Source organism: Strix uralensis, chromosome 2, assembly GCF_047716275.1.
Source record: "Strix uralensis isolate ZFMK-TIS-50842 chromosome 2, bStrUra1, whole genome shotgun sequence".
Lineage (NCBI taxonomy): Eukaryota > Metazoa > Chordata > Aves > Strigiformes > Strigidae > Strix > Strix uralensis.
Window position 1 is genome coordinate 8,926,281 of NC_133973.1, and position 143,834 is coordinate 9,070,114.

The 143,834-nt window shown below is 45.3% G+C and overlaps 2 protein-coding genes, 2 pseudogenes and 1 gene segment (V, D, J or C); 2 read left to right on the plus strand and 3 right to left on the minus strand.

The window, feature by feature from the left end:
- Positions 1–10,481: 10,481 nt before the first annotated feature.
- Positions 10,482–12,121, minus strand: LOC141939978 (T cell receptor beta constant 2-like; annotated as a pseudogene).
- Positions 12,122–30,725: 18,604 nt separating this feature from the next.
- LOC141937663 (T cell receptor beta constant 2-like) lies at positions 30,726–82,289 on the minus strand. The segment is given in 7 exon segments: positions 30,726–31,057; positions 33,194–33,300; positions 34,336–34,353; positions 34,735–35,070; positions 37,772–37,824; positions 81,478–81,775; positions 82,182–82,289. Coding segments are annotated over 7 exon segments (882 nt in total).
- On the minus strand, positions 53,001–58,766 carry LOC141940312 (trypsin II-P29-like; annotated as a pseudogene).
- Positions 58,727–61,932, plus strand: LOC141937698 (trypsin I-P1-like). Its single transcript, XM_074855736.1, has 4 exons — positions 58,727–59,179; positions 59,789–60,042; positions 60,817–60,953; positions 61,678–61,932. The coding sequence occupies exons 1-4, from the start codon at positions 58,980–58,982 to the stop codon at positions 61,825–61,827; spliced, it is 741 nt and encodes a 246-aa protein (XP_074711837.1). The 5' UTR covers positions 58,727–58,979; the 3' UTR covers positions 61,828–61,932.
- LOC141937682 (trypsin I-P1-like) lies at positions 81,789–99,259 on the plus strand. Of its 2 annotated transcripts, XM_074855723.1 has the most exons (5): positions 81,789–81,919; positions 96,338–96,506; positions 97,116–97,369; positions 98,144–98,280; positions 99,005–99,259. In XM_074855723.1, exons 1-5 carry the CDS (start codon positions 81,895–81,897, stop codon positions 99,152–99,154), a joined length of 735 nt encoding a protein of 244 aa, XP_074711824.1. In that variant the 5' UTR covers positions 81,789–81,894; the 3' UTR covers positions 99,155–99,259. The 2 variants fall into 2 exon arrangements, with proteins under 2 accessions (XP_074711824.1, XP_074711817.1); XM_074855716.1 differs by lacking the exon at positions 81,789–81,919 and having other exon boundaries at positions 96,054–96,506.
- The last annotated feature ends 44,575 nt before the right edge of the window (positions 99,260–143,834 follow it).

Genomic DNA, 143,834 nt, shown 5'->3' on the forward strand with positions numbered 1-143,834 from the left:
TAATGCAGTTGTTAGAGAACGGAGAGATGACTCCAGAAGAGGCGAATAATTATCTGAGAAGTAAATTTGGAAATGGGTTTACATCAAAGGAACGGAGAGCATACGCAAAATATAAAAAGTTAGAGAAGGGAGGAGGAGAAGTTAGTTCAACAACTCCATTAAAATGGATTGCTGGATGGCTGCAGGGTAAAGACGAAAGAAAAGGACATGAAAACAATGCTGCTTCTTCGGCATCCAGTCCTCCTGTGCCTGATCTGCCCCCCCCACCCCCGCAGGACCCTAATTATACTGTCGGGCAGAGATGGAAGGGGGTGATTGAACATGCAGTTATAGAAGGGCAGATGCTGCCACCTAGTGTCATTGCAATGCCAGTTGTCGTGCAAGGGAACCAGAGGGTGTGGCATCCATTTGACTGGAAGACTGTGAATCAGTTATAAAGAACAGTCATGGACTTTGGGTGTGATAATAAACAAGTTATGACAGTGATAAATCTTTTTTTCTCAATCAAGAATTAGTGCCGAAAGATATCAGAGCACTTTTGGAGATTATTCTTCCTCCTACTGCTTTTATGATGTTTAAAGATAGATGGCAAGAAAAATGTGAGATTGCAATGGTAAACAACCTCCATCAGTTGAATGGACATGATCCTTTAAGATTTGCTACACTTGATCAACTTATGGGGACAGGACAGTATTGTAATGGAGCAGCAAAGGCAGCCTTGCACCCTTGTATAACACAACACTCTCAGGCACTGGCCTTAGAGGTGCTTCAAGAGCTGCCTCAAATTGGAAAACCGAGACTGCCTTATCATCAAGGGAAGCAAAAGCCAGATAAGCCATATATGCAATTTATTGATAGATTGAAAGAGGCACTGGATACTGCACCTAATCATACACCTGATGCTAAAACAGTGGTGGGCAAAGATTTGGCATATCAAAATGCAAATCAAAGATGCCAACAAGTGATTGCCAGTCTCCCACAAGGTGCTAGCCTGACACAGATGGTTGAGGCATGTTCACGGTTGCCACCATTATTGGAGGAGCAAGAAAAGGCTACTATCCATGCAAGAGCTCTTGCTGCAGCTTTAAGACCTGTTACAAGTCAGGGAAAAGGAGATCCTGGACCTAAAAATGCTAGGAAAAAGGAAGGATGTTTTTCATGTGGTAAACATTGTGGTTATTGATTTGAAAGATTGTTTTTTTACAATACCTTTACATCCGGAGGATTATGAAAAATTTGCCTTCTCTGTCCCTTCTACAAATAGAGCAAAACTTTCTGAGAGATCTCATTGGGCAGTGTTACCACAGGGCATGAAAAATTCTCCCACAATATGTCAATGGTATGTGGATTTAGCTCTATGACCCTTTCGAGAACATCATATCGACTGTATTTTGTATCACTATATGGATGATTTGTTGCTTTGCCAAAAAACACCCATCTCTGAAGAATTGATTCAAGAACTGATAGAAGCTCTAAATATAATGGGACTCGTTGTGGCCCCTGAAAAGGTACAATGGACTGAGCCATGGAAATACCTAGGGATGACTTTAACTGAATCTACTGTTAGGCCACAGAAGCTATCAATAGTACAGAAAGTGGAAACATTAAATGATCTACAGAAATTGATGGGAGATATTCAGTGGATCCGCAGTATTTGTGGCATTACTAACACAGATTTACAGCCTTTATTTAAGTTGTTGCAAAGAAATTGTAATCCTCAAGAACCTAGGTCTCTAACAGCATCAGCTAAACACGCCCTGGATAATATTTCCCTGAAATTGAGTGTTAATTCTGCAGCTCATATTGACCCTGTTCAAGCATTACAATTGTTTGTATATAATACAGAATCAGAAGTATCAGCTTTTTTAGGACAATGGTGTGAACAACAGTCTAATCCCCTCAGAATTATTGAATGGTTATTTTTATCGGCCAGGGGACATAAAACAATAACATCACGTGTGGATGCGATAGCAAGTATTATTCGAAAAGGTGTTCAGCAAGCAATATCTATTGCTGGAAAGGAACCGGATCGAGTAGTTGTGCCGTACGCACTGGACCTAATTCAGGCTATGTGTGAATCATCTATGTCCTTCTCACTGGCTGTGATGAACAAATCCTATCAAATTGACAACCATTATCCAAAGCATCCACTATTTAAAACTGCTTTAACAATGAATGCTGTTCCTGTCATTAGTTGACAACCTTTACAGGCTTTAACAGTATTTACAGATGCCAGCAAAACGGCAGGATTTGTTTGGAAGGAGAATGGAATATGGCAATCAGAATGCTTTGTTTGCGAATCATCTGTACAGATTTTGGAGCTTAAAGCAGTAATTGCTGTGCTTAACCGCTGGAACATTCAAGATTTAAACATTGTGACTGATTCTTTGTATGTGGCAGGTGTAGTACAACAAATCGAAAGGGCCTTGTTAGGACATGTAAACAATCCCACCCTTTTTCAGGCTTTTGTCAACTTACAAAATACTGTTAATCATCGTACGCATCGGGTTTTTATCATGCATATAAAGAGCCATACTAGGCTCCCTGGAGGTCTTGTAGAAGGCAACGCTCGAGCTGATCAGTTGGTTGCTGCTTTAGCAGACATGGATAACATTGTTCAAGAAGCCTATAAATCTCATGCCTTTTTTCACCAGTCTGCAACTGCATTATGCAAGCAATTTAACATCCCTAAGACCCAAGCACGGGCGATAGTGGCTGCTTGTCCAGACTGTGCCACTCTCACACCGCTACAGGACGGTGGTGCGAATCCTCGTGGCTTACAGCCACGGGAAGTTTGGCAAACTGATATCACTGTATTTCCACCTTTTGGGCGTCTTCGCTACTTACATGTGTCAGTGGATACCTGTTCCTCATTTATATGGGCCTCTGCTCATGCTTCTGCCTCAGCAGTAGCAGCTCATCAACATTGGACGCAAGCGATTGCGGTTATAGAGTGTCCAAAGAAAATTAAAACTGATAATGGTCCCGCATATCGGGCAGCCTCCACCACTGCCTTTTTACAACATTGGGGAGTTCAGCTTCTCCATGGAGTACACACAACTCTACTGGGCAGGCAATCGTTGAGCGCGCCCATCGTATATTGAAACATCACCTTATTATTTTGAAAAAACAGGGGGAGACAGGGGGTTCCCCTCATGAGATATTGGCAAAAACATTATTTGTTTTAAATTGGCTTAATATACGTGGAGGGCAAGATGAACCACCTGTGTGAATACATATGCAAACAAGCATGATTATTCTTTTCAAAAAATTCAAGTGCAATTGTATTCCCCTCAATCTGGGCAATGGGAGGGACCTATGCAGTTGTTAACTTGGGGAAGGGGTTATGCTTGTGTTTCTACAGGTAGTGATTCACCCAAGTGGGTCCCCGCAAAGTGGGTGAAACCATGGATTGCAAAGAATGACGACACCAAGCCTGTGTCCCAAGGCACTTCAGAGACACCAACATCGATTGAACTTGGCCCTGACACCGTTGTTAACGGCACTACATCCAGCAAACAGTGAAGTTCTTTGTCTTTTACCGAATCTGCAGTCATTTTATGCAGTTATTCGAACACAGCCGCTCACCATAAAACAACTTGAAGAACATGACACAGCTTGTACGGAACATGGTCTAAACTGTTGACCTTGGGTTTTTATACATTGTGCATGGTGTGACAGGGGAACTTGGAGAGTCACGCCTGCGCATGATCAGGAAAGTGTGTATAAATGTCACTTGTGTGCTGACCGGATTATCTTTTACACTGAAGCAGATTGGTTGTCTGCTTTTATAGGTAGGTCAGTATATCAGCGATTAGCTGTTGGTACAGAAGGACAGATTAGAGTTTTTAGAGAACAACAGCAGTTTTCCAGGGCTTTAAGCCTAATTGAAGATCTTGGGCAAAGAATTTTGGCAGAAATTAGTTTTGAGCTTTGTAAACGCTTAGCTTTGCAATGTATTAGGCAAAATAATAAGGTAGTAGATAGGAGCTGTGGTGTTGGAATAAACGTTCCTCAAAGTTGGCAGGTGCAAAAGGATAACTGGAAAATAGAGGTAAAACGATGATGATGTGTTAAACATGAGCAATGTTTATTTTGATTTGTTTTATAGCAGGTAGTGAAGGGATTTTTGACAGTACACCCAGAACAAATATTTGGGTAACGTGGACAAATACAGCTGGGATGTCAGATTTTTGTTTGCGTTTGCAACAGGTAGATAATCCTTTTTGAACCTGTTTGATTGGCACTCCGTTGCAGGAAAATGAAACTGACTTTGATGGGTACTGGAAACAACAGAGGGTGGACCTGACTAGTAGAGAAAGTGAAACTTGTTTAAGTCCAAATGGCATCTATGTTTGGCCCACTATGCGTAGTACGGCCTGGCAGAAGACAGTCATCGAAAATTTAAATCAATCAGCTCATTTACCTTTGCAGGAGCTGGACTTGCTAGCTAGCGTTGTGCCTGTCGAGTATGTTCATGATACTGCAACTAATATGCAGGACTGTAATGATAGAGTTCCTCAACTCCAGCCAGTGAATGCCACAGGAGTGGTTTGGTTCGATGGCCCATGGTATGTTTGGTTGGCATGGAGTGGACAACAAGGCTTGTTTATAGGTTGTCAAAATGTGACAGGGCATTCTCCTTGGAATGATTCGAAAACAGGGGGGTTTACCGTAAACACCAAAAGAGGTTTTAAACTTCCACCCGGAGTGTTTCTGATTTGTGGAGATAGAGCATGGCCTGGTATTCCTGTATGACCTGTTGGTGGTCCATACTATTTACTCCGCACATGAGAGAGTTATTGAATGCCAGTAGGAGACATGAGTCAAGATCATGCAGATCTGTTCGAACCTTTGACAACACCTGCAACGACAACGTACAGCTACCTTCAATAGCCACTGTTGTAGCTACTTCTTTCTTCTTTCTGCAAGGAATGGCTGCCATAAATGCAAAAATATATACGTAGATTAGCATGTTGGAGTGAAAAGCCATTTAATCTAACTTCGCAAATGCTGAGTGCGCTGCTTGCTGATGTTGATAGTGTTAGGCATGCTACTTTGCAAAATTGTGCTGCTGTAGATTTTTATTATTGGCACATGGGCATAGATGTGAAGATTTTGAAGGAATGTGTTGCTTTAATTTGTCTGACCATTCGCAGAGCGAATTAGCGAAATTAGCGAATTAGCACCAACGATTAGCGAAAATGCAAGATAACATGAAGCATATTACAGAGGGACACGGTCCTTTTTCACATTGGCTCGTTGGTCTCGGACTGTGAGGTTGGTTACAAACATTGGTCAAAGGAGCATTGATGGTATTGATAGTATTGCTGCTTTTGATGTTGATTCTTCCTTGCTTGTTCCAATGTTTGCAGTGGATGCTGCAAAGTTTGGTTGAGCTAATAAAAAAAAAAAAAGGGGGGGGGAGATGTACGAGTCTGGGCCGCGCTAGAGGGAAGTTAGTGCAGGCAGAAGAATGCAAGGACGAAGACAAGGCCAGCAAAATAAGGCTGGCAAAAACACACAAGATAGCAGATAAGTGAGAAATATCTGTGGTCAGCAAAAGCACACAAGTCTGAGCAAAACAGGGTATGAGATAAGGGAGTTTTTGGCAAGTTTTGGGCTTTATGTACTAATTGCAATTAACCAATGCAAATGCTTGTAGAGACGCACGAAGAGCGCATGCAGATAACCTGTAGCCTATTAGAAGATAGATGAGCGCGTGTACGAAACTTAGTGGAATATAAATGTAACCAGGATTGGGAAATAAACAAACGATCTGATCATCATATTGGTGTTGTGTTGTTCCTGTTCCCGCATGGAGATGTAAGGACCCCGGCAAATGGTGACCCCAACAAATGGTGACCCCGACAGTGATGAAGTCTCTCCCTCCAACTGCTCACACTTAGTAGTCCTAGAAGTAAAATACTCAGCTTGAAATTAGCAGACAAGGTTTTATTCCTCCCTTTGCTTGCTTTGACCTTGTTAACCACTGGTGTGTAACAGGATGTTGTGGGTTAGATTTTCTTCTTGAAATTTTTTCACTTTTTATTAAATACTTAAATATTTATTGATCAGACATAGAATCTGTCCCATGTGAAAAGTCTAGTCTATAAATTTGTATTTTTTATAGAGTAGAAAAATATTTGTCATTAATCAATTTTCAATACCCTACAACACAGTACACTAGAGGGTTGGTTTGTCTGGATTCAGATCCTGGCTTGAAACAATGGCAACATGAGATTTGAATCTAGATATTCTCCTTGAGTATTTTACCTATTATATTGCTGTACACCACTCCTCTGCCTCCAGTCCACTTTAATGACAGACATATGTGTCTCTGGTGCAGTAGTTCCAGTCCCCTTTCTGTGCAGTTCTGCCAATGCAAAAATAGAGAACTGCAAGGAGGAGCTTGGTTCTCAGCATAGATTTATCTGTTACAGAGATCTCTGCTATTGGTTTAAGAGAAACATGTGAAACAGACCTGTAAAGCAGCCCCTTATAGGGGCATGCTCACTGACTACTGAGGCAGAAATGAGGATGTGGACAGCTTGGTGCATGGCCATGTACTTCTCTGGAGCAAGTAAGGAATCAGTAGAGCTATGAAACCTGCTCTGCTGCTGGGAGAATGTAGTTTACTTGTTTTACTGTGGTTTTGTTTTGCTTTGACTTATAGGAGCTGAAATCACCCAAACCTCAGGTCTTGTGCTGAAAGAAGATGAGAAAGCTACTCTGACGTGCAGCCAAAATGATAATCACAATTATATGTGTTGGTATCTGCAGCAGCCAGGAAAGGGGATGCAATTGGTCTATTATTCCGTTGGTGCAAATCAGCAACAAGAGGGTGACATTCACACTGGATACAAAGCTAACCGGTTAAACCTTTCAGACTTCTATTTGAATATTTTATCAGTGAAGATGAACCATTCAGCTGTCTATTTCTGTGCCAGCAGTTTGGACACAGCACTTCAAAGTCACTTGCTTTCTTTACATAAACTTCTTTGCAGCACCTTCCCTCAGAAGGGAGCCTCCCTCAGCACAGGAAAAGGGTATGTTGGCCACTAGCCTATTCACAAACCAGATGTTGCCAAGGAGTTGGAACAAGAGAGGCAAAATAGGTCTTTGAAGTGCAGGTTAATTACTGAACTCCTCTTTTCTGATCAGCCATTTATTCTCTATCTCACCAGAACAATCAATAAAGATTGTTAACCAAATGCAGACATAAAATAAAGGAAATAGAAACTGCAATCTACACAGCCACAAATTATTACCCCCTAAGCCATTTTCTTGCCTGACACAGAACAGTTACTTCAAATATACATATGTCTAAGTCTGAAATACTCTAGAGATAGTGACTTGTATGTACACTCTCATTCCTCTCTGAATATTATCAAGCAGTGAAAGCCACAATGCTTTTCACTGTGCTTGGAAAGGTTACCCTAATCACAAGAAATCTGTAAAACTAAGATTGTCAACAGTAATGAGAAGGGCCTGAACAAAAAATGATATGAGAATAGAAGCTAAACAGAACTCATATGCCACAGATTGGATTAAAAATTACAAAAGAACAGCCATTACCATAGTCTGCAAGTGGATAGACACTGTAGTGAAAAATTACATGTGTATGGAGGATTTAAAGAGGAAACAGAAATACTAAAAAATAGTGTGCAACTTAGAATGAATTCACATTCAAGAAAAATAACATGTAGATTTCTGTTTATTCAGAAATTGTTCTGACTATCCAGTTTACTTCTGGCCACATGATGAAGCACATGCCACTATGTGTGTCACATCTATATCTTTATGCCTCATACCTGTCTCACAGCTTACTGAGCAGCAACACAGTCTATATGGTTTATTCCTTCTCTCTATGGATTAGTTCTGAGGTTGTTTTTTTTCTCCCAGGCAACTTTATAATGTACCTCATTCAGAGTCTCATAGTTCTCTCTGACTTTAATCTAAGCCTTAATATGAACACTGCCTCAGAGAGCATCCATATTTTGAAGATAAAAATGTAGAAGGATGAACAAACGGGATGTGAATGCAATGTTATTTACTATATAATCTCTCCCTGATGGAATATTTCAGGCTTGGTATGAAGAGTCTTGTGTCTCACACAAAAAGACCTAACTATGTCTTTCCAGCACCACTATTATTACAGATAGTGTCGCTGATGCAGTGGGGTTAGTCATAGCATGATATACCATTTTGGTGTAAGCATTCCATGATGATAGTATAACAAATTGTCCTAAATTGTCCTAAAGCAAGAAAGCACTAACCAAAGTCCTTGTGATGTGTGAAAGTCACCTGCATAATTTTCTAGTTCTGAAATAAAGAAGAATAATAATGTGTTTCCAGTCAGAGGGTTTTGGAAAGGTTTAAAGAAAGGATGTAGAATAGGAACATTCCATAATTAGGCACAGCATCCAAATTCTGAGATTATTCTTATTCCAATTTGAATTATGTCAAATTACACTGTAAATGCTGTAGGGCAAAAGAATATCTCTATTACCACATATGCAGGATAAGCATACTGATCTCGAAGGGAAATTTTTAATTCATGATTATTGCACAGCATTTTCTCCTTGGGAAAGGAGTTATTTGATTACAGGCACATCCCCTGGGGAAAAGGTGAAAGAACATTTATCTCAGTCCTTTAAATATCAGTCAACTTGCAGAAAAGCAATTCAACATGAATAAGCAGCAAGCCCTTTCAGCAATGAAGACTAATTACATTTTTGGTTGCATTAGCAAAAATGCAGTTAGCATGCTGAAGCACTTTTGTGGCTATATTTGAATACTATCTCTACTGTCCATACACACCCCTACCCTGCCCCAGCCCCAGTACAACAGAGATATCAGCAAATTTTAGAGAGTCCAGCAGAGGGACATGAAGATGATCAGGGGACAGGAGCAGAAGCATAAGAGCAGAGGCTGAGGGAATTGGTTTTGCTCGTCTTGGAGAGGAGAAGGCTAAAGGATGGCTCCATGACTCCAACTGCCTAAAGAGAATTGGAGTCTTAGAGGGGTACAGTGGAAAGCCAGTGAAAAAAAAGCTGCAGCAAGATAAACTCTGATTAGGCGTAATGAAAAAATATTTCCTCTTGAGGGTCATTCAGCACTGGACCAGATTTCTCAGAAAGCTTGTCAAATCTCTGTCCTTGAAGACATTCAGAAATCACCTGAACAAAGTTCTGAGCAACATGATCTAACTTTGGAGTTAGCCCTGTTTTGAACAGCAATTCGGACGGAGAGACCTCCAGAAGTCCCCTCCAATCAAATTTTTTCTACAAGTATATGATGTTTATCATCTTGCTTTGCTGTTTTGAGATACCAAGAAAAAGCATGGTTTTGGGTTTGTTTTTTTTTTTTTTAATTTGTAAAAGCAGGTCAGCAACTCCCCAAACACCCACAGGCCTTTCGTTATTTTGTGTGTTGAACATCAGAAACAGCAGCTACACATGCAAAACCCATCTGCAGACTTCAGTAACAAGAAGATTGTGTGATAACATGAGACAAAAACCCCACCAGGTTTCATAAGGTCTGTATGTGTCACTATTTCTGTCCAGCTGTAATATGGTGAAAAGGTTGCTGCACCCTGTGCCTCATCCTGAGAGGCTGGGGTGGTGTTGTGGTAAGAGAGTCTGATGCATTATCAAAATGTTTTTTTGAGTAAATGTCAAACCACATCCTGTTTTGCTAAAATTCAACTGCTGTTCCCTTAAAGAGATATTATCAAGCACATTTTGACACGTCATCTGTTCTGATTCTAAGGTACCGTTTTGTGCTGAGGCTTTCAGAGATATTTTCCCCTTTGTTGAAGGCCCTGGCTATGCTAGACAGAAGCTCCCTTCAGGGTCTCCACTCTACAATTTCTACTCCTGCCTTGCTATTGCATTCCTAGATCTGCTTCCAAAGTTCCACAAGCACTCCTCTATCTTGGCCTGCATTATTCCTACCTCTATTTAGGATACATCTATACATAAAATGTATGACTCTCTTCTCCATTTATTCCTGAGTGAGCTACCTCTGAATTACCAATTGTTTAACTTGTGCCATAAGGTAATAGCTTAATGAGATGCAAAGTCTGAAAGATCTCCAGAAACACTCTCCAGGATTACTAATCCCCTGGTTTTACAGTTTATGCTGCACAGAAATGGTGCCCACAAACACAGCTTTAAAGAATCGCACTCTGGTTCCCTTTCCTCCTCTCCCCCAGATTAGATTCTCTTCCCTTCTGAGTTGCATCCTTTTTACTTTCGTCCTTTGCTTTTCTTGGTCTTTCTTATTTTTCTTATTTTCTTATTCTTCATAACTTTCTTTTTTTACTCTCTTCTTTGAAAAGACCACACATTTTGGTAATACTTCATTCATTGTCTTGTGTAATATCTCCCTGGCGTTCTTTCCTTCTTTTTGTCTAAAACCCTCCCCTTTGTTCTCACTGGCTTGTTCTTTTGAAAATGATGAGAGACACAATATAATTTCAGAGAAGTGGATTTATATAAATATCAACTTCAAGACACCATTTTGTCCGAAGTGGTCTCTTGTACAGTTAGAATGAGTTAGGACAAATGTGTACAGAGTAGAACTCTGTTCCTCTCCTTGGTCCTAAGCATCAGCCCCATCACAAACATCCCATACAAAACACTCTGGAAAATGAGCATGATGTACACAAACTTCCCAGCTGTAGCGCTTCTCTGATAGCTTTCTGAGAAGTAAGGGAGAAAGCAGTAAATAAAAAACAACAGAGAAAAAAACATTTCTTCAGAAAACTTTACTAGATAAGGACTTCTTTTTTTCATTCTGGTGATTAGGAGAACTTGTTCAGTGCTTATTTGCACAAGTTATAACTTGGCTGCCCTTAGCTGAAATATCATGTTAACTAGTAATTGTATTAGACTTTTTACATTCACATTGGGATGACTGATTAGGAATTGGTCTGAAGGATGAGAGTTTGGGGGCATTAGATGAAACTGGATTTGGAGTCTTTCTTATGGAAATATAATTTATACTAATTCTGCAGTATATTTAAGGAGATAACATACTGCAGAATGTGGGGTCAGTGACTTAGCAAAGTGTTCTAACTGCTTGCTAGAATATCAACATACAACTTTATGCTACAGGTAGGTCTGCCGCTCTAAGTGGTATTTTTATGCTAAAATGTTGAGTTCTAGCAGCCAGTCTCATGGAAGATTTACTGACAATAGACAGAATTTGGATGTTCACATACATGCATATGTATTCAACAGGAACATGAACACATGTGTCCACACATGTACAATCCTGCACCCACGCCTGAATAGCTGTGCCTGCCAGCAAAAGCAAACACAGGACACATTGAGACATATGCACAAGACACATCTCTCTTTGCATACACAGGTGTACATATAGATAAACAAACTCATTGTCAATAGGGGAAAACATCAATGGTTTAACTTACCTTTGAAGATACTGCAATCAAAAAACAGAAGAAAAGAAATAAGGGATATTATTTGAGCCCAGATATGTATCAGCACCACTTTTAAAGTGCTCTGTTTGTACAATCACTCATATAATGTGGGTGTGGGAATGAGAATTACATGGCTTGAATCAAGTTTGGAGAAGAACAGGATTGGATTCCTCTGCTTAGTCTCAATTTCCTGGGGAATAACAGGTCTGAGTTAAGTGTAGTAGACTGGCAAGAAACATTTCAGTAATGATTGCTTACTCTAGATATAGGAGCCTCAGAGGATGACCCCACACCCACATATATTTTACTCACCAGCATCACTGTAGATGAATTTGTGTATTGATTCCAGTGTTCCATTCTTAAAAAATTGGCAACACACTCAAAACAATTCAAAGGGTTGAACCATTCCTGGGCTGAGATCCTCAGTTGGCTGGTCAATGAGTAGGTACTTTCATTCTGTGTGGAAAATTCATCTGTCTGTGCCCCTTCTGTCCTTTTAGCACCATTCACCTTCCAGAACAGTTTCAGGTGATCAGGGTGGAAATCAGAGGCAAGACATACCAGCATGGCCTAGCTCTTCTCTTGCTTTGATGGGGAAAAGATGGCCACAGCTGGAGGTATGATTTCATTGTTCTTTGCTGAAACAAAAAGCAATATGGCCTTCACCCTCATACATCTAAATATTAGATCATGTGGGGTTTTGTAGAAATATTTGTGTTGGAGACTGGATGCTGAATTCAAGATACAATATGACCTATAGTACTGAGCATGCAGGATCATGATCTTCAATCTAAAAGAAAATTATATTTACATTAAATTTTAATTGTCTTTCCAACACAGTATGTACTAAATATACCGTGCTATATATGCCATTTAAATCAAAATCAATAGGTTACTGAACAGAACGTGGTTCCAGGATTTAAAATATAAAGGTGCAGAACAAGTACAAAACTTTTTCCCTGAATACTGACCAAATAGCTGAGCTTACTAAAGCTAAGGTACTAATTGAAAAAAAGAATTTAGTTCTCTGGGTTGTTGTGTTAAGCTATACAATGAACAGGGGAAAACTGATCCTCTGCATTCATCCTCTATTATTTTCATATCTTTCTGTGTATGACCATCTCCTCAGGTCCTGAGTCAGGATTTTTCTGAAATTTCTTGGTTTATTTCACCTCACTCCTACAGTTTTAAAAATAAACATAAACAAACAAACAAGCTGACTGCCCCCAAATATATTACCTACAAAATCTTTAACCTACACCGTTTCTCGAAAGAACCAGGAATGAATGTGTTTTGTTATTTAGCAAAGAAATAGTAGGCCATGTTTTCTTTTCTAAGTCGGTCAACTTAGTTCCTGTCACAAAATGTTGCTCATATCCACAGCACAAAAACATAATAGAGTAGTAAATCCTACACCCTACACACCTGTTGAGCAAAACAAGGATTGAAATTGTGAAGGATTGATTCTGCACTGCTAATACCATTTCACTCTGCTTGAGGAAGAATAAGTGCACTAGATCCTTGGTGTCTTTTCTTGGTGCCAAAAAGGATACAAGTACTAGTTTATTAGACTATGAAAAGAAACAAATGGTACTTCAACTGTGTTTCTCATGCCAGTGTCACGGCACTTGTCAGGTCCATCATTTCTATTAAAACGACCTCTTTTTTTTTTCCTTCCATAAATTCATGGCAACATAGAAAAGAATTGAGATCAGAAAAAAACAGGGTTAAATGCTAGACAATAATCCTTCTTGCCAAAAGTCTGTTTGTCTGTGTCTGAAAATATGAATGCTTGAGTTTTGTGGTTCTGTGTGTGCATTATGTATGAATATTTCCCCTTCTACAGAAATGTTCTGTCATATACCCTTGAACTGGGTCTGGCTGAGCCGGAATGGGTTTTCCCCTATAGCAGCCCTCATGGTGTATGAATTATAAGAAAGAGGTTGCATGAATAAGCTTGGCTGCGATGTACTACCCAGAAATGGATGCAGGAGAAGGACTAAGATGTACACCAACTGTGGAGGCAGTCTCTTCCTGGCTTCAGAACTTTGAAGAGAGTCTTGGTACCTCCTCATCTCTACGGGTGAGCGCCCTGGATGTCAGGAGCACCCCAAGAAATCAGTTCTCTTCCGCCCTAGTCAGAGGGAAAGGGAACCCCAGGCGCATGACACGTGGTGAACTTTGGTTCTTCCTGCGTGACCAGGGGGAGGACATGAGGAAGTGGGATGGTCAATCCACCTTTAAGTTGGAAGCTCGTGTACATGAATTGCGAGGAAAGACCACTGCCAAGAAGAAGACATTCAAGAACGGTGTTAATGTAGCTGGTGTAAAACCACAAGAAAGTAATCAGCGATCTCCCAGATACAGGAAGACTGAGATCACCTCCCTGGGCCCTGATGAAGGAATCTCTGGCCTGGCACGGCAAGGGTCAGACAGTGAATACTCTGACCAAGAACAGGAATAGAGGGCCCCTGCCTCCAGCCAGGAGGCAAAAGGGATGATCATGTGTATTGGACAGTGTGGATTCGATGGCCTGACACATCAAATCCACAGAAGTACCAGGCTTTAATCGACACCGGGGCACAGTGTACATTAATGCCATCAAGTTACACTGGGGCAGAACCTATCTGGATCTCAGGAGTGACAGGGGGATGTCAAGAACTGTTAGTACTGGAGGCTGAGATTAGCTTGACCGGGGATAAGTGGGAAAAACATCCCATTGTAACTGGCCCAAAAACCCCTTGTATCTTGGACATTGACTACCTCAAGAGGGGGTACTTCAAAGACCCAAAAGGATACTGATGGGCTTTTGGTGTGGCCAGTGTGAACACAGAGAAGGTCAAACAGTTGTCTAATCTGCCTGACCTCTCAGAAGATCCTTTTTGCTGTAGGACTGTTGCGAGTTGAAGAACAACAGGTGTCATTTGCTACGAGGACCGTGCACTGACGGCACTATCGCACAAACCGAGACTCTCTGGCTCCCATCCAAGAACTGATTCGTCAACTGGAGAGCCAAGGTGTCATCAGTAAGACACATTCGCCTTTTAATAGCCCAATATGGCTGGTGTGAAAGTCTGACAGAGGGTGGAGGTTAACAGTAGACTATCGTGGCCTGAATGAAGTGACGCCACCACTGAGTGCTGCTGTATCAGATATGTTAGAGCTCCAATATGAACTGGAGTCAAAGGCAGTCAAGTGGTACACCACAATCGACATTGCCAATGCATTCTTTTCAATTCCTTTGGCAGAAGAGTGCAGGCCACAGTTTGCTTTCACGTGGAGGGGTGTCCAGTATACCTGGAATCAACTGTCCCAGGGGTGGAAGCACAGCCCCACTATTTGTCATGGACTAATTCAAACTGCACTGGAAAAGGGTGATGCCCCTGAACATCTACAATACATCGATGACATCATTGTGTGGGGCAACAAGGCAGAAGAAGTGTTCAAGAAAGGACAAAGAGTAATTGAGATTCTTCTGAGAGCTGGGTTTGCCATAAAGAAAAGCAAGGTCAAGGGACCAGCACAAGAGATTCAGTTCTTGGGAACAAAATGGCAAGATGGACGCCGTCATGTGCCTATGGAATTTGTCAACAAGATAGCAACTGTCTCCACAGACCAACAAGAAGGAAACACAAGCTTTCTTAGGACTTATGGGATTTTGGAGAATGCATATTCCAGGTTACAGTCAGCTTGTGAGCCCTCTCTATCAAGTAACCTGAAAGAAGAACAATTTTGAGTGGGGTCTTGAGCAACAACAAGCCTTTGAGCACATCAAACAGGAGATAGCTCGGGCGGTAGCTCTTGGGCCTGTTCAGACAGGACCAGCTGTGCAAAATGTACTTTACACATCAACTGGGGAGCATGGCCTCACATGGAGCCTCTGGCAGGAGATACCAGGTGAAACTCGAGGTCGACCATTAGGATTTTGGAGCTGGGGATATCGAGGATCAGAAGCCCACTACACTCTGACTGAAAAGGAGATACTAGCAGCATACGAAGGGATTCGAGCTGCTTCAGAAGTTGTTGGTATGGAAGCACAGCTCCTCTTGACACCGCGATTGCCTGTATTACATTGGATGTTCAAAGGAAACATCCCTTCTATGCACCATGCGACCAGTGCTACCTGGAGTAAATGGGTAGCATTAATCACACAATGAGCTCAACTGGGAAAACCCAACCATGCAGGGATCCTGGAAGAGATCACGGACTGGCCAGAAGGTGGAGATTTTGGAGCATAGCCTGAGGAGGTGGCTTGTGCCCAAGAGGCACCTCCATATAACAAGTTACCAGAAGATGAAAGGCGTTATGCTCTGTTTACTGATGGATCCTGTCGTGTGGTAGGAAACCATCAGAAGTGGAAAGCTGCTGTGTGGAGTCCCACAACACAAGTCATTGAGGCCACTGAAGGAGAGGGCAAGTCAAGTCAGTTTGCAGAAGTAAAAGCGATCCAACTAGCCCTAAAGATTGCTGAACGAAAAAAGTGGCCAGTACTGTATCTCTACACTGGCTCCTGGATGGTGGCTAACACCCTGTGGGGGTGGCTACAGGAGTGGAAGAAGACCAATTGGTAGTGCAGAGGTAAACCCATCTGGGTTGCTGCATTGGGGCAGGACATCGCTGCCTGAGTGGAAAACGTGGCTCTAAAGGTACGTCATGTAGATGCCCACGTGCCTAAAAGCCGTGCCACCGAAGAACATCAAAACAATGAGCAAGTAGACAAGGCTGCCAAAATTGAAGTAGCTCGACTGGACCTGGACTGGGAGCACAAGGGTGAGCTATTTGTAGCTTGATGGGCCCATGAAACATCAGGGCATCTTGGGAGAGATGCAACATATAGATGGGCTCGTGATCGAGGGGTGGACCTGACCGTGGAGGCCATCTCACAGGCCACTCATGAATGTGAAACATGTGCTGCAATCAAGCGAGCCACACAAGTAACAGAGGAACAGAGGGCAATGGCTGAGTTTTTGATAGGGTGAGGCCTAGCAAATTGACTGTATTGGACCACTGCCAGAAACACGCCAAGACAAGCGCTACATACTCACCATGGTGGAAGCAACTACTGGTTGGCTTGAAACGTACCTTGTAAATCATGCCACTGCCCGAAATACCATCTTAGGTCTTGAAAGGCAAATTTTATGGCGACATGGTACTCCTGAAAGAATTGAATCAGACAATGGGACCCATTTTCGAAATAATCTTATAAACTCCTGGGCAAAGAAACACGGCATTGAGTGGGTGTATCACATCCCTTATTACCCACAAGTGCCTGGAAAGATTGAGAGATACAATGGACTGTTGAAGACTATGTTGAGAGCATTGGACAATGGGGGATGGAAGCACTGGGATATAAATTTAGCAGAAGCCACTCAGCTAATTAACACCAGAGGATCTGTTAACCGTCCTGGTCCTGCCCAAACAAAACCCCTTCATACTGTGGGAGGAGATAAGGTCCCTGTAGTACACACAGGGAAATGGCTGGGGAAGGCAGTGTGGATTGCTCCTCCCTTGAGAAAAGGTAAGCCCACTCGTGGGATTGTTTTTGCTCAGGGACCTGGATGTACTTGGTGGGTAACGCGGGAGGATGGGGCTACTCAGTGTGTGCCTCAAGGACATTTAACCTTGGGGGGAAAATAATCTGTGGGATGAGTTGTATGTTGCAGGAAGTGATGGAGGAAGTAGGAATGACGAAGAGTGAACCAGACACTTGCAGTGATGACCCAAACCTAGCCGGTGCTGGAGTCCAACAGTCAAACATACTGCTCCTGTCCTGAACATCCATCTTGACAGATGGGACCCAAGTCACTGAACATCTGGAGGAGTGAAAGAAAGCTTACGGAATGGATAAATGAGTGTTATGTGGGATCTGGGCATGACGTAAATGGTATGGAATAAGGGGTGGAGACTGTACTGGGTCTGGCTGAGCCAGAATTGGTTTTCCCCTATAGCAGCCCTCATGGTGCTGTGTTTTATGTTGGGAGCTGGCAGGGTGTTGATAGCACACTGGTGTTGTGGTTACTGCTGAGTGGTGCTTACACAGCACCAAGGCTCTTTCTGACATTATCCCCTGCAGTGGGATGGAGTGGGCAAGATCTTGGGAGGGGACACAACCAGGACAGCTGACCCGAACTGACCAAAGGGATATTCCATACCATATGACGTCTGCTCAAGTATAAAGCTCGGAAAAAGGAGGAAGGGGGTGCGGTCACCCTTGGTCCTCTGAGGCAACCACTATGCGTATTGGAGCCCTGCTTCCTGAGAAGGCCTGACGTCACCTGTTGATGGGAAGTAGAGAATAAATCTGTTTTCTTTTTTTGCTTCCACGTGCGGACCTTTGCTTTGCTTTGCTTATATTAAAACTGCTTTTGTTTTACCCACAAGGGTTGGGTTTTGGTTTTTTTTTTCTATCTTATTTTCTTTCCCCTCTTTGCCCTGTTGAGAAAAAAGGGGAAGGGTGGGGAAATAATAGAGCGACTTGGTGGGTACCTGGCATTTAGCCAAGGTCAAACCACCACAACCCTCTAACTCAGATTCCTCCCATTTATTTTTTCTTAGACCCTCTTTGGATGACTTTACAGAATTATCTCCCACATCAGCATGTATAGTTTTTCCTGATTTTCTTTCTCAGACTCATTTGACCATCTCCTTCTCCGCTTTCTCTTTCCCCATTTGTCTGCTAGGAACTCAGCATATACATCTGAAATCTGAATAGCCAGACAGCATGGTAGACAGATTAGATATGCCATGGTAAAAGTAACTTTATTGACTCTAAATAGTGCATAAGAAACCAGACTGAAACTGAAAATGGAGGGTGGAATTTTGACTTCTAATTAAATTAGTAGAAGCTTTATCACTCATTTCAGTGAAACGAGCATTTTAACATTTGGTTTTTAATTTTCACTTTCTGGATCCAGTGTTATAGTTCAGGGCCAGCACTAGCTTGCCTGCACCTAGTTTGAGAAAAATGGCATTTTCCCAGTTTTCGTGTAGCTGGGTATGCAGGTCATAGAATCATAGAATCATAGAATCATTCAGGTTGGAAAAGACCCTTGGGATCATCGAGTCCAACCATTAGCCCTACTCTACAAAGTTCTCCCCTACACCATATCCCCCAACATCTCATCTAAATGACCCTTAAACACATCCAGGGGTGGTGACTCCACCACCTCCCTGGGCAGCCTATTCCACTGTCTAACCAAGGTCTTTTCTCTTTCCCTTAAAATGGTATCTGGATCCTTCCTTCTCAAAGCATAAATGCTGTCAATTATGAAATGCATAGATGATATCACACTATCTACAACTGAGAACTGGTTTTCTTCAGCAATATATTAATTTTCACCAGAGCCAGAACACAGTAGGCTTGTTCACTCATGCACAAATGCACTTTGGCACCATAATGGCCATTTGCTTACCCGTTCTTAAACATGCTGTGTTGCTTGACTCTTTTCTTTCTATCTTCTCCTAGACAATCCCAGTGAGGATCACCAGATTCTACTGATTTAAACCCCATCAAAAATTCCCTTTTCTTTTATTCCAGAATCTGAAAGGAACTCTCTGGTATTTGCCATATTTTTTTCTTACATAGAACTGTTTAGTCACTCCTGCAAAATGGAGTTTGTCTGTTCCAGAACACCCATCCCCAAGTTTCTCCCCCATTCATTTTGACCAAGCTTCACCATAACCACTCTGAAATTCTACGTGTGAGAACAAGATTGATCAGGATTTTTTTGACAGGCCTGATAAATGCAGCTATTACCACAAAATGTCCTTATAGATTAAATTCATCTCAATGTGTTCCAGGCACAGCTGGAATTATTTTTTATATTCCATTCTGCTGTGCTCTAGTCTGCCCTAACTTTACAGAGCGTGAATAATGAGGCATCTAGGCAAAAGAACCCATCATCTGAATCCAAAGACTTCCCTCTGTGTTTACCCTTGTCACACTCCCAGAATCTTACCCCTTGCACAGCCTAATACACTCTTCTCATGATTCCCACTTGTCCAGAACTGTTGTTTTTGTTGCTTCTCCAAAATACTGGATATTGGCAGAGCACAGCCTCACAGTGTAATATCAAAATGACTCACACCTGTCCTGGGCTGCTGGTCCAGTGATAACCATGTTAAACCTTCAAATACCACTTTTTTTTGCAGAGTAGTAGCCAAAAGTGTGCTGAAAAGAAGGTATATCAGTCTATCTAAGTAGTATTTGGTTATTAAATATTCTGCATTGTTTTCTAATGTTGATTTGGATCACAGCATAAAAACAATCCCTCATTTCTCTGTTGTTAGTAAAGCACTTTATTTTCTGGTGCTTTAGTATGACATCAGTATCCTCACAATTTTTAGGAATTATGATATACATTGTAAGATTCAGTCTCTTTCATTTGGACCCACTCTCACTTTCTTTCCCTCCAGCCTCCACATCTTTTGCCAATTCCTTCTGAATACCTGTACATACTTCCCAGCCCTACTTCTACCTTTTTCTTTTTCTTGGACACACATTCCATTTGGATATGGCACTGGGTGATAGACTGTAGGAATAAGAGGGAATGATTAGTTCATTCTGTAGGCCATTTTCTTCCAAGGAAAAAAACTTTGTCAGTCACACAGTTCGTTTCTGGTAGAACAGAGGCAGTAGACTCAGCGAACACTGAGTAGAGTCTCTGGGAGTTCTGCATTGTAGAGGTAGTATATATTCTTTCAGAATACACTTATCTGACTTGAGGTCTCTTATTCTTTGGTCTTGTCTCATCCTTCTCACTCCGTTTAGTTTATTCCATTAAACTTGCTTGCTTGCTAGCTTTCTCCACAGTCTTATTAATCTGAAAAATTAACACCAAACTGTCCTATTCACAGGGCAAACAATAACAATAATTCAATTGGTTAATTTGTCCCCTTCTTCTCCGCAGTCCCTACTATCTCTCTCTTTCTTGACCTGTCTTTCCTGAAACACCATCTTTAGCCTTCTTAGTGAAACTCTGCTGACTCAAACTCTTCCACTGCACTTTTTTTTCTTATCCAGAACAGTGAGCCATGTTCCTTTTTCAAAATAGAGTATTACTGCTCACCTTCACATAAAAATTGTCTGAGGCGCTGGTTCTCTCTTTCTCATCCTTGTTGGCACAAAATTTCTATTTCCTAATCTACCATATCCAGAAAAGACACTCCGGAAAGATTCTCCACCCCTGGAAGAGCTGTATTAGCCCTGGAGATGCAGTATGCTACTTCAGTTAGGTAATGTCTACAGCATTGAAATACCAGGACCACATCCTTCCCTTACAGTTCTTCACTCTCTTTACTTCCCTTTCTTTCAAGCTTAACAAAAAAATATTTTCCTTTAATCTGTTTTGATGTTAAGCATCCTATTTCCCATGAACCTATAAATAGTGCTTTTAGGCATGGAATTGAGCAAAACCCTGACTGTTAAGTGCCTCAGACAATGATTTTTGGTTTTTTTAGGCCACTTGCCATCATATATCCTACCATTTCAGTCCATCAAACTGAATTGTAATCACATAGCCTGACACTTGCCCTCATCCTTACTTAGTTCATCAGAATTTTGAATGACCTGATCGCAAATCCCTTATTCATGCAACCTCCTTCTTATAATTCATACAGTGATCAGGTACTTAACCCACAAACTTTGTTTTCTCCTCTCCCATGATTAATATTCTGTTTGCTTCAAGCAATGAGGGACCCACAACTAGATGTCCTTTTCAAGGTAAAGTTTTGTCATAGCCACCAGAAAGAATTCCTACTATACACATTTCTTGGGAGATGTTGCTTCAGACATGCAAAAGCTGGTTCCCACAGAAAGGTCAGTACCTCTGGCATGTGCTAACAGAAATGTTTGTCAAGAAGGGTGAAAGAGAATTTGCAGAGGCACTCAGTTTTGCTGTCAGCCTCGACTTATCACTCAGTGTAATCACTGAGGTCTGCTGTCTGAAGTTGAGAGGGAAACTGTAAGAAAACAGTACATATCTGTTGTAACAGTGTTAAGGTTCTTAAGGGTTGAGGACAAAGAAACATTCATCAACTCGTCTCTTCTCTCTCTCCCTTCCTCGTCTTCTGTGATCTAGGAAATTTTTGACACAGGGGTTCACCAGCTGGTAGGAGCAGAAAGCTGTTTATTTTCTGTTCTCAGGACCCTGGGACCCTGGCTTGTGCCAACAGATAATTGTCCCCTATTCCATGTCACACTTGGCACAGAACTTGCTCACCAACCTTTTATGCTTCCTTCACTTCGGATTATATCCTTTTGTCCTTTCGTTTCAAATGTTATTTCTCAAGTATATTAGTCCTTTGCTTGGATTTTCAGACAGCAGTGCCTTGCCATCAGTCCTCCTCCTCCTCCTCATAATTAGAGCTATAATTTGTCCCTTAATCTATCCTTCAGTTCCTGAATAGAGTGTTAGTGCCTTGATCTCCGAATTAACTCCAGTTTGAGTTTTACTTCAAGAATCAAAACATCTTCTTCTTTCTTCTAGGGGCTCCCCCACTCATACCCTGTCTGTGATTCTCTTTGGTTTTTTTCCCCCTTCTTCTGTATCTTTGTCTATTTCCTTGAACCTTTCGAAAGCAAAAATGACCTAGACAGTCTTTTGCAATGATCAGGGCAAATATGGCAAAAATTATTTATGAAAATAACAATTGGAGCTGTAAGAGTGATCACCTCCCTCACTGATACACAGATTAACTTAAACATGACTTGACAGAAATAGAAAATATAAGTATAAAAAGAAATAATAGAAAGACAAACTTCTTTCTGGGTTTCCTTTATTTTATTTCAAATATACTTTGTAAACAACATTTTTTAAATTGCAACAGTCATCTTGGTCCCTCCTCCAAACTGCAGTGGCTCTGTGTAAGCACAGCTAAAAATTATTGCTAAAATTGTTAAAATCTTGCAGATAGAAGTCCAAATGACTAAGATGGTTACTCTGTGTTGTCTGAGTTAGTTTGTGTAAAGGAGAAATCAACTCAAATTTCCCTCCTTAGTGGGGAAGCAAATGCTAAGACTTTACTGAGTTATTGAGGGACATTAAATTATTTAGTTGAGGATATCAAAAAGTGCTCCTTTTGTTCAAGCCTTGTGAATTTGAGACCCGTAAAGGCATTTTTGTAAAAAAACAGTCTCTCAGAAAACAGTTCTCCTTTTTGTCTGAAACAGCCATAAGACTACATAAGTAATAGTTGTAATCAGAATACCAAATAAATCGCTTTGTTCAATATAATATTTTCTCTCATTCTGAAGTATTTTGAGATTATAGAATTGACAAGCACACAGCAGGAAAAAATACTCCATTATATGGGATTATACCCATCTGTCCTGTAGCACTCAGATTACATTTTTTCTGATAACAACATTTAAAAAGATATGCCAGGTTCCCCTCAAATCTATCATCAGACCCTCTTTAAACAAATGCTTTAACTGACAGGTGACCTTTAATCTATTCACTGAATTTTTCTTCACTACCACAATGAACCTGGTGCTGTCACCAAGCTAATCTCAAGTAAGAACACAGTGAGAGAAAAAGCAGCTACCATGCCTCTCCTGAAAGCGTGTCACTTCTCATCTGTCTAGTGTTCTGTTTCCTTCTCTACCACCCTTGAATTCTGCATATATTCTGGCTAGAAATCAGCCTATTTTTTATTAGCAGGTGTGTGAGGATTTGCTTAGATGACAGATATCAGAATTGAAAGAGAGCTCCTCTTCTGATCAGTCCCACAGGCAAATATAATGGAGTAAGTTCTAAAGCTTTGCCCCTTCCTGATTTTGCTGTACTTATTTTAAATAGGAATGCAAAAATGTTAGAATAGCTATGTGGGTCATACTGAAAGTTTCTGATAGTCTACTAACAAAATATGAAGTCTGAATGCCAAGCAAAGACTGTAAGACTAATAAAGGCATGTAGTGGTTACTTTCCTAAAATACTCTTTTATCTCCAATGTTTTTAAGATCACAGTAAAATTGAAAAAATCCTTTATAGTTTTGTCCTACTTTTCTGATCTCACACTGAATCCAGATAAACATTTAATTTATAAATGTTCTTAGAACAGAGACTTCTTGTCCTCCTTTACATCAGCAGAGATGGATTTTACAATTACTTTAAGCTGCCTTTTGCCAAGATAATAAATTGTTTTAACCCTATTACCCAAATCAACTCTTTAGCACATTTTACTGGTTGTGTCAGCATTTTATTCTGTAATGAATTAATATTCTACAGTAAGAAACAAAAATTCCAAAGGAAACTTACCAAGCATTGTCAGGTGGGTGCCCTGTCACTGTACACCCGGTGTACAGTGGTGAGTTTGCACAGTATTTTGAAGAAGTACCAGAATTGTCTGCCACTAGAAACTCTCAACTGCACATAAAACCTGTATGATATCATGCTATATCCTACCTTTCATGATGTCTCAAATGGAGGGGACCTTTATGCTCTCATCTGTGTTAGAAAATACTGTGCTTTTGCAGAAGAATATGCTGAAACAGATGGTATATTGCTCTAAGAGGTACTGTATGTAGTGAATCCAGCCTATCTAGAAAGTAGCTCTTTCCATCTCTGTCCTGTTCTCAGTCTTAGTTTCAGAATTCAATCTCAGACACCTTCTGTAAATAAAAGCAGAAACAGTGAAGCTTTCCCCTTTCTGCCATCAGTAAGCTGTGCTAAAGAAGAGTTGAGTTGCTGAAACTCACCCATCCTGCACCTATTTCTCTGACTTCCTTCTTGCCCAATTTTCATAGAAAAAGATTTGGTTTTGTCTTAAAAAAAATATTCCAGAGTCATGTATTTGTTAAAAGTGTAGGCTTCTTTTCCTTACCTAGCATTGTTACCCGGGGTCCCAGGACCAAACTGCTGAATATGTATCACAGTACTACAGAGACTATCCCAAAATATACCCATCCCTGTAACAAAAATATGAGGGAGCAATATGAACATCCAATGTGAAAAATCCAGGAAGGAGATGTATCATCCTAGGAGACAATCTCAGGAACTGATGCTCACAGGAGACGTTGCAAGAATGCTGATAGTGCTAACAAGTAGGTCACAGAAGCCACTTCCCAAAAAGAACTGGTGTAAATGCTATTGAGAAACGGATAATATGGTAGTGGGAGGGTAGATATAGTAGACCTTCTTGTATCCTCCTTCCTAGAAGTCATTTACCTGACATGGCACTTCTCCTAGCAAGAAGACTGTTTGTAAACATGTTGAAATTACTATTTTTTTCTTATGATGATACTGTACACATTTCTCCTCATCCCTCAACCAGACAGAATCTTCCAAGGCTGCATGTGGGAGAAACAATATCGCTGGCATGTGGCTGCTCATTAATGACAACAAACCTGCTGATTTCTCTTCGGAGGATGACCTGCTTGAGACTGTCCTGTAATGGTGAAAATATATATAGAATGGTGATGGACTGAGCAAAATGTATTTTTACACACACAATCTGCCATGAAGTCTAGGTTAGACATCCTCCCATGTGAAGACAAACAGGAATGCTGCCAGGATTTCGTTACAGGACAAAAAGACTTTTTAATGTGGGTGACTTCTGGGCATCAGGAGGAGAGGATTCTCTATGTTTTGTCCACCTGATCTTGCTGGGCATACTCCTCAGGAGTATGATCTCAGAGTTAATCTTCGGAGTTTATCCCTTCTCAGGGATATAAAGGTCTCCCAAAGAAATGCATCACTGTGTCAGCAGTGTTCCTACAATGGTTGAACTTCATACAAAAACAGTGCTTCCTTCAGCTCCACCACCAGTGGTTGAGGACAAGGTTTTGAAAATGCAAGAGTCTTGCTTATATACAGTCAACTTTAGAAAATAGATGGTCTTGTCTGTGTTGCATGTCTGTATTGCAGAGACATCTGGAAAGATAGAAGGGCTCCTATACCTCTGTATGCAGAGTTGTATTGTGTTATTTGTCTTCTGTGACCCACTATCACTCACTAAGCCAACCTTGTATTTATATCTAATGAGAAACAGAAAGGGGAGATGGCTGTGATAGGCTGAAAACTAGAGACACTGACATGGGTATGAACATATCATACAGATGCTAAATACTAGTAGGAAGCTAAACAGCACAGGTACACTAACAAGGAAGAGGTGAGGGTTGTTGTCACAGGATGATTTAGGGGTGAGGTAGTCACAAGAAGACAAAACACCACTCAGTGACATAGAATCTAAAGTATATTTACTAAGTGGGAGTGGGCTGGGTATAGTGAGTAGATAGCAATTCCTATGATAAGATTTCTGTCATGTGCACACACACACACACTGTACAGCAAACACATCAATCAAACCTTCCAGTGCAGCTGAGGCCAGCACTCTGGACTCAGGTGAACAAGGCACTCACTCCAACCTAAGTCCAGGATGGTCACCTGGATTTTAATGTGGATCTCAGGCTCAGCCTTCTACGGTATTGGACATTCATTAATGTGTTTGTGTAGAGGAGCTCATCTGAAATATTTCTATAACTTAGATTGTTGGCATAAGTCAACATTGGCCTTGCTAGTCATGCCACACCAGGTGGACCGCTTTGACTTTCTCCATATCTGAAGCCAATCAGCATTTTTTACCTGGGTGACAATCATCTTGTAGCCTCTCACTGGGTATGTAACAAGGATGTAAAGTTTTTAACAGTTTTGACAACTGTAGTCCAGAATTCTCAGGTAGGCCTCCCTAATAATAGTGATCTGTGCTTTGTTTCTCAGCACATCTTGGAATCACCTAATGAATGAGAACAGGATGGACGTAGTCAAAGTCTCATTCTATCTGAGTGGTACTTGCAGACAGGCTTCACTCTGTGATACTTTCTGTTAGGGCCTGAGTGTGCCTGTAGGCATTGATGTCCCCAACTACCCTCATCTGGGACTGCCATGGGCCCAGGATCTCTATTTAAGCTTAGACCTGGACCTTCAATTCTTCCCTGATCTATGTTGTAGGTGTACCTGTATCCAGCCCTGTCTCTGATCCTGCCTCCTGAAAGGACTTTGTACCTATGTTGCAGGTAGCTTGTCTTCTGAATGGACCCCTCATATGCACATTGTAGCTTGATTCCAGTCATGTCTTTGGCCCTGTATCTTGGATAGACTCTGAACCATGACTCTATGCAACAGCAGCATGCTATTGTAGCAAGGAAAACTAATGCTATCCTGAGCTGCGTTAGGAGAAGTGTTGCCAGCAGGTCGAGGGAGGTGATTCTTCCCCCCTGCTTAGCTCTAGCTGAGGCCATGCTTGGAGTCCTGTGTCCAGTTCTGGGCTCCCCAGTACAAAATAGACGTGAACATAGTGGAGAGAATCCAGCAAAGGGCCACAAAAATGATTAAGGGACTGAAACATCTGTCATAGGAGGAGAAGCCGGGAGACCTGGCACTGTTCAGCCTGGAGAAGAGAAGGCTTGCAGGAATCTCATCGATGTGCACAAATACTTGAAGTATACAAACAGGGCAGAGACAGGCTCTTTTCAGTGGTACCCAGTGACAGGGCCAGAGGCAGCAGGCACCAGCTGAAACACAGGAGGTTCCTTCTGAAAACAGGGAAACACTTTATTACTGTGAGGGTGACTAAGAACTGGAGCAGGTTATCCAGAGGGATAGTGGAGTCTCCATCCTTGGAGATAATTAAAAGCTGCCTGGGTCCTGGACAACTGGCTCTGGGTGGCTCTGCTTGAGAAGGGTGGGTGGGCAAGATGACCTCCAGAGGTCTCATCCAACCTCAACTATTCTTTGATTCTGTGAAAGGCCTTCTTTTCAGTCCTGTTTATGGGCCACAGTCCAGGCTTCTTTTGCTCCTGATTGCACTTCCTGAATATATCCTGGACCTGGTTCACTGCTTGCTTTGCTTGGGACTGTTGATGAACCCTGCACCCTACTCTGCTTGCTGTGTTCAGATGCTATGGGACTGTGCCCTGATCAGTGAATGCACTGCTTGAGCTGTGGTCACCCTTGGTTCCTGGTTTGCCTTCCCCACTGGACCTTGCTACTTCTTGTCGTGTTTCTCAGCAGTATATACATAACTAATAATGCCTAGACCTGTTCATACAATCTCTCGTAGTAGTTTCCAGGTGAAAGAAGCAGAAGACAAACATACAGAATGATGAGGGGCTTCAGCAGGGAATGAAGTCCCTCAGGAAGACTTAGCAGGCATGCTGGAGAAATGACAGTATGAGCTTCAGGCATGATCTGTAGCAGGAATGATTTGTGAAAGCCTTGGATGCAAAATCAAGAAATAGAGTGTAAGGCAAGGGAGTTTTCTTCTTCCATGCAAGAGCCCAGTAATCTAGCTGGGAAGAACATAACATGAACTAATTTCTGGGAGCTGAAATCATTGAGGTGCTGAAGACTCATTGAGATGCTGGAGCATGTTCAAAGAAGATCAATTAAGCTGGTGAAGGGTCTAGAGAGCAAGTCTTATGAGGAGCGGCTGAGGGAACTGGGGTTGTTTAGCTTGGAGAAAAGGAGGCTGAGGGAAGACCTCATCACCCTCTACAACTACCTGAAAGGAGGTTGTATCAAGGTGGGAGTTGGTCTCTTCTCCCAAGTAGCAAGCAATAGGTCAAGAGGAAATGACCTCAAGTTGTGACAGGGGAGGTTTAGATGGGAAATTAAGAAAGATTTCTTCACCAAAATGGTTATCAAGAATGGGAACAGGCTGCCCAGGGAAGGGGTTGAGTTACCATCCCTGGAGGTATTTAAAAGACATGTAGATGTGCCACTTAGGGACATGGCTTAGTGGTGGACTTGGCAGTGCTAGGTTTACAGTTGGACTTGATGATCTTGAAGGTCTTTTCCAACCTAAATGATTCTGTGATTCTTTCAAATATCTCCTGACTGAAATAAGGCAGAACTACTCAAGAATGAAGGTTCTCAACTGCTGCAACAAATTAACAAGAAAGGAGGTGATTTCTTCACTTCTTGAAGTCTTTCCATCATTATTTATTATCTCAATGAAAAGTAAAATTAATTATATTAATTTTTTGATGTGCGATATAGAAGATATCAGGATGATAATTTAATGGTCCCTTCTGGCCCTTTGACAGATACATGAGTTCATGAAAATGGCAGCTTTGAAATTAGTTTCCACACTGGTTTTGTTAGACGCCTTGGCTTGTTGATGCCAGCTGCTGTCAGCCTGAGGTCTGCTCACAGTTGACCTTTTCCAAGAAAAGGAGTCGTTTACTCAGTTTATTCTTTTGTAAGACTCCATTTGTTGGAGAGAAAGGAGATATGCACTTTCATACCACCTGTAGCTATTCTGTAATCTGGATGGCTGGGTCATCTTCAACACTGCAAAGACTGACCTAAATTATGTACAGGTCATTCTAAGCAATTAACATATGGTATAGTCAAAGATCACCTGCTCTCTACACATGTTCATCCTTCTTAGGAGTGTTTCTGACATGTCCTAGGGAGTGAAGCAATTCCTTCTGGGCCAGATCCACCAGTCTGGACAACCTTATTGTCACTGTGAAGATATCACAAGATGGGAATGGACAAGACTCTTGACCTTTGGGAACATGAGTACTTCTTCCCTTGTTTTTTGAACTCTGTTCAGCAATAGCTCTGGTCTGTTACTTTCAGTCTTCTTCCCAGGGTTACATTTTGATAGTAGTCAAACTTTAATTTTCACAGCCTTCCTGCATCTTTCACATGATACCATCATCTCATATCCTTATCCAGTGCTGGAGGCAGTAAAACAGTATGTTTGTCCTCTGGCAATATAAAAACACTAGCATCACTCGATCACATATCAGGGTGGATGTGGCCAAAGGTACAGGAGGACATTCTGAAGAGCCGTGTGAGTGTTAAACAGAAGTACACAATAGATGGAATGCTGTTCACACATGTCCTGCCAGTGTTTCTTTTTGTGTAAGAGTTAAAAAATATGTTTGTTATACTCTTTTATTCCCATTCTGAAATATATACATTATTTTTTTGTCCAAATAAGTGTCTAAGCTTCATTTACTTGCATTTACCCATATTTTAGCTTCTGTACTATGAGCAAAAGAGCAACTTGGTCTTCATGTAAGATTTAGTACTTGGCTTCTGTGATGACAACAGCATCAGTGAGGCCCTTCTGTAACAGCAGTGGGGGTTACATTTCATAATAGATGAATAGGGGAGCTGTGCTGGTGTGTAGATGCGTCTGTACTTCCCAACTGGCAACATGCATGACATTGCAGGCAATACCAAAAAAGACTAAAGACTTCTACTTTTTTCCTTCCTCTGCACCCAGTAAATTTATGGTCGTAAAACCACAGGAACACCTTTTCTGCCCCTCACCTGAATTTTTCTTTTCTGCATTTAGTCTAAGATTGGACCCATCTTTGCAGATTCTGAACTGCTGTGGTACAAAAACTATTGACAAGTTTGGGATGAAACATGGAAAAGTCTATTTTTCCTAATGCTGAAAAAATGTACCACTGTCCATCTAAATAGTGCTGTGCAGTAGGCATGGGTTGGTTAATGCCATAAATACTCTAAGATGGCCAGAAGTGAATCGTAAGTTCTAGCTATTTTGTTTGGGGCTACTGAATCCAATAGCCCAATAGTGTCAAGGCTGCTGCAGCTCCCTTTGCCTTGGTCCACCCAGTAGCAAGGCTGAATGTGCATTCCAATAGACATACAACCACATGCACGGTACAAATTCATGTATACACACAGCCAGCCGCACAAATCAATACAGACAGAAACACTCATGCAAACACAGATAGCACTAACAGACTTCAACATATGAGCCTCTGAGGCCTGCAGCCCCACTCCACTTCCTGGTACAGAACCCCTCACTCACAAACACAAACCCTCAGGCACTCCTTCATGCACACGTGCATGTGCACACACACACACAAACACACACGCTGGATCCCAGTAGCAGGCCTTAGACACTCAGTGTTCCCAGCAACTGGCCCCAAACTCCCTGGTCCTCCAGTTGCCTCATACACCCACACACACACTGGGACCCACACTTACACACTATGGATCTCCCAGAAACTGGCCTTAGACATGCAGTCTGCTTGCCAGCTGGCCCTCAAAGCTTTCTTTCCCAGTTGCTGGTACTGGAATGTGAAAGCCTCTGAAGCCTGCAGCCCCACTCCAGTTGTTGGTACACACTGTAAGTACTGGATGAGCCTTCTACTGTCCTCATAACAGATAAGATATTGTCAGTGAATATTCTTTAATGAGAGTTCCTTATAATACTACACATCACTGGAAGTTGTGTTGTAGGACATTATTGCTACAAAAGACCAAATTAAATAAACAGCAACTCATGCTTCTTGAAAGGAAAAGAAGCTAAAACTTTATTTGTAATTCAAGGAGCTAGGTTCTCAGTGTCTGAGCATTAAGAAGGTATTAGCTTTAAAGATATGATACTATATGATACGATATGATACAATATGGAAGTACAAGGAAAACCCACCATTGATTACAACAACGTGGAAAGAACAGGAGGGAGACAGAGAATCACCAAGAGATAATATTCAGAAGTTCTTAGACAGAAGCATAGATCCTTTGCTATGGAAAAGTAGAAAGTATAATTTGATGTGTTCCTGCTGATGTGATGAAGAGCACTCTTCATTTATTCTCTATATAACTTGCCACCAGCCTAGTTGAAAACAAAACAGAATAAATAAGTTAAAAAAAAAACCAAACCCAAAAAGGAACAAATACAATAGTCTAGGAAATAATAGACCATATTTATCAGTGCCCCAAGTGTTTTGTCTCCTGAGAGCATTAACAGAAACGACTATGTTGTATCTCCATGCTTTCTCCCTTTTTTGTACCAAGGAAGTGTCTTAACCTGTACAAATTATTTACTTATACTGAACTAATATCTTTACACACAACTTTGTGTGTTAGATGACAAATCTGGTGGCCATCTACATTGGTGACTACATTGGTGGGCAAAGGAAGAGCTACGGACATCATCTACCTGGACTTCTGTAACGCATTTGATACGGTCCCACACAACATTCTTGCTGCTAAATTGGAGAGACAGATGGAATGTTACATGGTTAAGGAATTGGCTGGATGACCATGCCCAAACAGTCAGTGGCTCAATGTCCAAGTGGAAACTAGTAACGAGTGGTGTCCTCAAGGGTTTGTACTGGGACTGATACCATTTAATACCCTCATCAAACTGTCATTGATAGTGGGACTGAATACACTGTCAGCAAGTTTGCCAATGACACCAAGCTGGGTGGTGCAGTTGATATGCCTGAGGGAAGGGATGCCATCCAGAGGGACCCAGACAAGCTTGAGGAGTGGGCCCATGTGAACACCATGAAGTTCAACAAGGCCAAGCACAAGGTCCTGCAACTGGGGGTCTGGGCAATCACTAGGATCAGTACAGACTAGGGGATGAATGGCTTGAGAGCAACCCTGTGGAAAAGGACTTGGGGATATGGCGGACAAAAAATTGTATGTCGGTTGGTCATATGCACTTGCAGCCCAGACAGACAAGTGTATCCTGGGATGTATCCAAAGAAGGGTGGCCAGCAGATTGAGGGAGGTGACTCTGCCCCTCTACTCTGCTCTCATGTGACCCCACCTGGAGTACTCCGTCCAGTTCAGGGGGCCCCCAGCACAAGAAAGACATGGGCGTGCTAGAGCGGGTCCAGAAGAGGGCCACAAAAATGTTCAGAGGGCTGGAACACCTCTCCCATGAAGAAAGGCTGAGAGAGTTGGGGTTGTTCAGGCTGGAGAAGAGAAGCCTCTGGGGAGGCCTTCTTGCAGCCTTTCAATATACAAGCAGATTTATAAGAAAGACAGAGACTTTTTAGTAAGGCCTGTAGTGACAGGACTAGGGGCAATGTTTTAAACTGATACCAGGTAGCTTTAGATTAGATATAAGGAAGAAACATGTTATGATGAGGGTGGTGAGACACTGGAACAGGTTACCCAGAGGAGCTGTGGATGCCCCATCATTGGAAATGTTCAAAGTCAAGTTGGATGGGCCTTTGAGCAACTTGATCTAGTGAAAGATGTTCCTGCTTATGGCAGGAGGATTGGACCAGATGATCTTTAGTGGTCCCTTCTGACCCAAACTGTTCTGTGGTTCTATAATTGTGATTCAGTAAAGTACAAACCTACCTCCTCTAGTATCCTTGAAGAAGGACACAAAGTCATAACTGTGACTGTGTTCATACTCACCCTCAACTCCACCAGGTCCCTTTTCAAATACATCTCCCAGTCCTGCTTTTAAAGGAACAAGTACGGAGGCTTCCACTACTCTCAGTAGGAATATCTTTCAGCCATATGAGATACTTACTGATAAAAACTATTTCCTGGTAGTTAGTTAAACTTCTCCCATTTTTTCAGATTTATCCCATTGTTCTTTGTAAATTTTTCTAAATATTTGTTCAGATTTATCCCACATATCTCCTCAAAAACCCTGCTTATTACTTTCACTGCAGGCATGAGTCCCTTTCCAATGCTTACAGAAAAGTATGATATATATGATATTTCTCTTCTTTACTTTCTGGAGAAGTTGTCCTTAATTCTCATCTTTTTCCATGTGCTTAAAGAGTATTTTGAGAATGAATTTCTCTGCTAGATAGCATTGATTTTATTTGAGTTCTGGAAACACAATAATAGAAAACTCATTACGTGATTTTTCAACCTAGCCTTCACAAATCCTGGCAGAACACATGGAGAACAACCCCACAGCTGAGAATAGATCTAGTCTGTATCCACTTGTACTAGTGAGTAAGATCAACCTTCAAGTGGCACACTAGCCTACCTTGGCTGTCCACACCAGACTGCTCACCAAAACTGCATAGAGCAAGGCTTTGCCACAGAGAATGAGGTAAGTGAGCTTCAGAGAATTTCCATACCGCAAGTAGGACTCTGCAAATCAAACAGCATTTGTCTATTGAATTATCGTCATCACAAGAGACTAGATCTAATGTAGCTTTAATCAAATAAGAACCCTTGAAAGCTTTAGCTAAGCAACACAAAGGAACTAGAGCCAAATGAATGGCTCTGTTGACACGAGATAGCAAGGGATGGGAAAGAACACTGTGATTCAAAGAACTAAAAGAGAAATCGAGTCTAGGAAAGACAGAGATTGGCTTTATGATAAGAAAGTATGTCCTGACTGGGAATGTTTAACCATTGTGTTGCCACACCTACTGAAAAACTGTTCATGTGAATCCCTCCTAGGAACTCAAATTAAGCTGAACCACAAGATACTTTTTTTTTTTTTCACTTGTTATTGTCAGTGGCCTTGTGAATGCTGCAGACTTTTATTCTTGTAGATTTTTCACTCTTAAAGAATTGCAGTAGTATTGAGACACCAGCCTGGTCTTGGTTCAGCCCTAAGATTCCTGAAGCGTTAAAGAAGTTGGTGAAAAAAGATAGTGAGTAAGTATGAGTACATAGAGGAAAGAAACATAATTTTTAATATGGATATACTCGTAGTTTAGAGGGGAATGTGACTTGTAATGAGAAGTATTCTGAATTTGATACTAAAAAATATTCAGAATTCTGGATTCTGAATCTTGTCATAATAACTTGGCTAAGTATGAATTTATTCTTTCATGGCTGAGCAAGCAGCTTCCTAACAGAAGTCAGTGTTAAGGATTTGGAGATGATAAAAAGAACAAGTGACACTCTATAGGAAGGTTCCACAATTTCTTCTATTATTTCAAAAGGCAATCATAAAGAAGAGCTAAAAAAACCAAAACACAGCTACTTACAGCATGCACGTACAATCCTCCCAAAGTCTGTCTTTTTTTTTTTTTTTAATCTAACGTACAAATCACTTAGATTAAGAAGTACAAGTAATTCTTGTAGTAGAAATCTCACACACCTTGTACTTAGTGTCAGTAAAACTGGAATTAAAATACATACAGATATTTGTCTGTGAGAAGACACTCATACCTTCCGTGAGTGCACAACCTGAAAGAAAAATGAACTGAAAGTCATGTTTCTCTTCAACGCAAACATAACACAAATTGTAGACGTTTCAGTCTACAATATACTGCCTGATTCATTTTACTATACTATTTATTTTATTATACTATGCATTTTACTATAGTACAGAGATTTCTCAGTGAAAATATGAAGAAACCTTTGAAAAACTGTAGATGTATAATGATAATATAAATACAGGAATGTGAAGAGACATATGCAAATACCTACGTATTTACATATATATTTTTGCCATGACAACACCTTGTATAGAAGCTGGATATAGATGCGTTTCACATCATAACCTACACCCTTCTTATTTGTGATTTAATAGTTTGTACAGCATGGTGATACATATTTTTTACTCACCAGCATCACCGTAGATGAATTTGTTTATCGATTCCAGTGTTCCATTCTTAAAAAAAGTGGCAACACACTCAAAACGATTCAAAGGGTTGAACCATTCCTGGGCTGAGATCCTCAGTCGGCTGGTCAGTGAGTAGGTACTCCCATTCTGTGTGGAAAACTCATCTGTCCCCACCCCGTCTGTCCTTTTAGCACCATTCACCTTCCAGAATAATTTCAGGTAGTCAGGGTAGAAACCAGAGGCCAGGCATACCAGTGTGGCCTTGCTCTTCTGTTGGATCTCCTGCTTTGATGGGGAAAAGATGGCCACAGCTGGAGGTATGATTTCATCGTTCTTCCCTGAAATGAAAAGCAGTATCTCCCAGAGCCTTCCATTACAGTCTTCAGTAAGAAACCCCTTAAAATTGTACTGTATGTGTGCTGTGTCACTCCGGATATATCTGGCCTTTTAACAACTTTCTATTAGATGATTAATATCTATTAGATCCATAGACACCAGGAAACTGAAAGCATTTTTCTTCACCTATTTTACAGAAACATAAAAGGTCTGGCTACAGAAATGCATGAGTTTCTAGTATTGTCTCTGTCAGAAGATTATGAAAGCTGAAAAGAAGCTGAAAAACAGGTAGGCAGAAAACTACCCAGTAGTGCTATAAGGCCTGTATTTGTATTATTGTACTAATAGATAAGAGTCTGTGTTATAAGGCACAAGCATCTTCACATTCCTGGAGATGTAGTAAGACATGATACTTATTGCAGTGCTCAGAATTATACTGCCATGTGATACCCTACTTGGGTTCCCCCAACTAAGAGGTGACTTGAAAGGAGGAAGCTAATCTTTCTCAATGTCTGAAGTGAAGGACACTTTAGGTAGGTAACCTGAATCTGCCTGGGACAAGTTTTGCTTTAGGTCTTAACTTGCGATCCTTTTTTAAGACTATGAAATATCTCTTTATGTTATTTGTTATTTAGGATACCCTAGGTATGAGAAGCCCTCGTCCTAGACTACACATCTTCCCCAAATGATGCAAGATTCTATACACTCACAAACCAAAAGTTGTCCCCTGTCCTAAAGGGTTTAATACCTGCATATAAGACTAAAGACAAGACTTCTACAGTCAAAAAGATATACAAGGCAACAAGGAGATGTTACTCAGAAGCTAGGCAGTGACCCTAAAAGTGACCTTTTATTTTTTTTTCCCCATACACTTCATTAGAGTGCCTTTTTAACTCATGATAAGCCCATCAGGTCTGCAGAATGCACATGGAAACAGAAATGCAGAGAACTATGGAGCCAAAGAGAAAACTTTTACTTTTTTTCAGTGTGAAGACACTATATATTGTAGATGTTCTTCCTGGTCACTCCCTCCTTTCTAGAGTGGAGAGAATTAGCAGAATTAGCAGGAACTTGTATCTTGCATAGATCTTGACCCCTAAGCTCTAGTGTTTGCTTTCAGCTGTTAGGCTTAATCATGATTGTGAAAAAACATGAGATTGTACAGACTTCAGAATAGGTAACTAGATAGTAATGGAGATTATTCCCTAGAAGGTTTGCCACTGCTCTGCTTTCCTCCTAGTGGATATGAGGAGAGGTTGAACACTTTTACTGATCCCTTCTAGTACTTGGCTTTATGAATATTTTTCCTATCCTGAAAGTATCTCTGACAGAAGTTCATTGGCTTATAGCCTAAATGGCTAAGGAGTGAAGACATAGAAACAGATAGGGAGAACACAAAAGAAAAATGAGAGAGCTTTAACAGACTAAACCAAAAAAAGACAGAGAGGAAGACAGGTGGAAAAGGCAGACAGAAAGAATGATAAAACTACTGGAAAGACAAACAAAACCAAAGAATAAGCATGCATGAAATAGAATAAGGGGACTTGTACAAGCAAGAGCAGAGACAATGAGAAAAGAGTGTTATCAGCTGCCCATTCTGTTCTGATCTTCCACAGTGTTCGTGGCAGACACTACCACAATGCTCGATCACTTCCATGCATAAACTCATGCATTCCCTGTCACACATTATTCACCCACCTAAGAGAAAAGGTACCACAGTTCTTCCATTTCCATCATGGCAAGGTCAGTTTCATGATTTTTTGTTATCTTTCACTCTTACTCTCATTTTAAAATCATCTGTGTATATGCTACATATTAATGCAAGGGAAATTTTCAAGTCTCCTCCACATTGAGCACTTGGGTTAATCACAGCTACTTATCTGTAACTCTGAGCACAGTGCCAACTCCAAAGGTAAGTAGAGCAGTTAAAAAGCACAGCTGTACACAATCAGGCTATAACCTGCAGTGTCATTATGCTCTTCTTGCCAGCCACTTAGTTCTGTAAAATGGTACTGTTTAAAGGCACCGTCACCAATGTGTATTTCTATAGTTTGCTATCAGACGTGGCAGTAGCAGATGGAGATGATTATTTTGCCCTGTAATTCTAAAATGCCTTGATACAGATGATGTTAAATCCTTTCCTGAGAGGGGAGAAGGCAGAGAAAGCAAAGGGGGGAAAGAAAAAGAATAGAGAAGTCCACTGAGAGAAAAAGAATATAGTCCTTTTTGAGAATTAAAAGCGATTAAAAGGACTGTTAGAGGAATCCTGTGTCCCAAAGCAACTTTAGGCAGCCTGTCCACCATCTAATGAAGAGGGGAGCAAAGTACCAGCAAGACTACTCTTTCCCCACCTGATTCATTCAGCAGACACAAGAATCCAGACTTCTAAAATGTGGCTTTTGATTGTTACATAGATGAACTGCAAAAACTTGCAGACCAAAGAATTTCCTAACTTCTATAATGTTTTCTTGGAGAATGGGAGGAAACAGAAGACAAAGGCAACAGACACAAGGATCTCAAAATTCCTGCCTGCAAATCCTATACTTCCATGCTAGCACACCTCATTTTAATAAGCAACCAATAAAACATTAATCCTCTCCTCATGGCTGTACGAAAAATTATCATTATTCTACTGTTAATTAAGAATGCTCTTGTCCCTAAACCAGTATCACACATATCACAGAGATTTGACTTCTGTCTTACCTAGGACTGTAAGTTTTGTTCCACTGCCAAAGTCCAGTCTTTCATTATTCACACTGTTTTGCAGCTGCAGGAAAACCTCTCCTCTACTCTCAGTCAGCTGAGCCAAAACTGTGGACTAACCCTCCCCTCATGCAGTACCAGCAAAAGAAGCAGCACAAAGTACATTAATTTATTGTCCCTCAAAAAAATAAAGGTCTGTAAGGGAACACCACTACATCTGTGTGTCTAACCAGGTGAGATCAATCTCAGAAATACCTCTTCCAGAGCTCTTTTTATTCAGGCTTAGGTGAATCAGCTACAGCAGCTTTCACCATTTCTTTAGAAGACATTTATCTGTTTATCTAGGTGTACTATTAGAAAATATTTCCCATATGCAGACAGAGTAATTTTATTTGCTTATTTTCAACTAAACAGCCTCATTTCCTTAATTTCCTCATTTCCTTTCAACATCATCAATATTCTTCTCTTGTAAAATAAATGTTTGGGGTTTTTTTGCTTACAAAATAACTTGTAATATATAACACAGGACACTGGTCCACTGTCCCCACTGTAGCAGTTCCTAAACATCCCTCCCTTTCTCCTTCCCTAGAAGGAAGTCTCTGCTTTTATTCTCTCTGTTCTCTTAGCTATGATTATTAAATTTAGCTGCATAATTTATTATGGACAATGAGGGATGAGTGTATTGATTTTCATCAGCTCAGGCACCTCAGATTCACACTGGATTTAAAAATCAGTGCTGATCACTGATTTTTTCCTGTGGGGACTGAATTTTATCACTTGTAATCATTTTATTCTGCAGTAGAACAGCATGGTATATTGATGCCTGAGGCACCAATTCTTATGATTCCAGGAGCAATACAATGAGAAGAAGAGATCACCATCATTTATCAGAGTCTTAGAAGCAGCCTTGATTTCCCCTGAATTTGGAGAGAGAGCAAATTCCGAAATGTGTCCCAGAGAAATATCCCGAGAGATACTTTTATTTGAAATGAACCACATATTCTCTTTCTGTGGTTTTCAATGGCCTTTTAGCATCTATTCTGAAATAGTAAGACCGTTGTCCTAAATGATCTTTTCATCATCATCCTGACAAGCCTGTTTTGTGGAAAGAACCTTGCTGCACTGTGGAGAGCTGTTTTCTATAACAATAAGGAATTAAACAGCTGCAGAGAGCTGTTAGTATTGCTTATCAAGTTGAGTATTTACTTGTGGCTTCTGTTTTGTGAACTAAGAATGCTAAGTACACTTATTTGTCCTTCCATTATCTGAGATAGATAAAAAAATAATTTAAGTTTGTAAAGTCTTGATTTTGTTTTCTAGACCTGTCCAAAGTATAACTGCAACTCAATTCTTTCCAGACAGCGTCTCATTGACTTGTCATTAATCACCTGTAGCCCAAGGAAAACTAGCATTATGGAGAATAGTTATACTTTTGGGGAACAGTGGATTTTGCAGATGTCAATTTATTAAGAAAATATACTTATGATATGCACATATTTTTTAACACGTTCCTCATCATAATTATTTCTATGGACAACTTTTTATTCACTGAAAATGCATTAATTCAGTTCACCAACATCAAATATGCGTCCCTACCTAGAGTACTAAACTTAGTCTATTCTCCAAAGTAGACTGGGTTACTAGCACATCAGGAAACACCAGTTTGATAATGAGAGACAGAATAAGGCTGAAGTGAAGTTCTCTAAAGAGAAGACCTGGGATTTGAAGTGATTTAAAAGAGAAAATAAAAATTTCTTACCCATTACTGTAAGTTTTGTGCCATCGCCGAAAACCATGTTATTTGTAGTCACGGTGACAAAGTGTTGTATCATAAGCTAGGAAAAGGGATGCACTGCAGAAGCTTAAGCAATGTTTACTGTATCTGGAATCCCAGAGATCCCTCAGTCTCTGCCTGAAGGGTTTTGGCAGAAAACCAGCTTGAAATCCAGTTGTATAATCTGTAGCATTTATAAAAGCATTTCCCAGAGTTTTTTGATTCTTATTTTTATTGTCTACATTTCACCTCAAGTTGTTTTACAACCTTTCTCTAATCTTCATCAATATTACCTGCTTTTTTCATTTTGCAGATGTAGAAACCATGCAGATGTACCCAAAGTGGTAGGAGCTGTCATTGTCTAGAAATATAATTCCTCTACAACTAAAGCTTACTTACTCTCAGTACTCTACGCATTGTGAAGCCTTCCTTTCTGTAACTTGTGGAGTTAATAATCAAGTAATACTTGCTTTGTGGTTGTCATTGTCACATGCCTTTTCATATAGGTGGTTTTCCTCTGTGGCACTGAACTATAACAAATCCATTTGTTTTCCCTTCAATGGCAGGCCAGCCATCTTGAATAGTCTTTCAGGATCCTATTCAATTTTCTGATAGGTTAAAAGTAATCCACACAAGGAGAGTCCAGAAGAATCAGTTGACTGGTCTCAGACAAACCCTTGATATCCATTAGGAAGAAATGCAGTGGAGAAGGATTAGACAAAACCTTTGTGCTCGCAGGCATGAGTCAGTCAGTGGACACTGGAGACTCATCTAAGAGAGAAAACCCCAACACATTTTATATAGTGCCTCAGAGAGATACTTGCTACATGTCAGAATTCTTTTTCTAATGTTTTTATCACATTAATAAAGAACTATTTTGTGGTCTGTTGCAAACATTATTGCATCAGAAAAAAACTCTAATTCTCTGGTTCACATACTCTGATAGGTTTTAGGTGCATCTGCAGTCAATCTGGCTTGATGAAAATTATTTCAATATCTCAGAATCTCCTGGCTCGTTTTCCAGAGAGGACAGGCTTGGTTCTCAGATGATGAAAGTAAATACTAGCATACTAGGTCTGTCAAGAAAAAACAAGACAGAACATGCCCACTGTGCTGCAGAATTCTCTGTAACTGTCTTAACACACTCTCCCACAAGGCTTATGCACATATGGGTTTTTGTAAAGGCCTCCTGGGGAATGTATCATCGTGGCCCCCCTGTCCCCACAACGATACAACCTCGTACAAAAACAATCCCACCCATGGCTCCGCCCTCCCGTTTTTGTCACCCAGTCAGCATGAAAGATTGCCATGGGAGCCACTAGGCCACATCCTTCCTCTGCCATTGCTGTTTCGGTGTGATAGTCTGATTACCTCTTAGTGTATCCATTATCCCTGAATTTATAATTCTGACATTTTTTTCCTATAGACAAAAAAGTAATTTTTTTCTTTTATTAGCTGGTTTTAAATGAAGTTATTTTTCACTTGGTAACTTCATGACAGTGTTCATGCTGCTTTCCTTCCTACTCTTTTTTATTTCTGCACCAGGATGATAAACAGACCTCAAGTCCACAGTAACTGGTTTGCATTGAGAGCTATTTGCTTACTACAGAATACTGTTTGTAGCCTGGCCTCATTGTGAATATCCTCTTTGCTCTGTGCCACACTTGTCACAGTTGTTCTGAAAGGGAGGGAAGTAAGATGCTGAGCTCTTAAGTTTGTATTCCTCTGACTGCTCTGCTACTGGAAGAAGTACAAGCTTCTCCCAGGTGCCTGTGACTCTGAGTATGAAAAGATATGGTCTAGGAGTAAGAGCGTGCCTTCATTTTGGAGACTGTCTGAAGGGGGTGGGGACTGGCAGTAGCAGGTAACAAGATATTTTATCTCCCTCCCTTACACATAACTAAATGGAGATACAAAACTGTATTTTTTTTTTCCCCATAGGTTTGTCCAGGTATGACGTAACTCCCAAGAAGGAAAGATCTGTGCCAGTGAGACTGTGTGTCACACTGAGGCAATACAGGGGAAGACAGGCACGTGAACAAACCAGTTTGGGTCATACACAGGCCACCCTGGCCTAGTCTTCTCACATAAAAGCTCAACACATAGTCAGCAACATGACCAAGTACCTGCAGTAAGTATGTTGTTCGTATTGCTCTTTAATAGTTTCACTTCAGTCTGTCTTGATATAAAAAATAGGCTGTAAGTACAGGACACAATCCTTTGAAACAAGGTAATTCTACTAGGAAAATCACAAATTATTTTCTCTTGTTTTCAGAAAAACCCGTAATTTTTGATACAGTCTGTTCATCTGGGAACAGTTGTTAGTGTCCCGGGAAGGGAATGAGAAACATAGACTAAGCTGAAACATTTAGGACCAAGACATAGGACTGCATAAGGCAAGATATTGAACAGGTGATCTTAGGTGCCCCTACAGTATCCTGTCTTCTACAACAGAAAAACTGTGTGCTTAAGTCACTAATTGTGGGAATGACTGCAGACATTTGTCTTTGTTTAGACTGAATTCTCTTTAAATATACATTTAGGATTTTATTTGTCTGACTCTGCCTAAATACTCACACTAATAGTGAGATATTATTTGCCTGCCTTGGTTTTAGTCTGCCTCTGATCACAGCACTGTTTATTCAGGGTCTAAAACCATTCTACTAAAATTCATTTAAGATTATTCTGTCTCCTTCTTCAGTCTACAGCTCCATTAGTGGCCTTACTGTCACTAACTGACTCCCTCCCATATGATGTCTTTCATTTCAAATCACCCCTGTGTTAATTTTGAGTGAGTGTTTCTATGTTGTGCTAACATCTCCTCAGGACATGTTCATAAGGCAATTTCTGAGACATGCCAGTAGAGACCAGTCTTGTCCCACTTTGTTCATCTGTAACCTGTCAAAAGGAAAAGCCTGGTAGGCCATGAATTCACATGAGTGAGAGGGAGAGAAGAAAGACAGTTCCTTGATTTTTGTTTCCATGTCTCTTATAAGAGGCTTCATGGGCCAAGATGTGTAAAACTTCAGACAACAAGAAAAGGTGAGAAGATGCAAGCAAGAAACATTTAGGGTTATATTTTCTAATATTTCATTATCATTTTAGTGGGGGAATCTCACATTTGAAAAGTAGTGATCATATGGTATCACTTACTTCAGTCCTGGATTCTTCTTTAGAGTTTACAGAAGAAGCAGCTGCAAAGAAGCAGGCAGAACTACGAGATACTCTGAGCTTTACAGATTTGTTTTAGGGAAACTAGGAAGTTCTTTTCATAATCATTCAGTACTTCTGAGCATGAACCCCTAAAATTAAGCAACAGCTCCTTTTCAGGGCATATAAGTGTACTGAAAAGATGATGGAAGGACAGGATGTGTAAAATCACATCCTGTGGTGGGTTGATGTTGGCTGGCTGCCAGGTGCCCACCAAGCCTCTTTATAACTCCTCCTCCTCAGCAGGATGGAGGTGGGGGGAGAAAATAAGAAGAAAAAGAACTCCTGGGCTGAGATAAAGGCAGTTTAAAAAACGAAAAAGCAAAGGCTGTGTGAAGAAGCAAAGGAAAACCAGAAGATTTATTCTCTACTTCCCATCAGCAGGTGATGTTCAGCCAATTCCTGGGAAGTAGGGCCTCGGTACATGTAGCATTTTCTCTGGAAGATGAACACCTTAATAACAAATGTCCCATCTTCTCCTCCTTTCTCTTAGCTTTTTATTGCTGAGCATGACATCATATGGTATGGAATATCCCTTAGGTCAGATTGGGTCAGCTGTTCTGGCTATGTCCCCTCCCGACCTCCTGCCTTTGGAGCAGGGACAGGTGGTGGAGGTGTGTTTTGAGACACAGCCTTGATGCTGTGTGAGCACTGCTCAGTCCTCAGATAACACTGGTGTGTTATCAATACCTTTCTAGCTACAAATACAAAGCACAGCACTATGAGGGCTGCCCCATCCCAGCCAGACCCAATACACATCCCTATGCATACAGTGATGCTATGCCATCCTATGTATGTATATTTCATTTATTTCCTTCCCTTTGTTTTCCTTCTCTTCCAGTCTGTGTCTACTCAAGCTTCTTGTTAGATGCCACTGATTAGTGCCCAAGTTGTTCCACTAAAGAACAATATTGTTTCCCAAATGTTCATCTTCTGCTCCCAACCCAATACCTGTGTTGGATGATTAACACAAGGTTATCTATCCTGTTATTTCTGTTCTGAGTCAGTTCTTGTCTCACAGAGAGCCTGAGAAACAGCAACTGTGCTGGGAGAAAATCTTCCGTTTAACATCTTCATTAATGATCTGGATGATGGGGCAGAGTGTACCCTCAGCAACTTTGCAGACAACGCCAAACTGGGAGGAGTGGCTGGTACACCACAGGGTCATGCTGCCATCCAGAGGGACCTCAACAGGCTGGAAAAATGGGCCAACAATAACCTCATGAAGTTCAACAAGGAGAAGTGCAAGGTCGTACACCTGATGAGGAATAATCCCATGAACCAGTATATGCTGGGGGAGACCCAGCTGGAAAGCAGCTTGGCAGAAAAGGAACTGGGGTTCTTGGTGGACAGCAAGTTGAACATGAGCCAGCAATGTGCCCTGGCTTCAAAGAAGGCAAATGGTATCCTGGTATGCATTAGATAAAGTATTGCCAGCAGGTCAAGGGGGTTGATCCTTCCCCTTTATTCAGCATTGTTAAGGCCACACCTGGAGTACTGTGTCCAGTTCTGGGCTCTTCACTATGAGAGACATGGACATACTTGAGAGCTTTCAACAAAGGGCCACAAAGATGATTAAGGAACTGGAGCACCTCACATAGGAGAGACTGAGAGAGCTGGGGCTGTTTAGCCTAGAGAGAGAAGACTCAGGAAGGATCTGATTAATAAGGATAGGGATAAGCACCTGAAGGGAGGGGGCAAAGAAGATGGAGACAGACTCCTTTCAATTGTGCCCAGTGACAGAACCAGAAGCAATGGGCACAAACTGAAACACAGAACCTTCCTTCTGAATACAAGAAAACACATTTTTACTGTGAGGGTGACTGAGCACTGGAATAGGTTGCCTAGAGAGGTTGTGGAGTCTCCATGCTTGGAGATATTCAAAACTGTCTAGACACAGTCCTGGGCCACTGGATTTAGGTGGCCCTGCTTGAGCAGGGGTTTTGGATAAGAGGACCTTCAGAGGCTTCTTCCAACCTCAACCAGTCTGTGATTCCATGGTTCTATGATTCTGTGAAACACTCCAAGAAGTTGCAGGATGACCACATCACATGGTATGGCATCATAACCTGCATAAAGATGTGACTTTACACACTCTTTCCTTCCATAATCTTATCTTTTGAGTAGCCAGCATAATCTCTAGACTGCAATTAGACTATTATTGAGAAACTGCTGTTCATTACGAATATACAACTGTTTACACAAATGTGCCCGAGATGTCACCACTGAGCATCTAAAACAAGTACCTTTGACTATGGTTTCTGTAGCTACAGCTCCCCTGCCACCTTCTACAGCAGGAGACAAAGGAGAATAAATACAAGAACAGGGAGTGTGACAAGGAGGAGAGTAACTGCTTCATGGGAAATTTCTTAGAATAGCTACTTTTTGTGCAGTGCCACTTCAAGCTGGCAAAAGAAGTACTGTATAGGAAAAAGTTGTACCTCAGAGTTAGAATAAGGAGCTGTGGCTGCAGAACTTCAAGAGGCAATGAGCGCTAGATATCTCTGTGGTTTTCTACTACTACAAGGAAATTGCACAGCTGTGACCAGTTGATAGCCAGCTCCTTAATCTGCTGAACCTTGAAGACTACTGATAAATTTGTTTTCATAGGGCCTTAAAATTGCATTTGCCACCCTAAACTAAAAATGCTCAAGAGTTGACAAATAGAAAACAATCCTTCCTCTGTTATCTTCCTAGAGCTGATAAAGCTGTTTTTCAGTGTTTATGCAAGAGCTCTGAGCTAGGACTGTAACATGATTTTCAGGAACTGGTAATATATTAAAAAAGAATAAAAAATATCTAAAAAAAAAGTCACCCAAAAGACACTCCCACAGTTACCACCATAGTGTTTACATTCCTTAATGATTCCAGCATAAACTACTTTTCCTAAAACTTTCAAAGGGCATTTGGATCACCAGTAATAATTCCAGACAGCAACAGAGTGAATGTGTTTGGTACCTGTGCAAAGATGATCTCTATATAAGAAGATCAGAGTCTGAAGAGAATAAGGAACTCAGTGTGTCTCTGCTTTGTGAGAGACAATGCTTTCCCAGTGCTTCCCTGCTGTATGTCTGTAGCCTGATATGACCAGTGAGTAGATCATGGGCCTGTGTTCTGAGGAGCAGATGAGCGCTCCATGGGAGCACATCCAGCTTTGCCACATCAGCCAGCAGCATAGTACATTTGCTACCTGTGATAGTTACGTGCTTCATATGCTATGTCTTCTGTATGAGCATATGAGACAATCAGTCTGTGCTCAACAGTATGCAGACTGTTAAAGACATGACTTAACACCACACCAGAAGTGTATAGCCATACTTTCTTAAAGATACCTTTTTCTCTCTTATGTGCTGTTTTCCTTTCTTTGAAGAAAAGGTAAGTCCTAGGTTATGCTATAAAAGACAGGAGCAGAGACAGGCAATGGCAGGTGGGGGAGCCCTAATAATACCCTGCCCTCACTTTTCCCAGGCACATCACAAAAAAACAATTCACAAGGGGAGCACCAGGTGATGGCAGCTTTTTGTGGTTTCCTTTCTCTGCCCATGAGGTTTGGTCATGAAGAGATGTCTTGGTCTGGCTCAGAACTGTGCATTTCTGTGGCAAGGAAGAGAGGGATCCCACAATTAAGCAGTGTGTGAGACAGGTGAATAAAAGTACTGCAGGGCACACTGTTGCTTGTAAAGCCACCAAGGGGCTGTCCCTTCCACAATGGCATATATGCCTGGCCCTTGTGTATGTTTCCTCCCACCTGTACTGGTGCCACCCTCCTATGTCCATAATCAGAGGCTGGGGTCTTCTCACACACCAATCTCACTGGGCTCCTCTGTCTTTGGGTGGATCATCAGTGTGTGAAAGTACCTTGAATTCTCCTTCTGCTTTGTACTCTTTCTGTGGTGCTATGGTGGGATCTGTGGAGAACTCATGGCCCAGAACATGGCTGTGCTTCTGTAGCACCAATCTTAAGAAGTATCTACTGCCTTTCACTAACCACATGAGCAATCCCTCAATTCTTATTTGTATTTCTGAAGGCTTTTTGTCTTTGAAGCTAGGTGCTGCTGCACTGCTTTGTCTGTCCCTCTTCCCTCCAAAACATCCTGGCTGTGTTCCTCCACTTCTTCCTTGTCTTTCTTCTGCTCTTCCTCCACTCTTCTCTCACATTTTTCAGAGACTCTATCTCTCACTCAGGCAAGGCGGGGATTTTATCTTAGTGCTCAACCCCCTCCCTGTACCGTGTGATCACTCGCAGCACAGAAATACGTGGCTGCATCCTTGGATGTCACATTCTTGATTGTCATAACAGAGTGATCATTATTGTCTCTGCTTATCTCAAACTTGGCCTCACTGTAACCTTCTTCATAAGAGTTCTTCATCCATGTACTAATACTTGCTACTAATTTCAGACCATTTCTTGGAGGCTGTTGGTACCAGAATATAAAGGCAAGTGTGGTATAATTCTGGTAGCAGGAGAGGTCCACAGTCTCTCCAGCTCTCTTAAGGGTTTCTTCTGGCCACTGTGTGATGAGGTGTCCAACCCCAGCACCTGCATGAGTGAAAGAGAAAGGGAGGAGGAGAAGTACAGATGATGGCCAAAATGGTCCTTTACCTCACACTAGCCCTGCATGGCCTGGATGAGAGCCATGCTGCAGATGGATCTGTTGTCTCTCACCAGGTAAAAGAGCAAGCAAAACAGTCAGCATGGCCTGTCGGCTGTCCCAGAACAGCATGTTACTGCTCACTGTGAATTAGGAGAGAAGAGACTAGAGAGAGACTGATGCCCCTCCCCTTGTTCTGATTTTTCCATCAAGGTTCAGCAGAGAAGAAAGAAGGGACACTCCACCTTTGATACCCCCTTTGGTGAGCCATTAAAAAGAAAACTAAGTATTCATGTGGCTCTAAGTTTTGCCTTAGCCTTTCCACAAAACAGGCAGTGTTCTGAGCTCCTGACACAAGTGTGCTTGCAGACCAGTAAGTTGCTGACTGAATATTGTACTGTCTCTCATCATGCATGTCTGGGTATTGGATTTGTCAGCCATGAACCCAGGAATATTGGCCTCACAAAAAATTTTTTGACTTATTTACACCTGTGGATATAACTTGGTCCATCTTTCCAGAAGGGTTTATTCCAGTAAATGTAAACATATATTGTTTCATTCTGGAGAGATGTTCTTAATAACTTAAAGATGATACCTCACAACACAGCACTTATGTTAGACAGAAGCAAAGATGATAGACCAAGAGAGGGGAGGCACAAAAACCATGTTTATTCACATCTTAGTTTCTTCAGTTTTCCAGTCAGGGAAGCATATTCCCTGCAATTTAATCTTTCTGAGAGCTCTAATTCACTTCCTAATTACAAAAACATCTCTGACAGACTTTTTTTCTGAAAGTAAAATCTGTGCTTAAGAAGTTAAAAAGAAATTACCTGAGAAGCTATAACTTCTTCCCAGACAGGAAAGAAGATATATTCTATATGATGTATAAAAGTTTTGTATGATCTCCACTGATATGGACACTGAGCATATGAGAAGTATGTTTTTGACCATGTCTCCGGTTCAGTCCCTGCTAGTTCTTGCCACTGCAGGTTTTCTCAGGAGAAATTATTTCTTACCCATGCTCCAGCGAGGTTGAGCCCTGTGCTGGATGTATTACAGTTTCAGTGACTTGTGAGGAATTGTAGACAATACAGAGTATTTTTTTAATTACCTTCCATATCTTTTACATTTTTCTTTGAATTTTTGTGCTGCTTTCAAAGTCAATAAGGCAGTTAGCAGATGCGTTTGACCAAATTTAATACGACTTTATATTCTTTTATGGTTTTGACACAGATTATCCTTTGATGCATATTTTTAGCATTTACTCCCCACAATTTATTCTTCTTTTTTATCTTTCATGGAAGTCTTGTCTTGGTTTTTCTTGTTCTCCATCTGAATTTATTGACATTTTTCTCTTTCACCTTACTGCTAGGATGGGACATGTTGAGACACTTCCTTGGGCCATGTTGAGACAGTTCCATGAGACACTGCTGCTTTGATGAATGTCCTAAAATGACCCCTATTCATCTTGTGCATGGAGACACTACAGGATTTTTTTTTTTTTTCAATTATTGCCTGTCATGCTGGAGCTGTTAAAAACCTTTTCTTCCAGTGGTAGTCAGACCTCAGGTTCTGGAGGGAGAAACTATTTCAGAGACCTGATGGGAAATGAAACAGACAACGGAGAATGTGGAAATTAATTCTAAGATTATGCTGTGTAAGAACTCTGAGACAAGGTGAAATAATTTCAGTGCAGCTGGGCTGCATATTCTTCTCTAGTCACATGCATTAGAACTTACTACTCATTCCAGGATGAAGATTTTTATTCAAAGTAATTTTTCTGTCTCAGGAAAAAAAAAATGACTGCAGACTCTCTGAAAGAAGGAAGTATCTGGAAGATGTAACTCAGGACCTCTAGTGTGTCTCTCAGGAATTGCCTAACATGTTGCTGCCTTCTGAAGAGTAGCTAGATTTACAGCCCTTTTGTTTTTCAGTTCAAAACCTCTAATTCTTTCAGTCTGTTTTCTCTTAAGATTAAAGAAGAAACAAGTGAAAACAAAAAAGTACCAATACAAAGGCAAGTATGGTCGAGCTTCCCAAACCAGAACCTGAACTACTGGATTTGAGGAAGAATAAACATAGGAAAATAGAGGAATAAAGTTATAAAAGGGGCCAGTCACATGTAAACAGGTTGCTGGTGATTATGGTTGTCTACCTATGCCTTGTATCTGCTTAGCTCAGTGTATCCATGTCTTATTAAATTCCATTTCTAAGTATTTCTCTGATGCCTGTCTATGCTGTGTGCATGCGTTTTTTTATGGAGGTCTAAGTGCTAAGAACTGGAGTCAGACCATAGATACCAGCAACCAGAGAGACCAGAGTGAATGAACTTAAACACCAGAATCTGACGTAGGGCCACAGGTAAGAGTGGCCATGTGTTCGTCATGCCAGCAACTGGGGCAAGGGAGGGTGAGTGAGTGAGTGTGTGTGATCACTAGTGAAAATGAAGCCAGACTAGCTGGCAAGTAAGTAAAGTGACCTGGCTTCCAGATGTGTGATGTGTGTGTGTGTGTGTCTCTAATGCAAGGCCAGTGTGAGGTAGCAACCAGAGGGAGCAGGGAAGTCCCAGACACCTATTGGAGAGGGGAGTGGTGTGTGTTTAGGGAGAGGGGTGTGTGTGTGTGCATGCGTGCATACCAGCAATTGGAGTGGGGCTGCAGAACTTGGGAGCTCATAGGTCCAGGTGCTGACGAATGTGGTGACTGGGATCCAGGGGCAGCTACTGGGCATACTCAGTGTCTAAGCACAGCTATAGAAAAGATGCACATTGTACATATGTATACATATATTTCCCACTATTGAACCTTCATCCAACTCAGCCAGAGAGAGACACAGGATGAGGCCATCGGTGCTGTTTCTGTTTGTGTGAGTGGTGAGTGCATCTGTCTGCATTGATCTGTGTAGTCAGCTGTGTATACATATATATATGCATTGTATACACATGTGTCTACTGGGAAGGCATTCTCAGCCTTGTTACCTGCTGGATCAGGAGCATGTAGCTATGTCAGGCTACCAGATTTAGTCCAGCCTAACAGTGAGCCTCAGGGAAAGCAGTGGGGTCTCTTTCTTGAGGGAAAAAGAGACTGTAGAAGAGATGTGACACTGAGGAAAGAGCTGAGGTACACTGTCTACATGGAAGAGAACCAGAGGAACAAGGAAAGGCTTCATACTGAAGAGTGTTTAACAAAACTTGGAAACAATAAGAACTTGCTTAGCAGAGGTTTGTGCTGGATTTGGACACTAATGTCATGAAACAGAGCATCAAGCAAAAACTGGCTTTCCGGTCCAGAATGATAGAGAAAAATGACTGTTGCAACACAAGGAAGGCACTGGCATCCCATTTTCAGAGCTACATATAGGCTTAGTACTTAAGGCCAGGACTAGGACTGTGTCCAGGTCAATGGTGATTGTATGCAATTACCATCAGATGGGTCTTTAGTCTTAGCAGATTTAAGACATCTCAGGCCAGTTTCTTTCCATGGCCTACACTGGTACAGAAAGTTTCTCTAGGGACACTTGTTTGCAGACAGTTCTTAGAAAAATCCTTCCTCCTCAGGCTTGTCATCCCAGAACCCTTGCCCAGTCAGACCTGTGCTGCTCCTTTCACACCTATCATCCCCAACCAGTCCATTCTAATTCCATTTCTAATCCATCTGTGTCTGCTTGTCTGGTGCAAGTTCACCTTCCTCATCCATTCTATTTCACTGCACCATCCTCACTGACTGCCACCTCTAAATTCCTTCTCCAGCTTTTTCAGATGACCTGACTTTCTACCTCACCACCTTTACACTTTTTCCAGTCCCTCTTTGGCCTCCCTTTTCAGTTCCAAACTCTCCATCCTGTATTCTCACAGCAGAAGGAGTTTCTAGGTTTGGAGATGTTAAAATTGCCCAGTAGTGGACAAGTTTACACAGACTTGGGGTGCACAGACCCTTCAGGGGAGGTTTTTCTGGCTGCTCTCTACAGTTCACGTGCTGGATGAGGTGGATTAAATAGATGCTTTAAAATCTGATGTCCCACATCTGCTATGTCCTTGCAAGGCCTTTCCTTTCCTTTCTGGTCCAGTCATTTCTGAAGATTCCTGGGGGACACAGTCTATTTCCCTCAAGGCTGAGGCCATGTATCCACTTCTGGCTCCATGTGGGACCACTGTTCTTCTCATGAGTTTCCTACCCTTCTTCCCAGTACCATGGTCTCTCCTTACTCTGTTATTCCTCCAGTGCTTCTGGCCCATGGTCCTCCAGGACACCTCCCTAGTTCCTGAGCTCACCCACTCTGAAAGAATGTATAACTTTCCTTCTTCCCAAGAAGAGCACTTAACAAAAATAAGAACAGCAGCAGGATAAACATAAATATTCAGCTAGCCCTGCCCTTCCCATCCCTTCCACTCCCCATCCTTCCTTTCTTAACCAATATTCTTCCATGCTTTACACTGCTGTGAGGTCACAGGCCTTTTCCCCACCTTCTTGCTATTGTTTTCCTTTCCCTAGCAGCTAGTCTGTGTTAACTGCTAGATGCCGGTAGACCCAGTCCACCCTCCTCAGATGTTCCCAAGGATGTGAAGGGGAAAGCTGATGAGCATTGGTCACAGTTTTTGCTCATGGCCTGATTGCTCTGTGCCTGTGGTCTCTGATTACTGTTTGACTTACCACCATAGCTGAAACGACACCATGAAAACTGTCACAGTACCAGTGAAATGATAACTTCACCATTGGCAAGAGCAAAACAGGACTCCGCTCCACTGCTGTAGGAATCTCCTCCCTAGGAACCTTCTCCCTCTCCTCCCTTTTTCAGTAAGAAGGCCAGGAGTAAAAAAAAGGAGGTGCCTGGCTTAGAAGACTTCCTAGGTGGTTGTGCAGTTCCCTAGTCCCTTGCCTGCTAGCCCAGCAGCTCTAGAGCACTGCTCCCAGCACACTCACCTAAACCAAAACAGGAGGGAAGGTTCAGGAGGAGCTGGTGTAAGGCTGCAGGGAACTCCACTAGTGTATGGTGAACGTCAGTTCCCAGAACATATATCTGCAAGGCTCTTTAACTGAGACTTATATTTGTGCTATTATCTTCTTAAGAGGAGTGATGGGGCAGGAGGGTAGTGACCAAGGAGTAAGGCAGTCATCAACATATCACTAGGCTGCAATGATTTATTTGATTCAATCCACATAATTGCAGACCTTGGGGTAGACACTGGGATAACCTTTCAGAGCACACTCATTTTCCCATGACACTATTCCCTGGAGTTTTCCAATGCATACAGCTGGGCCACTTGCATCATCCTGGAGGGAAAAATTTAGAAGCATGAGCTGATGTAACCTGAAAAGGTTTTGACTTGGTACAAAGAATCCAGGGAATTCAAAGTGAGGTGCTGCAAATCCTGGTATGGGAGCACAGAAAGATAGCACCCCTTATTTGCTGACCTCCCCTACCCCCCAACAACTCACTGCTACTGAACTCAGTGCCCAGCAGATGTGGCTGGACCTCCTAGTTCGGGTGAAGTCCACCCTGTATCGAAACCCTGCTGGAAGGATATTGTGTCAGAACAGAAAACCTAGAGATGAGGAAGCCTAAGCATTCTGCCAAGTTCTGAAAAATACTGTGCAGCCTGAGGCACCCTGAAGTGTGTGACCCTGGGCTCTGTGCAGACATCAATGCTTACCTGTCATGAGTCTTTCCCACCATTCAGGAATCCTACACAGATCATATTGCTGGTGATTTGGCCTGGGTAAGCCTCTTGGCACTTTTGGTTACTCAGACCTGGAGTTGCTAGACACTGGAGAACCATAGTGAAATTGGCTGCCGGGACAGCAGTGAAAATTAGGTTTCATCTTAGGACTCAGCATTCAGTGAACAGAAAGACCTGTAGACCTATATGTGAGAGCCATTCAGCAAAGCAGGGCAACCCTTGACCTGCATGAGAAAATGCAAAAGGCATTCTTGATTGAGGTACAATTGCAGGACAGTTGGGGAACTCACAGGCAGAACGTGGAAAGGTTGCAAGGCAGAAGTGAAATGTACATGGACCTCATGAACCTGGCAGTAGAGTGGGAGAAGTGTGACCAGGTATGTGCAACATACACTGATACAGCCACTGCTCAGTGTGTTTCCTGACTTTGAAAAAGGCACTTGGGACCCTCTTTGGCACAGGAGCTGGGCAGAGCTGTTGGTTGAATGTCAGCACTGTAGTCCATGGTGGTTGCCATCCTGATCAACATAATGTCATTATCAAGGCTTCCTGAATTGTATCTAGGATGGTAAATGATTAATGCGGCACTCCTGACTAGTTCACTGTCTTCCTTCACATCAGTGTTCTCTTCCATCCTCATGGCTGCAAAATTACCAGCAGAGAAGAGCAGCAGTTAACCGTGGGTAGAACAACTTGGTGCCACATGGAGACTGGCAGACACTTGGAACAGAGTAAGGGAGTGTTGCCCTAATCAAAGGTGTATGTGTCACAGAGCTCTAGAAGCCTTATCATTTCCTGAAAGAGGGAGTCTGGAGAGTCTTGCTAGTTGGGCATCCTGTCCAGCAGATCCACAGCTGGCAACTGTGGCAATCGTGTGAGCATAGATGGATCATTTCAGAAAACTAGAGCAATGCTTAGGAAGGAAGATTACATTTCCTATTTCAGAGGAGCATGATCCTTGATCTGTGCTCTCTCTGCAGAGGTATGCCTTAAATTCAGAACAAGAAAGATCCATGGAGAAAGTCTGGAGGAATGAAAAGAACAAAATAGTAATGGTAAGCCACAGGGACATGCAAATGTGCATAGAAAGGCATGTTAGGGTGCACAAAATAGGATGCCAAGAATGTAGGCATATTAGAAAGATCATATAATGCAGTGAGACAGAGGGTAGTGTTTCTCCTTTGGTTTCAGATGCACCATGTGTTGCCACCTTGGACTCTATTCTTTTGCTACATACCATACTCCAAATCTGGTGGCTTTGCAAGATTTGACTAGAATCTAGATACACAACCTAATCCATACTTATGATTTCTAGCAGTGATCAGCTGACAGGACCCACTGGTTGCTGATGAGTGAACCACCACAGAAGTGATACCCAACATTCAAAGGACACCAGTAGGGAACTGAATGCTCTGGACAATTGGTAGCCTCCTACAACCTTGTCATCATCAGGGTCCTCAGGAAAAAAAAAAAAAAAAAAAAAAAGGCAGAGAAAGAGGATTGAGTTTCACAGCAGCAGGTCTGAATCCATTTTCTTGGTGTAGCAGCACCCAATGAGCTACAGAGGAATTAGCAAGACCCAAAAGAGGTTGAAACTTTGGAAGACTTGAGAGTAACTCCTGAAATATCCTCCTTCTGAAATATCCTCCTGAGTTCTCCCTGTGCTACTCTGAAACATGAGGCTTCATCTTTACCACCCTGAGTCAGGAAGAGAACAGAAAAGCAGAAGCTTCCAAACAACTTCACAAATTAAATCTGTGCAGCCTTCACACCTTGGCACCTTTGGAACAGGATGCAACAGCTGTGTCATGGTGGAAAGCACATGGTGCATATTTGTGTAGGTTGAGAATTGGAAAATGGCAAATGCAGTTGAGAGTGTCAACAGCGAGAGTATAGAATAGTGGTCTCCAATCATTTTTGATTGCACACACCTATCAGTAAAATATATTTGAGCACGCACCCCCAGTATATGTATATTTAGTAACTGATAATTATATACATATAATACTGAAGTTCTAATGTTTTCTTTCCACACACCAGTGGATGATCTTGCGCAACATCAGGGATGCATGCACCCCACTTTGGAGACCACTAAACTGGAACGTCATAAACAAGAAACCTGTCTCTGATTATCAATTACAGATGCAAAGAGCAGATGATGAAAAACCCTTCCCGAGACACCCTTCTGGCCATGAACAAATGGGGACTTGATGTTCCTAGGTTAGATGCGGTGTCTTTCAACCAGCTCCTCCCAGGCAGGAGAGACTTGGGAAGAGACAATTAATGGTCCCTCCAGCAATGAGCTCTGTGAGATGTACAAGGACCAGCTTCAGAAACTCCTCCACTTCATGCCCCTGGGAAGCTTTATCTCTGTTAGCTCATGGCCTCACCAGGTTTCCCTTTCCCAGGATCTTGCATCAGCTGGGACAAATGTATTTACTTTATCTGAGTCCAGTGATGATACAGCTGACTGAAATACTTGAACTAGGAACATGGATTTGTAGAAATGCAAGCTGCTGTTGCTTGTCCATTGATAATATCTAACACAGCTGCCCTCCATTCACCATTCCTCCTCCTTCCTGTGTCCCTGGAGCCACCAGCATTCTGCTGCAGCATCACTGCATTAAAGGAGAGCCTTGTTTGCAGATGGAGATGTAGCCTCGGAGTGTATTTTTTGAAAGACCCTGAAAAAAACCCTTGCAATGTGTCTGTAGAATGCTCAGCAGCATTGAGCAGAAGAGGGTATTTACATTTCAGGTAGGGATTCATTGTCTTAAAGAGAGGAAGGAGGAGTGGGAGGAGGTGTTCCAATTTCAAGCTGAAAGCAAAGATGTCATCATTCTCATCATTCTGCTCGCTCACTCCCCTCCCTGAGCAAGATGGGGGGAAGAGGATTGGAAGGGCAAAAGTGATAAAACTCATGAGTTGAAATAAAAACAATTTAATGATTGAAATAAAATAATGATAACGATAGCAATAATGATAATGATTTAAAAAGTACTAAGAAAAAGACAGGTATGGTCGAGCTTCTCAATTCAGGCACTGATTAATGGATTTTCCTGAAATTTGGGTGGCTACTAATCCAAATATTAAACCCTGTGAAAAGAAGGAAAAGGATGCTGTCCTTCATAGCTTAGGTGTTGCCTAACAGCTGTATCTCAGGAAAAATATTGTTTTAAAATATCTGATGACAGCCTATCTCCATGCCAATGTATGTTTTGGACAAAGAAATTATAAATCCACAGGGACATCAATTTATACATTATTGTAGATTAGGAATTGTTCTTGCTCTGCTTAGTTATGATGGGATTAGATAGCTTTGGTAAATTTTGCCATGCTTAGACTATTACAGATCTTTCCCTTTTCCACAGGAAGCTTCATTTGTTTCTCAGGATAAAACGTGTTTGTAAGAGAACTGTGCTCTGATACCAGTTTAATGCCCAAGACAAGTCATTCAGCTCCTTCAGGAGTTCCTGGCCTTGGACTTGTCCTTTACCATGAAGAAAAATTTCCACCTGGACAGTGCCACTGTGTGTACCAGGCCTCCAGGGCTCTCAAAAAATTGATCAAGAAATGGAGTTGAAAGGCTATTCCTATTTAGTCTCTCATTCCATTTCAGCATCTCAAAGCATACAACTTCTCTTTATGGTCACTTGAGGTTGTCTTTCAGGAGCTAACATGATGAAGCTGCTTGGAAAATGATTATTCATCAAACTTAATAAGCTTGAGCAAACTCAGCATCACAACAGAAATTATCACTCTTTCAGGGAAGGACTTCAGAAGATCTCATTAGTTGTGTTCACAGCTTTTTTGTTCATAAGCATGACATCCCTAAACATCAATGTTATCCTATGTCATGGTTTAGCCCCAGGCGGCAACAAAACACCACACAGCAACTTGCTCGCTCCCCTCCCCGAGCAGGATGGAGGGAAGAGAATGGGAAGGGCAAAAGTGAGAAAATTCATGGGTTGAGAGAAGAACAGTCTAATAATTGAAATAAAATAACAGTACTGGTAATGAGAATGAAGATAATACTTTGTAATGAAATGGAAAATAACAAAGAGAGAGAGAGATAAAACCCAAGAAAGAGAAGTGATGCAAATGAAAACAATTGCTCACCACCAAGCAATTGATGCCCAGCCAGTCCCTGAGCAGCAGCCCCCCAGCCAAACTTCCCCCTAGCCTACTGCTGACCACACTGTCATAGGGTATGGACTATCCCTTTGGTCAGCTGGGGTCAGCTGTCCTGGCTGTCTCCTCCCAGCTATTTGAGCACTCCCAGCCTACTCGCTGGCAGGGTGGTATGAGGAGCAGAAGTCAAGCATGCAGACTTGACTCTGTGCGATCACTGCTCAGCAATAACTAAAACATCCCTGTGTTATCAACAACACTGTTTCCAGCACAAATCCAAAACACAGCCCCATACTAGCTTCTATGAAGAAAATTAACTCTACTGCAGCCAAAACCAGCACATACTGAAATTGTTCTGTGACAAAAATGAGTCTCTATAGATCATTTCAAAGCTAAATAAAAAACACAGATGGGTACTTAGGTCAATATTATCATATGGATTAGGTGAGAGAAATGCTTTCAAAGAAATAACGGTGAGAACTGCCACATTTGAACAATTTAGCTTTGGGAGGTGGGGGATGGGGCACAGAGTAGATAATTTTATTTGGGAAAATAATGTTCTATATGATAACCCCACCCCTCCACATTACTCAAGAAAAGGGATTTGCTAAAATAAACTTAATAACACTGAGAGGCGTTGGGTTTTGGTTTGGTTTGGTTTGGTTTCAAAATAAACACATAGTATCTTACACTCCATTACCTACAATGTTCAGCTTCTGGTAAAAATAGGCATTTTCAGGAGTGACACCATCAGCGCAGGGGGATCTCAAAGGGGTTTGAGGTCTGCTCTCAACAGGTGCTGCATATAAGAATGAGACAGGCAAACAGCTACACATCTTCCAAAGCTCAAGTGCGTTTTTAAATTGAAGTCTGCCCTCCGAAATAATTTAAAATAGCACCCTATCTTAGGAAAGGTTTATGATTAACCGATATGTTATTTGTACTTTCTACCAGTGCCTGCTAATGCCCACATTTGGATCTTCAAATTTTCCACCTGTGTACTTTTTGTCTGGGGAAAACCTTGGACTAGAGATAAGGCCATTTCAGAAAATGTATTTCTAGCGGCTCCTGCTTCCAGTCCACCAGTGTGGGCTTGAGGCTGTGTCAGGATCATGAAATACATACTGTTTGTCACCTTTGTTGGTGTGGCCGGTGAGTATATTTTTTACTTCTATTTTTGTAATTCATAAGTAAGCCGATTTTCTGAGCACCTTTGCAAGGTAGTCTATTGTGGGAAAGTGCAGTCCAGTTTCAACTTTGCAAAAGTTTTAAGGCAGAGCACTGCAACTTCTTTTGACTGCTGTCAGTTCATAATTGCTTGTGTCACAAAATGGGGAATGAATGCCTTCATAGGGGTGCTTGACCCAAGAATACTGAAATGTGTCCATAGCTTCAAAAAAGACTGCCTCTCCCTTAAGGACTGTGAAGTACAAAGGTAACACCTCTGGCTCGGGAAGTTCTAAAGCTGCTGTAAATTTTTGGACTGTGGGCGAGTGCCCCAAGGAAATACCACTGCAGACTTGTTTTGTACGTACACTCAGTCCACTGTTGACCACTACTGCAGACAGATCTTGGGACAGACACACCTTTGATCCGATCCAGCAAGATCATTTCTATGTTCTTATGTTGATTCTGGGACCAGCAGCCAGTGCTTTAGATGCAGATACGTGAGACGCCAGTCAGAGTCTGACCACCTTATTTTAGGGAGCAGCAAATGAATGTCCATTAGTCTTGCCCACCACTGCTACCGTGAGTTTTTATGGAAGTACAGCTACAAGTGAGATGCTTCAGTAAGCCACAAGGGCCCAAGATTCCTTATGCCAGATGCTGACATATGCCACTTCTTATCCCCCAGTTGCCTTCCCCAGCCGTGCTGATGATGACGACGACAAGATTGTGGGAGGCTACACCTGTGCAGCAAATTCTATCCCCTACCAGGTGTCCCTGAATTCTGGGTATCACTTCTGTGGAGGTTCCCTCATCAGCAGCCAGTGGGTTCTGTCAGCTGCTCACTGCTACAAGTCGTGAGTGGAAAAAAGCTATATTCTTCCGTAACCTACTTCTTTCTTCCAGTTCAGTTCTAACAGGAATTCCGAGCTGTGAGATCCAAATATGTAAGTGACTCCGTTCTGACAGGAGGCAACCAAGGAATGGGTGGCTCATTCAGGAAGCTGTGCTGAGGCATCATAAGGGGTATTCCACTTCTGCAAATGTTTCTGTGAATGCAGAGCACTTTCTGGAATGATGATGTGGTAATCTAGCAACGAGTTATGAGCTCTCATTTCTTATAAATTGGATTAATCTTGCTAAAGCTTTGTCACTGGAGAACAGGAAGAGAAATGAGGTCAGAGTGATAGCAGTTTGCCTTTTTCCAGAATGATTGTATAAAGCATTGTTATACATTCAACCCATCCCAGCTCAAAAAAAATAAACCTGCAGAAATTCACCACCTGTCCTGGGAGTGGGTAAGGTCTCAGTGTGGATCCCCAGGGCTTATTGCAGGACAAGAAAGATAACCTGCATGAAAACAGCTACTATGATAGCGATGTTGAAACGAGTGCATACGGTGACGGGGAGCTTCCTCATAACCTGTCGGTAGCAGTAAAGTGTATGCCATTCCTTCTCTTTTCCAGCCGCATCCAAGTGCAGCTCGGGAAACATAACCTGGCACTCACAGAATCGACGGAGCAGTTGATCAGTTCATCTAAAGTCATTCGCCACTCCGGCTACAGCTCTGCAACACTGGACAATGACATTATGCTCATCAAGCTTTCCAAACCAGCCCAGCTCAACCGAGCCGTTCAAACAATTCCTCTGCCTACCAGCTGTGTGGCCACGGGCACCACATGCCTAATCTCTGGCTGGGGCAACACACTCAGCAATGGCAGTGAGTACTCTGTGGGAATGTGCAGCATCATGAGGGTCTGGGAGACACTCTAAGACCCCACAATTAACTCCAAATAGTACCGGGAAGTGCTGTGGGACAGGCCATTTTGAGCGATCTGTCTGTGTAGGACAGTAACCATTTAACTGCTTTAAAGGCAAGCCTTTATAAGGTCCTTCCTCTTGTTCTGTGTTACAAACATGGCGTCACTTAGGTCGTCCATGTGCCATTCACCAGCATGTTCACACTGCCGTAAATCTTGTGGCCTGGCGCTATCAGCTGTGCAGTGCCAAGCACTAGCAATTTAAGTAATGTCAATAGAACTGTGAGTTCTCTGAGAACAAGATGAAAGTCTGTGATTGTGGATCTAAAATTACTACGAGAGAGCTCCATTCTCCTACACCAACGGTCAGAGGCGTGAATGGTGACTGGTGTCTAATCCACTGACAAAAACTAAACCTACACCAGAGGTTTTCCTGAGGCCCAAGTTTCCTCCAGGCTATGTGCTACAAGAGTAGCTCTTAGCTCCACACTTGCCATGGATGATTTTCTAGGTATCAGAAAAATTAACATGGCTGCAGTGTAGAATGGTAGACCCACGGGAGAATCTGTTCCATCTAAACAAATGGAATCCATGCTGTGATTACCGTTCAGAGGAAAAACGATGACTGCTAAAACAGGATGTTCAGCGATTATTTTTCTGTTAAGGAAGATCTTCTCTGGGCTCTGAAATAAACTCAGAGATGTCACCAAACATCTCTCCCTATTTTCTTCTAGATTCGTTTCCAGATACCTTGCAGTGCCTGAAGGCTCCTGTACTCTCCTCAAGCGAGTGCAGCAAAGCCTACCCTGGGCAGATTACCAAGAACATGATATGTGTAGGATTCCTGGAGGGAGGGAAGGACTCCTGCCAGGTAAAACATCTGCCTCGCCTTTCCCATATGTTTCTCTCCTGCCTTTTGCAAGTAGAATGGGCTATCACATTAGAGAATCTGCTCTCCTCACTGCACTGGCGTGTCTGAATGTTGGCTTTTTTTTTGAACAACAGTGGAGACTGAGGGTGAAAGTTGCTTACTGAGTGAGGCTAGGGTTTTCCCCACTCAGTTAGTCATTGTCCCTTCTTTGAGATAGTGAAGTCTCCACAAGCAGGCTATGCCACCTCCTGCACCTTAGGCTATTGAAAATGGAGGAGTGCTGCACCAGGGAGACAATAGTAGTCATGGCGACTTCAGAGCTTAGGATGCAAATGTTAGTTTTGGACTCACTGAAAAGGAAATAGTATGCAAGATCCAGGCAGTCTGGAAAATGAACACACTTGACAATTGCTCTGCACTTTACACGTACCTAGGTCCATGGAAATATTTGGCAGAATAACGTTTAAGACGCACATATGTTAAGCATCTGCCAAGGACTGCATCCGTCAGAAATAGTCTGGCTTACCCTTAGCTGTGGTGCCCTTGCAGCTAACATTCGGCACAGTGGCGTCAGGTGTAGAGTGGTAATCAGAAATGACCTTTGTAAAACTTCTATGTAGCGAGAGCCCAGTGGAGCTCCCTCAAATGTCAGTGATTTCTGGGTTCTCTGGCTCATCACTTACGCTGATACCGTTTGCTGAATATGTATTCTTTACGTGCACAGGGGGATTCCGGCGGTCCAGTAGTCTGCAATGGACAGCTCCAGGGTATTGTTTCCTGGGGTATCGGATGTGCGCAGAGAGGCTATCCCGGGGTTTACACTAAGGTTTGCAATTATGTCTCCTGGATCAAAACAACTATGTCTGCCAACTGAGACACTCTCGCTCTATGTGACCTGCTTTTTCTCCTCCTCATCTTCTTCCATTTTGGGACCGGACATAAAGAAATTATCAAAAAATAAAGACTTTCAGGCACTCCTCCTTTGTGCAACGTTTCTCTGGGTACTTCCATAGGCTATGATATGGAGGACAGAGGCAGGGAGTGTCACTCTGGGGAAAATATTTAATATTTGTAGTGCAACCAGCAGGATCTTGGAACATTTTCCAGACACATCTTCAGGAGTCTTTCGGTCAGTTACATGCAGCCATTTCTGGAGCCGAACATCTTTCTGTTTATCAGCAAGGACTCTGGTGCTACAAAACTGCCTAAAACAGCTGAGAGAGTGTGCTGAATCACACAGGCAGCATCCTCCTAATGTAGAAAACATCAGGCAGCAACAGAAATGCTCCCCATTGCCCCTGATTCCCCCCCCCCCCCCCCCCCAACAATATGACTGAACATTCCCTAGTGGAACCTCCCTGAAAGCTCTACTTTGGGAGTGAAACCACCTCTTGCTAGGGCTTGTTCCCTTCATGTACCAGTGCCACTGAGGCTGCTGTCTATACCTTTTTGCTCGGTTAACTGGCCGTGCTGGGTTTGCTTAGTTTTCCTGGAAGAGTCCAAATACATACGTTCCTGGGTTCTGGTTCTAGCACCTCCTAACCCCAGCTGGCACCGGAACTGAAAGTTCATGAAAAATCTGTCAAAGTTGCCAATGGGCTGTGTAGCTGTCTCCTAAAAAAGAAAACAGAAATAGAGAGTTTGAGTAAAATAAAAGGATAGAAAAAGCAGAGAATAGGTGAAGTGGGAAGAAATTTAAAAGAAATCTGACACTGGAAGAAAGGGAGGGAGAGGAGAAGAAGGAGCAAGTGTCATTTGCCTACAGAGAGGTTTGTGCCCAGCTCCCTCAGATGCTTTGCCACTGAGATGCCTCCTAGGAGAGTAATAGGTGCCTGAGTGATTGAGATAGGCACAACATACAAACAGGATCAGACTGTAGCTTTGTGTCCCATTGCTCTGGAAGCACCTGCTGAATTCCTTCGCAGCATCTGCCCTTTTCCAGAAAAAGCCCTGAGCTGTAGCCTGGATCCTTCCCTTCATCCTCTTTTCACCAGGAGACAGCGTTCTTATCTGGAAGCAGTTGAAAGTCACAGGTTCTCCCTCCCTGACCACTGTGAGTGGAGGGTGGTTGATATCTTTGCTTCATATGTTGGGGGAAAGGAGACAAAGTTGTTGGAGGACAGAGGAGAGGATGTGATGAAAAGATGATGAGGTGAAAATGGGAAGAAAGAAATGCTTCTGTGATCAGGCAGAGTGCGTTCTCAAATATGACAGACAGGGATGTTGAGAAGAGTAGTCTGGAAACATTCCCAGTCTCCTCTGTCACTATCCCCCTGATGTGTCAAGGTAAAGAAGAAATTCCAATTCTCAGATTATAAGCCATTCGTGATTTTCAAATTGCTGGAACAGCCTGACAGGGCCTCCCTTCTTACATGGCTGGAACACCACTAATGCCTGTGTTGGACAGTGCAATGAGAGGTGGCTGAGAATGTTTTTCCCTCCTTTGTGCTATCTAGTGAGAGCAACAGACCTCTGCAGAGCACTGAGATATGAGGACACTAGTTCTCTCTCCCGCTCGCTCTCTCTGCTGACATTTCCACATACTGCTTTTGTCACACAGCTCTGCACAGCAGGAGTGAGAGGATTACAGACGTGTGAGCCCTGATTGAAGCCTGAGGGTCAACAGGACAAAATGCCCTGTACTTTCTCTATTTTTTTCTGAGGAAAAAGTCCAGTGGGATCAAATGCAATGTTTTTGAGTGCACATATGAAGGCATGAAAACCTTGCACCAACATGGCAGGACAGGAAGGGAATTAACCAAGTGGTTACTTAACTAAAATGCTCCAAAGGCAAGACAGAGCTAAAATTCTCAGTCAGTCCAAGTTCTTGAAAGAGGCACAACACTTGAAAGAAGCATTAAGAATAGGACTGGGCAACAAATTATGCTGGTTTGTGTAAAAGTCAACATGTCTCTTGGGGAAGGGTGGAGGGGACGATCTGTGACTCAGAAATGACACTGTTCTAGAATAAGAAGGACTAGCTCTGACAAAATGACGGGGGAAAAAAAAGAAAGAGAGAAAACTTATCAGTTTTCAATAGGCAGGGATTACAACACTTTGTTAGCCTGTGGGTCACAGCTGAGATGTCCACTGTTTGATTTATCTGGAAAAGGAGGTAACAAGATTTCCTAGGACATCTCAACTTATCCTAAATAAATCTAAATGCCACAGCAAAAAAGGGGGAGAATTCCTGAGAGAAAATAAATAGCAGAAAAAAGGAACAAACCATTTTAAGATTTTAAAAAAGTAAAAAAAAAAAAAAAAACCAAAACAAAAAAGAAATAGGGAAGGGGAAAAAAAGTGATGCAGAGAGAAAGGTAATATCTGCTAAAGGAGCAATAAGGTGATTAGTGAACAAGCCTGTCCCCAGACAGCTGGTGTGAACTGATCAGTGGAGCCTGAGAGCACCCATGGATCTATTTATTCTGTGGGCATGTCTGTAGCTGGGAGACTTTACCCTGATAAAATAGCTTTGATACAATAGACTCCTGAGACACCTCATTCTTGGGGCCACCTGGAGTTGTTCTTGGATGACTACAGTCTGTGTCACTGGGAAGGGCTTCATGCACAGGCTATTAGCTGCATGCTATAGCTATGCAGGTGTTACATAGCTGCATGATATGGAGAAAGACATCCCTAGCTGAATAGTGTTCTGGTCTCTCTTGATTCTCTTACATGCTTGATGTTGAAGTTTTCCTCCTGCCTGTCTCCAGAAAAGTGGGAATCGTTATCTTCCTGTCAAAGGCTGCTAACAATTTCCTTAATTGTGTGGTGCTAAACAAGAAAAGGAAACAGAGAAACCATCATGATGTACATATGATGTACTGGCAATATCAGCACAAACATAGGCGGCACTGAAATTCTGTGTGTCTCTGCTGAGACACAAAGTGTGTGAACGTGGTTTCTGTCCTCCAGTGAGCAGTTGAAGTGCAGGAAGAAGCTGAGTTCCTCCATGCTCATACAGTTAACAGGCATGGGTTTCTTTCTGCACACTTCCCCTTCCCTTGCACTGAGGAAAGGACCTGATCCCCTGCAGCCTCCAAGGTGTCAGTGCTGCCAAGGAACTGAGGTTTACATCACAGAACTCTGCAATGCCCTTTGCACCAAGTACAAGAGGTGGTTTGGAGCCACATTACCATCTTTCCCTCCAGCATCAGCTCTGTTTCACTGCCTCACACACACCTGTAGGATCTTTCCCTCCACAAAATCTTCTCAGCTTTCCCAATGGTTCTGGATGGTTCCAGCTGGCCTTGGGCATTCTGCAGGTCCTAGCTTCTCCACAGAGACAACACCTGGTTCAGATCCCCGAGAACTAGGCTCTTGTTTGCCTTTGGAAATAACCCCCTCTCATCACTGCCCACTCTGCTCTCTACAGAAAAAGAGAGAAGGCTGCATCTTCTGATGGTGTGAGGAAAATGATAGTTGAACCAGTAGACTCCCAAACTGATTCTGCAGGGACCCCTGGCCTCAACTCTGTAGGCAATGGCCAGCTGACTGTACCAAGAGAGAGCTGAGGCAGAATCTTCACAGCCATCATATCACTTTCTGCACGAAGAGATTTGTGCTCACCTTCCTCAGCATCTGAATCAATCTGTATTTTAGCACAGCAATACATGCCAGAGTCATTCACTGAGGCAAAATCTATTGAAAAGGACAAGCGATAGCCCATACTCCCACAGCACTTGGAGCGATTCGGAAATTTGTCCTCAAACTCTGCACATAGGGGCATGTGGTTCCCATCTGGAAACAGCTGAGAGTCACAGCTCCTCCCGCTATGATGGCTGCATCTGGAGACTGTTGAAAGGATTGCCCTGTCAGGAGGAAAAAAAAAAAAAAAAAGGAAAAAAGAAGCCGGAGGCTAGGCAGATGGTGAAATGATTTGAGGAGGAAGGGAATGAAAAAACCCTGCAGCATCTAGAAGGCATAAGGGATGGGATGTGTTTAAAACTATAGGCAAGTTTCTCATCTGTCAATGAATAACCAGTAGAAATAGCTGACAGAAAATGTCAATGTATTAGAAACATTTCAAATGGTGAGGAAATCAGAAAAAAAAAAAAAAGTCAGCAATGGAAATCTGCCTGTGGTGGCAGTGCAAGCGCAGGCACAAAGGACGTTGAGGAGGAAATGCTTAGGAAGGTAGAGTTGCATAACATTGGGCGTGGGCAGGGCAGTGTGAGAGTGCCTGAAATGTAAGAAAGTAGTTGAGTGGCTGGGATCAGTGGGAGATAACACTCACACACAACACCTGCACAGCTGACTTTATATATGTGTATGTGTGCATGCAATCACAGGAGCATGATGGAGCTGGATGGGAGCCCGAGTTTGAGGCAGGGCAGGGGGGATGCTGTAACAAGCAATAGGACAAGAGGGAATGGCCTCAAGGTGCGCCAAGGTAGGTTTACACTGGATCTCTGGAAGTATTTCTTTCCAGAAGGGGTTGTTGGGCATTGGAATGGGCTGCCCAGGGCAGTGGTGGAGTCCCCATCCTTGGAGGGGTTTAAGAATCAGGTTGACCCAGCGCTGAGGTGAGGATCTGGTGGAATTGAGAACGGTCAGAGTGAGGGTAATGGTTGGACTGGATGATTCAAGCTCTTTTCCAACCGAGATGATTCTGTGATGAGGAGGAACTTGAAAGCAGCTGTTAAAAAGCTCTGGCGCTTCTGGGTTCTCACAGGTGAAAATATGCCAGAGAAAGATATGTGTGCTGACAGACTTCCAGCTTGCACAGAAGAATCTCTTGCATGCAAAGAGCCATCTGAGCCAATGCATAAGCTATGTTACTGTGGGTTTTGATGCTCATACTTGCCTGTAGCTCTCTGGATGGCTGAAAGTAAATATGTGAGCCACAGGAAAGAACTTACATCACTGCTCACATTTTATCTCTGCTGGAGGACAGATGACCTGTGGCATTGTATGAATGAGGCAAGGGAGTGTCAGGCACCGGTTGCAACCACAGCACTGGAGTCAGACCCAGGTGGATGTTTATCAGTGACAGTTTATTAAATAGGCAAAAACCTGTACACAAGCTTATTTTAACTATTTCGTGAAACACAATCACATATTTAATAACTAATGCATGCATAGGGCAGGCGATACGACCTGTGACGTTTCTTTTTCTCCACAGGTTTCTGTTACAACACATCAGGGAAGACGTCCAGTGCAGTTGGAGGGTCTCAGGCCAGCTGAGAGGGGCCTTCAAGGAGGCCCTTCAATTTACCCAACTATATATCCATTTTACGCGTGGTGTTTTGGAATACGCGGGGAGCCTCAACTGGTCTCAAGCCAACAAGCATGACTTTACATAAAAGGAAGCAAGACTGGCATTGTCCCTCCAGAGATTTTTCCCCTGTACACACTGGGGCCCTTTCTGCTACCTTGTTTGGATATCTTACCTGTGAGTGTTGCTTTTACTTCATTCTCTGGTTGTTTTAACTTCCCCTTTATGGGTACTTCTGGTGGCTGCTCAGGCTCTTGATGTGAGTGAGTTGCTGAGGAGAGGGGCTCCGAAGAGGAGGACAGTGGCAGGGGACCCTCCTGAAAGCATCAGAAACCCATGGCAAAACCGCAAGACGCGAAGGCAGAAGCCCAGGGAAGAGGGAGAGCCTCAAGTCGTCTCCCCCCCTGAGCGGGAAGAGTGAGATGCTGCTAACGAGGATGGCGGTGAGTCAGAGTGGGCGGAGACTGGAGTGACAACACCCCACGCCCCTCAAGTACAAGAGCAGCCCCCAGGGAGTGCAAGCGACCAGGAGCACGGCGAACAGGGCAGGCAAACAGGGCGTGGCGCGTCAGAAGGGTGAGGCGCGGCAGTTTGTGCGGCAGTTCGCGCGGGCAGGGTGAGTGGACAGGGCGCAGTCTATCTCCGGGGACTAGAACTTATCTGAGCTAATTTCATCTTATCATCCTCCACGAGTAGTCTGAACCATGGTCTCCACTCGGGTCAAAACCACCATCAGAAAGAACCTGGCGACCCAGACGGAGCTGCCACGCAAACATGCAGCGGTCCAGGTCCCGGGCTGCAGGGAGTGCCTGAGCCTGTCAGTCCTGTCGGAAGGCACCAGTGATAACACCTGTGTGCACTGTGATCAACTGGATGACCTGCTCAGCCTGGTTGCGGAACTCAAAGAAGAGGTCGAGAGATTAAGAAGTATTAGGGAGTGTGAAAGGGAAATCGATTGGTGGAGTAACACCCTAGCACCCCTAAAGCAACAGGAGCAAATGGAGGCTCCAAACGAGGTAGGTAATCCCTCATCCTCTTGCTACCAGGCAGAAGGAGGGGACGTAAGAGATGGGGGAGGCTGGAAACAGGTCCCCGCTCAGGGAGGCAGGAAAATCCTCTCCCGACCTCCCTCACCCTCCATGGTGTCCCTTCACAATAGATTTGGGGCCCTGTAACTTTTGAGTGAAGAAGAGAAGGAGGAAGAAAATGAGACAAACAAGGAGGAAGACCAAGGTCCACCAAGGCCGGATCATTCTAGACCAGGTATTAAAACCAGTTCTAAAAAGAACCCCAGAAGAGTCATTGTAGTGGGTGACTCCATTCTGAGGGGTATCGAAGGCCCCATATGCAGACTGGACTCACTTCATAGGGAAGTCTGCTGCCTCCATGGGACCCGCTTCAAGGACCTCAAGGCAAAACTCCTTACTCTAGTGAGACCCAAGGGCTACTACCCTCTCCTGGTTTTTCAGGTAGGTAGCAACGATATTACCAGGAGAAATCCTAAAGCAATGAAGAGAGATTTCAGGTCCCTGGGGAAAGTGATTAAGGGGTCGGGGGCACAAATTGTGTTCTCCTCCACCCCTTCAGTTGGGGGGATGGATGAAGAAGAATACCGGAGAACTCAACAGATGAATTTGTGGCTCCAAGACTGGTGTTACCATCAGGGTTTTGGATTTTTCAATCATGGGTTGGTATACAGGGCACCAGACCTTTTGGCATTAGATGGAATGCACCTGTCCCAGAGGGGGAAGACGATCTTGGGGCAGGAGTTATCTGGGCTCATTGACAGAGCTTTAAACTAGATTTGAAGGGGGAAGGGGGCAAAACATCAGCTCATCTGAAGTGCATGTATACCAATGCATGCAGCATGGGTAACAAACAGGAGGAGCTTGAAGCCATGATGAAACAGGAAAATTATGATGTTGTGGCTATTACAGAAACATGGTGGGATGTCTCCCATGACTGGAGTGCGCCTGTTGATGGCTACAAGCTCTTTAGGAGGGTGTCACGGTCCACTCGGTGGACTCGTGATGGTTTGTTTGCTACGATCTCGAAAATGCATAATTAAGTTGACCAACACCAAAGCGGATAGCAGTAATCAAACAGTGAAACTTTATTGTGTTGCCTGTGAAGCGGCATGCGATAGTTAGAGATGGGTGAAAGAAAGGAGAAAAGTAAAGTTAAGTTTAGAGAGAGGAGGGAGAGAGGTTATAGCTACCACCGCTGATCTCACGACATCCTAACGGTCCTGGGTCCAGCAGATGCTGCGTCGTTGATCATTGTGGTCCTTGGTGGGGAAAGCTTCCAATTTTCGTTGTCCAGAAGTCATCTTTTATGCTTAGTAACACACCTTGCTCCACCTCTGCCTCAGGGGTCTCCGCCCTTCTCAGAATTCAATTATCATATCTCCGCCCTTCTCGAGCGAGTCCACCACGCGTGCGCAGGGGGGAGTGTCTGAGGTGTGGTCAGTCTTGGAGGTGGGTAACCTTCAACCAGGAGGTGTGTTTTGGTATTATAATGAAGTAAAGTTCATCTAAGGTTCATGATTTCTTCATTGATGTTATGGCAACAGTTGCGATCCATCTTTTTTGACAATGACTATGCAATTATCTCTAACAGCTCCGGCTAGGCCCAGGTACCAAACAATAATACAGCACTCTTTGCACTACACAGCTTAGGCACCGAAGAACAGCACTGCACTGCCTGCACCACACGGTTCAGTGCTCAGGAGAACAGCACAGTGCTGGCTGTGCCACACAGTTCTGCATTCAGGAGCCTTTGCAACACATTCCACTCCAGGGATCGGCAACTGCACTCCAAACAGGCCATTGTCGGGTACCTCACTGTCCATGTGCCTGATGACAATGTTGAGACAATGCTGATCTTCTGACTGACTCTTACAGAGGGATAGACAAGAAAAAGAGGTGGTAGCGTGGCGCTGTATGTTAGGGACTGTTATGATTGCTTTGAGCACAAGTGTAGTGAAGACAGGGTAGAATGTCTTTGCGTTAGACTCAGGGGGAAGGCCAACAGGGCAGATGTTGTAGTAGGAGTCTACTATAGGCCACCCACCCAGGACAGAGAGGTGGGTGAAATAGTCTGTAGGCATTTAGGAGAAATCTCACGATTGCTTGCCCTTGTTCTTGTGGGAGACTTTAACTTCCCAGACATCTGCTGGAAATACAGCAGAACAGGACCAGTCCCAGATATTCCTGGAATGTGTGGGAGACAACTTTCTGACACAACTGGTGAGAGAACCAACCAGAGAAGGTGCCCTGCTGGATCTCCTCTTTGTGAACAGAGAAGGACTGGTGGAGGATGTGGAGGTCGGAGGACAACTAGGGCACAGCGATCATGAAATAATAGAGTTCTCTATTCTTAGAGAGACCAGGAGAGGGCTAAGCAGAACTGACATACTGGACTTCAAAAGGGCTGACTTTGTCTTGTTTAGGCACCTGCTTGAAAGGATCCCTAGGGAGACGATCCTGAAGGGTATAGGGGTCCAGGAAGGCTGGGCACTCTTTAAGAAGGAAGTCTTAATGGCTCAGGAACAGGCTGTCCCCAGGTGCTGTAAGAGAAGCCAGCAACAGAGAAGACCACCCTGGCTGAACAGGGAGCTTTGGCTGGAACTCAGGGAGAAAAGGAGAGTTTACGGCCTTTGGAAGAAGGGGCTAGCCAATCACAGTGATTACAAAGAGGCTGTGAGGCTATGCAGGGCAGAAATGAGGAGGTCTAAAGCCCAGCTGGAATTTACCTGGCTTCAGCAATCAAGGATAACAAGAAATGTTTCTGTAAGTATGTCAGTAGCAAAAGAAAGACCAGGGAGAGTCTCCATCCCCTGCTAGAGGCAGGAGGAAACATGGTAACAAGTGATGAGGAGAAGGCTGAGGTGCTTAATGCCTTCTTTGCCTCAGTCTTTAATAACAAGACTAGTTATATTGAGGGAATCCAGCCTTCTCAGCCAGAGGACAGAGACTGGGAGAACGACCCCCCCACAATCCAGGAGACAGTCAGAGACCTACTGCATCACATAGACATACACAACTCTATGGGACCAGATGGGATACACCCGAGGGTGCTGAAGGAGCTAGCTGGGGTGCTTGCCAAACCGCTTTCCATCATTTACCAGCAGTCCTGGCTGACCAGAGAGGTCCCGACAGATTGGAAACTGGCCAATGTGACGCCTATATATAAGAAGGGTCGGAAGGATGATCCAGGAAATTACAGGCCTGTCAGCTTGATGTCGGTACCTGGGAAGCTGATGGAGCAGCTCATCCTGAGTACCATCACACAACACATGCGGGACAACCAGATGATCAGGCCCAGTCAGCATGGGTTTATGAAAGGCCGGTCCTGCTTGACAAACCTGATGTCCTTCTATGACAGGGCGACCTGCTTATCGGATGAGGGAAAGGCTGTGGGTGTTGTCTACCTTGACTTCAGTAGGGCCTTTGACACCGTTTCCCACAGAATTCTCCTGGCAAAACTGCCTGCTTGAGGCTTGGATGATCGCACGCTTCGCTGGGTAAAAAACTGGCTGGATAGCCGGGCCAAAAAGAGTTGTGGTGAATGGAGTTAAATCCGGTTGGCAGCCGGTCACGAGTGGTGTCCCCTAGGGCTCCGTTTTGGGGCCACTCCTGTTTAATATCTTTATTGATGATCTAGAGGAGGGGATCAAGTGCACCTATAAGTTTGCAGATGACACCAAGTTGGGTGGGAGTGTTGATCTGCTCGAGAGTAGGGAGGCTCTGCAGAGAGATCTGGACAGGCTGGAACAATGGGCTAAGGCCAACTGGAGGAGTTTCAATAAGGCCAAATGCCGGGTGCTGCACTTCGGCCACAACAACCCCCAGCAGCGCTACAGGCTTGGGGAGGAGTGGCTGGAGAGCTGCCAGTCAGAGAGGGACCTGGGGGTGTTGATTGACAGTCAGCTGAACAGGAGCCAGCAGTGTGCCCAGGTGGCCAAGAAGGCTAATGGCATCCTGGCTTGTATCAGAAATAGTGTGGCCAGCAGGGACAGGGAAGGGATCTTGCCCCTGTACTCGGTACTGGTGAGGCCGCACCTCGATTACTGTGTTCAGTTTTGGGCCCCTCACTACAAAAAGGACACTGAATCACTCGAGTGTGTCCAAAGAAGGGCAATGAAGCTGGTGAAGGGCCTGGAGCACATGTCGTACGAGGAGCGGCTGAGGGAACTGGGGTTGTTTAGTCTGAAGAAGAGGAGGCTGAGGGGAGACCTCATCGCCCTCCACAGCTACCTGAAAGGAGGCTGCAGAGAGCTGGGGATGAGTCTCTTTAAACAAGTAACAAGCGATAGGACAAGAGGTAATGGCCTCAAATTGCTCCAGGGAAGGTTTAGACTAGATATTAGGAAGCATTTCTTTACAGAACGGGTTGTTAGGCGTTGGAATGGGCTGCCCAGGGAGGTGGTGGAGTCCCCATCCCTGGAGGTGTTCAAGAGTAGGGTCGACATAGCGCTTAGGGATATGGTGTAGTTGGGAACTGTCAGTGTTAGGTTAATGGTTGGACTGGATGATCTTCAAGGTCTTTTCCAACCTAGACGATTCTGTGATTCTGTGACAAGAGGTAATGGCCTCAAGTTGCTCCAGGAAAGGTTTAGACTAGCTATTAGGAAGTATTTCTTCACAGAATGGGTAGTTAGGCGTTGGAATGGGCTGCCCGGGGAGGTGGTGGAGTCCCCATCCCTGGAGGTGTTCAAGAGGCGGGTTGACATAGCACTTAGGGATATGGTGTAGTTGGGATCTGTCAGTGCTAGGTTAATGGTTGGACTAGATGATCTTCAAGGTCTTTTCCAACCTAGATGATTCTGTGATTCTGTGAGTGCTAGGCTGTGAAAGCTTTCTGGTAGATAAGGCAAGTGGAGCGACAGAGACATTTATTCTGCACTGCTGGGGCCTTATCACTATCAACCATAGGCTGACCATTGGGCCTCTGCCTGGACCTCTGTCCCACAGTTTAGCAAAAAAATATTTGCCCATCTTCAGCAGCTGTGGTTCTGGGATCATCTCCCTCAAGGGGAAGCGGGAAGGAATGGAAGAAGGGAGACAGCGATGTTTTCCAAGGTGGTCAGAAGGAGACAGGGCATCGAAGCTGAGACTTTGGATCTGCCGTGTAGAAGAGTTGGTCTTTGCCTGGAGACCAAGTGGGACATTGTGTGCTGTGCTTGCAGAGCCACAGAAGGAGGCCTCACTATCCCAAATCCCACCTTCCTAGGGGTGGAGAACCTGCCTGGTCTGTTTCTTTTGCTGATGTGCCTAGTTTTGTTTACAGGGAGAGCTGGTGGCCCCTATTCTCCTCTTCATCATATATCACTGAGCCCAAAGTGATTAAGGAGCCTCCTTAGTGGTTTAGGAGCCTAGGACTCAAGTCAAACATCTTGTGCTCCCAGGAAGTCACCTGGGAGAACAAAGTCAACAACTTGCCTCATAACAGAAGCTTCTGTGCTAGTCAGGGGTTTACCCACTGGGTGTCTGAGAACTGCACCACAGAGGGTGTCTGTTACTGCTTACCCCTGTAGTCCCTGAAGAGGTGATCCAGTGAGCCATCATGCTCAATCTAGGGACACCAAGTCCTAAGGACAGTCAGGTCCTAGCTTCATGTACCCCTGGGGACTGACTTGTGTAATCTGTTTTGTATCACTCAGAGGGTGGATCTGGGAAAAGGTCAAGATCCTCAATGCCCCTAAGCAAGCATGTAAAGCACACCCCCCCACACTCATACCCGTCCACCCCCACACATCACCCTTTCCATTGCATGGCAAGAGCTTCCCTGTGGGAGTCTGAAAGCTTTTAGAACAATGAGTCAGAACCAGAAAGGTGACCATTGGCAGCCAACATGCAGTTGTGGCCCATCTCCTTTCCTTGGGTTGAGGGTGGAAGGTGGTAGCGGGAGACTTGCTTTGCTCCCTGTGTTCCTCTTCAGAGTTTCTGTGTGCTCTGAACTCAGATTTCACATTCTCTTCACACTGTGTAGCAAACTTGTCCCTTTGTCCCACAAGGCTGAGATCTCTAGATAGGGTCATGAAGTGGGGCTAGGGCCTCTCCACCAAGCCCAGGTGAAAACACACACAACCCAGGGCAGTGGTGGGGCAGCCTGGGGTGAGAGACAGTCTCTGGGGAATGTGCAGCGTAATGAACCTGTGGGGAAGTACAGACTATAGACACAGAAGGGGCAGGGAGGTGGAGAGAGTCGTCTCCTTGAGCATCTTACTCTCCCCTATTCTCAGGGAAGGGCTGGGCCCAAAGTTGAGGACTTGAACTGGGGTAGGAGGAACTTGACACAAAGTGAAGTCCTAACTGGTGTATCCAGACTCCAGAAATATCCAAGAAAGTAAAATAAAAACCCTGTGCTCCAGGTGTCTGAATGTGGGGAGAGGATGATGGGAAGGGGCAAGGGTACTTATTCTGCTTCAAACCCCCTGGGATGCTTTAGTGCTCTTGACTAACTCTCTCCTGAGCCCACTGGGAACCTCTTAGATGAGATCCAAGGCACTAAATTGTCCATCTGGTCTGGGCTGTGGGGCTGGGAGTCTGGATGCTTGGGTTCCCTGAAAAGCAGTCTTGTGTTGCCACTGGGGCCATGTGCAGAAAAATTAACTCTTTATATCTTCTATGCAAAATTGCACAAAAGGTTAAAGTCATCCTGACCACCTCATTTGCAGCCCTGTGATTTTCCTCAGGGAAAAATGTGAATGGTCTCTGTCTCAGGATTATTTCTGGCTTCTCTCTTGGCAGGGATTATGGGATCATTTCCCACTGGGATTCTGAGACAAACAGAATTTCAGGTATGGGTTTAATCACATTGCAGTGACCTGCTTAATGCCCGTGTGTAGTTTGGGAATAATCCCAAATGGGATTTCAGACTTTTTCCTGTTTGGGATTACAGGACTAATCCTCACTGAGTTTATGGGACTGACTGTAGGAGGGTTATGGTATCACTCCTCAATGGCATTACAGAATTATTTTCATTGGGATAATAGGATTAATCCCAAAAGAATTATGGGATTACTTCCCAGGGGGATTATGTGATTAATCGCCAAGTGGATTATGACCTCTCCTTCTCTGGGGAAGCTACCTGTGCCCTATAACCTGGTGACATGAGTGCAGAGCACTCAGTTCCCAGGCTGGACCTGTGTGGGCAGAGGTTTGGGCCAATAGCTGAATATTGGCCCTGGACAGGGATATAGACAGCCCCTGCTTCACACTGGGAAAAAACTGACATCCATTTGTCTTCTGTTTTGATGATCAGGAATATCAATTAAACTCAGACACCGGAGTGAAAAGAGCAGGTGTATTTTACTAGAAATAACTAAATAATATAACAGAATAATACAGAAAACATACAGTAAGAAAAGACAGAACAGTGCACTTAAACAAATAGGAAAATACAGGGTAATGCATCAAATCATTACTACTTGAGAGAGAGAGAGAATAGTGATTAAGAAAGATACATCACCACTTGCATACTTTACCATCATCCAGATCCGCAGTCGCTGGGGAGCCCCGGTTACAGCAAGGATTTGGAGAACCTTTCCCTGCACGTGGGAAATCCTACGCAGTGCGTCCACCCGTAGGTGAGGCTTCCAAAGTCGCTGTGAGCGGGCCCAGCCTTATATACCTAAAAATCAGTAAACCAGAATAGCTGGCACCTTTGTTTTAAGCGGAAATATCTGGTTTTCATCTCACGTTAGGTTCCCCCCAGAGCCTGGCCAAGGCTTAAGGGAGAAGCTAAGGGAGTTTCCCTGCTTATCTAGTTAATTTATGAGCAAGGTCACAAATCCAGACAACTGTTTCTGTGGCCTTGTTATCTTGCTCACACATAAAGAAATATAAGGATACATTCAAAATAGACATGTTTTATGATGTTTAAGCTATATCTTCTATGCATATTTCACTAATGACTACATACAGAGTTAGCAGTTTCAGTTCAGGGCCTGTTGCTCAGGCTTCAATACTCCCACCTTTTACATCAGAATAGTTGGTTTGCTATAACTTAGTATAATACCTATTAGCACAATGGTTATCAGTTATAAAATGTACAGGATTCATCTATAGGTCAACTCTGGCTTGGGCTTATTGTCCAAGCCTTAGCACTTCATCTTCCCAGGGTAAAGGCAGGTTCAGTGGCAGGATCATGATGAACAATGCTTTGAATGGCCAAGATATAAGTGGCGTGTGGGAGAGACCCCAGGCCTTGGTTCCACCTCCTGACCCAATGGGCACAGAGAGGGCACCCATCCCACCCTGACCACAGGACAAAGGAAAGTTGGGATGGGGACAGCCAGGCTGGGTTGGTCTGGTCCAGAGAAGTCCAGGTAGAGTGGAATGCAGCCCCAGTGGCTGAAAGGGAGCTGAGCTTTTCTGGGTGATGGAATAAGGAACACTGGATGCAAATCAAGGCTTGAGGACACTCATATTGGACAAATCCTGGGGCCCTGATCTAAGACAGCAGTCCTGTGTGATTGGACCCCACTAGAACCTCTTTGAAATCAAAGGTGTTTTTTAAGAATCCCAGAACTGGTTTCAGCAAATGTGTTCACCTGTAACACCTGAACCATGAAATGGTCTGCGTACGGGAAAAGGGACAGAGGGCACCTTTCTTCCACAGAGAGTAACTTTCTACCTGCTTCTTCCTTTCACCAGACAGGATTAGAAGACATTTGTCTTTCTTTGCTTGACTTTAATGAAGAACCAGCAGTCTATGTGAGTACCACAAACACACTCATCCAAAAATTCCCCCATTCTTCTTGAAAGCTGACTGCACTGAGGAATACACCAAATGCTCAGAGAGGTACATGGGGGTGTGTGTGGTGGTGGTATCCAAGTCTGCCCTCTGCTCAGGTAAGGGCTAACTCTAGAATTGGTGCAGGTCTCTCAGGGCCTGGACCAAGGCAGTTTGGAAAGTTTCCCCAGATGCAAACCACTCCTTCAAGTACCAGATCCTGTCCCAGGTCTGTCCCGCTCCTCTGGCAAAGGATTTGTCCCTCTGCTTCAGCAGAATTTCCCCATTCTAGCTTGTGCCCATCACCTTTCAGTTCTTTCCTGGGCACATCCAAGAAGAGTCTGTCTCTAACCCGTCCTCAGCTCCCTCTGGGGAATGAAAGGCTGTAACTAATACTCCCCTGCCTTCTCATCTTCTGGCTGGACAGACTCAGAACTCTCAACCTCTCCTCACCTTCCCTGTGTTTTGGTGCTCACCATCTCCAAGACCCCTGAAAGACATCTCCCTTGTCTTGGGGATGCAAGGTGGCGCTGGTCCACAGCTGTGGCCTCCCCACTGTGGAGCAGGATGGGGGAATGATCCCCTCCTGGCTGTGACAGCTCCATTCTGGCTATCAGAGCCAAAGGTATGGTGCATTATTGCCACAGAGCACCCTGTGACTTGGAGCTCCTCACCTACAGGACTGTACTCCGTCCCCAGATACCATCAAGACTTGATCTACATTGTATACATCTGAGTGTTCAAGTCACAGGGTAATGGTGCAACCTGGGGACTGGCACATAGCAGCGTACCCATTCCCTGGAGACTGGTGGGACCAAAGGACCAGCATGCCCATAGAAATGCTCAGTGGCATGGTCCTGCCAGTGCTCTTGAACTCAAAGCCCCTTGCACACAGCAGTGTGCTGAGCCCCAGGTTACCAGCACCTGTAACTCTCAGAAACCACTTTGTGAACAATCCCAGGGGACTCTCGAATCTCGTAGACACATGAGCACACACAGGAGTGCTCAACTCTGGGATCCCTTGCCACATTCAACTCCAGGTTGTCCTTGGCTTTCCAGCTAGTGGAGGAGGAAAGAGCTGTTGCGAACAAGGCTGCTTACACGTGAATTAGTGTAACAGGCTGAAAGGGAGAAGAAATGGAAGAGGATATAAGAAATAGGAGAGGGACAGGTATGAGAGAGGATAGAGAAGAAAGGAGAAGGGGACAGAGAGAAAGAGACTAGAGGAGGAAAGTGAGAGGCACTCTATGGATGGCAGAGAAATGAGGTAAGGTATTGAGTACAAGAAGAAAAAAGGATCAAAAGGTGATTCAGAGATGGGAAAGAATAGGAAAAAAATTAGAGACCAAGCAGAAGACAGACAGACAATACCACCACTTTCCTTAAGTAGACAGAGCTGGAGGGCAAGAGGAGAAAATGCAGTACTGTCAAATACAGGGCTGTGTGTGTGGTGGGGTCAGATCCCTGTTTGCATTGAAAGGTTTGTGCTATGCTGCTCCAGCTTTTGAGTCACTGTGGGTCTTGATTAGCACAGAAATATGTCCCTGAGTCATTGAGTAGGGCATGATCTATCTCCACAGATAAGCGGTTGCTCTTAGTCCCATTACTCTGGAAGTGGTTTCTGAATTCCTTCTCAATCTCTGCCATGCCACCTTCCACAGAGTATACAACTAGCTGAAGAGTGGCATCCTTCCCCATGGGCAACTTGTACCAGTACATGCTTGCGAATGCATTCTCCTTTTCGGAACAGGTCAGAGTCACAGAGTCTCCCACCTGCACAACTGTGTCTGGTGATTGCTGAAGAGCCTGGCCTGGAAAGAGAAGGGAAGAGACATGAGGAGTGAAATGCATTGAAGGGGAAATGAAACGCATCCTTGAAGTATGACATGGGATGGGATGGCATAAGCATGTCAGCAAGCTGTGGGACAGTGTCCCTTTTGTCTGAGAGAGACACATAGGAGAAAAAAATCAAAACAGCTTCAAATACAATAGCAAATTTGTCATGAAAAATACTTCAGTACCCTCAACTGAAGTACTAAAATGGGACAGAAAACCTAAATTTGTAGTTCTGTAGAGATTTATGAGTTGAGAGCCTGAGGGAGAGCTCACCTTGTTCATTGCCCGTCCTCCCCCTGGAAGCCTTGGAGAATGGAGCACTTCCAGTGACTGCGCACACAGCTGATTTTGCAGCAGCAGCTGCAGCGCAACTGTTCAAGCAGAAGGGAAACTCACTTACCCACAGGGACCAGGATGGCCACAGTGAACAAGTGGACAACCATGGAGAAAGGCCACCTCCTTCCAGCAACCTGCCTGTGGTGACAGCACAGGCATAGAGAAGTGTGAAGAGGAAAGGTTAAGAGAGGAAGAGACATGTCTCTTTGCAGCTGGGCAGGGCAGTGAGAGAGAGCCTGAAATGTGAGAAGGCAGTTGGCTGGCTGGGAACAGTGAAGAATGACACCTGCATGCAGGCACGAGGTACATGTACACTGCTCCACTGACTTCCTGCTCTGTGTGTGTGTGTGTGTGCATGTGTAGGTGGGAGATAAGTGTTAGCACAAGAGCATGATGGGGCTGTGTGGCAGCCTGAGTGTGTGCACAGAGATGCACAAAGAGGCATCAAATGAAGGGAAGAGAAAGAGAGCACAGGAATGCATGTTTGTGTCTGTGCCCCTCAGCTAAGTCTCCTCTCTAGACACCATCATACTCATAGACTCCCAACTCTGAAGCTGCAATATGGAATCTTCTCTGCTTATCCCAGTGCTGCTCGTCATGTTGCCCAGGTATGGGAAAGGCTGCTGACCTGTCATTCTGGTGTCTGTTGTAGCATGACAGAGAGGAGTTCTGTAACTGTTCTTCTTTTCCTCCAAAGGGAGATCTCAGGGAGAGAATAGGCTGCCTTTGGCTCTGCACTGGGACTGAGTCTAGGGAGACTGCACCACAGATCGATTTCTGAGGAGAAGGGTATTCACCATGAGATAAGCTGGTAGAGACTTACCTTCTTCATGCCAGGGAAGAGCTGATACTCTTCTTTTTGTAGCTTTCTGCAAAGGAGCAGCAGGACGAGGATGGACAGAGCTGGAGAAAATCTTGTCTTCTCTACATGCAGCACAGCCTTGTTCAGCAATCCAAGGCTGTGGAAAATCACTGCAGGCAGTGAGGCTTTCAGTTTGTGTACACTGACACACTCTCTGTGTGTCAGAGGCCTGAGAGAGCCTCTGCACGTCTGTGCCATGCTGTGGGCCCAGCGATGCATGGCAGTGGAAGGCTGGCCCTACAAGAGAGCGAGTGATCCAACTCTTCAAGGCTGTCATGGGCTTTGCAGTGAAGACGTTCCCCTGCACCCTTTTAACAGAAGGGTACAGCAACGCCTCCAGCTCCCAGATCCTCTGTTGCAGTTCCGAGTGTGTCCCATTGCATTAATTTCCACCAACTGCCTACAGGAGGTTCAGGAATGACCCCAGATTCCTCAAAAGAAAAGGGAGAAAAGAACAAAGAGTGTGACCTAAATTGTGCAGGCAACAGGAAATACCCACACAACACCCCCAGCACTCCAGCTGAGAGAAGACTGTGCTTGATGTGTCCATGGGAAGGGTTTCCATTTCCCGTGGGGTTCCCTGGGCTGTGTAGGTGGCCGAGCAGTGCACTGGGAGCCTTGCAGAACACATGGTGTTTGAGGAGTTAGTGACCTCAAACAGGCCATGCCTGCTCTGTTGGGCTTGACGGCTTGAGAAACCTGTATGTTAGCGTGAGAAGCTGCAGTGTGGGAACCTGCTGGAGTACCCCATGCAGGCCTGTGCTGCACACTAGTGTATGTTATGACAGAGATAACACTAACCTGACAGGAAACTTTCTATTAGGTGCACAGCTTGCTAACATAATCTGTAATTTATGTAATACCTTTGGGAATCAGGGGATGGAAGGTAGTGATCCTGACCTGGAGGAGTTAGTGATCTGCATAACAGTTAACCTGAGTAGGCACAGGCTTGTGCTGAGCTGCGTTGCGTGTGCGTGTCCTTCAGGCCTGCACTGTGCTCTGTGTATCTCTTGGCCACCAGATAACCTTGGACAGGTCACTGTCATGGAGGAGCATGTGGGCAGCTCCCACTTGGTACCAGCTAATATGCCACCTGCCTGGCCTTGCCTTTCATCTGAAGCTACACCAAGAACTTCTCACATGAACATCCTTTCTGTTTGACAGCGAGAATGATGAGCAGGGTTGGCTGGAGTTAAATGAGAGGAAGTCTGCGGAGTGCAGGTTGAAGAGAGACAGAAAGAAGGTGGGGAGAGAAAGTGAGTCAGAGAGGGGAAGAAGGGTTGGCAGAAGTGAATATAACATAAATGAGAGTTAAATGAAGAGGGAGGCAGGGACTAGTGGGGTGGCAAGGAGAGAAAGCAGGACAAATAAACTCACAGAGTCTGAGAAGAGGAGGAAGGAAAGGCTAGGAAGCAGAGGACGTAGTGAGTGGAAAGGGATCATCCTGCCTTGTGCAGCACCAACAAGGAGGAAAGCAGGTCCCTTTTGTGCAGGGGGAGGTTTGTGCTCAGCTCCCTCAGCAGCCTAGCCACTGTGTTTCACTCTCAGCGCAGTAATACATGCCAGAGTCATTGAGGAAGGCATGCTCTATCAAGAGGGTAATCTTGTCTCCTTGTATCTCACTGCTCTTGAAATGGCTTCGGAGATCCTCCTCAACGGTTGCTTTACCAGCTTCCAGTGCAGAAGCCACTAGGACCAGTCTGGAGTCCTTCCCCAAAGGCAACCTGTACCAGTGCATTGCTGTGCTGCTGGATTTCTTCTTGGAACAGCTCAGATTCGTGGACTGGCCTTGTCGTATCACTGTGTCTGGGGACTGTTCCAGAGCCAACACTGGAAGGGAAAAGGAGAAACATTGAGAAGGAAAAAATGGAAAAACATGAACTAGGCACCGTGGGTTGGTTGAGAAGAAGGTGAGAAGGAACAGGACAGACCAGGGAGCAGCAGAAGGGATGGGTCAGCTCTTCAGAGCTGCAGGTGAGTTTCCAATCTCTCTCCAATAGGCAAGAAACATTCCGGGCAGTTTGTGTCCAGAAAAGGAACCACTGGGGGGTTGTGCACAGAATTAAAAATAGACAGCCATTGCAGGAGATTCTGGGATTCCTGCCCACCTCATTTGTTGCCCATCCTCAGCATGGGAAGCTTTGGGGAATGGAGCACTGCCAGCAATTGGGTACATAGCTGGGACAGCAGCAGTGGAATCAGTGTAGGTGCTCAGGGGTGAGTTGAGTTCACTTACCCATATGGGCCAGCATGGCCACAAAGAACCAGCGGGGAACCATAGGTAAAAAGCCCCTATCCTTTCAGGGACCTGCTTTTTGTAGCTGCCCAGAGATATGTAAAGAGGAAGTAGTGAGTGAGGATAAGACACACTGGGGTTGGGCAGGACATGAAATGTGAGAAAGGATTGGCTGGCTGAGAACACTGGGGAATGATGCACACAGTCACAGGAAAGTATAAACCCTGCAGAGATTTGTGGGGGCTGGGTAGTGGAGAAGGGGGTTGCATGGACAGATCTATGCTGAGGTTGCATAGCAGTTTGAGTGTTTGCAAGGCAGAGGAATTCTGAGAGTTCCCTTTCTCCTTCTGAAGTCCTTGAGAGCTGGAGGAATGAGGTATGAGGCACACACACAGGTCCCTTGCATCTTCCCTCTCTCCCCCAGCCATGGCTTTTCCCCCCTGGCTGTGTGAGGGCTCTTTTTCTCTATATGTTACTGTGAGCACAGCAGTTAACATCAGCCAGAGGCAGGACCAGGAAAGACACCACAACAGTCCAAGCATTCTGCCTGCTGAGGGCTCTCATGGGCTTTGCAGTGAAGCTCTTCCCCCATCCCTTTCTCTGAAGAGCTAAACCATGCCTGCAGCTTCCAGGTACTCTCCTGCAAGGAACTGTGAATCCCACCACAGTTACTTTCTCTTACTCTCTGCAGAAGAGTTGAGGATGTTCCTGAACATCACAAAGAAAAGAGTGGGATGGGGGTCTCAGCTGCCCCTACCCATAAGACCTTTCATCCTGGGAACAGGAGGGGTAGGAAACAAAGCAGGCCAGGACACCCTTTCCTGGCTGCTTTCCTCAGGCCTCTTTCCTCCGCTGAGGGACTGCAGGGACAGGAGATGCTCAGCATCCTGAGCCTGCTCCAGCCAGACTGGTCACTCACATGTGTTTTTGGAAGTGCTCCAGGCTGACGCAGTGATCGATATGGTGGGGATGGGAGGTGTATGAGGGGTCAGTGTGTGTGTGTTGTGTGTCTGTGCACATGTCTGCGAGAGTGCACATGTGTGTGTGTGCAAGGCTCCCTCAAGGCCTGGCCCAGCAGAGCTGGTGAGAGGGGTGGGAGAGGCAGGTAAATGTCTGTGAAGAGCCCAGGGACAGTCAGTGTGCTGGCATAGAAAGGAAGAAAGAATACAGTGTGGCTCAAAGAGGGAGACATGAGGGAGAAGAGGTGCTGAGGACTGGGGCCAGGGTGGCCTCTCCCTCCACCTTCCTTGCTGACAGGCAGTAGCCCAACTTCCTCCAGAGTTGGTTTCTCCCTGGGACTTGGGGCCTAGCTGGGGAGCCCTGAGTGTCTTAACCTGGTGAGGGCAAGGGCTTCTGGCAGCTCTGCTTCAGGAGCACACTTAGTCTGACAAAGTCAAGGAGTGCTCAGGGACTGAGACCATCTGTGTCATTGCCCACTCTGCCTTGTGAATCAACCTGTCCAAGGTGGATTCCTTTTCTGGCAGAACTGAGCTTGTCCTCCAGAGGGGTGTGGGGGGTGCTGCTGGGATGCAGCCGGTGAGACCACTAGGGTCTTGAAAACAGCTGTACAGTGTAATTTTATTCACTCATGCTCTACCAGTGACACCTCTCTGATGCTCTGCTCAGAGGCTCACAAGGTTCAGGCCACTGGCATCCTCTCCACAGTGCCCTCAGGTGTCTCTGCTCAGAAGGATATCCACATGGCCTCTCTTGAATGGGGCAAACTCGGCATGGGCTAGCTGGGGAACCCGATGAACACAGGGACGAACAGCTCAGAGAGTGGCAGATGGCAGAGGACTTCACCATGCCGAGCCCTGCTGGCAGCACCTTTTCCTCCTCATAGGAACTGCCAGACACTGTGCCTGGAGGGAACCCTGGTGACAGGGAAGGAGAAACAAGTGGGATCCCTGCTGATTGCTTTCACCTTATCATGCCAGGAAGGAGAAGGCTAGTGGGGTGTCATCCAACTCGGTGTTTCTCTGAGGAAGAAAGTTCAGTGAAATTGAAGGAAAACTGTATGCAGGTGCTAAGCAAGAGATGCTGGATCAACAGGTAGAAACTGTGGTGTTGCACAGCTCACTTGCGTGCCAGACAACATCTCCCTCTCTCCACAGTTACTGCATGAGACGGAGCATCCCTGACCTCACCTATGCCTCACACTCCATGAAGGATTTCTCAGTGTCTGCCCTTGGTGGACTGTGAAAATATACCCAAGCACCAGCTTTCCCTGGGGACTTCCCCTCTCTTTTGCTATTCAGCAGCACTGGAGATAAAGAAGAGCAGGCAAGTCAGGACAGCCCTGTCTTGCAGAAAGCAGCAGAGGATGCAGTGGGTGGGCCAGACCAGATGCTAGGAAACAACAGAGGTACCAACAGTCCATTCTGAAACTTCTCAGGGACTTCCTTGTCCCATGTCTCACCTGGGATGTCTCCTGCTGTGGGCAGGGACAACTCACAGTTTAGCTTCTGTTGCCTTCCTCATCCCTTTAAGCCATAGACTCTACTACCTGCCAATACAGAGCAGGTAGGGAGACAGCCCATGCATTTGGCTCCAGCTAATTCTTGGGCTGCCTCCTCCTGGAGGTTTGTGATCTTGATAAGCCCATGTCCTAGATAGCTGGGGTTGTGGTTTGCAAGCTTGTGGCTCTCACAAAGTTCCCAACAAATACAAATGTAGAAATTGCACATCAGCCCTCCTCATCCCCTTCAAGTTGCACTGTTCTCTATGGTAGCCTTGGTTTGCCATCTGTGGTTCTCCACAAACCAGAGCCCCATGGCTCCACGCTGAAGGGAGTGGAGAGCTACCCATGGAGAAGGTAGAGCCCTGAGTTGTCATCTGGACATGAGAAAAGGGGAGGAACTACCATGAATGGGATGCCTCCCTGTTTGAGCCATGGCTGTTTCAGCTATGCACATGAAGATGTGTTGCATCCACCCCTCCTTTCCACTGACCTTGGGAGAACTGCCCTCCAGTACCACACCCCACCCCCCCCCCCAACTTATTCATGCTGCAGTGAAGTGGTTGTTTTTCTTCTTTTCTCTGAGGACTTTGGGGATCTGGGAATGGGAAGGACTACCTTGATACTGGTTTTCTCAGCCTACTTCTGGGAAGACAGGTGTGTCTGCAGATTAGAGCCAGGGGTAGCAGCCCAGACACTGTGTTTTCCTTGGAGGGCAGTAGGTTTTGGGAATTAGAGCAGGGCATGCCTGGATGTCAGGTTCCCTAAGGAGAAGGGGGTTTACAGCCAGATGAAGGAAAAGCCTCCCACAGTCACTTTTGGGGAATGGGTTGGCGAGGGGGGTGTTTTTTAATTAACCAACTGTATTGAGGTGGCTCTCTTGGCTGGGGGACCTTATGTTGGGCTAGAGGGGCGAAGAGATTTGGGAATCTTGGGGATAATGGATAACCAGGACAACTGCTGGTGGGGGTGTGTGTCCGCTTTTGGAGCATGTCAGTGGGGTGCCGCATCTCAGTGAGGTGCCGGACGCCTGCTGAGCCGGGGCTGGAAGCCCCTCCGCACACTTCGGAGGAGCTGGGTGCAGATCAGGGGTGTGAGGGGAGTTGTGACATGGACGTGGAGTGGCAGAGAGTCCTCCTCTTTCGTGAGTTACTAGTTCCACCTGGTGGTCAAAATCTTAACTGCACCGGTCCGACCATGCATTCTCTTTCCTGGGGGTTTATTTATGGAACAAATAAGCCACCTGGCACATTAAATGGGATGGCTGCACCGCACTCCACCTCAAATCAGGTGCATGTCCATCAGGAAAGATGTATGGGGCTGGGCATAAACACCAGCTCCAACATCTGGATTCCTTCTGGCTCTGGGCATGGAGGACATAACCATGGTGATACAGAAAGGGAATGAAGTACTGAGAAGCCACACGCCTGGGTCCTTTTCTTGGCTTTCATGTGGAGAAATTTCATTCCTGGCTGTTAATCACTACTGTCCTTGACATGACAGATGCAGGACCAGGGTAATGTACATGACAGGGGGCTCTGCCCCAGGGGACATCTTTGGACGTCAGAAAAACACCCTTCCCACTTATAAGACAGGCATAATTATCACAAAATAAAGACCTTTAATTCCTCACATATGAGGCTTCAATCCCTCTGGTACAGCTTGGTCACCTGGGCTGCTTACCCATTCTCTCACTTCTGTTCCACTAAGTCCTGGAATCTCCCCATAGAAGGGAAAAGGAGCCCAGCATTCAGGTACTCATTCCCCTCCAGCCCCCTCTGCCTGTAGGGTGTGCATCGTGCCCCAGAGGGTGCCAGAAATAAGACACCCCTCCACCCCTCCCCTGGACATCATATTTGGCCATCCAGAGCTAGGCAGGTTCTCCTCCATCCTGTAAGACTATTCCCAGTGATGATGATTCTCTCCCCCAATCCTTCCACTGCCTGTTACCTGAGGTCTCCAGGGTTCCTGGTTTCCAGATAAATGAATCTTAGTCCCAGGCCCTGGACCTGTTCCCAATCACTCCCTGATACAGCGGGCCAGCGAGAGGAAAACAGTTTCAGGAAAATCATGTTTGGGGGTGGAGGAGACATGGACTAATGGGCACACACACATGTGGATGTGTTTACACACATATCACTGCACATGCACACTGTATGTTACATACCATGATGTGCACACAAACATACTCCTGTGCAGTCACAGAGTTTCATGCACAGTCATTCCATATGTACACCCACAAACAGCCTTGAACACACTTCTTGTACACCCCTCCCACCTCGTTGTGATCACACACCATTATACACACACCATTTCTCACACACATAGATACAGCCACACAATCCCATGGTTGCACATACTGACCTTGTGCACACACACGTACACACACACACACAGAGGCACAAACCTTATGGCTTACATATACAGTGCCTGCTGGGCCTATGTGAAGTGCCTAGCACATTAGGCAAGGGCCCCTCTCAGGTTAGGTTGTTCCCTGTGGGTGGAAAGAAGGGGCCCAGTGCAGCCATCTGGCCAAAGTTCTGGTTCCCATCAGCCCTGCTCAAAGCCAGCCATGGAGGGGAGACTCTTGACCTTGTGTCTCCTCTTCCTCTTCATCTTCCTTCTCCTCCTCCTCCTCCTTCTCCACCTCCTCCTCCTCCTGCTCTGGTCAAAGGTCACATCTCCCCAGTGTGGTAAGGGAACATGGGAACCCCTGTGAATAACAGTGTGAACATGATCAAGTCTCTGTCCCATCCTGTGGGCTCATGAGTTGTTGCCCAGCAGATCAAGTCACGGCCCTATGGGCATCTGGCCTCCTAGTCCTTTCCTACTACCTACCTGACACTGAGGAGAGAACACAGGCATCCCAGCTCCCAGTCCTCTCCCAGATCCCTCTTCTGTTCTGCTCTCCTTGGGGGTCACCAATGGCTCTCTTTCACCTGCAGGGAGCCTGAAGGAGGCTGAGAAGCTGTTGGTTCTGCTGATTCTGCTGTGAGAGGCATTGCAGGGACTGCAGGCGCTGCTGTGAAAAGGGGGCTGTTTCCAAAACTTCACTGCAGCCCCCCATCTGACCACTACACGCCACCCCCCCAGTGACTCTGGCTCAGCCATGGCCCCTCCACTGAGAATCAGGGCAGTGGAATTCCTCCACTGGGAAACGGAATCACAAAGGGAATGAAAGATTATTAATCATCACAATAAAGCCAAGGTACTTAGTGTCCTCCCATCAGGGTGAATTTTTGGCTGGCTCTAATCAGTCACTACTGCTGTCAAGGGGAGGGGCAGAATGCCTGTGTTCTCTCTCCACATGGGTTTAGGGACCTGGATACCTCAGTTTTGTCGCAGATGAAAGTATTGACACGGTAATATTTAGTAAGAAATCTAGGTTTATTAATAACTAACAGCAATTTATTATTATAAAATAATTCAGAAATACTAAAAGAAAGAAAAGCGACTTATTCAGATTCTAAAATGACAAGATTCACACTAACTTACTTAACGGTACCTATATATATACATGCACATACACAAAATGGACAAACATACAGAAACAAAGGTGTTTGGATTCAGTAGAATGAACACAGAATGGACATACACACACACAGAAACAAGGGTACATACCCCCCTCCCCCCCCCCCCCATCAGTAAAGAGAAGCTAGCTCAAAGAAAATTTCCCTCTCGAGTTTAGAGCAAATACTCACAATGCCTTGGCATTCCTCAACGGGCGACAATTGAGACTCGAGCGGGGGACTTCGCCCTGGCCTTCCATCTGGAGCAGATGACACCTTAAGGGTTTGGTACCTGAGAGGCATCCCAGCTCAGGGGAGATGCTGGTCACAGGCCCGCTGTGATCCAGGAGAGCTCAAAGGGTCTTCCTGGTGGTCGCCATTTATAGGGTCCAAGATAACTGACATTTGTCAAATACCTTCTGGTGCCTTCCAGCAGTTACACAAGAATTTGATTAATGTGCGACTCTGTTATTGTTCCCATTTGACCACATCCCAGGCACAGGTGTGCCAGGCCCTTAGGAGTTGATGGGCCGTTATAGCTGTTTCCAAGCAATCGGGAGGGGCAGGAGCCAGGCTCGTTAACATTATCAGTCCTTATCTCCACAAATTGGTGTATAGCTCGGGGGATGTGGATGGAATTGCACCTAGCACCAAGCAGCCCAACAAAGAGGGGCGGGGGGTAAGAATTGCACCACCACATTCTTACCCCAGCTTCAAGAGGAGTGACAGACCTTGTGGCTTAGGAGACGGGACAGGGTAAGAGTCATTGCTCTCACACTTGCCTTGGTCCTATGCCTCACTGCTTGTGGGACTTCAGTTCAGCTCTGGGACCGGGCAGCCACCCCTGTGAAATAGCAAGCCCTCCATGCTCTTACACACTGTTGTTCATGCCTCGCCTGGGGTTGCAGCAGCTCTGTCCATGCCTGGCAGGTATCAAATCATGGTAAACACTACAAGGCCCTACAGCCTGTCCTTTAGGAAGCTCCTACTCTGGTCTCAGTTTCCCCATGTGCACAAGTTGGAACAGTGGAAATCCTGCTAGGCCACAGAGAGAAATCCTTCCCTGAAGGACCCATAGCAGGACACAGGAAGAGCCTCACTTATGAGCTATCAACTGGGGACTGTGGCAATTCATTTTGCCTTGAAGTCTCAGAGCCAAAATCTTGCATCCGTGAGAAACTGGAGAATGTGGACAAAAAGAAAACAAAGTTGAGGCAAAAGGGAATGGTTGACAGAGTGATAAGTGATAAGCCATGGCAGAGACTAGCAGTACCAGGAAAGCTGGCAGGAATATATCAGGGCTTGGCTCAGGCAGGGCTGAGGTGTCAGGATCTTACTGTTCCTTATAAATCCAGCCTCAGGCTTAGCATCCTGCAGAGCCCACACCTGAGGGTACCGTAGTCTGAGGAAAGAGCAATGGAGGGGCAAATTTGTGTTACAGTTCTGGCTGTCTTCTGGTGCTAGGATGCATCATGGCAGCTCCTCAGGTAAAATGAGCTTTTCCCTAGGTACCACAGTCCCTGTAGTTAGTCACAAAGAGGGAAAGTGAGGTTTAGTCTGGAGGCAAAGGTGTCTGTCTCACACAAATGTCTAAGTAGTGGGGCTTGGGTTTTCAGGAAGACTCAGTCAAGGGGTCAGCCAAACTTCTTCCAGAATGCTGGCAACATCAATAACAACAGCAAAGGTGATGACAACTTCAGCAGCAATGGGGTGAGTAGTGGTGGACTCTGTGTGGACATGACCTCCAATACCCTTGGCTCAAGGGAAGTGAGGTCCCCAAAAAAATGGGAGGCAAAAATTTTCAGGAAGGGGAGGGTATAGGCTTACGATGGGACCGCTGAACGGGACTTTCATAGGTGGAGGCAGATGTCACAGGTCCACAGCAATGAGGGAGTTGAGCAGAAAACATGCCAAGAGATCAGAAACTATTTTAAGAGACTCTGGTATCAGAGGAGAGGTTTATGGGGAGACTGGAGCTTTCTGTGGAAAGGTCAAGATCCTCCCTGCCTTTACCAAGCACTGGGCATGGGGTAAGTCCATCCAGTGCATTGTCATTCCTGGGAGTAGGGGATTGCAGATCTCCCACATCTGGTTATGTCTTTTCTGGAGATTTTAGTTCCCCTCTCCCAACCATATACTCTTTCCCCAGCAGACTGTAAGTAGCTTTGATAGCAACATCAGAGGATCTAGCAGCTTCTACAGCAGCAGTGTAAGTTGAAGGCAAGTTTCTGCTTGGGTTAGTATTAGCCAGGATCAGAGTGTCCCTACAAACCGAATGAAGCCCAGGGGTGTCCAAGCAGTGGGGAAGAATGCAGGATAGCTGAATCAAGTCAGCTCCAAAGTGCCAACCTGCTTGTTGCAAAGCTTAAATGGAATTGTTCCAGAAAATGATTGGAGAACATAGCTGACTCCTCCATACCTCTTTGGAAAAAGAAACCAAAAAAATCCCCTGCAGAAGCTATTCTGTGTGGAAGGTGAGCTTTCAGTGGAAGGGGGCTGAAGACATGGGAGTAGGGAATTGGAAACCTGAAAGACATGATACTTGAGGTTCGGGGACCCCAGCAACACAGGACCTGAGACATGGGCCTTATGAAGAGGGGATGCAGGAACAGATGAATCCTGGGGTCATGGGATCCAGGGATATATTACCTGGGAATGCAGGGTCCATGGAATGTTGGAATGACTGCCATTTCCAACAGAGTGTTCTAATAAAAGGCCCATGGTTTTTCATATAGAGCAATAACACATCTTTCTATTACCCAAAAAGGCTGTGGAGAAGCCCAGATTTCTGTAAATATTGGAGACTACCTGTCCCTCTGTTTAGTTTCAGCCAGCTCCATCACACCTGGAGTGGGTGGGGGACCCCACTTCTGAAACTGGGCAAGAGCTGGGTGGTCAGAGGTGCAGCTGGGAAGGGACTTTTGGCTGGTCCCATTCTTGGAGTGGGTGTCTTTTTATGTTTTTCAACCATACCACCTGACATCTGATTTTTTTTTTGCCTGCTGCCCCTTGCTCAGTCACTCAGATAAACAGCTCTGGTGTCTCTTGAGCTGATCCTGGCTCTTCTTGGACTCTCTGGACTACAATGACCCACCTCAGCTACCCCCACTCTCCCTTGAGAGTGTCTTCAACCACCCCAAAGCCTCTCTCTTTCTCCTTCCCTCTGCCCCTCTCTCTCCCCGTCTCTCTTCTGGTTTCTCAGTCCCTTCTCCACCAAAACTGTATGCTGTATCTTAGATTTCACAGCCTCCCTTGGCCACACTCCTCTTTAGATGCCTGGGTTCAGTGCTTTGGACAAGGAATAAGAGGGGAAAAATATCTATCAAGGCAACTGAAGAACTTCCAGGACTCAGGGAAATTTCACTCAAAGGCTGGAGAAGGAAATGTGCATGACAGTCAGTTGCCCTCTGGATCAGATTTAAAGATTTATTCTAGGATAAATCCAGGAACCAGCTATAGGGGAAGCAAGACAGAGGGGAACTCTGCCTGGGTATCCTTTCTGAGAGATCCTAGTCACTGAACACAAGAGGAGTCATCTGGAAACAGATGCTGTGAGGAGTCCATGTTGTCTAGGAAATCTAGGTATTTTACTGCCCAAGGAAGCCTCTTACAGAACTAGGAACCATTAGGGCAAATGTTCCCATGATTTAAACCCCATCCCCGCTTCCCATCTCAATCTGACAGCAGCTCTGTCAGATGAACCTACTTTCTAACACATATCTTTGTCAGGTGAGTCCTGCCCTGACCCTCCCATCCTGCTCAAAAGGGGCTGAGGTGCTCCCAGGACCCCCTCTATGCTCCAGTAAATAAAGGGATGAGTTTGGGCAAGTCACTAAACTTTCTTGCAGGACTTTAGCAGGCCTGGCTATCCTTCTCTGGGTCATGGAAGACACTCTGGCAGATGTGTGAGAGCCCAGAGGGTTCCGCGCTTCTCTTTGGTCTCTTACTGGGATATAGTAGCAGGGAACTGTCCAACATCAGGCAGTTCCTGGGGACAGAGCAGGTAAGATGGGGTGTCTTTCAACCTCATAGCCCTCAATGGATTTTTCTTCCACAAATATGTCCCCTCATCCACAAAAACCTATGGAAAGGGGTTCACAGCTTTACTAAAAGAGGAGGAATTGTCCTTTGCTTGTTTTGAAACTGACAACCCACCTAGCTTTGCTTGCTACCCACCAATTCTTGTACAGGAAGAGACAGCAAGCAATCCATCCTTCCCCGGTCTCACCAGGCCACTCATAATTTTACAGACCCCTGCCATGTCCTACCTCTTCTGTCTCAGAAGACTGACAGTCCAAGACTCTAACACGAGTCAAAATAGAAGAAAAGCAGAATGCTCTGCCACTGGGAAAAGAGAAATGCAGCAGAGGACAAGGAAAGAGTCTGTGATACAAGGTTTGCTCAGGTGTGGAGATCTAGAAGAGCAGAAACTTTGGAGAATGTACTACCTCCTCCCAGGCAGGAGAGACTTGGGAAGAGACAATTAATGGTCCCTCCAGCAATGAGCTCTGTGAGATGTACAAGGACCAGCTTCAGAAACTCCTCCACTTCATGCCCCTGGGAAGCTTTATCTCTGTTAGCTCATGGCCTCACCAGGTTTCCCTTTCCCAGGATCTTGCATCAGCTGGGACAAATGTATTTACTTTATCTGAGTCCAGTGATGATACAGCTGACTGAAATACTTGAACTAGGAACATGGATTTGTAGAAATGCAAGCTGCTGTTGCTTGTCCATTGATAATATCTAACACAGCTGCCCTCCATTCACCATTCCTCCTCCTTCCTGTGTCCCTGGAGCCACCAGCATTCTGCTGCAGCATCACTGCATTAAAGGAGAGCCTTGTTTGCAGATGGAGATGTAGCCTCGGAGTGTATTTTTTGAAAGACCCTGAAAAAAACCCTTGCAATGTGTCTGTAGAATGCTCAGCAGCATTGAGCAGAAGAGGGTATTTACATTTCAGGTAGGGATTCATTGTCTTAAAGAGAGGAAGGAGGAGTGGGAGGAGGTGTTCCAATTTCAAGCTGAAAGCAAAGATGTCATCATTCTCATCATTCTGCTCGCTCACTCCCCTCCCTGAGCAAGATGGGGGGAAGAGGATTGGAAGGGCAAAAGTGATAAAACTCATGAGTTGAAATAAAAACAATTTAATGATTGAAATAAAATAATGATAACGATAGCAATAATGATAATGATTTAAAAAGTACTAAGAAAAAGACAGGTATGGTCGAGCTTCTCAATTCAGGCACTGATTAATGGATTTTCCTGAAATTTGGGTGGCTACTAATCCAAATATTAAACCCTGTGAAAAGAAGGAAAAGGATGCTGTCCTTCATAGCTTAGGTGTTGCCTAACAGCTGTATCTCAGGAAAAATATTGTTTTAAAATATCTGATGACAGCCTATCTCCATGCCAATGTATGTTTTGGACAAAGAAATTATAAATCCACAGGGACATCAATTTATACATTATTGTAGATTAGGAATTGTTCTTGCTCTGCTTAGTTATGATGGGATTAGATAGCTTTGGTAAATTTTGCCATGCTTAGACTATTACAGATCTTTCCCTTTTCCACAGGAAGCTTCATTTGTTTCTCAGGATAAAACGTGTTTGTAAGAGAACTGTGCTCTGATACCAGTTTAATGCCCAAGACAAGTCATTCAGCTCCTTCAGGAGTTCCTGGCCTTGGACTTGTCCTTTACCATGAAGAAAAATTTCCACCTGGACAGTGCCACTGTGTGTACCAGGCCTCCAGGGCTCTCAAAAAATTGATCAAGAAATGGAGTTGAAAGGCTATTCCTATTTAGTCTCTCATTCCATTTCAGCATCTCAAAGCATACAACTTCTCTTTATGGTCACTTGAGGTTGTCTTTCAGGAGCTAACATGATGAAGCTGCTTGGAAAATGATTATTCATCAAACTTAATAAGCTTGAGCAAACTCAGCATCACAACAGAAATTATCACTCTTTCAGGGAAGGACTTCAGAAGATCTCATTAGTTGTGTTCACAGCTTTTTTGTTCATAAGCATGACATCCCTAAACATCAATGTTATCCTATGTCATGGTTTAGCCCCAGGCGGCAACAAAACACCACACAGCAACTTGCTCGCTCCCCTCCCCGAGCAGGATGGAGGGAAGAGAATGGGAAGGGCAAAAGTGAGAAAATTCATGGGTTGAGAGAAGAACAGTCTAATAATTGAAATAAAATAACAGTACTGGTAATGAGAATGAAGATAATACTTTGTAATGAAATGGAAAATAACAAAGAGAGAGAGAGATAAAACCCAAGAAAGAGAAGTGATGCAAATGAAAACAATTGCTCACCACCAAGCAATTGATGCCCAGCCAGTCCCTGAGCAGCAGCCCCCCAGCCAAACTTCCCCCTAGCCTACTGCTGACCACACTGTCATAGGGTATGGACTATCCCTTTGGTCAGCTGGGGTCAGCTGTCCTGGCTGTCTCCTCCCAGCTATTTGAGCACTCCCAGCCTACTCGCTGGCAGGGTGGTATGAGGAGCAGAAGTCAAGCATGCAGACTTGACTCTGTGCGATCACTGCTCAGCAATAACTAAAACATCCCTGTGTTATCAACAACACTGTTTCCAGCACAAATCCAAAACACAGCCCCATACTAGCTTCTATGAAGAAAATTAACTCTACTGCAGCCAAAACCAGCACATACTGAAATTGTTCTGTGACAAAAATGAGTCTCTATAGATCATTTCAAAGCTAAATAAAAAACACAGATGGGTACTTAGGTCAATATTATCATATGGATTAGGTGAGAGAAATGCTTTCAAAGAAATAACGGTGAGAACTGCCACATTTGAACAATTTAGCTTTGGGAGGTGGGGGATGGGGCACAGAGTAGATAATTTTATTTGGGAAAATAATGTTCTATATGATAACCCCACCCCTCCACATTACTCAAGAAAAGGGATTTGCTAAAATAAACTTAATAACACTGAGAGGCGTTGGGTTTTGGTTTGGTTTGGTTTGGTTTCAAAATAAACACATAGTATCTTACACTCCATTACCTACAATGTTCAGCTTCTGGTAAAAATAGGCATTTTCAGGAGTGACACCATCAGCGCAGGGGGATCTCAAAGGGGTTTGAGGTCTGCTCTCAACAGGTGCTGCATATAAGAATGAGACAGGCAAACAGCTACACATCTTCCAAAGCTCAAGTGCGTTTTTAAATTGAAGTCTGCCCTCCGAAATAATTTAAAATAGCACCCTATCTTAGGAAAGGTTTATGATTAACCGATATGTTATTTGTACTTTCTACCAGTGCCTGCTAATGCCCACATTTGGATCTTCAAATTTTCCACCTGTGTACTTTTTGTCTGGGGAAAACCTTGGACTAGAGATAAGGCCATTTCAGAAAATGTATTTCTAGCGGCTCCTGCTTCCAGTCCACCAGTGTGGGCTTGAGGCTGTGTCAGGATCATGAAATACATACTGTTTGTCACCTTTGTTGGTGTGGCCGGTGAGTATATTTTTTACTTCTATTTTTGTAATTCATAAGTAAGCCGATTTTCTGAGCACCTTTGCAAGGTAGTCTATTGTGGGAAAGTGCAGTCCAGTTTCAACTTTGCAAAAGTTTTAAGGCAGAGCACTGCAACTTCTTTTGACTGCTGTCAGTTCATAATTGCTTGTGTCACAAAATGGGGAATGAATGCCTTCATAGGGGTGCTTGACCCAAGAATACTGAAATGTGTCCATAGCTTCAAAAAAGACTGCCTCTCCCTTAAGGACTGTGAAGTACAAAGGTAACACCTCTGGCTCGGGAAGTTCTAAAGCTGCTGTAAATTTTTGGACTGTGGGCGAGTGCCCCAAGGAAATACCACTGCAGACTTGTTTTGTACGTACACTCAGTCCACTGTTGACCACTACTGCAGACAGATCTTGGGACAGACACACCTTTGATCCGATCCAGCAAGATCATTTCTATGTTCTTATGTTGATTCTGGGACCAGCAGCCAGTGCTTTAGATGCAGATACGTGAGACGCCAGTCAGAGTCTGACCACCTTATTTTAGGGAGCAGCAAATGAATGTCCATTAGTCTTGCCCACCACTGCTACCGTGAGTTTTTATGGAAGTACAGCTACAAGTGAGATGCTTCAGTAAGCCACAAGGGCCCAAGATTCCTTATGCCAGATGCTGACATATGCCACTTCTTATCCCCCAGTTGCCTTCCCCAGCCGTGCTGATGATGACGACGACAAGATTGTGGGAGGCTACACCTGTGCAGCAAATTCTATCCCCTACCAGGTGTCCCTGAATTCTGGGTATCACTTCTGTGGAGGTTCCCTCATCAGCAGCCAGTGGGTTCTGTCAGCTGCTCACTGCTACAAGTCGTGAGTGGAAAAAAGCTATATTCTTCCGTAACCTACTTCTTTCTTCCAGTTCAGTTCTAACAGGAATTCCGAGCTGTGAGATCCAAATATGTAAGTGACTCCGTTCTGACAGGAGGCAACCAAGGAATGGGTGGCTCATTCAGGAAGCTGTGCTGAGGCATCATAAGGGGTATTCCACTTCTGCAAATGTTTCTGTGAATGCAGAGCACTTTCTGGAATGATGATGTGGTAATCTAGCAACGAGTTATGAGCTCTCATTTCTTATAAATTGGATTAATCTTGCTAAAGCTTTGTCACTGGAGAACAGGAAGAGAAATGAGGTCAGAGTGATAGCAGTTTGCCTTTTTCCAGAATGATTGTATAAAGCATTGTTATACATTCAACCCATCCCAGCTCAAAAAAAATAAACCTGCAGAAATTCACCACCTGTCCTGGGAGTGGGTAAGGTCTCAGTGTGGATCCCCAGGGCTTATTGCAGGACAAGAAAGATAACCTGCATGAAAACAGCTACTATGATAGCGATGTTGAAACGAGTGCATACGGTGACGGGGAGCTTCCTCATAACCTGTCGGTAGCAGTAAAGTGTATGCCATTCCTTCTCTTTTCCAGCCGCATCCAAGTGCAGCTCGGGAAACATAACCTGGCACTCACAGAATCGACGGAGCAGTTGATCAGTTCATCTAAAGTCATTCGCCACTCCGGCTACAGCTCTGCAACACTGGACAATGACATTATGCTCATCAAGCTTTCCAAACCAGCCCAGCTCAACCGAGCCGTTCAAACAATTCCTCTGCCTACCAGCTGTGTGGCCACGGGCACCACATGCCTAATCTCTGGCTGGGGCAACACACTCAGCAATGGCAGTGAGTACTCTGTGGGAATGTGCAGCATCATGAGGGTCTGGGAGACACTCTAAGACCCCACAATTAACTCCAAATAGTACCGGGAAGTGCTGTGGGACAGGCCATTTTGAGCGATCTGTCTGTGTAGGACAGTAACCATTTAACTGCTTTAAAGGCAAGCCTTTATAAGGTCCTTCCTCTTGTTCTGTGTTACAAACATGGCGTCACTTAGGTCGTCCATGTGCCATTCACCAGCATGTTCACACTGCCGTAAATCTTGTGGCCTGGCGCTATCAGCTGTGCAGTGCCAAGCACTAGCAATTTAAGTAATGTCAATAGAACTGTGAGTTCTCTGAGAACAAGATGAAAGTCTGTGATTGTGGATCTAAAATTACTACGAGAGAGCTCCATTCTCCTACACCAACGGTCAGAGGCGTGAATGGTGACTGGTGTCTAATCCACTGACAAAAACTAAACCTACACCAGAGGTTTTCCTGAGGCCCAAGTTTCCTCCAGGCTATGTGCTACAAGAGTAGCTCTTAGCTCCACACTTGCCATGGATGATTTTCTAGGTATCAGAAAAATTAACATGGCTGCAGTGTAGAATGGTAGACCCACGGGAGAATCTGTTCCATCTAAACAAATGGAATCCATGCTGTGATTACCGTTCAGAGGAAAAACGATGACTGCTAAAACAGGATGTTCAGCGATTATTTTTCTGTTAAGGAAGATCTTCTCTGGGCTCTGAAATAAACTCAGAGATGTCACCAAACATCTCTCCCTATTTTCTTCTAGATTCGTTTCCAGATACCTTGCAGTGCCTGAAGGCTCCTGTACTCTCCTCAAGCGAGTGCAGCAAAGCCTACCCTGGGCAGATTACCAAGAACATGATATGTGTAGGATTCCTGGAGGGAGGGAAGGACTCCTGCCAGGTAAAACATCTGCCTCGCCTTTCCCATATGTTTCTCTCCTGCCTTTTGCAAGTAGAATGGGCTATCACATTAGAGAATCTGCTCTCCTCACTGCACTGGCGTGTCTGAATGTTGGCTTTTTTTTTGAACAACAGTGGAGACTGAGGGTGAAAGTTGCTTACTGAGTGAGGCTAGGGTTTTCCCCACTCAGTTAGTCATTGTCCCTTCTTTGAGATAGTGAAGTCTCCACAAGCAGGCTATGCCACCTCCTGCACCTTAGGCTATTGAAAATGGAGGAGTGCTGCACCAGGGAGACAATAGTAGTCATGGCGACTTCAGAGCTTAGGATGCAAATGTTAGTTTTGGACTCACTGAAAAGGAAATAGTATGCAAGATCCAGGCAGTCTGGAAAATGAACACACTTGACAATTGCTCTGCACTTTACACGTACCTAGGTCCATGGAAATATTTGGCAGAATAACGTTTAAGACGCACATATGTTAAGCATCTGCCAAGGACTGCATCCGTCAGAAATAGTCTGGCTTACCCTTAGCTGTGGTGCCCTTGCAGCTAACATTCGGCACAGTGGCGTCAGGTGTAGAGTGGTAATCAGAAATGACCTTTGTAAAACTTCTATGTAGCGAGAGCCCAGTGGAGCTCCCTCAAATGTCAGTGATTTCTGGGTTCTCTGGCTCATCACTTACGCTGATACCGTTTGCTGAATATGTATTCTTTACGTGCACAGGGGGATTCCGGCGGTCCAGTAGTCTGCAATGGACAGCTCCAGGGTATTGTTTCCTGGGGTATCGGATGTGCGCAGAGAGGCTATCCCGGGGTTTACACTAAGGTTTGCAATTATGTCTCCTGGATCAAAACAACTATGTCTGCCAACTGAGACACTCTCGCTCTATGTGACCTGCTTTTTCTCCTCCTCATCTTCTTCCATTTTGGGACCGGACATAAAGAAATTATCAAAAAATAAAGACTTTCAGGCACTCCTCCTTTGTGCAACGTTTCTCTGGGTACTTCCATAGGCTATGATATGGAGGACAGAGGCAGGGAGTGTCACTCTGGGGAAAATATTTAATATTTGTAGTGCAACCAGCAGGATCTTGGAACATTTTCCAGACACATCTTCAGGAGTCTTTCGGTCAGTTACATGCAGCCATTTCTGGAGCCGAACATCTTTCTGTTTATCAGCAAGGACTCTGGTGCTACAAAACTGCCTAAAACAGCTGAGAGAGTGTGCTGAATCACACAGGCAGCATCCTCCTAATGTAGAAAACATCAGGCAGCAACAGAAATGCTCCCCATTGCCCCTGATTCCCCCCCCCCCCCCCCCCCAACAATATGACTGAACATTCCCTAGTGGAACCTCCCTGAAAGCTCTACTTTGGGAGTGAAACCACCTCTTGCTAGGGCTTGTTCCCTTCATGTACCAGTGCCACTGAGGCTGCTGTCTATACCTTTTTGCTCGGTTAACTGGCCGTGCTGGGTTTGCTTAGTTTTCCTGGAAGAGTCCAAATACATACGTTCCTGGGTTCTGGTTCTAGCACCTCCTAACCCCAGCTGGCACCGGAACTGAAAGTTCATGAAAAATCTGTCAAAGTTGCCAATGGGCTGTGTAGCTGTCTCCTAAAAAAGAAAACAGAAATAGAGAGTTTGAGTAAAATAAAAGGATAGAAAAAGCAGAGAATAGGTGAAGTGGGAAGAAATTTAAAAGAAATCTGACACTGGAAGAAAGGGAGGGAGAGGAGAAGAAGGAGCAAGTGTCATTTGCCTACAGAGAGGTTTGTGCCCAGCTCCCTCAGATGCTTTGCCACTGAGATGCCTCCTAGGAGAGTAATAGGTGCCTGAGTGATTGAGATAGGCACAACATACAAACAGGATCAGACTGTAGCTTTGTGTCCCATTGCTCTGGAAGCACCTGCTGAATTCCTTCGCAGCATCTGCCCTTTTCCAGAAAAAGCCCTGAGCTGTAGCCTGGATCCTTCCCTTCATCCTCTTTTCACCAGGAGACAGCGTTCTTATCTGGAAGCAGTTGAAAGTCACAGGTTCTCCCTCCCTGACCACTGTGAGTGGAGGGTGGTTGATATCTTTGCTTCATATGTTGGGGGAAAGGAGACAAAGTTGTTGGAGGACAGAGGAGAGGATGTGATGAAAAGATGATGAGGTGAAAATGGGAAGAAAGAAATGCTTCTGTGATCAGGCAGAGTGCGTTCTCAAATATGACAGACAGGGATGTTGAGAAGAGTAGTCTGGAAACATTCCCAGTCTCCTCTGTCACTATCCCCCTGATGTGTCAAGGTAAAGAAGAAATTCCAATTCTCAGATTATAAGCCATTCGTGATTTTCAAATTGCTGGAACAGCCTGACAGGGCCTCCCTTCTTACATGGCTGGAACACCACTAATGCCTGTGTTGGACAGTGCAATGAGAGGTGGCTGAGAATGTTTTTCCCTCCTTTGTGCTATCTAGTGAGAGCAACAGACCTCTGCAGAGCACTGAGATATGAGGACACTAGTTCTCTCTCCCGCTCGCTCTCTCTGCTGACATTTCCACATACTGCTTTTGTCACACAGCTCTGCACAGCAGGAGTGAGAGGATTACAGACGTGTGAGCCCTGATTGAAGCCTGAGGGTCAACAGGACAAAATGCCCTGTACTTTCTCTATTTTTTTCTGAGGAAAAAGTCCAGTGGGATCAAATGCAATGTTTTTGAGTGCACATATGAAGGCATGAAAACCTTGCACCAACATGGCAGGACAGGAAGGGAATTAACCAAGTGGTTACTTAACTAAAATGCTCCAAAGGCAAGACAGAGCTAAAATTCTCAGTCAGTCCAAGTTCTTGAAAGAGGCACAACACTTGAAAGAAGCATTAAGAATAGGACTGGGCAACAAATTATGCTGGTTTGTGTAAAAGTCAACATGTCTCTTGGGGAAGGGTGGAGGGGACGATCTGTGACTCAGAAATGACACTGTTCTAGAATAAGAAGGACTAGCTCTGACAAAATGACGGGGGAAAAAAAAGAAAGAGAGAAAACTTATCAGTTTTCAATAGGCAGGGATTACAACACTTTGTTAGCCTGTGGGTCACAGCTGAGATGTCCACTGTTTGATTTATCTGGAAAAGGAGGTAACAAGATTTCCTAGGACATCTCAACTTATCCTAAATAAATCTAAATGCCACAGCAAAAAAGGGGGAGAATTCCTGAGAGAAAATAAATAGCAGAAAAAAGGAACAAACCATTTTAAGATTTTAAAAAAGTAAAAAAAAAAAAAAAAAAACCAAAACAAAAAAGAAATAGGGAAGGGGAAAAAAAGTGATGCAGAGAGAAAGGTAATATCTGCTAAAGGAGCAATAAGGTGATTAGTGAACAAGCCTGTCCCCAGACAGCTGGTGTGAACTGATCAGTGGAGCCTGAGAGCACCCATGGATCTATTTATTCTGTGGGCATGTCTGTAGCTGGGAGACTTTACCCTGATAAAATAGCTTTGATACAATAGACTCCTGAGACACCTCATTCTTGGGGCCACCTGGAGTTGTTCTTGGATGACTACAGTCTGTGTCACTGGGAAGGGCTTCATGCACAGGCTATTAGCTGCATGCTATAGCTATGCAGGTGTTACATAGCTGCATGATATGGAGAAAGACATCCCTAGCTGAATAGTGTTCTGGTCTCTCTTGATTCTCTTACATGCTTGATGTTGAAGTTTTCCTCCTGCCTGTCTCCAGAAAAGTGGGAATCGTTATCTTCCTGTCAAAGGCTGCTAACAATTTCCTTAATTGTGTGGTGCTAAACAAGAAAAGGAAACAGAGAAACCATCATGATGTACATATGATGTACTGGCAATATCAGCACAAACATAGGCGGCACTGAAATTCTGTGTGTCTCTGCTGAGACACAAAGTGTGTGAACGTGGTTTCTGTCCTCCAGTGAGCAGTTGAAGTGCAGGAAGAAGCTGAGTTCCTCCATGTTCATACAGTTAACAGGCATGGGTTTCTTTCTGCACACTTCCCCTTCCCTTGCACTGAGGAAAGGACCTGATCCCCTGCAGCCTCCAAGGTGTCAGTGCTGCCAAGGAACTGAGGTTTACATCACAGAACTCTGCAATGCCCTTTGCACCAAGTACAAGAGGTGGTTTGGAGCCACATTACCATCTTTCCCTCCAGCATCAGCTCTGTTTCACTGCCTCACACACACCTGTAGGATCTTTCCCTCCACAAAATCTTCTCAGCTTTCCCAATGGTTCTGGATGGTTCCAGCTGGCCTTGGGCATTCTGCAGGTCCTAGCTTCTCCACAGAGACAACACCTGGTTCAGATCCCCGAGAACTAGGCTCTTGTTTGCCTTTGGAAATAACCCCCTCTCATCACTGCCCACTCTGCTCTCTACAGAAAAAGAGAGAAGGCTGCATCTTCTGATGGTGTGAGGAAAATGATAGTTGAACCAGTAGACTCCCAAACTGATTCTGCAGGGACCCCTGGCCTCAACTCTGTAGGCAATGGCCAGCTGACTGTACCAAGAGAGAGCTGAGGCAGAATCTTCACAGCCATCATATCACTTTCTGCACGAAGAGATTTGTGCTCACCTTCCTCAGCATCTGAATCAATCTGTATTTTAGCACAGCAATACATGCCAGAGTCATTCACTGAGGCAAAATCTATTGAAAAGGACAAGCGATAGCCCATACTCCCACAGCACTTGGAGCGATTCGGAAATTTGTCCTCAAACTCTGCACATAGGGGCATGTGGTTCCCATCTGGAAACAGCTGAGAGTCACAGCTCCTCCCGCTATGATGGCTGCATCTGGAGACTGTTGAAAGGATTGCCCTGTCAGGAGGAAAAAAAAAAAAAAAAAGGAAAAAAGAAGCCGGAGGCTAGGCAGATGGTGAAATGATTTGAGGAGGAAGGGAATGAAAAAACCCTGCAGCATCTAGAAGGCATAAGGGATGGGATGTGTTTAAAACTATAGGCAAGTTTCTCATCTGTCAATGAATAACCAGTAGAAATAGCTGACAGAAAATGTCAATGTATTAGAAACATTTCAAATGGTGAGGAAATCAGAAAAAAAAAAAAAGTCAGCAATGGAAATCTGCCTGTGGTGGCAGTGCAAGCGCAGGCACAAAGGACGTTGAGGAGGAAATGCTTAGGAAGGTAGAGTTGCATAACATTGGGCGTGGGCAGGGCAGTGTGAGAGTGCCTGAAATGTAAGAAAGTAGTTGAGTGGCTGGGATCAGTGGGAGATAACACTCACACACAACACCTGCACAGCTGACTTTATATATGTGTATGTGTGCATGCAATCACAGGAGCATGATGGAGCTGGATGGGAGCCCGAGTTTGAGGCAGGGCAGGGGGGATGCTGTGGGGTTTTCCTTTCTTCCTTCTGTAAATGTGCCTTTCTCCTCCAAAGAGACATCTGAAGGGAGGAAAAACTGCCCTTGGCCTTACACTGGGAGTGTGAATGATTATTGGGGCGTGAGGGTAGTGGTAAGGAGCTGGACAGGAATTCCCCTTTAAGGACACAGAGAGGTTACATGTAACACCTGCCTCCTCCTTGTGGGTTGTTTGCAGTAGAACAGGAGACTTTCTTTCCCTCACATGGGTCACATCCACTTCAAAATGTCCAGTGCTCTTGATGGTATGTAACATAAAAAACAGCATCCTGGTGGAAAGACCTGCATAGTTTGACATGGTCAACATGACCTTACGAAATTGAAGGGCGGGAACAAGAGGCATGCTTGCTGGGACACACACTCAAAGAACTGAAGCCTTGTTTCATTGAGACATAGCCACATCCATTCATCTGCAACCCTTCGCAGATGAGTCTGTCCTTTGGCTCATGACTCCCTTTTCCCTGGAGGCTCTCTCATTCTTTGTCAGACTCACATTTAACAGTCTGGCTCAGGGCTTTGGAAGCACTGTGATATGCACTTTTAGAAGCATAGTGCTCTGTGGTTCTGTTCATGGGTGAAAGGATGAGGAGGAACTTGAAAGCAGATGTTCAAAAGCTCTGTCACTTCTGGGTTCTCACAGGTGAAAATACGCCAGAGAAAGATATGTGCACAGAAATGTCTGGCTAGAGGGAAGCAGCAGGTGACGGAAATCATTAGATGTCCGAAGAATTGCAGATTCCCCATGTTTATGCAGCTGTGAATGGGCTGCCATGGGAAGGTGAGGGCAGGAACAGCTTTCAGTTCTGGCCACTTCTGTGTAGGAGGCATACCTGGCACTTGTATGTTTTGTTAATGCATACTTGGAGAGAGAGGGTTAGCCAGTGGATCAAACATAGAGCCTCAGTGTTGTGGGGCTTTGAAATGACCTGCCAAGGGAAGGTGAGGGCCAGCAACAGCTTTCAGTCCTGGGCATTTCTGTGTAGACCCCCTTGTTGGTGGCTCTCCATTTGCTTGCTGGGCTCTGACTCTCACCGAAAAGCGGGATAACAAAAACTTATCGGCACCAATTTGATGAAGATAAGCAGACACTTTTTTATTGACGGCCAGGTGCGCGGGTGAGTGCTCTCACCAACAACGTACACCAAGCTCAAAAATCATACAGATTATATAGGATTCAATCATACATATTAAATTAAGTGCTCATACATAAACATAATAATTCCTGGAAATCATTTCCATATTCCCGCCTACTCCTGATTCTGTGCAGTAGAGTCTAGAAATACCTAGAAATGAGTCTGGGGTATACTGTGAGTAGGTGGTCAATGAGTTGGTGGTTGCGATCTCCCCCTGCCAGAATTACCTTTTGCCTAGTTTCACTGCTTCTTGGCAGAGAATTGCAAGTTGTTACAGTTCGTTTTCCCCAGTTCTCATTAATTCTAAATTCTGACATCTCTGGACATTCCTAACAATGTATAATAAATTACTCTTTGTTTAGACATTTCTATAGTAACTTCAAACAAAATCATCTTTAATCATAAATCTAATTATCTAAGCAGTACCTAGATGTACCTAGTAGATGATTACTGACAAATTCTTCAGCCCTGATATGGGGCTGTACAGAGGAGTTCGTAGTAGCATTAATTGCTGTGTAATGTGCAAATACAAGATAAATGTAAACATTTGACTCTACTATTTCTATGAAAACATTATAACTTCTTAAAAAGTTTCATTATACTTTATAATTCTTGATTCATATATCTATTGATTCTAATATTACTAAAATCATCAAATAGAATCAACTCGATTAGGTGGTAAATAACCAACATGACCATTGTGATGACTAGGTTTTAGAGCAAAGACAGAGCCCTAGTTTTGATGAGGATGTAAAATGACCTGCCAGGGAAGGTGAAGGCCAGCAACACTTTTCAGTGCTGACCACTTCTGGGTTGGAGCCTTCTCTGGCTGCTGTCTGTTTCCTTGCTGTTTTCTGATGATGGTGATGCTTAGCTGTTAGAGCAAACACAGAACCCTGGTTTTGCTGGAGCTGTGAATGAGCTGCCAAGGCAAGGTGTGGGCCAGAAACAGGTTTCACTCCAGGCCACTTCTGTGTGGGAGCCTTACCTGGAAGTTTTCTCTGTTGTTTATTAGGTCTGTGTAAGAGGGAGGCAGTAAGTAACGGAGATCATCAGGTGTCAAAACAATTGCAGATCCTCTGTGTTGATGAGACTGTGAATGGGCAGCCATTGGAAGGTGAGTGCCAGCAACAGCTGTCATTCCTGGACACTTCTGTGTAGAAACACTAGCTGGTTCCTGACCCTTTTCTTGCTGTGCTCTGATGATGGTAAAAATTAGTTGTTAACTAATTAGTTAATTAGGCCTGTGAAAGGATGGCCAAGGGATGGTCATTGCTATCAACAGCTTTTAGCCCAAGCCACATCTGTGTTGAAGACCTAGATGGTGTTTTTATATTTTGTTGCTGATTCTTGCAAGGGTGAGCATTAAGTGGTAGAGCAAGCACAGATCCCCAGTATTGGTGAGGCTATGTAAAGATAACCAAGGGATGGTGAAGGCCAGAAAGAGCTTTCAGTACTGGAACCTTCTGTATGGCAGCAGTTGCTAGATGTTTACAATTTTGGAGCTCAGATCTACCTAGACTGAGAAAGACTGACAAGACGTTTAATTAGCTAAGCAATTGCACAGCCCTGCTGTTGCTGGGCCTGTACAAGGATAGCCAAGGGAAGGTCAGGGCTATCAACAGCTTTCAGCCAAGGCCGCTTCTGTGTTGAAGTCCTAAGTGGTGAGTTTACATTTTGTTGTTGGCTCTTATGAGGGTGAGTGTTAAGTGGTGGAGCAAGCACAGAGCTGCAGCATTGGAGAGGCTGTGACAGGGCTGCCAAAGAGGATTGACAGCTAGAAACATTTTTCAGAAATAGCTACATCTGTGTGAGAGCAGTTGCTGGAGGGTTTTTCATTTGGCTAAGCGCTCTGGCGAGGGTAAGTGTTATGTGGCTAGGGAAGAGCAGAGCCACAAGGAAGTTGCCTGGACTGAAAGCTGTTGCTGGCCTTTACCTTCTGTTGGCTATCCTTTCATAGGTTCACAAACACAGGGGCTCTGCGCTTGCCGCACCACTTAGGGGCAAGAGTTAGTTAGAACAAGTTTAGCATTAAGGTTATAGTTAGGGTTAGTTTTTTAGGGCTACATTTATGATTAGACTTAGAGTTAGGGCCTTACAGTTAGGGTTTAGGCTTAGGGTCACGGTTAGGGTCTGTTAGGTTAGGCTTAGTGTTAGGGCCTTAGATTTAGGGTTAGGTTTAGGGCCTGAGGGTGAGAGTTAGAGTAAGTATTAGGGTTATGGCCTTAGGGTTAGGGCCTTAGGTTTAGGGTTAAGGTTTAGGGTTAAGGTCAGGGTTAGGATTAGGGTTAGTGTCTTAATGTTAGGATTAGAGTTAGGGTCTAAGTGTTAGGTCAAGTTTAGAGTTAGGGCCTTAGGTTTAGTAACACTGAATGTAGTGTTTAGGGCCTTTGAGTGAGGTTTATAGTTAGAGTAAGGGTTAGGGTTATGGCCTTAGGGTTAAGGTTAGGGTTAGTGTTTGAGTTAGGTTTAAGGTTAGGGTCTTAGGGTTATGATTAGGATTAGGGCTTTAGGACTGGGGTTAGGGTTATGGCCTTAAGTTTAGGGTTAGGTTTAGAGACTAAGAATTTGGGTTAGGGTTCGCATTAGTGATTTAAGGTTAGTGTTAGGGTTAGAGTTAGTTACGGTCTGGTTTAGGTCCTTAATAAGGTTAGGGTCTAAGTGTTAGGTTAGATTTAGTGTTAGGGTCTTAGGTTTAGTGTTAGGTTTAGGTCATTAAAGTGAGAGTTAGAGTTAAAATAAGGGTTAGGATTATGTCAGCATTAGGATTAGGTTTAGGGATTTAGAGTTAGTTTTAGGGTTAGAGTTAGAGTTAGGGTTAGTGCCCTAGGGTTAAGTTTTGGGTTTTAGAGTTAGGGTTAGGGTTAGGTTTAGGGCTAGGGATAGTGTTAGTGTTAGGTTTAGGGTTAGGATTAGGGTCAGAGTTAGGGATAATTTTAGGGTTAAGTATAGGGTTAGGGCCTTAGGTTTAGGATTAGAGGTAGGTCCTTAAGGTTCAGGTTAGGATGAGGGGTTTAGGGTTCGGGTTAGGATTAGGAGTTTAAGGTTCAGGTAAGTGTTAACCTTAGGGCCTTAGGGTTATCATTAAGACCAGGTTTAGGGTTATGTTTAGGATTAGTTAGGGTTAGGGCCTTAGGTTAAAGTTTAGGGATTTCAGATTATGGTTAGCATTAGGGATAGTGTTAGTTTTAGGTTTAGTGTTATGGTTAGGGTTAGTTTTAAGGCCTTAGTGTTAGGGTTAGAGGCTATTGTTAGGTTTAGGGTTAATTAGGGTTAGTGTTTGGGTTAGGTTTATGGATTCAGGATTATGGTTAGGGTTTGGTTTATGTATAAGGTTAGGGTTAGGGTTTTAGGGTTAGGGTTGAGATTAGGGTTAGGGGTAGGTTTAGCTTTACAGTTAGAGTTAGGTTTAGGGTCTTAATATTAGGGTTAGGGGTTAGTGTTACAGGTTCAGTTAGGGGTTAGGTTTAGGGCTAGGGCTAGGCTTAGGGTTTATGCTAAGTGTTAGGGTTAGGGTTAGGATTAGGACTTTAGGGTTAGGATTATTGTTGGGTTTAGGATTACAGTTAGGGCTTTAGGATTAACCTTTTAGGGCTAGGTTTAGGGTGACGTTTAGGGTTACAGTTAGGATTGGGTTTAAGGCCTTTGGATTAGGGTTAGGTTTAGCGTTAGGGATAGAGTCTTAGTATAAGGATTAGGTGTAGGTTTAGGTTTACTGTTAGGACCTTTGTGTCAGGGTTAATGTTAGGGCTAGGTTTGGGGCCTTAGTGTTAGGGTTAGGGTTAGAGTTACAGCCTAAGTCTAGGGTTATATTTACAGCCTTAGCATTAGTGTCAGTGTTAGTTTTAGGGCCTTACAGTTTGGGTTAGGGTTAGGTTTAGCAGTAGTGTTAGGGTCTTAGGGTTAGGGTTTGGATTAGGGTTAGGGATGTGATTAGGGTTAGGTCTTTAGGGTTGGGATTACGGATAGGGTTTACCTTTAGGGGTAGGTTTGGGGGTTTGTTTAGGGTTAGGTTTAAAGTTAGAGTTAGAGCCTTAAATTTAGTGTTAGAGTTTATGTTATATATAGGATTAGGGTTAGGGCCTTAGGGTTAGGGTAATTATTAGAGTTAGGGTTAGGTTTAGGGGTTTAGGTTAGGTTTAGGGTTAGGGGTTAGGAATAGGGTTAGAATTAGAGTTAGGGTAGGTTTTAGGTGGTAGGGTTAGGCTTACAGTTAGGGTTCAGCATAGATTCAGGTTTAGGGTTAGGGTTAGGCTTAGGTTTAGGTTTAGAATTACTGTTAGGGTCAGTATTAGGTGGTAGGGTTAGAGATAGGGTTAGGTTTAGGTTAGGATTAGAGTTTAGGTTTAGTGCTAGTTTTAGGTTATGATTAGGTTTAGGGTTATGAAACCTCTCAACTTCTTGGGATGATGGCTCAGATTCACCGATTCCCAGGTCAGGGTTAAGGTGAAATGATACCAGGGATTCTTCAATTCACAAAACTTCTTTTTTGTTCACTCTCAGCAGATATTGGCATGAAACTTTTTGAGCAAGTCTTGCAACGTCTGCAACAAACAGTAAACTTCATAACGTACACCAACAAACTGATGCCAACTAGTGGCAAATCTTATAACATACCCTCACAAGCAGCAGACATGCCCCAAGAAGCCGCAAACATGCCCCGACAAGCCTTACCTTATACACAGGGGTACAGAATGAGAGGGAAAAGTAGATAAGAGACAAAAAGAGAGTGCGAGAGGCAGGGGAGGGAGAGAGAAAGACAAAAGAGAAAGATTTCACCAGTCCTCGTTCTGTAAGCCAAAATATCTTGCTAACATTTTTTTTTACTGAGAATAGAGTAGGTCAATATAACCTTTGGAATGTGCAGACACAGTTGAAGGTTGGTGTTTTCATAAAGAAGAAAGGGGTTTGAAGATAAGAAAATAATAAAGACAGTTGGGGTCTGTTCTTAAAGATAACAGGAACAAGCATGGGACAAACTAAAACAAACCAGCTCAAGACACAACTGAGCTGCACAATCCTCCCCAAACTACCTTTGTGAGCATGCATGACCACTGAGGTCAACCAGCAGACACAGTGAGGAAGACCACTGATGACCACCAGAGACCTCTCAAGACCACCACCCAGCAAGAAAGTGCATGCATAATTAGGATGCAAATATTATAATTAGTTCCAGGAAATCTAATGTATATGTAACTCACTTCTCAGAAAAAATATGAATATGTATGATCTCACTGTATATTAGCTGCAGCTTATAGATCCGGGGTGTGCTCACTTTTTGTGAAGCTATTTGCATGTGTGTCCAGTGTTGCAATAAAGAATGACTGCTTTCTAAAACTCAAAAATGAGTCTCAGAGAGTTCCTCTGCCGGCTTTTACAGTAACAGTTCCATCATTGGTCCAACCAGCCTAGGGGTCCAGTTCCGGAGGGGTGCAGCCACCTGGGGCTTTGTCTCCTGTCCTCTTATAATTCCTTACCCCTCCTCTGGGCAGGCACTTGGACTCGTTAGGCTAATTAGACATCACATGCAGTCTGCGATTCTCAAATTCTCCTTGCTTTGGTGCATGCGTAGTTTGTACCTTCAGATTCTTCTGGAAATGGTTCGGTGGGCTTGGGGGTCATTGGGGATTTATTCCCCGCTCCCTGCGGGTATGACCATTCTCTGACCTTTCCTTTTGGCACATGCGTCATGAAAACGGCTTCTCTATTGGCTCTTTACAATCACTTATCATGGGGAATTTCAGCCTCCAGAAAGTGTGGTCCCACCTCCATGGGACCCCCTCCTCTTGCCATGTCTTCCTGCCATTGCCTGCACAGCCCTGGTGTGTGCACAGAGACCATCATCTTTACGAAAGTTCTGTATCAGATGTTTGAGACATAACTATGGTTTCATCAAATCATAGTTTGGTTAGTCACAGGTTAGGGTTAGCATTAGAGTTAGGTTTAGGGCCATATGTTAGGGTAAGGGTCATTAGGGTTAGGGTTAGGATTAGGATTAGGTTTAGGGTTAAGACCAATGTTTAGGCTGAGATTTAGGATTAGGGTAAGGGTTAGTGTTAGGGCCTTAGGGTTAGGGTGAGTGTTAAGGCCTTATGGTTAGGCATAGGGTTTGGTTTATGGTTAGGGTTACAGCCTTAAGGAAATGGTTAGGGTTAGGGTTAGTGTTAGAGTTAGGCTTGGGGTTAGGGTCTTAGGGCTAGGGTTAGTCTTAGGCTAGCAGTGGTGTTAGGGCCTCAGGGTTAGGATTTGATTTAGGGTTAGGGTTACAGTTAAGGTTAGGGTTAGGGCCTTATATTTAGGGTTACGACAAGGGTCAGGGCCTTAAGGTTAGAGTTACGTTTAGGTTTAGGGACGCAGGGATACAGTTAGGGTTAGGGGCTAGGGCCTTAGGTTTAGGCTTAAGGGTAGGGTTAGGGCCTTAAGTTTAGGGTTACGGGTAGGGTTACGGTTATAGCCTTAGGGTCAGGATCTGGGTAAGATTTATATTTAGTGTTAGGACCTTAAGAATATGTTTAGGCTTAGGGTTAGGTTTATGGTTAGGTTCAGGATTACAGTTAGGACTAGGGTCTTTGGGTTAGGGGTAGGCTTAGTGTTAAGGCTAGGGTTAGGTTAGTCTTAGGGAATTAAAGTTAGGGTTAGTGTTAGTGCCTTAGGATTAGGGTTAGAGTTAGGATTATATTCAGGTTTAGGGCCTTGGTGTTAGTGTTAGGGTTATGGCCCTAGAGTTATTTTTAGGGATAGGGCTTTAGGATCAGGGTTAGGGTTAGTGTTGGGTTTAGGGTTACGGTTAGGTTTAGTGTTAGTGGTTAGGGACTAAGTTCAGGGTTAAGGTTAGGGCTAAGGCTTAGTGTTAGGGTTATTGTTAGGATTAGTGTTACGATTAGGGCCGTATATAGAGTTAAGGGTATAGGGTTAGGATTAGGTTTAGTGGTTAGGGTCTTAGGGTTAGGTTTATGATTAGAGTTAGGGTTATGGTTAGTGCCTTATGGATAGGGATAGGTTTATTGTTAGGTTTAGTGTTAGAGTTAGTGGTTAGGGTTAGAGTCAAAATTTTTTAGGGTTAGGGCCATTACGGTTAGGGTTTGAGTTTGCTTTAGGGTTAGCGTTAGGGTTAGCAAGTGCAAAGCCACAGATTTGCTCTTGGACTGGACAGCCTGCAAAGCAATCGGGAAATCCAGGCAAAGAATTCCATTCTACTACCTTATCTGTGGCTGGGCAGGAGATGTGTTTGGATTGTTTCTCTGGATGTGCAAGAATGCTTGAATGCCAAAGCAAGAGCGGGGCCCCCGATTTGCTGTTGGGCTGGACAGAATACAAAGCTCTTCAGAAAGCCAGGCAGAGAATTCCCTTCTACGACCTTCTCTGCGGCTGGGCAGGAGATGTGTTTGGATTGTTTCACTGGGTGTGGCAAGAATGCTTATTCAGGGCCAAAGCAAGCGCATTGCCCCAGATTTTCTCTTGGACTGGACAGCCTGTAAAGCACTTGGGAAAGCCAGGCATAGAATTACCTTCTATCACCTTCTCTGTGGCTGGACAGGAGACATGTTTGGGTTGTTTCGCTGGATGTGGAAAGAATGCTTGTTTAGGGCTAAAGCAAGAGCAGAGCACCAGATTTTCTATTGGGCTGAACAAGCTGCAAAACACTCAGAAAAGACAGACAGAGAATTCCCTTCTACCATCTCCTCTGTGGTGGGCAGGAGATGTGTTTGAATTGTTTCGCTGGATGTGGAAAGAATGCTTGTTCAGGGCCAAAGCAAACGCAGAGTCCCAGACTTGGGCTGGACAGTTTGTAAAGCACTTAGGAAAGTCAGCAAGAGAATTCCCTTCTATCTCCCTCTCTGTGGCTGGGCAGGAGATGTGTTTGGATTGTTTCGCTGGATCTGTGTCGCAGATGAAAGTATTGACACGGTAATATTTAGTAAGAAATCTAGGTTTATTAATAACTAACAGCAATTTATTATTATAAAATAATTCAGAAATACTAAAAGAAAGAAAAGTGACTTATTCAGATTCTAAAATGACAAGATTCACACTAACTTACTTAACGGTACCTATATATATACATGCACATACACAAAACGGACAAACATACAGAAACAAAGGTGTTTGGATTCAGTAGAATGAACACAAAACGGACATACACACACAGAAACAAGGGTACGTAACCCCCTCCCCCCCCCATCAGTAAAGAGAAGCTAGCTCAAAGAAAATTTCCCTCTCGAGTTTAGAGCAAATACTCACAATGCCTTGGCATTCCTCAACGGGCGACAATTGAGACTCGAGCGGGGGACTTCGCCCTGGCCTTCCATCTGGAGCAGACGACACCTTAAGGGTTTGGTACCTGAGAGGCATCCCAGCTCAGGGGAGATGCTGGTCACAGGCCCACTGCAATCCAGGAGAGCTCAAAGGGTCTTCCTGGTGGTCGCCATTTATAGGGTCCAAGATAACTGACATTTGTCAAATACCTTCTGGTGCCTTCCAGCAGTTACACAAGAATTTGATTAATGTGCGACTCTGTTATTGTTCCCATTTGACCACATCCCAGGCACAGGTGTGCCAGGCCCTTAGGAGTTGATGGGCCGTTATAGCTGTTTCCAAGCAATCGGGAGGGGCAGGAGCCAGGCTCGTTAACATTATCAGTCCTTATCTCCACAAATTGGTGTATAGCTCGGGGGATGTGGATGGAATTGCACCTAGCACCAAGCAGCCCAACAAAGAGGGGCGGGGGGTAAGAATTGCACTACCACAATCTGTCAAGAATGCTTGTTCAGGGCCAAAGCAAGCGTGGAGCCCCAGACTTCCTGTTGGGCTGGACTGGCTGCAAGGCGCTTAGGAAAGCCAGAAAGAGAATTCCCTAACACTACCCTCTCTGTGCCTGGGCAGGAGATGTGTTTGGATTGTTTCATTGTATGTGGCAAGAATGCTTATTCCGGGATAAAGCAAGCACAGATCCCCAAATTTGCTCTTGCGCTGGACAGACTGCAAAGCGCTTAGGAAACCCAGCAAGAGATTTCCCTTCTACCAACTTCTCTGTTCCTGCGAAGGACATGTTTTCGGACTCTTCCGATGGATGTGTAAAGAATGCTTGTTCAGGGCCAAAGGAAGCGCAGAGCCTGAGATTTGTTGTTGGGCTGGACAGGATACAAAGCACTCAGGAAAGCCAGCAAGACAATTCCCTTCTACCACCTTCTCTGTGCCTGGGTTGCACATGTGCCTGTACTCTTCCGATAGATGTTGAAGGAATGCTGGTTCAGGGCCAAAGCAAACATAGAGCCCCAGATTTGCTGTTTGGCTGGATAGGATGCAAAGCACTTGGGAGAGCCAGCAAGAGAATCCCTTCTATCTCCTCCTCTGTGGCTGCGAAGGACGTGTTTGAACTCTTCTGATGGATGTGGCCAGAATGCCTGTTCATGGCCAAAGCAAGAGCAGAGCCACAATTTTTCTATTGGGCTGGACAGGCTGCAAGGCACTCGGGAAACCCAGGCAGAGAATTCCCTTCTACTACCTTCTATGTGTCTGTGCAAAACGTGTGTTTGGATAGTTTCGTGTCAGGGAAGGCATCTGTTCTGCCAGCAACCTGATTGAAGAGGAGTTTGACCTTGACAAGATTCCAGTGTACCCTTGAGATAGGGAAGCTTTGCTTCAAGCAAATAACTTTCAAGGAGCTGCAGACTACACAGCAGGATGAAGTAAACACGGAGAAACCTGATAAAGGTTATCCAATGAGAATGTTAAAAACAGCTTTTTGACCAAGTATATTGCGACACTCTGGCACCTGAAATATATAAAAATGCATGCTTTTAGTAATAAAAAAAACTAGCCGCTTATTCACCCATGTGTGTGTATGTGTGTGTTTGTCTCTTTGTCCGTCTCTACAGCGACATCTGGTGACCCTGACGTGTGACGACGACGTGCAACAAGGCCAAGATCGCAACTTGGCAAGGACGTGATTCGGGATTCGCAACTTAGCAAAAGTGGGCTGCAGGATGACGTGCAGCGGAGACGGAGCCCACTGAGGCTGAGAACAGTGGGAATCTGCTTGGTCCATACCTGAACTTTGACACCTAATAAGGTGAGCCACTGGGAACGGGACTATAGCCATGGAACAGCATTTAACAAAAGAAGAAGGAAAAATATTGTCCACATGGAAAGCATTACTTAAATGTAAGGGTGTTAAGACTAGTGAATATGGGCTAAGGCGAATGCTCCTTTGGAGTAAAATGCACGGATTTGAAGCAACAGCTGCCACGGCATTTAGTATATCAGTGTGGCAGGCAGTAGGGCAAAAATTATGGGGTGCAATTGCTAAAAGGGTCAAAAGAAGCAGCAGAATTGTTTACTCTCTGAGTGAGACTAAAAGAATGGAAAGCAGAATGGGACAGTAAGGAAAGGGAACTAGAGGCAGCAACTGCTGAAACAAACAAAACATGCTCTGTTAACGAAAATGCTGTGATCAAGACTATGACATAGAAACTGTAACAGAGAAACTGGGAGTGTTACAACTCCCTGCGGAGCCTGATTTGCCTAATTCTTCAACTAAAGGTCTAAATAAGAAACTAAACAAATCCTCTAGTCATCCATCACCTGCTGATCAGATTAAAGTTGTGAACACAGGAAGTCCTCAAAAGACTAGTCCCATGGGTTTAATTATAAAACCTCCTCTCAGCAGCTAGAAGAATTTGCTAATAAAGGCAAACCTACTGTATCCAGTGCCCCCCCTGTGGGAAAAGAGGAGTTCCGGTTACCTCACTCCTCTTCCATCACTCATATGCATGTTCCTTTGCCAAATGATGAGGACAAATGCTCGACACAGCCCACTCGAGTTAAAGATTGTTCCTCTCTGTGCTCTGTAGCGGGCAAAAAACCCTGTACAGGCTCTGTCAAACGTCGTTCACAACCACCTCCTCCGCCTCCATCTAGTCAATATCAAACCCCTAGTCAGCTGTTACAGATGATGAAACAAAGCTCTAACTTTATAGAACCTACTGCAACCCCCGTGGAGGAAGAGATAGAAACAGAATCAACAATGAATCCCTCTCAGATCCTTTTGTCTTTTTCGGGGTACAGTAGTGATGAGGATGATGAGGAGGAGGGAGGAGCAGGCGCAATAAAAAATGCAACTGCAGCGTCGCAGATTGCAGACCCTGACCATGTCAGCAAATCTGCCCTCCTGTGGACTTTGCCCCCTGCTACTGTGACTGTTCTGCCTCGTCACCCTGCTCAGTTTTGGGCTCACGTTAGCAAGCAAGCGGCCAAAGTGGGAAACTTGGATCTAGTCGAGAAACTTGACCCTTGTCGTCCGCAAACTTATAATGATACCGGTGCCCCGGGAACATTTCCTGTTTATAAGGCAGTGGCTGGCACTAACCAACATGACTAGCACAACCCCATCCCGTGGAAGGTGGTGCAAGATTTACAAACAAAATCAGCACAGTTCGGTATTAACTCTCCTGAGGTTATGCAGTTAATTAGAATCATCAGTACCAACTTGTTATGTCCTTATGATATTACTCATCTTGCACAAGTGTTATTTCAGCCTATACAGCTTATGGGCTTTCAGTCTACCTGGAGGCAAATGGCTCAAGCTGTTGCGATTAATAATAGGGGCCTGCCGCTGCACGACCCATGGCTTGGTGTTGGTGAAGATGCTTTACTAGGAGTGGGACCGTTTATTAATCCTCAATTACAGGCGACATGGCACCCCCTTATTTTAGAACAATACCAACAATTAGGAATTAATGCCTTAAAAAGAACCATGGAGCTAGTGGCCCCAAAGCAGAAATACGTTGTTATTCAGCAGGGACCCAGAGAACCGTTTTTGCAGTTTGTTGAAAAAATTTCTGCCACTTTAGAAAAACAAGTAGATGATGATGATGGACTGCGACAGATATTGTGTAAGCAATTGTCAAGAGATAATGCTAATGAGGACTACCAAAAAATTATTGAAGCCATGCCTGGAGACCCCTCTGTACCTGATAGAGTTGTTGCATGCTCTAAAGTTGGCACTGTGGAGCATAAAGTGGCTGCACTAGCTAAGACCATGAAGGCTAAACCTGCTCCCAAGTGCTTTGGATGTGAACAGGAGGGACACGTTAAAGCAAATTGCCCTGCCAGCCAAGAAAATCCAAGAAACTCTGCCAGCAATTCCACAGGAGTAACCTGCAGCCGCTGTGGAAAAATAGGGGACTTTGCCAAACAATGTTGGTCCAAATTTCATGCTAGCGGACAGCGTCTCCGGGGAAATGGGAAGGCGAGTGCGAGGGGGCGCACGACAATAAAAAAAATCCCTCCTGCACGTCATGGGCTCGCCACCTCTCTATGAGAGGCTCACAGCCGAAACTGTCGGGTCAGCAGGACTGGATGTATCCACTGCCGACACAGTAACCATTATAACGACAGACATCGTTAAAGTACCGTTAGATGCAAAAGGACCTATAGGGTGTGGTCTAAGTGCTTTATTGATTGGGAGATCTAGCCATACCTTAAGTGGATTAATTGTGCATGTGGGAATTATCGATGCTGATTATAGTCGCCAAATCTGTGCTATGATTTCTACTCCCTATCCGCCTGTAACCATTCCCAAAGGAACTCGAATTGCTCAACTTGTACCATTTTTGAGCTGTGTTCCCAAAACAGAACACCGGGAGCGACATGACGGAGGATTTGGCTCCACAGGACCCCCGCAGGTCTTCTGGTCACGGGCTCTCTCATCACAAAGACCACAGATGGCCTGTATACTATCCAGCAGAGGGCACTCGCCGACGTCAGTAAAACTTACAGGACTTCTGGACACAGGAGCTGATGTAACTATTATATCTCAGTACTCATGGCCACCCACCTCGCCAATTGTAAATACGGGAATGGGAGTGGTAGGACTGGGAGGGTCAACAAAAGCAGGAGTAGCAGCTATGCCTATTCTGATCACCAATCCTGAGGGTCAACAGGCAACCGTCAAGCCCTATGTGATGACAGCCCCCCTAAACCTATGGGGGAGGGACTGTTTGTCACAATGGGGAGTGAAGATTACTATGGATTTTTGACGGAGGCCACTGTGCTGCAGGGTGTAAAACAACCCACACTTGTATTGACCTGGTTAACAAATAACCCTGTGTGGGTGGATCAGTGGCCCCTGTCAATTGAGAAATTAAAGGCCCTGCAGGAGCTGGTGATGGAACAGCTAGCTGTTGGACTTATTGAGCCTTCTCACAGCCCATGGAATAATCCAGTGTTTGTAATTAAAAAGAAATCAGGAAAACGGTGATTTTTGCATGATCTATGGCAAATAAATGCTGTTATGACCACAATGGGGGCCCTACAACTGGGCCTACCCTCACCTGCCATGATTCCTATGGATTGGGAAATCATTGTGATAGATTTAAAGGATTGTTTCTTTACTATCCCATTGGCATCCCAAGATAAAGTTGCATTCTCTGTGCCTTCTCTAAATCATGCAGAGCCTTCGAAAAGGTACCATTGGAAAATTTTGCCACGAGGCATGAAAAATTCAACAAAAATTTGTCAATGGTTTGTAGCCCAGACTTTGTCACCTGTGAGAGAAAAGTTCCCTACTAGCTATTGTTACCATTATATGGATGACATCCTGTTAGCAGCAAACATCAAGGAGCAGTTGAACAGCATGGAGCATTTATCCAGCGAGTCCTTGCAACAATATGGATTGGTTATTGCTCCTGAAAAGGTACAAAACGTAGAACCAGGGAAATATCTGGGAATGACAATTACAAGCAAGCAGGTTATGCCCCAACCTGTGAAACGCAACCTTGAAATTAAAACTCTCAATGATGTACAGAAACTGATGGGATCCTTAAATCGGATAAGGCCCTATCTTGGACGTACCAATTCTCAGTTGCAACCATTCCTGGAGTTACTAAAACATTGTAATGATCCAGCAGAACCCAGAATACTAAACAAGGAAGCATTAAGTGTAATTCACATGGTAGAACAATCTATACACGAGAGATTTCTCTCTCAAATAGATCTGTCTCAGTACAATTCTTTGTACTAATTGACAAAACTGTACCATTCGGTGCTCTAGTACAATGGAACCCTGAATGGGATGACCCATTACATATTCTGGAATGGATGTTTCTGTCATTCCGACCATGAAAAACTCCTCCTGGACTGTTTGAGCTTATTGCAGATGTGATCATAAAAGTGAGAAAACGATGTTTAGAACTAACAGGGCATGATCCGGATACGGTCGTTTTACCTGTGCCAAATTGGTATTTTGAATGGTGCCTGGCAAATAATTACAAGCTGCAGGCAGCCATGGCAAGTTTTCAAGGACGGATATCATATCACCTGCCATCACACCCGCTGCTGAAATTTGCTCAGGAAGTACCATTTGGTCAGAAAAATTTAAGCCAACCAGAACCCATGAAAGGCCTCACTGTTTTTACAGATGGCTCAGAAAAAAACAGGTAAGGCAGCAGTAGTATGGTATGAAAACCATGATTGGAAAAAACAAGGTAGTACATCAAAAAGGTTCCCCACAGGTAGTGGAGCTACGTGCCATGGCTGTTGCCTTCTCTATTTTTACTTCTCCTGTGAATATTTTAACTGATTCAGCATATGCAGCTAACTTGGTTGCTCGATTGAGTAAAGTGGTCCTGACTATGTCAGAGAAGCAATTATTATTTGATGTGCTTGTGGAGCTCTGGAAGAGTATTCAACAATGAAAAGAACCTTATTTTGTCATGCATGTCTGTAGTCATGCTACTTTGCCAGGGTTTTACATGGAAGGCAACGCTAGAGCAGATGCTCTTGTTTCTACTATGGCTCTGAGTCCTGTTCCTAACATGAAGCAACAAGATGTAGTATCACATCAATTTTTTCATCAAAAAATGATGAGCTTTTTGAGCTTTACAACAACAGTTTGGTCTATCTCATACTGAATCTCACTCTATAGTAGCTGCCTGTCCTGATTGTCAAGGAACTCACACTCCAGTGTATTTCGGTACCAACCCCAGAGGTATGCAGGCTCTACAAATTTGGCAAACTGATGTTACTCATATAGATGAATTTGGCCGACAGAAATATGTTCATGTTTCTATTGATACTTATTCTCATGCCTTGGTAGCAACAGCACATAATGGAGAAACATTTGCAGAAGGCCTTTTCTATGCTTGGGGTGCCGCGCCAGATCAAAACAGACAACGGCCCAGCATATGTTTCAAAAAAAGTTCAAACGTTTTTCAATTGGTGGGGTGTTACTCATATTACAGGTATTCCCCATTCTCCAACAGGGCAAGCAATTGCTGAACGTGCGCATGGCACGCTGAAGCGACAACTTCAAAAACAAAAAGGGGAAATGATTGGGGAACTACCCCAGGCACGTTTAGATAAAGCAGTTTATGTTCTTAACTTTCTCCACTATCGGGATAATTCTTCTCTACCTCCTCTTTTTCAACATTTTTACTCTCTTTCTTCAAAACAAAAGGGCGTCAAAGCACATGTTAAAGATTTGGTTACTGGCCAGTGGAGTGGACCATGTGAATTATTAACCTGGGACAGGGGTTATGCTTGTGTCTCTGCAGATGCTGGCCCTCGCTGGGTTCCTGCTTGGTGTGTTCGGCCTGTGCTGGAACCTGGGTGAAGAATGGGTAGTTCCACAATCCGAGCAGAATATCTGGGTAACTCTGGCAAACATGATGTATCAGGAAACTTTGTGTCTCTCTACTGCAAGCCCTGAAAACCCATTCTCCACGTGCTTGGTGCGATTGCCAGTAGACACATGACCGAACCCACTGCGCAATGTAGATCTCTGCAACTCTCCAAAAAGCTGTACGGACAATTGGGATTTAGTGTATGCTCACTTACCTCAAGTGATACAGGAACCACAAGAACTGGAACTACTAGGATCAGTAATCATGGACGCCTGTGTGTTTTTTAATTATACAAGTAGTACAAAACATAAAGGACAGAATGTAAATGCCACTTTACCGATTTATCACAATGCAACAGCTTGGTGTGCCTATACCACTCCGAAGGTATCTCAGTCATTTGGTGTTCCCATTGCTCTACCCCCTGGAATATTCTCGGTATGTGGGGATAGAGCATAGGGAGGACTGCCCTCAAAAATTAATGGTGGCCCATGTACCCTTGGTCATCTTACTTTGCTGACACCTAGTATTACAAAAGATATTGACTAATTTGGGGTGTTGGCTGAGTAAGCAGGACAGGGCTACATCACTGGCACTTAGTGGGTTACTAACTGATGTAGATAGCATTAGACATGCTATTTTGCACAATAGAGCTGCCATAGATTTCTTGCTTTTAGCACAAGGACATGGGTGCGAAGATTTTGAAGGAAAGTGTTGTATGATTTTATTGGATCATTCTGAGTCGATCCATAAAAGCATACAGCAGCTAAAACAAGGAGTAAAACATTTACAGGTGGATGATAATCTAGATTGGTTAACCAAAATGTTCAAAAGCTGGGGACTATCGGGATGGTTAACATCTTTGGTCAAGACTTTGGGACTAATTATCACGATAGTTGTGGTTGTGTTACTGATGTTGCCTTGCTTTGTCAGTTTCTTGCAAAGGGCCCTGCAAAAAACTGTTCATGCAATATTTTCAGCACAAATACAAAAAGGGGGAATTGTCGGGGAAGGCAGCTGGTCTGCCAACAACCTGATTAAAGAGGAGTTTGACCTTGACAAGATTCCAGTGCACCCTTGAGATAGGGAAGCTTTGCTTCAAGCAAATAACTTTCAAGGAGCTGCAGACTACACAGCAGGATGAAGAAAGCAGGGAGAAACCTGATAAAGGTTATCCAATGAGAATGTTAAAACCAACTTTTTTGACCAAGTATATTGTGACACTCTGGCACCTGAAATATATAAAAATGTATACTTTTAGTAATAAAAAAAAAAAACTAGCCGCTTATTCACCCATGGGAGTGTGTGTGTGTCGCTTTGTCCGCCTCTACAGCAACAGTTTTGCTGTATGTAGTTAGAATGCTTGTTCCATGCCAAAGTAAGTGCAGAGCCCCACATTTGCTCTTGGGCTGGAAAAACTGCAAAGCACTAAGGAAACCCAGAAAGAGACTTCCCTTCTAACAACTTACCTGTACCTGCGAAGGACATGTGTTCAGACTCTTCCAATTGATGTCTAAAGAATGGTTGTTCAGGGTCAAAGGAAACACAGAGCCCCACATTTGCTCTTGGGCTGGACAGGATGAAAAGGACTCAAGAAAGCCAGTAAGAGCATACCCTTCTACTACATTCTCTGTGTCCGGGAAGGAAAACTGTTCGCATTTGCTTCACAGAACCGCTTTTCTGCAGGGAACATTAACGCTTGTTCAGGACGAAAGAAAGCACAGAGCCCCAGATTTGCTGTTGCCCTGGAGAGCTTGCAGAGCACTGGGGAAAGGCAGGCAGAGAATTCCCTGCTAGCACCTTCTCTGTGTCCGGGAAGGAGAAATGTTCATATTGTTTCACAGAATCGCATTTGCGTCGCTGCAGAGAACATTAACGCTTATTCAGGACGAAAGAAAGCACAGAGCCCCAGATTTGCTATTGCCCTGGAGAGCTTGCAGAGCACTGGGGAAAGGCAGGCAGAGTATTCCCTGCTAGCACCTTCTCTGTGTCCGGGAAGGAAAACTGTTCGCATTTGCTTCACAGAACCGCTTTTCTGCAGGGAACATTAACGCTTGTTCAGGACGAAAGAAAGCACAGAGCCCCAGATTTGCTGTTGCCCTGGAGAGCTTGCAGAGCACTGGGGAAAGGCAGGCAGAGAATTCCCTGCTAGCACCTTCTCTGTGTCCGGGAAGGAGAAATGTTCATATTGTTTCACAGAATCGCATTTGCGTCGCTGCAGAGAACATTAACGCTTATTCAGGATGAAAGAAAGCACAGAGCCCCAGATTGGCTGTTGCCCTGGAGAGCTTGCAGAGCACTGGGGAAAGGCAGGCAGAGAATTCCCTGCTAGCACCTTCTCTGTGTCCGGGAAGGAAAACTGTTCGCATTTGCTTCACAGAACCGCTTTTCTGCAGGGAACATTAACGCTTGTTCAGGACGAAAGAAAGCACAGAGCCCCAGATTGGCTGTTGCCCTGGAGAGCTTGCAGAGCACTGGGGAAAGGCAGGCAGAGAATTCCCTGCTAGCACCTTCTCTGTGTCCGGGAAGGAGAAATGTTCACATTGTTTCACAGAACCGCTTTTCTGCAGGGAACATTAACGCTTGTTCAGGACGAAAGAAAGCACAGAGCCCCAGATTGGCTGTTGCCCTGGAGAGCTTGCAGAGCACTGGGGAAAGGCAGGCAGAGAATTCCCTGCTAGCACCTTCTCTGTGTCCGGGAAGGAAAACTGTTCGCATTTGCTTCACAGAACCGCTTTTCTGCAGGGAACATTAACGCTTGTTCAGGACGAAAGAAAGCACAGAGCCCCAGATTTGCTGTTGCCCTGGAGAGCTTGCAGAGCACTGGGGAAAGGCAGGCAGAGAATTCCCTGCTAGCACCTTCTCTGTGTCCGGGAAGGAAAACTGTTCGCATTTGCTTCACAGAACCGCTTTTCTGCAGGGAACATTAACGCTTGTTCAGGACGAAAGAAAGCACAGAGCCCCAGATTTGCTGTTGCCCTGGAGAGCTTGCAGAGCACTGGGGAAAGGCAGGCAGAGAATTCCCTGCTAGCACCTTCTCTGTGTCCGGGAAGGAAAACTGTTCACATTTGCTTCACAGAACCGCTTTTCTGCAGGGAACACTAACGCTTGTTCAGGACGAAAGAAAGCACAGAGCCCCAGATTTGCTGTTGTCCTGGAGATCTTGCAGAGCACTGGGGAAAGGCAGGCAGAGAATTGCCTGCTAGCACCTTCTCTGTGCCCGGGAAGGAGAAATGTTCACATTGTTTCACAGAATCGCATTTGCGTCGCTGCAGGGAACATTAACGCTTATTCAGGACGAAAGAAAGCACAGAGCCCCAGATTGGCTGTTGCCCTGGAGAGCTTGCAGAGCACTGGGGAAAGGCAGGCAGAGAATTCCCTGCTAGCACCTTCTCTGTGTCCGGGAAGGAAAACTGTTCGCATTTGCTTCACAGAACCGCTTTTCTGCAGGGAACATTAACGCTTGTTCAGGACGAAAGAAAGCACAGAGCGCCAGATTTGCTGTTGCCCTGGAGAGCTTGCAGAGCACTGGGGAAAGGCAGGCAGAGAATTCCCTGCTAGAACCTTCTCTGTGTCCGGGAAGGAAAACTGTTCGCATTTGCTTCACAGAACCGCTTTTCTGCAGGGAACATTAACGCTTGTTCAGGACGAAAGAAAGCACAGAGCCCCAGATTTGCTGTTGCCCTGGAGAGCTTGCAGAGCACTGGGGAAAGGCAGGCAGAGAATTCCCTGCTAGCACCTTCTCTGTGTCCGGGAAGGAAAACTGTTCGCATTTGCTTCACAGAACCGCTTTTCTGCAGGGAACACTAACGCTTGTTCAGGACGAAAGAAAGCACAGAGCCCCAGATTTGCTGTTGCCCTGGAGAGCTTGCAGAGCACTGGGGAAAGGCAGGCAGAGAATTCCCTGCTAGCACCTTCTCTGTGTCCGGGAAGGAAAACTGTTCGCATTTGCTTCACAGAACCGCTTTTCTGCAGAGAACACTAACGCTTGTTCAGGACGAAAGAAAGCACAGAGCCCCAGATTTGCTGTTGCCCTGGAGAGCTTGCAGAGCACTGGGGAAAGGCAGGCAGAGAATTCCCTGCTAGCACCTTCTCTGTGTCCGGGAAGGAAAACTGTTCGCATTTGCTTCACAGAACCGCTTTTCTGCAGGGAACATTAACGCTTGTTCAGGACGAAAGAAAGCACAGAGCCCCAGATTTGCTGTTGCCCTGGAGAGCTTGCAGAGCACTGGGGAAAGGCAGGCAGAGAATTCCCTGCTAGCACCTTCTCTGTGTCCGGGAAGGAAAACTGTTCGCATTTGCTTCACAGAACCGCTTTTCTGCAGGGAACATTAACGCTTGTTCAGGACGAAAGAAAGCACAGAGCCCCAGATTTGCTGTTGCCCTGGAGAGCTTGCAGAGCACTGGGGAAAGGCAGGCAGAGAATTCCCTGCTAGCACCTTCTCTGTGTCCGGGAAGGAAAACTGTTCGCATTTGCTTCACAGAACCGCTTTTCTGCAGGGAACACTAACGCTTTTTCAGGATGAAAGAAAGCACAGAGCCCCAGATTTGCTGTTGCCCTGGAGAGCTTGCAGAGCACTGGGGAAAGGCAGGCAGAGAATTGCCTGCTAGCACCTTCTCTGTGTCCGGGAAGGAAAACTGTTCGCATTTGCTTCAGAGAACCGCTTTTCTGCAGGGAACATTAACGCTTGTTCAGGACGAAAGAAAGCACAGAGCCCCAGATTTGCTGTTGCCCTGGAGAGCTTGCAGAGCACTGGGGAAAGGCAGGCAGAGAATTCCCTGCTAGCACCTTCTCTGTGTCCGGGAAGGAAAACTGTTCGCATTTGCTTCACAGAACCGCTTTTCTGCAGGGAACACTAACGCTTGTTCAGGACGAAAGAAAGCACAGAGCCCCAGATTTGCTGTTGTCCTGGAGAGCTTGCAGAGCACTGGGGAAAGGCAGGCAGAGAATTCCCTGCTAGCACCTTCTCTGTGTCCGGGAAGGAAAACTGTTCGCATTTGCTTCACAGAACCGCTTTTCTGCAGGGAACATTAACGCTTGTTCAGGACGAAAGAAAGCACAGAGCCCCAGATTGGCTGTTGCCCTGGAGAGCTTGCAGAGCACTGGGGAAAGGCAGGCAGAGAATTCCCTGCTAGCACCTTCTCTGTGTCCGGGAAGGAAAACTGTTCGCATTTGCTTCACGGAACCGCTTTTCTGCAGGGAACATTAACGCTTGTTCAGGACGAAAGAAAGCACAGAGCCCCAGATTTGCTGTTGCCCTGGAGAGCTTGCAGAGCACTGGGGAAAGGCAGGCAGAGAATTCCCTGCTAGCACCTTCTCTGTGTCCGGGAAGGAAAACTGTTCGCATTTGCTTCACAGAACCGCTTTTCTGCAGGGAACATTAACGCTTGTTCAGGACGAAAGAAAGCACAGAGCCCCAGATTTGCTGTTGCCCTGGAGAGCTTGCAGAGCACTGGGGAAAGGCAGGCAGAGAATTCCCTGCTAGCACCTTCTCTGTGTCCAGGAAGGAAAACTGTTCGCATTTGCTTCTCAGAACCGCTTTTCTGCAGGGAACACTAACGCTTGTTCAGGACGAAAGAAAGCACAGAGCCCCAGATTTGCTGTTGCCCTGGAGAGCTTGCAGAGCACTGGGGAAAGGCAGGCAGAGAATTCCCTGCTAGCACCTTCTCTGTGTCCGGGAAGGAAAACTGTTCGCATTTGCTTCACAGAACCGCTTTTCTGCAGAGAACACTAACGCTTGTTCAGGACGAAAGAAAGCACAGAGCCCCAGATTTGCTGTTGTCCTGGAGAGCTTGCAGAGCACTGGGGAAAGGCAGGCAGAGAATTCCCTGCTAGCACCTTCTCTGTGTCCGGGAAGGAAAACTGTTCGCATTTGCTTCACAGAACCGCTTTTCTGCAGGGAACATTAACGCTTGTTCAGGACGAAAGAAAGCACAGAGCCCCAGATTTGCTGTTGCCCTGGAGAGCTTGCAGAGCACTGGGGAAAGGCAGGCAGAGAATTCCCTGCTAGCACCTTCTCTGTGTCCGGGAAGGAAAACTGTTCGCATTTGCTTCACAGAACCGCTTTTCTGCAGGGAACATTAACGCTTGTTCAGGACGAAAGAAAGCACAGAGCCCCAGATTTGCTGTTGCCCTGGAGAGCTTGCAGAGCACTGGGGAAAGGCAGGCAGAGAATTCCCTGCTAGCACCTTCTCTGTGTCCGGGAAGGAAAACTGTTCGCATTTGCTTCACAGAACCGCTTTTCTGCAGGGAACATTAACGCTTGTTCAGGACGAAAGAAAGCACAGAGCCCCAGATTTGCTGTTGCCCTGGAGAGCTTGCAGAGCACTGGGGAAAGGCAGGCAGAGAATTCCCTGCTAGCACCTTCTCTGTGTCCGGGAAGGAAAACTGTTCGCATTTGCTTCTCAGAACCGCTTTTCTGCAGGGAACATTAACGCTTGTTCAGGACGAAAGAAAGCACAGAGCCCCAGATTTGCTGTTGCCCTGGAGAGCTTGCAGAGCACTGGGGAAAGGCAGGCAGAGAATTCCCTGCTAGCACCTTCTCTGTGTCCGGGAAGGAAAACTGTTCGCATTTGCTTCACAGAACCGCTTTTCTGCAGAGAACACTAACGCTTGTTCAGGACGAAAGAAAGCACAGAGCCCCAGATTTGCTGTTGTCCTGGAGAGCTTGCAGAGCACTGGGGAAAGGCAGGCAGAGAATTCCCTGCTAGCACCTTCTCTGTGTCCGGGAAGGAAAACTGTTCGCATTTGCTTCACAGAACCGCTTTTCTGCAGGGAACATTAACGCTTGTTCAGGACGAAAGAAAGCACAGAGCCCCAGATTTGCTGTTGCCCTGGAGAGCTTGCAGAGCACTGGGGAAAGGCAGGCAGAGAATTCCCTGCTAGCACCTTCTCTGTGTCCGGGAAGGAAAACTGTTCGCATTTGCTTCACAGAACCGCTTTTCTGCAGGGAACATTAACGCTTGTTCAGAACGAAAGAAAGCACAGAGGCCCAGATTTGCTGTTGCCCTGGAGAGCTTGCAGAGCACTGGGGAAAGGCAGGCAGAGAATTCCCTGCTAGCACCTTCTCTGTGTCCGGGAAGGAAAACTGTTCGCATTTGCTTCACAGAACCGCTTTTCTGCAGGGAACATTAACGCTTGTTCAGGACGAAAGAAAGCACAGAGCCCCAGATTTGCTGTTGCCCTGGAGAGCTTGCAGAGCACTGGGGAAAGGCAGGCAGAGAATTCCCTGCTAGCACCTTCTCTGTGTCCGGGAAGGAAAACTGTTCGCATTTGCTTCACAGAACCGCTTTTCTGCAGAGAACACTAACGCTTGTTCAGGACGAAAGAAAGCACAGAGCCCCAGATTTGCTGTTGTCCTGGAGAGCTTGCAGAGCACTGGGGAAAGGCAGGCAGAGAATTCCCTGCTAGCACCTTCTCTGTGTCCGGGAAGGAAAACTGTTCGCATTTGCTTCACAGAACCGCTTTTCTGCAGGGAACATTAACGCTTGTTCAGGACGAAAGAAAGCACAGAGCCCCAGATTGGCTGTTGCCCTGGAGAGCTTGCAGAGCACTGGGGAAAGGCAGGCAGAGAATTCCCTGCTAGCACCTTCTCTGTGTCCGGGAAGGAAAACTGTTCGCATTTGCTTCACGGAACCGCTTTTCTGCAGGGAACATTAACGCTTGTTCAGGACGAAAGAAAGCACAGAGCCCCAGATTTGCTGTTGCCCTGGAGAGCTTGCAGAGCACTGGGGAAAGGCAGGCAGAGAATTCCCTGCTAGCACCTTCTCTGTGTCCGGGAAGGAAAACTGTTCGCATTTGCTTCACAGAACCGCTTTTCTGCAGGGAACATTAACGCTTGTTCAGGACGAAAGAAAGCACAGAGCCCCAGATTTGCTGTTGCCCTGGAGAGCTTGCAGAGCACTGGGGAAAGGCAGGCAGAGAATTCCCTGCTAGCACCTTCTCTGTGTCCAGGAAGGAAAACTGTTCGCATTTGCTTCACAGAACCGCTTTTCTGCAGGGAACACTAACGCTTGTTCAGGACGAAAGAAAGCACAGAGCCCCAGATTTGCTGTTGCCCTGGAGAGCTTGCAGAGCACTGGGGAAAGGCAGGCAGAGAATTCCCTGCTAGCACCTTCTCTGTGTCCGGGAAGGAAAACTGTTCGCATTTGCTTCACAGAACCGCTTTTCTGCAGAGAACACTAACGCTTGTTCAGGACGAAAGAAAGCACAGAGCCCCAGATTTGCTGTTGTCCTGGAGAGCTTGCAGAGCACTGGGGAAAGGCAGGCAGAGAATTCCCTGCTAGCACCTTCTCTGTGTCCGGGAAGGAAAACTGTTCGCATTTGCTTCACAGAACCGCTTTTCTGCAGGGAACATTAACGCTTGTTCAGGACGAAAGAAAGCACAGAGCCCCAGATTTGCTGTTGCCCTGGAGAGCTTGCAGAGCACTGGGGAAAGGCAGGCAGAGAATTCCCTGCTAGCACCTTCTCTGTGTCCGGGAAGGAAAACTGTTCGCATTTGCTTCACAGAACCGCTTTTCTGCAGGGAACATTAACGCTTGTTCAGGACGAAAGAAAGCACAGAGCCCCAGATTTGCTGTTGCCCTGGAGAGCTTGCAGAGCACTGGGGAAAGGCAGGCAGAGAATTCCCTGCTAGCACCTTCTCTGTGTCCGGGAAGGAAAACTGTTCGCATTTGCTTCACAGAACCGCTTTTCTGCAGGGAACATTAACGCTTGTTCAGGACGAAAGAAAGCACAGAGCCCCAGATTTGCTGTTGCCCTGGAGAGCTTGCAGAGCACTGGGGAAAGGCAGGCAGAGAATTCCCTGCTAGCACCTTCTCTGTGTCCGGGAAGGAAAACTGTTCGCATTTGCTTCTCAGAACCGCTTTTCTGCAGGGAACACTAACGCTTGTTCAGGACGAAAGAAAGCACAGAGCCCCAGATTTGCTGTTGCCCTGGAGAGCTTGCAGAGCACTGGGGAAAGGCAGGCAGAGAATTCCCTGCTAGCACCTTCTCTGTGTCCGGGAAGGAAAACTGTTCGCATTTGCTTCACAGAACCGCTTTTCTGCAGAGAACACTAACGCTTGTTCAGGACGAAAGAAAGCACAGAGCCCCAGATTTGCTGTTGTCCTGGAGAGCTTGCAGAGCACTGGGGAAAGGCAGGCAGAGAATTCCCTGCTAGCACCTTCTCTGTGTCCGGGAAGGAAAACTGTTCGCATTTGCTTCACAGAACCGCTTTTCTGCAGGGAACATTAACGCTTGTTCAGGACGAAAGAAAGCACAGAGCCCCAGATTTGCTGTTGCCCTGGAGAGCTTGCAGAGCACTGGGGAAAGGCAGGCAGAGAATTCCCTGCTAGCACCTTCTCTGTGTCCGGGAAGGAAAACTGTTCGCATTTGCTTCACGGAACCGCTTTTCTGCAGGGAACATTAACGCTTGTTCAGAACGAAAGAAAGCACAGAGCCCCAGATTTGCTGTTGCCCTGGAGAGCTTGCAGAGCACTGGGGAAAGGCAGGCAGAGAATTCCCTGCTAGCACCTTCTCTGTGTCCGGGAAGGAAAACTGTTCGCATTTGCTTCACAGAACCGCTTTTCTGCAGGGAACATTAACGCTTGTTCAGGACGAAAGAAAGCACAGAGCCCCAGATTTGCTGTTGCCCTGGAGAGCTTGCAGAGCACTGGGGAAAGGCAGGCAGAGAATTCCCTGCTAGCACCTTCTCTGTGTCCGGGAAGGAAAACTGTTCGCATTTGCTTCACAGAACCGCTTTTCTGCAGAGAACACTAACGCTTGTTCAGGACGAAAGAAAGCACAGAGCCCCAGATTTGCTGTTGCCCTGGAGATCTTGCAGAGCACTGGGGAAAGGCAGGCAGAGAATTGCCTGCTAGCACCTTCTCTGTGCCCGGGAAGGAGAAATGTTCACATTGTTTCACAGAACCGCATTTGCGTCGCTGCAGGGAACATTAACGCTTATTCAGGACGAAAGAAAGCACAGAGCCCCAGATTGGCTGTTGCCCTGGAGAGCTTGCAGAGCACTGGGGAAAGGCAGGCAGAGAATTCCCTGCTAGCACCTTCTCTGTGTCCGGGAAGGAAAACTGTTCGCATTTGCTTCACAGAACCGCTTTTCTGCAGGGAACATTAACGCTTGTTCAGGACGAAAGAAAGCACAGAGCGCCAGATTTGCTGTTGCCCTGGAGAGCTTGCAGAGCACTGGGGAAAGGCAGGCAGAGAATTCCCTGCTAGCACCTTCTCTGTGTCCGGGAAGGAAAACTGTTCGCATTTGCTTCACAGAACCGCTTTTCTGCAGGGAACATTAACGCTTGTTCAGGACGAAAGAAAGCACAGAGCCCCAGATTTGCTGTTGCCCTGGAGAGCTTGCAGAGCACTGGGGAAAGGCAGGCAGAGAATTCCCTGCTAGCACCTTCTCTGTGTCCGGGAAGGAAAACTGTTCGCATTTGCTTCACAGAACCGCTTTTCTGCAGGGAACACTAACGCTTGTTCAGGACGAAAGAAAGCACAGAGCCCCAGATTTGCTGTTGCCCTGGAGAGCTTGCAGAGCACTGGGGAAAGGCAGGCAGAGAATTCCCTGCTAGCACCTTCTCTGTGTCCGGGAAGGAAAACTGTTCGCATTTGCTTCACAGAACCGCTTTTCTGCAGAGAACACTAACGCTTGTTCAGGACGAAAGAAAGCACAGAGCCCCAGATTTGCTGTTGCCCTGGAGAGCTTGCAGAGCACTGGGGAAAGGCAGGCAGAGAATTCCCTGCTAGCACCTTCTCTGTGTCCGGGAAGGAAAACTGTTCGCATTTGCTTCACAGAACCGCTTTTCTGCAGGGAACATTAACGCTTGTTCAGGACGAAAGAAAGCACAGAGCCCCAGATTTGCTGTTGTCCTGGAGAGCTTGCAGAGCACTGGGGAAAGGCAGGCAGAGAATTCCCTGCTAGCACCTTCTCTGCGTCCGGGAAGGAAAACTGTTCGCATTTGCTTCACAGAACCGCTTTTCTGCAGGGAACATTAACGCTTGTTCAGGACGAAAGAAAGCACAGAGCCCCAGATTTGCTGTTGCCCTGGAGAGCTTGCAGAGCACTGGGGAAAGGCAGGCAGAGAATTCCCTGCTAGCACCTTCTCTGTGTCCGGGAAGGAAAACTGTTCGCATTTGCTTCACAGAACCGCTTTTCTGCAGGGAACACTAACGCTTTTTCAGGATGAAAGAAAGCACAGAGCCCCAGATTTGCTGTTGCCCTGGAGAGCTTGCAGAGCACTGGGGAAAGGCAGGCAGAGAATTGCCTGCTAGCACCTTCTCTGTGTCCGGGAAGGAAAACTGTTCGCATTTGCTTCAGAGAACCGCTTTTCTGCAGGGAACATTAACGCTTGTTCAGGACGAAAGAAAGCACAGAGCCCCAGATTTGCTGTTGCCCTGGAGAGCTTGCAGAGCACTGGGGAAAGGCAGGCAGAGAATTCCCTGCTAGCACCTTCTCTGTGTCCGGGAAGGAAAACTGTTCGCATTTGCTTCACAGAACCGCTTTTCTGCAGGGAACACTAACGCTTGTTCAGGACGAAAGAAAGCACAGAGCCCCAGATTTGCTGTTGTCCTGGAGAGCTTGCAGAGCACTGGGGAAAGGCAGGCAGAGAATTCCCTGCTAGCACCTTCTCTGTGTCCGGGAAGGAAAACTGTTCGCATTTGCTTCACAGAACCGCTTTTCTGCAGGGAACATTAACGCTTGTTCAGGACGAAAGAAAGCACAGAGCCCCAGATTGGCTGTTGCCCTGGAGAGCTTGCAGAGCACTGGGGAAAGGCAGGCAGAGAATTCCCTGCTAGCACCTTCTCTGTGTCCGGGAAGGAAAACTGTTCGCATTTGCTTCACGGAACCGCTTTTCTGCAGGGAACATTAACGCTTGTTCAGGACGAAAGAAAGCACAGAGCCCCAGATTTGCTGTTGCCCTGGAGAGCTTGCAGAGCACTGGGGAAAGGCAGGCAGAGAATTCCCTGCTAGCACCTTCTCTGTGTCCGGGAAGGAAAACTGTTCGCATTTGCTTCACAGAACCGCTTTTCTGCAGGGAACATTAACGCTTGTTCAGGACGAAAGAAAGCACAGAGCCCCAGATTTGCTGTTGCCCTGGAGAGCTTGCAGAGCACTGGGGAAAGGCAGGCAGAGAATTCCCTGCTAGCACCTTCTCTGTGTCCAGGAAGGAAAACTGTTCGCATTTGCTTCTCAGAACCGCTTTTCTGCAGGGAACACTAACGCTTGTTCAGGACGAAAGAAAGCACAGAGCCCCAGATTTGCTGTTGCCCTGGAGAGCTTGCAGAGCACTGGGGAAAGGCAGGCAGAGAATTCCCTGCTAGCACCTTCTCTGTGTCCGGGAAGGAAAACTGTTCGCATTTGCTTCACAGAACCGCTTTTCTGCAGAGAACACTAACGCTTGTTCAGGACGAAAGAAAGCACAGAGCCCCAGATTTGCTGTTGTCCTGGAGAGCTTGCAGAGCACTGGGGAAAGGCAGGCAGAGAATTCCCTGCTAGCACCTTCTCTGTGTCCGGGAAGGAAAACTGTTCGCATTTGCTTCACAGAACCGCTTTTCTGCAGGGAACATTAACGCTTGTTCAGGACGAAAGAAAGCACAGAGCCCCAGATTTGCTGTTGCCCTGGAGAGCTTGCAGAGCACTGGGGAAAGGCAGGCAGAGAATTGCCTGCTAGCACCTTCTCTGTGTCCGGGAAGGAAAACTGTTCGCATTTGCTTCAGAGAACCGCTTTTCTGCAGGGAACATTAACGCTTGTTCAGGACGAAAGAAAGCACAGAGCCCCAGGTTTGCTGTTGCCCTGGAGAGCTTGCAGAGCACTGGGGAAAGGCAGGCAGAGAATTCCCTGCTAGCACCTTCTCTGTGTCCGGGAAGGAAAACTGTTCGCATTTGCTTCACAGAACCGCTTTTCTGCAGGGAACACTAACGCTTGTTCATGACGAAAGAAAGCACAGAGCCCCAGATTTGCTGTTGTCCTGGAGAGCTTGCAGAGCACTGGGGAAAGGCAGGCAGAGAATTCCCTGCTAGCACCTTCTCTGTGTCCGGGAAGGAAAACTGTTCGCATTTGCTTCACAGAACCGCTTTTCTGCAGGGAACATTAACGCTTGTTCAGGACGAAAGAAAGCACAGAGCCCCAGATTGGCTGTTGCCCTGGAGAGCTTGCAGAGCACTGGGGAAAGGCAGGCAGAGAATTCCCTGCTAGCACCTTCTCTGTGTCCGGGAAGGAAAACTGTTCGCATTTGCTTCACAGAACCGCTTTTCTGCAGGGAACATTAACGCTTGTTCAGGACGAAAGAAAGCACAGAGCCCCAGATTGGCTGTTGCCCTGGAGAGCTTGCAGAGCACTGGGGAAAGGCAGGCAGAGAATTCCCTGCTAGCACCTTCTCTGTGTCCGGGAAGGAAAACTGTTCGCATTTGCTTCACAGAACCGCTTTTCTGCAGGGAACATTAACGCTTGTTCAGGACGAAAGAAAGCACAGAGCGCCAGATTTGCTGTTGCCCTGGAGAGCTTGCAGAGCACTGGGGAAAGGCAGGCAGAGAATTCCCTGCTAGCACCTTCTCTGTGTCCGGGAAGGAAAACTGTTCGCATTTGCTTCTCAGAACCGCTTTTCTGCAGGGAACACTAACGCTTGTTCAGGACGAAAGAAAGCACAGAGCCCCAGATTTGCTGTTGCCCTGGAGAGCTTGCAGAGCACTGGGGAAAGGCAGGCAGAGAATTCCCTGCTAGCACCTTCTCTGTGTCCGGGAAGGAAAACTGTTCGCATTTGCTTCACAGAACCGCTTTTCTGCAGAGAACACTAACGCTTGTTCAGGACGAAAGAAAGCACAGAGCCCCAGATTTGCTGTTGTCCTGGAGAGCTTGCAGAGCACTGGGGAAAGGCAGGCAGAGAATTCCCTGCTAGCACCTTCTCTGTGTCCGGGAAGGAAAACTGTTCGCATTTGCTTCACAGAACCGCTTTTCTGCAGGGAACATTAACGCTTGTTCAGGACGAAAGAAAGCACAGAGCCCCAGATTTGATGTTGTCCTGGAGAGCTTGCAGAGCACTGGGGAAAGGCAGGCAGAGAATTCCCTGCTAGCACCTTCTCTGTGTCCGGGAAGGAAAACTGTTCGCATTTGCTTCACGGAACCGCTTTTCTGCAGGGAACATTAACGCTTGTTCAGGACGAAAGAAAGCACAGAGCCCCAGATTTGCTGTTGCCCTGGAGAGCTTGCAGAGCACTGGGGAAAGGCAGGCAGAGAATTCCCTGCTAGCACCTTCTCTGTGTCCGGGAAGGAAAACTGTTCGCATTTGCTTCACAGAACCGCTTTTCTGCAGGGAACATTAACGCTTGTTCAGGACGAAAGAAAGCACAGAGCCCCAGATTTGCTGTTGCCCTGGAGAGCTTGCAGAGCACTGGGGAAAGGCAGGCAGAGAATTCCCTGCTAGCACCTTCTCTGTGTCCGGGAAGGAAAACTGTTCGCATTTGCTTCACAGAACCGCTTTTCTGCAGAGAACACTAACGCTTGTTCAGGACGAAAGAAAGCACAGAGCCCCAGATTTGCTGTTGTCCTGGAGAGCTTGCAGAGCACTGGGGAAAGGCAGGCAGAGAATTCCCTGCTAGCACCTTCTCTGTGTCCGGGAAGGAAAACTGTTCGCATTTGCTTCACAGAACCGCTTTTCTGCAGGGAACATTAACGCTTGTTCAGGACGAAAGAAAGCACAGAGCCCCAGATTGGCTGTTGCCCTGGAGAGCTTGCAGAGCACTGGGGAAAGGCAGGCAGAGAATTCCCTGCTAGCACCTTCTCTGTGTCCGGGAAGGAAAACTGTTCGCATTTGCTTCACAGAACCGCTTTTCTGCAGGGAACATTAACGCTTGTTCAGGACGAAAGAAAGCACAGAGCCCCAGATTTGCTGTTGCCCTGGAGAGCTTGCAGAGCACTGGGGAAAGGCAGGCAGAGAATTCCCTGCTAGCACCTTCTCTGTGCCTGGGAAGCAGAAGTCTTCACATTGCTTCGCAGAATCGCTTTTGTGCAGAAAACAATAACACCTGTTCAGAACGAAAGAAAGCACAGAGCCCCAGATTTTATGTTGTCCTGGAGAGCTTGCAGAGCACTGGGGAAAAGCAGGCAGAGAATTCCCTGCTAGCACCTTCTCTGTGCCTGGGAAACAGAAGTGTTCACATTTCTTCGCAGAATCGCTTTTGTGCAGAAAACAGTAACACTTGTTCAGAATGAAAGAAAGCACAGAGCCCCAGATTCTATGTTGTCCTGGAGAGCTTGCAGAGCACTGGGGAAAGGCAGGCAGAGAATTCCCTGCTAGCACCTTCTCTGTGCCTGTTCACATTCCTTCCCAGAATCGCTTTTGTGCAGAAAACAGTAACACTTGTTCAGAACGAAAGAAAGCACAGAGCCCCAGATTTTATGTTGTCCTGGAGAGCTTGCAGAGCACTGGGGAAAGGCAGGCAGAGAATTCCCTGCTAGCACCTTCTCTGTGCCTGGGAAACAGAAGTGTTCACATTGCTTCGCAGAATCGCTTTTGTGCAGAAAACAGTAACACTTGTTCAGAACGAAAGAAAGCACAGAGCCCCAGATTCTATGTTGTCCTGGAGAGCTTGCAGGGCACTGGGGAAAGGCAGGCAGAGAATTCCCTGCTAGCACCTTCTCTGTGCCTGGGAAGCAGAAGTGTTCACATTGCTTGGCAGAATCGCTTTTGTGCAGAAAACAGTAACACTTGTTCAGAACGAAAGAAAGCACAGAGCCCCAGATTCTATGTTGTCCTGGAGAGCTTGCAGAGCACTGGGGAAAGGCAGGCAGAGAATTGCCTGCTAGCACCTTCTCTGTGCCCGGGAAGGAGAAATGTTCACATTGTTTCACAGAATCGCATTTGCGTCGCTGCAGGGAACATTAACGCTTATTCAGGACGAAAGAAAGCACAGAGCCCCAGATTGGCTGTTGCCCTGGAGAGCTTGCAGAGCACTGGGGAAAGGCAGGCAGAGAATTCCCTGCTAGCACCTTCTCTGTGTCCGGGAAGGAAAACTGTTCGCATTTGCTTCACAGAACCGCTTTTCTGCAGGGAACATTAACGCTTGTTCAGGACGAAAGAAAGCACAGAGCGCCAGATTTGCTGTTGCCCTGGACAGCTTGCAGAGCACTGGGGAAAGGCAGGCAGAGAATTCCCTGCTAGAACCTTCTCTGTGTCCGGGAAGGAAAACTGTTCGCATTTGCTTCACAGAACCGCTTTTCTGCAGGGAACATTAACGCTTGTTCAGGACGAAAGAAAGCACAGAGCCCCAGATTTGCTGTTGCCCTGGAGAGCTTGCAGAGCACTGGGGAAAGGCAGGCAGAGAATTCCCTGCTAGCACCTTCTCTGTGTCCGGGAAGGAAAACTGTTCGCATTTGCTTCACAGAACCGCTTTTCTGCAGGGAACACTAACGCTTGTTCAGGACGAAAGAAAGCACAGAGCCCCAGATTTGCTGTTGCCCTGGAGAGCTTGCAGAGCACTGGGGAAAGGCAGGCAGAGAATTCCCTGCTAGCACCTTCTCTGTGTCCGGGAAGGAAAACTGTTCGCATTTGCTTCACAGAACCGCTTTTCTGCAGAGAACACTAACGCTTGTTCAGGACGAAAGAAAGCACAGAGCCCCAGATTTGCTGTTGCCCTGGAGAGCTTGCAGAGCACTGGGGAAAGGCAGGCAGAGAATTCCCTGCTAGCACCTTCTCTGTGTCCGGGAAGGAAAACTGTTCGCATTTGCTTCACAGAACCGCTTTTCTGCAGGGAACATTAACGCTTGTTCAGGACGAAAGAAAGCACAGAGCCCCAGATTTGCTGTTGTCCTGGAGAGCTTGCAGAGCACTGGGGAAAGGCAGGCAGAGAATTCCCTGCTAGCACCTTCTCTGCGTCCGGGAAGGAAAACTGTTCGCATTTGCTTCACAGAACCGCTTTTCTGCAGGGAACATTAACGCTTGTTCAGGACGAAAGAAAGCACAGAGCCCCAGATTTGCTGTTGCCCTGGAGAGCTTGCAGAGCACTGGGGAAAGGCAGGCAGAGAATTCCCTGCTAGCACCTTCTCTGTGTCCGGGAAGGAAAACTGTTCGCATTTGCTTCACAGAACCGCTTTTCTGCAGGGAACACTAACGCTTTTTCAGGATGAAAGAAAGCACAGAGCCCCAGATTTGCTGTTGCCCTGGAGAGCTTGCAGAGCACTGGGGAAAGGCAGGCAGAGAATTGCCTGCTAGCACCTTCTCTGTGTCCGGGAAGGAAAACTGTTCGCATTTGCTTCAGAGAACCGCTTTTCTGCAGGGAACATTAACGCTTGTTCAGGACGAAAGAAAGCACAGAGCCCCAGATTTGCTGTTGCCCTGGAGAGCTTGCAGAGCACTGGGGAAAGGCAGGCAGAGAATTCCCTGCTAGCACCTTCTCTGTGTCCGGGAAGGAAAACTGTTCGCATTTGCTTCACAGAACCGCTTTTCTGCAGGGAACACTAACGCTTGTTCAGGACGAAAGAAAGCACAGAGCCCCAGATTTGCTGTTGTCCTGGAGAGCTTGCAGAGCACTGGGGAAAGGCAGGCAGAGAATTCCCTGCTAGCACCTTCTCTGTGTCCGGGAAGGAAAACTGTTCGCATTTGCTTCACAGAACCGCTTTTCTGCAGGGAACATTAACGCTTGTTCAGGACGAAAGAAAGCACAGAGCCCCAGATTGGCTGTTGCCCTGGAGAGCTTGCAGAGCACTGGGGAAAGGCAGGCAGAGAATTCCCTGCTAGCACCTTCTCTGTGTCCGGGAAGGAAAACTGTTCGCATTTGCTTCTCAGAACCGCTTTTCTGCAGGGAACATTAACGCTTGTTCAGGACGAAAGAAAGCACAGAGCCCCAGATTTGCTGTTGCCCTGGAGAGCTTGCAGAGCACTGGGGAAAGGCAGGCAGAGAATTCCCTGCTAGCACCTTCTCTGTGTCCGGGAAGGAAAACTGTTCGCATTTGCTTCACAGAACCGCTTTTCTGCAGGGAACATTAACGCTTGTTCAGGACGAAAGAAAGCACAGAGCCCCAGGTTTGCTGTTGCCCTGGAGAGCTTGCAGAGCACTGGGGAAAGGCAGGCAGAGAATTCCCTGCTAGCACCTTCTCTGTGTCCGGGAAGGAAAACTGTTCGCATTTGCTTCACAGAACCGCTTTTCTGCAGGGAACACTAACGCTTGTTCATGACGAAAGAAAGCACAGAGCCCCAGATTTGCTGTTGTCCTGGAGAGCTTGCAGAGCACTGGGGAAAGGCAGGCAGAGAATTCCCTGCTAGCACCTTCACTGTGTCCGGGAAGGAAAACTGTTCGCATTTGCTTCACAGAACCGCTTTTCTGCAGGGAACATTAACGCTTGTTCAGGACGAAAGAAAGCACAGAGCCCCAGATTGGCTGTTGCCCTGGAGAGCTTGCAGAGCACTGGGGAAAGGCAGGCAGAGAATTCCCTGCTAGCACCTTCTCTGTGTCCGGGAAGGAAAACTGTTCGCATTTGCTTCACAGAACCGCTTTTCTGCAGGGAACATTAACGCTTGTTCAGGACGAAAGAAAGCACAGAGCCCCAGATTTGCTGTTGCCCTGGAGAGCTTGCAGAGCACTGGGGAAAGGCAGGCAGAGAATTCCCTGCTAGCACCTTCTCTGTGTCCGGGAAGGAAAACTGTTCGCATTTGCTTCACAGAACCGCTTTTCTGCAGGGAACATTAACGCTTGTTCAGGACGAAAGAAAGCACAGAGCCCCAGATTTGCTGTTGCCCTGGAGAGCTTGCAGAGCACTGGGGAAAGGCAGGCAGAGAATTGCCTGCTAGCACCTTCTCTGTGTCCGGGAAGGAAAACTGTTCGCATTTGCTTCTCAGAACCGCTTTTCTGCAGGGAACACTAACGCTTGTTCAGGACGAAAGAAAGCACAGAGCCCCAGATTTGCTGTTGCCCTGGAGAGCTTGCAGAGCACTGGGGAAAGGCAGGCAGAGAATTCCCTGCTAGCACCTTCTCTGTGTCCGGGAAGGAAAACTGTTCGCATTTGCTTCACAGAACCGCTTTTCTGCAGAGAACACTAACGCTTGTTCAGGACGAAAGAAAGCACAGAGCCCCAGATTTGCTGTTGTCCTGGAGAGCTTGCAGAGCACTGGGGAAAGGCAGGCAGAGAATTCCCTGCTAGCACCTTCTCTGTGTCCGGGAAGGAAAACTGTTCGCATTTGCTTCACAGAACCGCTTTTCTGCAGGGAACATTAACGCTTGTTCAGGACGAAAGAAAGCACAGAGCCCCAGATTTGCTGTTGCCCTGGAGAGCTTGCAGAGCACTGGGGAAAGGCAGGCAGAGAATTCCCTGCTAGCACCTTCTCTGTGTCCGGGAAGGAAAACTGTTCGCATTTGCTTCACAGAACCGCTTTTCTGCAGGGAACATTAACGCTTGTTCAGGACGAAAGAAAGCACAGAGCCCCAGATTGGCTGTTGCCCTGGAGAGCTTGCAGAGCACTGGGGAAAGGCAGGCAGAGAATTCCCTGCTAGCACCTTCTCTGTGTCCGGGAAGGAAAACTGTTCGCATTTGCTTCACGGAACCGCTTTTCTGCAGGGAACATTAACGCTTGTTCAGGACGAAAGAAAGCACAGAGCCCCAGATTTGCTGTTGCCCTGGAGAGCTTGCAGAGCACTGGGGAAAGGCAGGCAGAGAATTCCCTGCTAGCACCTTCTCTGTGTCCGGGAAGGAAAACTGTTCGCATTTGCTTCACAGAACCGCTTTTCTGCAGGGAACATTAACGCTTGTTCAGGACGAAAGAAAGCACAGAGCCCCAGATTTGCTGTTGCCCTGGAGAGCTTGCAGAGCACTGGGGAAAGGCAGGCAGAGAATTCCCTGCTAGCACCTTCTCTGTGTCCGGGAAGGAAAACTGTTCGCATTTGCTTCACAGAACCGCTTTTCTGCAGAGAACACTAACGCTTGTTCAGGACGAAAGAAAGCACAGAGCCCCAGATTTGCTGTTGTCCTGGAGAGCTTGCAGAGCACTGGGGAAAGGCAGGCAGAGAATTCCCTGCTAGCACCTTCTCTGTGTCCGGGAAGGAAAACTGTTCGCATTTGCTTCACAGAACCGCTTTTCTGCAGGGAACATTAACGCTTGTTCAGGACGAAAGAAAGCACAGAGCCCCAGATTGGCTGTTGCCCTGGAGAGCTTGCAGAGCACTGGGGAAAGGCAGGCAGAGAATTCCCTGCTAGCACCTTCTCTGTGTCCGGGAAGGAAAACTGTTCGCATTTGCTTCACAAAACCGCTATTCTGCAGGGAACATTAACGCTTGTTCAGGACGAAAGAAAGCACAGAGCCCCAGATTTGCTGTTGCCCTGGAGAGCTTGCAGAGCACTGGGGAAAGGCAGGCAGAGAATTCCCTGCTAGCACCTTCTCTGTGCCTGGGAAGCAGAAGTCTTCACATTGCTTCGCAGAATCGCTTTTGTGCAGAAAACAATAACACCTGTTCAGAACGAAAGAAAGCACAGAGCCCCAGATTTTATGTTGTCCTGGAGAGCTTGCAGAGCACTGGGGAAAAGCAGGCAGAGAATTCCCTGCTAGCACCTTCTCTGTGCCTGGGAAACAGAAGTGTTCACATTTCTTCGCAGAATCGCTTTTGTGCAGAAAACAGTAACACTTGTTCAGAACGAAAGAAAGCACAGAGCCCCAGATTCTATGTTGTCCTGGAGAGCTTGCAGAGCACTGGGGAAAGGCAGGCAGAGAATTCCCTGCTAGCACCTTCTCTGTGCCTGTTCACATTCCTTCGCAGAATCGCTTTTGTGCAGAAAACAGTAACACTTGTTCAGAACGAAAGAAAGCACAGAGCCCCAGATTTTATGTTGTCCTGGAGAGCTTGCAGAGCACTGGGGAAAGGCAGGCAGACAATTCCCTGCTAGCACCTTCTCTGTGCCTGGGAAACAGAAGTGTTCACATTGCTTCGCAGAATCGCTTTTGTGCAGAAAACAGTAACACTTGTTCAGAACGAAAGAAAGCACAGAGCCCCAGATTCTATGTTGTCCTGGAGAGCTTGCAGGGTACTGGGGAAAGGCAGGCAGAGAATTCCCTGCTAGCACCTTCCCTGTGCCTGGGAAACAGAAGTGTTCCCATTGCTTCGCAGAATCGCTTTTGTGCAGAAAACAGTAACACTTGTTCAGACGAAAGAAAGCACAGAGCACCAGATTTTATGTTGTCCTGGAGAGCTTGCAGAGCACTGGGGAAAGGCAGGCAGAGAATTCCCTGCTAGCACCTTCTCTGTGCCTGGGAAGCAGAAGTGTTCACATTGCTTCGCAGAATCGCTTTTGTGCAGAAAACACTAACACTTGTTCAGAACGAAAGAAAGCACAGAGCCCCAGATTTTATGTTGTCCTGGAGAGCTTGCAGAGCACTGGGGAAAAGCAGGCAGAGAATTCCCTGCTAGCACCTTCTCTGTGCCTGGGAAGCAGAAGTGTTCACATTTCTTCGCAGAATCGCTTTTGTGCAGAAAACAGTAACACTTGTTCAGAACGAAAGAAAGCACAGAGCCCCAGATTTTATGTTGTCCTGGAGAGCTTGCAGAGCACTGGGGAAAGGCAGGCAGACAATTCCCTGCTAGCACCTTCTCTGTGCCTGTTCACATTGCTTCGCAGAATCGCTTTTGTGCAGAAAACAGTAACACTTGTTCAGAACGAAAGAAAGCACAGAGCCCCAGATCTGCTGTTGTCCTGGAGAGCTTGCAGAGCACTGGGGAAAAGCAGGCAGAGAATTCCCTGCTAGCACCTTCTCTGTGCCTGGGAAACAGAAGTGTTCCCATTGCTTCGCAGAATCGCTTTTGTGCAGAAAACAGTAACACTTGTTCAGACGAAAGAAAGCACAGAGCCCCAGATTTTATGTTGTCCTGGAGAGCTTGCAGAGCACTGGGGAAAGGCAGGCAGAGAATTCCCTGCTAGCACCTTCTCTGTGCCTGGGAAGCAGAAGTCTTCACATTGCTTCACAGAATCACTTTTCTGCAGAAAACAGTAACACTTGTTCAGAACGAAAGAAAGCACAGAGCCCCAGATTTTATGTTGTCCTGGAGAGCTTGCAGAGCACTGGGGAAAAGCAGGCAGAGAATTCCCTGCTAGCACCTTCTCTGTGCCTGGGAAGCAGAAGTGTTCACATTGCTTCGCAGAATCGCTTTTGTGCAGAAAACAGTAACACTTGTTCAGAACGAAAGAAAGCACAGAGCCCCAGATTTGCTGTTGTGCTGGAGAGCTTGCAGAGCACTGGGGAAAAGCAGGCAGAGAATTCCCTGCTAGCACCTTCTATGTGCCTGGGAAGCAGAAGTGTTCACATTGCTTCGCAGAATCACTTTTCTGCAGAAAACAGTAACACTTGTTCAGAACGAAAGAAAGCACAGAGCCCCAGATTTTATGTTGTCCTGGAGAGCTTGCAGAGCACTGGGGAAAGGCAGGCAGAGAATTCCCTGCTAGCACCTTCTCTGTGCCTGGGAAGCAGAAGCCTTCACATTGCTTCGCAGAATCGCTTTTGTGCAGAAAACAATAACACCTGTTCAGAACGAAAGAAAGCACAGAGCCCCAGATTTTATGTTGTTCTGGAGAGCTTTCAGAGCACTGGGGAAAGGCAGGCAGAGAATTCCCTGCTAGCACCTTCTCTGTGCCTGGGAAACAGAAGTGTTCACATTGCTTCGCAGAATCGCTTTTGTGCAGAAAACAATAACACCTGTTCAGAACGAAAGAAAGCACAGAGCCCCAGATTTTATGTTGTCCTGGAGAGCTTGCAGAGCACTGGGGAAAGGCAGGCAGAGAATTCCCTGCTAGCACCTTCTCTGTGCCTGTTCACATTGCTTCGCAGAATCGCTTTTGTGCAGAAAACAGTAACACTTGTTCAGACGAAAGAAAGCACAGAGCCCCAGATTTTATGTTGTCCTGGAGAGCTTGCAGAGCACTGGGGAAAGGCAGGCAGAGAATTCCCTGCTAGCACCTTCTCTGTGCCTGGGAAGCAGAAGTCTTCACATTGCTTCGCAGAATCGCTTTTGTGCAGAAAACACTAACACTTGTTCAGAACTAAAGAAAGCACAGAGCCCCAGATTCTATGCTGTCCTGGAGAGCTTGCAGGGCACTGGGGAAAGACAGGCAGAGAATTCCCTGCTAGCACCTTCTCTGTGCCTGGGAAGCAGAAGTGTTCACATTGCTTCGCAGAATCGCTTTTGTGCAGAAAACAGTAACACTTGTTCAGAACAAAAGAAAGCACAGAGCCCCAGATTTTATGTTGTCCTGGAGAGCTTGCAGAGCACTGGGGAAAAGCAGGCAGAGAATTCCCTGCTAGCACCTTCTCTGTGCCTGGGAAACAGAAGTGTTCCCATTGCTTCGCAGAATCGCTTTTGTGCAGAAAACAGTAACACTTGTTCAGAACGAAAGAAAGCACAGAGCCCCAGATTTTATGTTGTCCTGGAGAGCTTGCAGAGCACTGGGGAAAGGC

Bases quoted from the DNA above. Each gene is read 5' to 3' on its own strand.
- LOC141937698 (XM_074855736.1), top strand. From the start codon at position 58,980: ATGCTGACATATGCCACTTCTTATCCCCCAGTTGCCTTCCCCAGCCGT. The intron at 60,043-60,816 runs GTGAGTACTCTG...ATTTTCTTCTAG, and splicing joins CAACACACTCAGCAATGGCA to ATTCGTTTCCAGATACCTTG. The intron at 60,954-61,677 runs GTAAAACATCTG...TTACGTGCACAG, and splicing joins GAGGGAAGGACTCCTGCCAG to GGGGATTCCGGCGGTCCAGT.
- LOC141937682 (XM_074855716.1), top strand. From the start codon at position 96,307: ATGCTGACATATGCCACTTCTTATCCCCCAGTTGCCTTCCCCAGCCGT. The intron at 96,507-97,115 runs GTGAGTGGAAAA...TCTCTTTTCCAG, and splicing joins GCTGCTCACTGCTACAAGTC to CCGCATCCAAGTGCAGCTCG. The intron at 98,281-99,004 runs GTAAAACATCTG...TTACGTGCACAG, and splicing joins GAGGGAAGGACTCCTGCCAG to GGGGATTCCGGCGGTCCAGT.